General features: G+C 43.3%; 1 protein-coding gene and 1 long non-coding RNA gene across 2 annotated transcripts; both read left to right on the plus strand.

Moving 5' to 3' along the window:
• Positions 1 to 32,510: 32,510 nt before the first annotated feature.
• On the plus strand, positions 32,511 to 47,946 carry LOC148136488 (uncharacterized). The gene is made up of 3 exons (XM_087983229.1): positions 32,511 to 32,649; positions 34,231 to 34,394; positions 41,228 to 47,946. The coding sequence occupies exon 3, from the start codon at positions 41,636 to 41,638 to the stop codon at positions 42,854 to 42,856; it is 1,221 nt and encodes a 406-aa protein (XP_087839355.1). The 5' UTR covers positions 32,511 to 32,649; positions 34,231 to 34,394; positions 41,228 to 41,635; the 3' UTR covers positions 42,857 to 47,946.
• A 933-nt stretch (positions 47,947 to 48,879) lies between these two features.
• On the plus strand, positions 48,880 to 99,940 carry LOC148136489 (uncharacterized). Its single transcript, XR_015754423.1, has 3 exons — positions 48,880 to 49,108; positions 65,563 to 65,618; positions 99,767 to 99,940. It is a non-coding gene; the product is annotated as an uncharacterized LOC148136489 (long non-coding RNA).
• The last annotated feature ends 44,239 nt before the right edge of the window (positions 99,941 to 144,179 follow it).

Consider the following 144,179-nt stretch of genomic DNA (forward strand, 5'->3'; position numbering starts at 1 on the left):
GTTTAAAGAGTGTTTAAGGGTTACTGTGGATTATATCTGCCATAAATGCTGCTGGCTGCGAATCTTATCAGATCGAATGGATTGGTTGGAGAGACAGTTAGAAGCAATGAGGAATTTGCAACAACAACAGTATGTGATGGATGGCAGTTATAGGAAGGGGGGAAAGTCTCAGATACAGTCACATAGATGGGTTAACGCCAGGAAAGGTAAGAGAGGTAGTGCAGCTAGTGGAGGAGTCTTTTGTGAATATACCCATTTCAAACACGTATGCTATTTTGGAAATATAGGGGGTGATGTATTCTCAGGGGAACGTAGCACGAAGAGCCAAATTTCTGATATGGAGACTGGATCTAAAGCAACGAGGTTCCAAGAGATCAATTGTGTTAGGGGATTCTCTAGTTCGAGGTACAGACAGACGTTTCTGTGACCAGCAGCAAAAAAACAACATGGTGTGTTGCTTCCCTCGTGCCAGGATCAAGGATGTCTCAGAGAGGGTTCATAATGTTCTCACAAGGGAGCGGGACCAGCAAGTGGTCATTGTCCACATTGGAACCAACGACATAGGAAGGGAAAAGGTTGAGATTCTGATGGGAGATTACAGAGAGTTAGGTGGAAAGTTAAAAATGAGGTCGTCGACATTAGTAATATCTGGATTACTCCCGATGCTACAAGCTCATGAGGGCAGGAATAGGAGAATAGAGCAGATGAATGCATGACTGAGGAGCAGGTGTATGGGGGAAGGATTCACATTTTTGAATCATTGGAATCTCTTTTGAGGTAGAAGTGACCTGTACAAGAAGGACGGATTGCACCTAAATTGGAAGGAGGCTAATATACTGGCAGGGAGATTTGCTAGAGCTGCTCGGATTTAAACTAGTCAGGTTGGGTGGGTGGGGGGAACCCAGGGAGATAGTAGGGAAAGGGATCAATTTGAGTCTGGTGCAGTTGAGAAAAAAAGCCAGTCAAACAGTCATGGCAGGCAGGGACAAGGTAGGACTAATAAATTAAACTGCATTTATTTCAATGCAAGGGGCCTAACAGGGAAGGCAGATGAACTCAAGGAATGGTAAGGAACATGGGACTGAGATGGGCAGGACTGGCAGCTGAATGTTCCAAGATACAAATGCTACAGGAAGGATAGAAAGGGAGGCAAGAGAGGAGGGAGAGTGGTATTTTTGTTAATAGATAGTATTACAGCTGGGCCGATGGAGGATATTACCAGAAATACATCCAGGGAAGTTATTTGGGTGGAACTGAGAAATAACAAAGGGATCATAACCTTATTGGGGTTGTATTATATACCCCTAATAGTCAGAGGGAAATTGAGAAAAAAAATTGTAAGGAGATCTCAGCTATCTGTAAGAAAAATAGGTTGGTTATGGTAGAGGATTTTAACTTTCCAAACATAGACTGGGATTGCCATCGTGTTTAGAGTTTAGATGGAGAGGAATTTACTAAGTGTGTGCAAGACAATTTTCTGATTCAGTACGTGGGTGTACTTAACTAGAGAAGGTGCAAAATTGACTTGCTCTTGGGAAATAAGGCAGGGGTGGAGACTGAGGTGTCAGTGGTGGAGCACTTTGGGACCAGCGACCATAATTCTATTAGATGTAAAATAATGATGGAAAAAGATAGGCCAGCTCTAAAAATTGAAGTTCTAAATTGGAGAAAGGCCAATGTTGACGGCATTAGGCAAGAACTTTCGAAAGCTGACTGAGGGCACATGTTTGCAGGCAAAGGGTCGGCTGGAAAATGGGAAGCCTTCACAAATGAGATAACAAGAATCCAGAGAAACTATATTCCTGTTAAGATGAAAGGAAAGGCTGGTAGGTATAGGGAATGCTGGATGACTAAAGAAATTTAGAGATTGGTTAAGAAAAAGAAGGAAGCATATGTAAGGTTTCGAAAGGATAGATCAGGTGAATCCTTAGAAGAGGATAAAGGAAGTAGGAGTATACTTAAGGGGGAAAACAGAAGGGATAAAAGGGGACATGAGATAGCTTTGGCAAATGGAATTAAGGAGAATCCAAAGGGTATTTACAAATACATTAAGGCCAAAAAGTTAACTAGGGAGAGAATAGGGCCCCTCAAAGATCTGAATGCGGTCTTTGTGTGGAGCCACAGAAAATGAGGGAGATACTAAATGAGTATTTTGCATCAGCATTTACTGTGGAAAAGGATATGGAAGATATAGACTGGAGGGAAATAGATGGTGACATCTTGCAAAATGTCTATATTACAGAGGCAGAAGTGCTGGATGTCTTGAAACGCAAAGTGGATTAATCCCCATCACCTGATTAGGTGTACCCTAGAACTATGTGGGAATCTAGAGAAGTGATTGCTCGGCCTCTTGCTGAGGTATTTGTATCATCGATAGTCACAGGTGAGGTGCCAGAAGACTGGAGGTTGGCTAATGTAGTGCCACTGTTTAAGAAGGGTGGTAAGGATAAGCCAGGGAACTATAAGCCAATGAGCCTGACGTCGGTAGTGGTCAAGTTGGTGGAGGGAATCCTGAGGGACAGAATGTACATGTATTTGCAAAGGCAAGGACTGATTAAGGATAGTCAACATGGTTTTGTGCGTGGGAAATCATGTCTCACAAACTTGATTGAGTTTTTTGAAGAAGTAACAAAGAGAATTGATGAGGGCAGAGCAGTAGATGTGATCTATATGGACTTCAGTAAGGCGTTCGACAAGGTTCCCCATGGGAGGCTGATTAGCAAGGTTAGGTCTCACAGAACACAGGGAGAACTAGCCATTTGGATACAGAACTGGGTCAAAGGTAGAACGCAGAGAGAGATGGTGGAGCGTTGAATTTCAGACTAGAAGCCTGTGACCTGTGGAGTGCCACAAGGATCGGTGCTGGGTCCTCTACTTTTTGTAATTTACACGCATGATTTGGATATGAGCATAAGAGGTATAGTTAGTAAGTTTGCAGATGACACCAAAATTGGAGGTGGAGTGGACAGCGAAGAGGGTTACCTCAGATTACAACAGGATCTGGACCAGATGGGTCAATGGGCTGAGAAGTGGCAGATGGAGTTTAATTCAGATAAATGAGATGTGCTGCATTTTGGGAAAGCAAATTTTAGCAGGAATTATACACTTAATGGTAAAGTCCGAGGGAGTGTTGGAGTGCAGGTTGATAGCTCCTTGAAAGTGGAGTCGCAGGTAGATAGGATAGTGAAAAAGGCGTTTGGTATGCTTTCCTTTATTTGTCAGAGTACTGAGTACAGGATTTGGGCGATCATATTGCGGCTGTACAGGACATTGGTTAGACCACTGTTGGAATATTGCGTGCAATTCTGGTCTCCTTCCTATCAGAAACATGTTGTGAAACCTGAAAGGGTTCAGAAAAGATGTACAAGGATGTTGCCATTGTTGGAAGAGTTACGTTATGGGGAGGGGCTGAACAGACTGGGGCAGTTTTCCCTGGAGGCTTGGGGTGACCCTATAGAAGCTTACAAAACTATGAGGGGCATGGATAGGATAAATAGGCAAAATCTTATCCCTGGGTTGGGGGAGTCCCGAACTAGAGGACATAGGTTTCTGGTGAGAGGGGAAAGATATAAAAGAGACCTACGGGGCAACTTTTTCATGCAGAGGGTGGTACGTGTATGGAATGAGCTGCCAGGGGAAGTGGTGGAGGCAGGTACAATTGCAATATTTAAGCATCATTTGGATGGGTATATGAATAGAAATGGTTTGGAGTGATATGGGCCAGCTGCTGGCAGGTGGGGCTAGATTGTGTTGGGATATCTGGTCGACATGGCCGGTTTGGACTGAAGGATCTGTTTCCATGCTGTACATCTCTATGACTCTATGACTCTATGAATGAAGCTTGATTCATTGTTTAAATGAAAGAAGCTTGAAACATTGCTTGAATGTGTTAACATCGAGCCATTCAATGAACGAATGTGGTTTGCTTCACTGAATGAATGAGTGCAGTTTGATTCATTGAATGAATGAGATTAGAGCGAGTCATTGATTGAATGATTTGGAGCTCGCTTCATTCAATCAATGAATACAGTTTAATTAATTGAATGAATGAGTGAAGTTTGGTTCAACGAATGTATTTTGATTCATGAAATGAACGAGTTATGCTATTTTCATTGAAGCAAAGAACGAAGTTTGAATTATTGAATGAATGAGTGAAGCTCGTTTCTTTGATTCAATGAAATTAGTTTGATTCATTGAATGCGTGAGTGAATCTCATTTCAGTGAATTAAAGAATATGTTTTGGAATGAGTTGTTATTTTCACTGTGATTCATTGAATGAATGAGCTTGCTCGTTTCATTGATTCAATGAATGAAGTTTGATTCATTGAATGAATGGTTGACGTTTGATGCATTGAATGAATGAATGAGTTACGCACGCGTCCCTGCACGAATGAATGAGGTTTGCCTCATTGAATGAGTGAGTGCAGTTCGATTCATTGAATGAATGAATGAAGTTTGGTTCACTGAATTAAAGAATGCAATTTGAATCGTTGTTTGAATGTGTAAGCCTGAGTGATTGAATGAATGAATGAAGCTTGGTTCTTTGGATGTCCATGTGCACATTGATTCATTGAATGAATGCGATAAGCATGAGACTTTGAATGATATTTGCTTCGCTGAATTAATGAATACATTTTGATTCAATAATTGAATGAGTTCAGCTCGTTTCATTCAATCAATGAATAATGCTTGATTCATTCAATGAGTGAGTGAAAAATGATTCATTAAATGAATGAGTGAAAAATGATTGGTTCACTATTATTGAATGTAATTTGATTCATTAAGTGAATGGGCTGCGCTCGTTTCATTGAATTAATGAATGAAGTTTGAATCATTGAATGAATGAGTGAAGTTTGATTCATTGAATGGATGAGAGAAGCTCAAGACTTTGAATGAACTAGTGCAGTGTGATTCATTGAATTAATGAGTTAAGCTCGGGACAGTGCATGAATTAATGAGGTTTGTTAATTGAATGAATGAGTGCACTTTGATTGATTGAATCAATGGGATAGGTTCGTTTCATTGAATCAACGAATGAAGTTTGATTCATTGAATGAATCAGTGAAGTTTGATTCACTGAATGAAAGAGATAAGCTCGAGACTTTGAATGAAATAGTCCAGTTTGCTTCATTGACTGTATGAGTGAAGTTCGATTAATTGAATGAATGAGTGAATCTAGTTTCTTTGAATCAATGAATGGAGTTTGATTCAATGAATGAATAACTGAATTAATGAATGCATTTTGATTCAATTAATGAATAAGTTAAGCTCTTTTCATTGAATCAACGAACGAAGGTTGAATCATTGAGTGAATGAGTTAATTTTGATGCATTGTATGAATGAGATAAGCTAAAGACTTGAATGAACTAGTGCAGTTCGTTTCTATTGAATTATTGAATGAAGCTTGACTCATTGAATGAATGAGTGAAGTTTTAATTCATGGAATGAATGACGGAGCTCGTATTTTGAAGCAATGAATGGAGTTTGATTCATTGAAATAATGACAGACGTTTGGTTCACCGAACTAAAGAATGCAGTTTGAGTCATTGAATGAATGAGTTAAGCTCTTTTCATTTAATCAGTTAATGAAATTTGATTCATTGATTGAATGAATGAAGATTGATTCAATGAATGAATGAATGAATCTCGTTTCTTTGGATGAAATAATATAGTTGACTCATTGAATAAACGAGTTAAGTTTGAATCACTGAATGAATGGATTTATTGAATGAAAATGTTAAGCTCATTTCATTGAATCAATGAATGAAGTTTGTCTCATTGTAAGAATGATGAAGTTTAGTTCATTGAATGAATGAATTATGTTTAGTTCACTGATTTAATGAATGCATTTTGATTCAATAAATGAATGAATGACTGAAGCTCATTTCATTGTATTAACGAATGAAGTTTGATTCATTAAATGAGTGAAATTTGATATATTGAATGAATGAGTGAATTTTTGAGTGAATGAGTTCACAGAATTATTGAGGAACTTTGAATGTGTTGTGCTTGTTTCATTTAATCAAAGAATGAAATTTGGTTCATTGAATGAATGAGTGATATTTGGTTCACCGAGTCAACGAATGCATTTTGACTCAATAAACGAATCACTGAATCTCATTTCATTGAATTAATGAATGAAATTTGATTCTTTAAATGAATGAGTGAAGGTGGATTCATTGATAAGATCGAGTCTTTGAAAGAAATAGTGCAGATTGATTCAGTGAAAGAATGAGTTCAGTTTGATTCATTGAATGAAAAAGGTAAACTTGAGTCACTGCATGAATACATAAGATTTGCTTCATGGAATGAATGCGATAATAGGGAGTCATTGATTGAATGCATGAAGCTCGTTTCATTGAATCAATGAATGAAGTTTGATTCATTGATTGAATTACTGACGTTTGATTCACTGAATGAATGCATTTTGATTCATTGAATGAGTGGATAATATTTTCTAGAATCAACGAATGAAGTTTGATTAATTGAATCAATGAGTGAATCTCATTTCATATAATCAAAGAATATAGTTGGAGTCTTTGAATAAATGAGTTAAACTTTTCTCGCTGAATGTATGACTACAGTTTAATTCATTGAATGAATGAGTTAAGCTTGTTTCATTGAATCAATGAATGAGAATGAAGCATTGAATGAATGAGTGAAGTTTGATTCATTGAATGAATGACTGAAGGTCATTTGCTTTTTTTGAATAATTGAATGAAGCTTGACTCATTGAATGAATGAGTGAAGTTTTAATTCATGGAACGAATGGCTGAAGTCCATATTTTGAAGCAATGAATGGAGTTTGATTCATTGAAAGAATGACTGAAGTTTGGTTCACTGAATTAATAAATGCATTTTGATTCATTAAATTAATGAATGGATCTCGTTTTCTTGAATCAATGAATGAAGTTTGTTTCATTGAATGAATGAGTGAATCTCATTTCATTGAATCAAAGAATATAGTTTGAGTCTTTGAATAAATGAGTTAATCTTTTCCCGGAGAATGAATGAATACAGTGATTCATTGAATGAATGAGTTAAGTTCGATTCATTGAATCAATGAATGAAGAATGACGCTTTGAATTATGAGTGAAATTTGATTCATTGAATGGATGCTATAAGCTCAAGACTTTGAATGGGCTAGTGCAGTTGGATTCATTGAATGAATCAATGAAGCTCTTTTCATTGATTCAATGAATGTGGTGAGATTCATTGAATGAATGAGTGAACTTCATTTTATTAAATGAAAGAATATGGTTTGATTCATTTAGTAAATAAATTGAGCTTTTTCCACTGAATGAATGAATGCAATTTGATTAATTGAATGAATGAGTTAAGGTCGTTGACATGAATCATTGAATGAAGTTTGACATATTAAATGAATGAGAGAAGTTTGATTCATTGAATGAATGAGTGAAGGTCGTTTTTTTGAAACATTGTATAAAGCTTGACTCATTGAATGAATGAGTGAAGTTTTAATTCATGAAATAAACGACTGAATCTCGTATTTCGAAGTTTGATTCACTGAAATAATGACAGAAGTATATTTCACTGAATAAATGAATGCAGTTTGATTTATTGAAGGAATGAGTTAAGCTCGTTTCATTGAATCCATGAATGAAGTTTGACTAATTGTATGAATAATGAGGTTTGGTTCATTGAATGAATGAGAGAAGCTCATTTTTTGAATAAAAAAAAATAGTTTGACTCATTGAATAAACAAATTAAGTTTGCTTCACTGAATGATTGAAGTTTGATTCATTGAATGAATAAATTAAGCTCGTTTCATTCAATGAATAAGTTAAGCTCGTTTCATTGAATCAATGAAAGCAGTTTGACTCATTGTCTGAATGATGAAGTTTGGTTCATTGAACGAATGAGTGATATTTGGTTCACTGAATAAATAAATGCAGTTTGATTCATTGAATGAATAAGTTAAGCTCGTTTCATTGAATCAATGAGTGAAGTTTGACTTATTGTATGAATTATGAAGTTTGGTTCTTTGAATGAATGAGTGATATTTGGTTCACTGAATTAATGAATGCATTTTGATTCAATAAATGAATGACTGAAGCTCATTTCATTGAATTAACGAATGAAATTCGATTCATTAAATGAATGAGTGAAATTTGATACATTGAATGAATGAGTGAATTTTGGTTCACTGAATAATTGAAGGACTTTGATTCATTAAGTGAATGTATTGAGCTCGTTTCATTTAATCAAAGAATGAAGTTTGGTTCATTGAATGAATGAGTAAAGGTGGATTCATTGAATGGATAACATAAGCTCGAGACTCTGAAAAAAGTAGTGCAGATTATTCATTGAAGGAATGAGTGAAGTTTGATTCATTGAATAAATGAGTTAAGCTTGAGTCACTGCATGAAGGAATAAGGTTTGCTTCATGGAACGAATGAGATGAGAGGCAGTCATTGATTGAAGCTCTTTTCATTGAATCAATGAATCAAGTTTGATTCATCGAATGAATTAGTGGTGTTTGATTCACTGAATGAATGCATTTTGATGCATTAAATGAATGAGTGAATCTCGTTTCATTGAAACAAAGAGTATAGTTTGATTCATCTAATAAATGAGTTAACCTTTTCTCACTGAATGAATGCAGTTTAATTCATTGAATGAATCAGTTCAGTTTCGTTTACTGAATTAATGACTGCATTTTGATTCAGTTAATGAATGTGTTAATGTCGTTTCATTGATTCAATGAATGAAGTTTGGTTCATTAAATGAATGACTGAAATATGTCTCATTGAATGAATGAATGAAGTTTCATTCACTGAATGCATGAGAGAAATTTGGTTTACTGAATTAATGAATTCATTTTAGTTCATTAAGTATATGCATGAATGTATGAAGTTTGATTTATTGAATGAATGAGTGAAATATCAAACTTTAATTGAATGTGTTAACCTCGAACCATTGAATGAATGAATGCGTTTTGCTTCATTGAATGAAAGAATGCAGTTTGATTCATTGAATGATTGAGATAAGAGCGAGTCATTGATTGAATGCGTGGAGCATGTTTCATTGAGTCAATGAAAGACGTTTCATTCATTGAATGAATGAGTGATGCTTGATTCAATGAATGACTTGTGATTCTTTAAATCAATGAGAACAACTCGTTTCATTGAATCAATGAATGAAGTTTGATGGATTGAATGAATGAGATAAGCTCGAGATTTTGAATGAACTAGTGCAGTTAGATTCATTGAATGAATTAGTCAAGCTCGTTTCCTTGATTCAACGAATGGAATTTGATTAATTGAATAAATGGGCGAATCTCGATTCATTGAATCAAATAATATATTTTGATTCAATATATAAATGGCTTAAGCTTTTGTCACTGAATGAGTGAATACAGTTTAATTCATTGAATGAATGAGTTAAGCACGTTTCATTGAGTCAATGAATGAAGTCTGACTCGTTGAATGATTGGGAGAAGTTTGATTAATTGAATGAATGACAGAAATTCGTTCTTTTTTGAATCAATTAACGAAGATTGACTCATTGAATGAATGAGTGAAGTTTGATTCATTGAATGAATGACTGAACCTCGTTTTTTGAAACATTGAATGAAGTTCGATTCATTGAAATAATGACTGAAATTTGGTTCACTGAATCAATGAATGAAGTTTGAATCATTAAAGGAATGAGATAAGCTCGAATCGTTCAATGAACTAGTGCAGTTTGCTTCATTGACTGAATGAGTGAAATTCGATTAATTGAATGAATGAGTAAATCTCGTTTCGTTGAATGAATGAATAAAGTCTGATTCATTGAATGAATGAGTGAAGTTTGATTCACTGAATGGATGAAAGCATTTTGATTCATTAAATGAATGAGTGAATCTCGTTTATTTGAATCAATGAATGAAGTTTGATTCACTGAATGAATGAGAGAGGTTTGGTTTACTGAGTTAATGAATTCACCGTGATTCATTAAATAAACTAGTTAAGCTAATTTCATCGAGTCAATGAATGAAGTTTGATTCATTAAATGAATGAGTGAAGTTTAAAGTGCTAATCTCGAGTCATTAATGAATGAATGTGGTTTGCTTAATTGAATGAATGAGTGCAGTTTGATTCATTGAATGAATGAGATAAGCCTTAGACTTTGAATGAACTAGTGCAGTTGGATTCATTGAATGAGTAAAGATCGTTTCTTTGATTCCACGAATATAGTTCTGATCATTGAATGAATGAGTGAAATTTGATTCGCTGAATGGATGAAAGTATTTTGATTCATTAAATGAACGTGTGAATCACGTTTCTTTGAATCAATGAATGAAGTTTGATTCACTGAATGAATGAGAGAAGTTTGGTGTACTGAATTAATTAATTCACGTTGATTCATTAAGTAAATGAGTTAAGCTCATTTCATTGAATCAACGGATGAAGTTTGATATATTGAATGCATTCGTGAAATTTCAAACTTTGATTGAATGTGTTAACCTCGAGTCATTGAACGAATGAAGAGGTTTGCTTAATTGAATGAATGAGTGCAGTTTGATTCATTGAATGATTGAGCTAAGAGCGAGTCATTGATTGAATGCTTGGAACTCATAGCATTGAATCAATGAACGAAGTTTGATTCAATGAATGAATTTTGATTAATTAAATAAATGAGTCAATCTCGTTTCATTGAATCAATGAATGAAGTTTGATTCATTGATTGAATGAGGTAAGCTCTTTTCATGAAATCAATGAAAGACGTTTGATTCATTGAATGAATGAGTGAAGTTTTACTAACTGAATTAATGACTGCATTATGAATCAATTAATGAATACGTTAAGCTCGTTTCATTGAATCAATGAATGACGTTTGATTCATTAAACGAATTAGTGAAATTTGTTTCATTGAATGAATGAAGTTTGATTCATTGAATGGATGAAAGCATTTCGATTCATTAAATGAATGAGTGAATCTCTATTCTTTGAATCAATGAATGAAGTTTGATTCACTGAATGAATGAAAGAAGTGTGGTTTACTGAAGAAATTAATTCACTTTGATTCATTAACTTTAAAGTCCACAGGTAAGCTACTCAGTGTTCTTGTTTTGGAGACTAAGTGTAGAGTAATGGCAGCACAGGCAGTGGAATGTTCCTCCTGCAGGATGTTTGAGGTAGGGGTGACCACCGATGCTCTTGCCGACTTCATCTGCAGGAAATGCAGTCAGCTCCTGCTCCTCACAGAATGCGTTAGGGAACTGGAACTGGAGTTGGATGAACTGAGAGGCTGAGAGGGTGATAGATAGAAGCTACAGGGACATAGTTACGCCAGAGAACAGAGGTAGCTGGATAACAGTTAGAGGTGGGAAGGGGAGGAAGCAGGTAGTGCAGGGATCCCCTGTGGTCGTTTCTCCCAACAATAAGTATACCGCTTTGGTTACTGTTGGGGGGGAAGGCCTAGCAGGCGTAAGCTGCAGTGACCAGATCTCTGGCACGAGGTCCGGCTCTGAAGCTCAGAAGGGAAAGGGAGAGAGGAGGAGAGCGATAGTTATAGGAGAGTCTATAGTTAGAGGGACAGACAGGCGGTTCTGTGGACATGGGCGAGACTCTCAGATGGTTTGTTGCCTCCCGGGTGCCAGGGTCCGAGACGTCTCGGACCATGTCTTCAGAATCCGTAAGGGGGAGGGTGTGCAGCCAGAAGTCGTGGTGCACGTTGGCACCAACGACATAGGTAGAAAGGGGGTGGGGAGGTCATTCAGGAGCTCAGGGAGTTACGCTGGAAGCTAAAAGCTAGGACGGACAAAGTCGTCATCTCTGGGTCATTGCCGGTGCCACGTGACAGTGAGGCAAGGAATAGGGAGAGAGTGCAGTTGAACACGTGGCTGCAAGAATGGTGTAGGAGGGAGGGCTTCAGGTATTTGGACAATTGGACTGCATTCTGGGGAAGGTGGGACCTGTACAAGCAGGACGGGTTGCACCTGAACCTGAAGGACACCAGTATCCTGAGAGGTAGGTTTGCTAGCACTCTTCCGGGGGATTTAAACTAATTTGGCAGGGAGATGGGATCCGGACTTGTAGTCCAGCAAGTGGGTTAGCTGTTTGTCAGGATGTCCAAGAATGTAGGGAGGCTGTGGAGAAGGTAGCACTGACAGGGAATACTTGCGGACACAGAGATGGGTTCAAGTGTGTATACTTTAATGCAAGGAGTATCAGAAATAAGGTGGTTGAACTTAAGGTGTGGATCGGTACCTGGGACTACAATGTTGTGGCCATCACGGAAACGTGGATAGAAGAGGGACAGGAATGGTTGTTGGAGGTTCCTGGTTACAGATGTTTCAGTAAGATTAGGGAGGGTGGTAAAAAAGGAGGGGGGTTGGCGTTGCTAATTAGAAATGGTATAACGGCTGCAGAAAGGCAGTTCGAGGGGGATCTGCCTTTGGAGGGAGTATGGGCTGAAGTCAGAAATAGGAAAGGAGTAGTCACCTTGTTGGGTGTTTATTATAGGCCCCCCAGTAGCAGCAGAGATGTGGAGAAGCAGATTGGGAAACAGATTTTGGAAAGGTGCAGAAGCCACAGTCATGGGCGATTTCAACTTCTTTAGATCAAGTAGATTGGATGGGGCGGTGTTTGTGTAGGGTGTCCAGGAAGCTTTTCTAACTCAGTATATAGATTGTCCGACCAGAGGGGAGGCCAGATTGGATTTGGTACTTGGTAATGAAACGGGACAAGTGATGGGCTTGTTAGTGGATGAACATTTTGGTGATGGTGAACACAATTCTGTGACTTTCACCTTGGTTATGGAGAGAGATAGGTGCGTGCAACAGGGTAGGTTTTACAATTGGGGGAAGGGGAAATACGATGCTGTAAGACAGGATCTGAGGGGCATAAGTTGGGAGCATAGGTTGTCAGGGAAGGATGTCGTGGAAATGTGGAACTTTTTCAAGGAACAGTTACGATGTGTCCTTGATATGTATGTACCTGTCAGGCAGGAAAGAGATGGTCGTGTGAGGAACCTTGGTTGACGAGGGAGGTTGAATGTCTTGTAAAGAGGAAGAAGGAGGCTTACATAAGGTTGAGGAAACAAGGTTCAGACAGAGCATTGGAGGGATACAAGATAGCCAGAAGGGAGCTGAAGAAAGGGATTAGGGGAGCTAAGAGAGGGCATGAAAAATTTTTGGCGGATAGGATCAAGGATAACCCAAAGGCATTTTATGCGTATGTGAGAAACATGAGAATGACGAGAACGAGGGTAGGTCCAATCAAGGACAGCAGTGGGAGACTGTGTATTGATTCGGAAGAGATAGGAGAGGTCATGAATGAGTACTTTTCTTCAGTATTTACAAACGAAAGGGACCGTATTGTTGAAGAGGAGAGTGTGAAACAGACTGGTAAGCTAGAAGGGATACTTGTTAGGAAGGAAGATGTGTTGGACATTATGAACAACTTGAGGATAGACAAGTCCCCCGGACCTGACGGGATATATCCTAGGATTATGTGGAAAGCAAGAGAGGAAATTGCAGAACCGTTGGCAATGATCTTTTCGTCTTCACTGTCAACGGGGGTGGTATCAGGGGACTGGAGAGTGGCCAATATTGTGCCCATGTTCAAAAAAGGGAATAGGGATAACCCTGGGAATTACAGGCCAGTTAGGTTTACTTCGGTGGTACGCAAAGTAATGGAAAGGGTACTGAGGGATAGGATTTATGAGTATCTGGAAAGATACTGCTTGAGTAGGGACAGTCAGCACGGATTTGTGAAGGGTAGGTCTTACCTTATAAGTTTTATTGAATTATTTGAGGAGGTGACCAAGCATGTGGATGAGGGTAGAGCAGTGGATGTAGTGTACATGGATTTTAGTAAGGCATTTGATAAGGTTCCCCATGGTAGGCTGATGCGGAAAGTCAGGAAGCATGGGATAGAGGGAAATTTGGCCAGTTGGATAGAAAATTGGCTAACCGGTCGAAGTCAGAGAGTGGTGGTCGATGGTAAATATTCAGCCTGGAGCCCAGTTACAAGTGGAGTTCCGCAGGGATCAGTTCTGGGTCCTCTGCTGTTTGTAATTTTTATTAATGACTTGGAAGAGGGAGTCGAAGGGTGGGTCAGTAAATTTGCAGATGATACGAAGATTGGTGGAGTTGTGGATAGTGAGGAGGGCTGTTGTCGGCTGCAAAGGGACTTAGATATGATGCAGAGCTGGGCTGAGGAGTAGCAGATGGAATTCAACCCTGTAAGCTTGAGGTTGTCCATTTTGGAAGGACAAATAAGAATGCGGAATACGGGATTAACGGTAGGGTTCTTAGTAAGGTGGAGGAGCAGATGGATCTTGGGGTCTATGTTCATAGATCTTTGAAAGTTGCCACTCAGGTGGATAGAGCTTGTAAGAAGGCCTATAGTGTATTAGCGTTCATTAGCAGAGGGATTGAATTCAAGAGTCGTGAAGTGATGTTGCAGCTGTACAGGACCTTGGTTAGGCCACATTTGGAGTACTGTGTGCAGTTCTGGTCGCCTCACTTTAGAAAAGATGGGGTAGCTTTGGAGAGGGTGCAGAGAAGATTTACCAGGATGTTGCCTGGAATGGAGAATAGGTCGTACGAGGATAGGTTGAGAGTGCTAGGCCTTTTCTCGTTGGCACGGTGAAGGATGAGGGGTGACTTGATAGAGGTTTATAAAATGATCAGAGGAATAGATAGACAGTCAGAAACGTTTTCCCCGGGTACAACAGAGTGTTACAAGGGGACATAAATTTAAGGTGAAGGGTGGAAGGTACAGGGGAGATGTCGGGGTGGGTTCTTTACCCAGAGAGTGGTGGGGGCATGGAATGCACTGCCTGTGGGAGTGGCAGAGTCAGAATCATTGGTGACCTTTAAGCGGCAATTGGATAGGTACATGGATGGGTGCTTAAGCTAGGACAAATGTTCGGCACAACATCTTGGGTCAAAGGGCCTGTTCTGTGCTGTATTGTTCTATGTTCTATTAAGTAAATGAGTTAAGATCGTTTTATTGACTCTATGAATGAACTTTGATTCATTGAATGAGTGAGTGAAGTTCGATTAATTTGAATGAATGAGTGAATCTCGTGTCTTTGAATCACTGAATGAAATTTGATTCACTGAATGAATGAGAGAAGATTGGTTTACTAAATTAATGAATTCATTTTGATTCATTAAGTAAATGAGTTAAGATCATTTCATTGATTCATTGAATGAACGAGTGAAGTTTCAAACTTTGATTGAATATGTTAACCTCGAGTCATTGTATGAATGAATGCGGTTTGCTTAATTGAATGAATGAGTGCAGTTTGATTCATTGAATCATTGAGATAAGAGTGAGTCATTGATTGAATGCGTGGAGCTCGTAGCATTGAATCAATGAAAGAAGTTTGAATCAATGAATGAACATGTGAAGTTAGGTTCAATGAATGAATTTTGATTCATTAAATCAATGATTTAAACTCGTTTCATTGAATCAATGAATGAAGTTTGATTCATTGAATGAATGAGATAAGCTCGAGATTTTGATTGAGCTAGTGCATGTGAATTCATTAAATGAATGAATAAAGCTCATTCTTCGATTCAATAAATTAGTTCGATTCATTCAATGAATAATATAAGCTCGTTTCTTGAATCATTGAATTAAGTTTGATTCATTGAAATAATGACTGACATTTGGTTCACTGAATTAATGAATGAAGTTGATTCATTGAATGAATGAGTGAAGTTTCGTTTACTGAATTAATGACCCCATTTTGATTCAATTAATGAATGTGTTAAGCTTGTTTCATTGAATCAATGAATGAGGTTTGATCCATTGAATCAATGAGTGAAGTTTCAAACTTTGATTGAATGTGTTAACCTCGACTCATTGATTAAATAAATAAGGTTTGCTTCATTGAATGAATGAGTGCAGTTTGATTCGTTGAATGAATGAGATAAGAGTGAATCATTGATTGAATGCGTGGACCTCATTTCATTGTATCCATGAAAAAGGTTTGATTCATTGCATGAATGAATGAGGTTTGGTTCAATGAATGAATTTTGATTTATTAAATCAATGAGTTAAGCTCGTTTCATTGAATCAATGAATAAGGATTGATTCATTGAATGAATGAGATAAGCTCGAATTTTTGAATGAACTAGTGCAGTTGGATTCATTGAATGAATGAGTAAAGCTCGCTTCTTTGATTCAATGAATGCAGTTTGATTCATTGAGTTGAATGAGTGAACCTAGATTTATTGAATCAAAGAATATAGTTTGATTCAACGAATAAATGGCTTAAGCTTTTGTCACTGAATGAATGAATACAGTTTGATTCATTGAATGAATGAGTTAAGCTCATTTCGTTGAGTCAATGAATGAAGTTTAACTCGTTGAAAGAATGATAGAAGCTTGATTAATTGAATGAATGACTGAATCTCGTTTTTTTTAATCAATGATTGAAGCTTGACGCATTGAATGAATAACTGAAGCTTGTTTGTTGAATCATTGAATCAAGTTCGATTCATTGAAATAATGACTGAAGTTTAACTTGAAGTTTAACTTGAATGAGTGAAGCTCATTTCTTTGATTCAACGAAAGTAGTTTGATTCATTGAATGAAAGAGTGAGTATCAAAGAATATTCACTGAATGAATGAAGTTTCTTTCATTGAATGAATGCATTAAGCTCGTTTCATTGAGACAGTGAATGAAGTTTGACTTGTTGAATGAATGAGAGTAGTTTCATCCATTGAAATACTGAAGCTCGTTTTTTGAATCAATGAATGGAGTTTGATTCGTTGAAATAATGACTGAAGTTTGGTTCACTAAATTAATTAATGCGGCTTGATTCGTTAAGTGAATGAGTTAAGCTTTTTTCATTGAATCAATGAATAACATTTGTTTCATTGATTGAATGAGTGAAGTTTGATTCATTGAATGAATGTGTGAAGCTCCTTTCGTTGAAACAAAAATATACTTCCAAACATTGAATAAATGAGTTAAGTTTGTTTCACTGAATGAATGAATACAGTTTGGTTCATTAAATGAATGAGGTAAGCTCCTTTCATTGAATCATTGAATGAAGTTTGACACAATGAATGAATGCGTGAAGGTTGATTCATTGAATGAGTGAGATAAGCTCGAGACTTTAAACGAACTGGTGCTCTTTGACTCATTCAATGAATGAGTGATATTTGGTTCACTGAATTATTGAACGGAGTTTGATTCATTGAGTGAATGAGTGAAGTTTGATTCACTGAATCAATTAGATAAGCACGTTTCATTTAATCAACGAATGAAGTTGATTCATTCAATGAATGAGTTAAGCTTGAGTCATTGAATGAATGAATGAGGTTTGCTTCATTGAATGAATGAGTGCAGTTTGATTCGTTGAATGAATGAGATAAGATGGAGTCATTTATTAAATGAGTGAAGTTCGTTTCAACGAATCAAAGAAAGATGTTTGATTAATTGAATGAATGAGTGAAGTTTGGTTCACTGACTGAATCCATTTTGATTCATTAAATGAATGGGTTAATCTCGTTTCATTGAATTAACGAATAACGTTTGATTCATTGAATGGAATGAGTGAAGTTTGATTCACTGAATGAATGAGATAAGCTCAACAATTTGAATGAACTAGTGCAGTTGGATTCATTTAATAAGTGAATGACTCTTGTTTCATTGAACCAAAAATATAGTTTGATTCATTGAATAAATAAGTTAAGCTTTTTTCACTGCATGAATGAATGAATACAATTTGATTCATTGAATGAATGAGTTAAGCTCGTTTCACTGGATCAGTGAATGACGTTTAACTCATTGAATGAATGAGAAACGTTTGATTCGTTAAATGAATGACTGAAGCTTGTTTGTTTTTGAATCAATGAATGAAGCTTGACTCAATGAATGAAAGAGTAAGGTTTGATTCATTGAATGAATGACTGAAGCTCGTTTTTTAAATCACTGAATGAAGTTTGACTCGTTGAAATAATGACTGAATTAATGAATGCAGTTTGATTCATTGAGTTAATGAGTTAAGCTCCTTTCATTGAATCAATGAATGAAATTTGATGCATTGATTGCATGTGTGAAGTTTGAATCATTGAATGAATGAGTGAAGCTCCTTTAGTTGAATCAAAGAACATAATTTGAATCATTGAATAAATGAGTTAAGTTTGTTTCACTGAATGAATACAGTTCGGTTCATTGAATAAATGAGGAAACTCGTTTCATTGTATCATTGAATGCAGTTTGACGCAATGAATGAATAAGTGATGTTTGATACATTGACTGAGTGAGATAAGCTTGAGATTTTGAATTAACTGGTGTAGCTTGATTCATTGAATGAATGAGTGATATTTCGTTCACTGAATTATTGAATGGAGTTTGATTCATCAAATGAATGAGTTAAGCTCGTTGCATTGAATCAATGAATGAAGTTTGATTCATTGAATGAATGAGATAATTTTGATTAATTGAATGAGTGAGATAAGTTCGAAACTTTGAATGAACTAATTTGATTCTTTTAATGAGTGAGTGAATCTCGTTTCATTGAATCAAAGAATATAGTTTGATCCATTGAATAAATCAGTAAGCTCACTTCACCGAATCAGTGAATGATGTCTGACTCATTGAATGAATCATTGAATGAATGACTGAAGCTCGTTCTTTTTTATTGAATCAATGATTGAAACTTGACTCATTGAAATAATGACTGAAGTTTTATTCAGTGAATTAATGAATTAGGTTCTGAACTCCAGATTTCTGACCGAATTCCAATTCCTCCATCTGCCATGGTGTGATTCGAACCCAGGAGTCCCCTGAACTGGGTTTTGAGTCCAGTTGATAATGGCACTCGGCCATCGTTCCTTCAATACCCCTGTAATGGCACGGGAACTTACTGGTGCCTCCGCAGATGGGAGGAGCAGGTGAAGCCCTCCCTGCACTGAGAGCAGGTGAGCGGGCTGTCTCTAGCGCAGACCCGCTGGTGCGTCAGCAGGCTGGAAGAATTGATGAACCCCTTAACACACTCAGAGCAGGTGATTGGCCGCTCCCTCTTGTGAACGTGCTGGCGAGCTTCTAAAATCTCAAAACATGTAATCAAAAAAGAACCCACTCTATTCACTACTTCTGACTTACACCAAGATTACACATTAAAAACTACGTACTTAACTGTTCCTGTGCTGTGAGCTCCCCCACACAGGATCCTCCAAGATCAGTTATGAATTTTTCTGTTTATTAATTTTTCCTAGGTGCACTCTGTTGTCCAGAGATACATGAATTCAGACAATAAAGGCAGTAACTACGCAGATTCACTGCTGTGTCAGTTAGCAATGTAAGTTTCTTTCTCTCTCTCTCTCTCTGTCCGTTACAGAACACGTGCTGTGGTGGTCTTTTTCCTTTATAAAAGTGCTGTTGTTTTGACTTTTTTAGTCCAAAGTTCCAAAACAATGCAACAGCATGTAAAACATTAATTCCTTCTCCTGGAATTCAAGGAAATCACATCCAACACCTAAAATACCTCGAGAAAGGAGCAGCTCTTACAGCTGCAAATTTTCCCATCCTCCATGTTGGATTTGTTCTTGGTGAACATTCCCATCTCCCAGGTTACAGTTATTCAAATAATCTGCCCCACTATTTTTGCTACCAAAATAGATACCTTCACATTTATCCACACAATACTGCACCTGTCATACAATTTTCCACTCAATCAGCCTGTCCAAATAACATTGCATCTACCTCACAGCTCACCCTTTCATCCACCTTTGTGACATCTGCAATTTGTGACATATTCCAATTAGTTCTGTCATCTAAATCATTGACATATACTGTGAATACCTGGGGTCCTAGTCCCAATCCCTGCAGTTCTCCAATCATGAATCATAAAACGTCGATCTGACTGATCCTCCCTGACTGACCATACAAAATACCAGATGTTAGCCTGATGTTCACAACTGACAGAGATCTGATAAGCAGTTATGAACCACTGAATTACTAAAGCACACAAGCAGGCCATTCAGCCCATTATGTCCGTCCATAAGGTCAAGCCCATCAACAACACAGACACAACTGAGCATCTAAAGGCATGACCCCTCAGTCATCACACTGAGCCCCACAGCAACTATTGTTACCTGGGCGGTCATGCATTCAAAACCTGGTCTCTCAACATCACTCGTACCAGCCCACAGTTTTAAAAATTGCAATTCTCACTACAACTATAAAAAGGGAACATGTTTTGTTAAAGCAGTTGTTGCTGAGAAGTTCAATCCTGTCTGTCCCGTAGACAGTCACAGATGTATTTGGGATTAAATGACTCAGTGAATCCCTTCCCACATGTGGAGCAAGTGGACCACTGCTTCCTGGTGTGCCTGTGGGGATTACATTCCAGGTCAAACAGCAAATTGGCTCGCATCCTCCAGCCCGCACCCACCCCGGTGGGACTGTGCTTGTGTGGCACGGTGCAGATCATTGGCCGATTTAGAATGTTTTCAAATGTTACAGTACTTAGGGAGGCCATTCAGACTATCATGTCTATAATCATTCTTGAAACACCAACCCATTCTCCACCCCTATCTCCATCGTCCAGCGTCCTTGGTAGTATAGTGATTATTATCACCACCTGTGACTCAGGAGACCGGAGATGCAATTCCCCACCGGGGAGGATTTGATATTTTTACAGGCGTCTTGTAGCACAGAAGTATGGATCGGATTCAAGTCCTGCCTGCTCCAGAGTTCATAAGTTCATCAGATATAGAAGCAGAATTAGGTCATTTGGCCCATCGAGTCTGCTCTGCCATTTGATCATGATTGAAATGCTTCTCACCCCATTTTCCTGCCTTCTCCCCATAACACTTCAACACATCACCAATTAAAAATCTGTCTTAACTCCTCTTTAAATTTACTTACTGTCCTAGCAGGTACCACTTTGGGGTAGTGAATTCCACAGATTCACAACCCTTCGGGAGAAGTAGTTTTAACTCTGTTTTTAATTTGTTACCCCTTATTCTAAATCTATGACCTCTCTTCCAATAATGCCCCAGAAGTGGAACCATGTGCTACACATCTATTTTATCTATACATTTTATCATCTCAATTTGATCTGCCCTCATACTTCTAAATTCAAGAGAGTTTGGGCCTAAACTGTTCAATCTTTCTTCATACGGCAAAACCCTCATCTCTGGGATCAATCTAGTGAACCTCCTGTGAACTGTCTCTACATCTTTCCTCAAATAACGGAATTCAAACTGTGCACAATCTTTCAGCAATGCCATGTATAGTTGCAGCAACACTTTGTTACCTTCATATTGTATTACTTTATTTATAAAAGTCAAAGTTCCATTCACTTTCTTTATTATCTGCTGTACCTGCATGCTAGTTTTCTGTGACTCATGAACGAAGATACCCAGATCTCTCTGCACCTCAAAGTCTCTCTCCCCATTTAGGTAATCGGTTGCCTTCCTGTTTTGTCGACCAAAATGTGTGACCTCACACTTATCCACATTAAACTCCATCTGCCACATTTTGACCCACTCTCCTAACCTATCTATATCCATTTGTATGGTTCTTATTTCCTCATTGTAATTTACCATCCCACCTATTTTTGTGTCATCTGCAAATTTGGATATAGAGCCTTTTATTCTTGCATCCAAGTCACAAATGTAGATTGTAAATAGCTGTGGTCCGAAGACTAACCCTGTGCCACCTCACGAGTGACATCTTGGCATCCAGAAAAAAAAAAGCCATTGATTCGGACTGTCTGTCTTCTGCTCATCAGCTAGCCAAGCTGATAAATCACCCCTGATCCCATATGATCCAATCTCATGAAGCAACCTTTTATGTGGCACTTTAGCAAATGCCTTCTGGAAGGCCAGATATATTACATCTATCGGATCCCCATTATCTACTTTGCTTGTTACATCACTGATGAAATCTAGCAAATTAGTCAAATATGATTTCTGGCTCATAAAACTATACTATATCTGACAGATAGAGTTTTGACTTTCTAAACGTTCTGATATTGCTTCCTTGATTACTGATTCTAACACCTTCCCAACAACACGTGTTAAACTAACTGGTCTACAATTCCCCACATATTGCCTGTCTCCCTTTTTGAATACAGGTGTTACATTAGCATTTTCCAATCTCCTGGAACTATAAGATCATAAGACATAGGAGGAGAAATTAGATAATTCAGCCCGTTCTGCTCCATCATTCAATCATGGCTGATAAATTTCTCAACTTCATCCTCCCGCTTTTTCCCTGCAAGCTTTGATCCCCTTGCCAATCAAGAACCTATCTATTTCTGCCTTAAATAAACTCAATGCTTCTTTCCCAGATCTAGGGATTTTTGGAATATTGTAACTAATGAATCCACTATCTCAGCCACCACTTCCTTTAGTACCCTTGGATGTAGGCCATCAGACCCAGGGGACTCATCTGCCCTTAATCCTAATAGTTTGCTGTGTAACTTTTCCCTTACATTCTATCCTTTCTAAAGCCTCTCACTTACCCGTTCCAATAGGAATGGTACTACAGTCCTCCAACTGGAAAACTGCCACTTCAGTGTTCCTCCGTTAACTCATTGTTTTCATCTTCCAAGCGACCAGCACTTACCTTCGCGACTCTGTTTCCTTAAGCATACCAACAGAAGCTTTTTGATATTGTGGAATGTGGGAAAAATAGTGTTACTTCTGCAATTCCATTTACAAAGTAAATGATCTCACACCAGTGTGTAATTCTTTTAGCCAAGAGCTGAGTCAAATATGGAAACTATGTGGAGGAAATACATAATTGTTTTTGTATTAGCTAAAATTGTATGCCAGAATGAAACGTGACAGCAAAACAATGGTAGATATTACAGGCAAATAGATAAGATGCTGTGAGGGGAGGAAGTTAAGCTAGATACGCCTGTACAAACAGGGCGGCACGGTGGCACAGTGGTTAGCACTGCTGCCTCACAGCGCCAGAGACCCGGGTTCAATTCCCGACTCAGGCGACTGACTGTGTGGAGTTTGCACGTTCTCCCCGTGTCTGCGTGGGTTTCCTCCGGGTGCTCCGGTTTCCTCCCACAGTCCAAAGATGTGCAGGGTCAGGTGAATTGGCCATGCTAAATTGCCCATAGTGTTAGGTTAAAGGTGTAAATGTAGGGGTAGGGGTATGGGTGGGTTGCGCTTCGGCGGGTCAGTGTGGACTTGTTGGGCCGAAGGGCCTGTTTCCACCCTGTAAGTAATCTAATCTAATCTAAACATGTTTCCCACTTTTAGAGACATAGGAACAAACCCCAATTACAAGGGTCATAAAGATCAGTACGGTAGGGGAAGGCACAGATGGAGGGGGTAGATAATGATGAAGAAAGAATATGCCTAATAATGACCTACAGCGGGATGAGGTCAAACAGCCGTGTGAGGCCATAATAAGCATTTTGTCACAGACAAGGCCGGATAAGGCAAGAGATAAACAGGAGTAATGGGTGCCGGTCTAAGGGAAGTGGAAGATGTAAACAGGGGAGGAGCAATGTAAAACAAAAGAAACCAAATTATATAAATGTTGTGTATTAATTGAATTTGGGGTGTGTATGTCTCTGGACATCACACCCTCTTGCAAGTGTAAAATAAAGGACACTACTGATTCAGATTTTGTCTCGGACTGCAACTACGAAGCGTGTGAGCTTTGTTTCTCACAATTGGGGGCTGTCCGGGATGTTCTTCCATCGCCGAGGGGAGTGGCTGGCCTTGGACACTGGGAAGATGCGTCCCGTTCCCCATTGAGGAGCGGTCTTGTGTCTCGGTTTGGTCCGCTCCCTTGGGCGACTGGTACAGATCCCACAAGAGAGACATCTGAATCAGACAGTGTTAGGAGCTCGATAGAATATACAGCGAAAAGGGGCCAGGCAACTCTGTGCACAGACCAAGGTAAGAAACCTGACTTTTAAGTATTGCCTTGGTGGCCAGGAAAAGGGGTATTTAATCGCTGAGGGACTGGCGAGGGCCCCGCAAAATGGGGGGTAGGCAGAGTAGCTGTCACAGAGTAAAGGAAGAAGAAAATGTCCCTGGTAACATTCATCCTGAAAGTCCGTTGGGGAGGATGTTGCGGGAATGGACAAGCAATACTTGTACAAGGGCAAAAGATAAAAAGAAAATGATTAAATATTGTTGTTTAGTATGGACCAAAGACCCAATCCTTCGTCCGGCTGTCTTCTGGCCAAAGTATGGTTCGGACGAGGATTGGGTCTGTCAGTATTTAGATTTGTATGTGAATAAAAAACAACCTTTTAGTCAAGAGGAGGCGGACTATGCGTCCTGTTGGAAGGGCAGTTTGGGGATGATGGTAGTAAAGACAAAGGATTCCCCCTCTGCCCCACCTAGTCCCTGGGATCCCCTTGGCTGTTTGCCGCCCACCCCCCATACTATAAAATCAGGTTAGGTGAACATGGGGAAGGAGGAGAGACAGACAGATAAGGGCAGGGAACAGATGACTCACAAGAGGACGACGAAGGGGCGCTGGACGGGGATGTTGTTGTTCCTGACCCTCAATCCTCAGCAAAAGAAAGGAAAGCTACAGTAGATGTAGAGGAGGCCTCTGGAGGATCTAAATCAAAGCCTAAGGGGGGAAAGAAAAAAAAAGGAAGAATGTAATGATTTATCCCCTTCGGGAGGTACCAATAGGGGACAAAGAGATTGGGTTTGTAAGTGCCCCCCTCACCAGTGGGGAGGTCAGAACATTTAAAAAGGAAATAAAGGTCCTGGTTGACGGTTGTCTGAACAAATTGATCAATTTTTGGGGCCCAGTCTGTGTACCTGGGCTGAGTTAATGTCTATTTTGAATATTATATTTACTGGGAAGAAAGGGGACTTATACGAGGAGCAGCCATTAAAATATGGGACAGGAAACACCCAATTGGAGATGGGGATGCTGGACAGGGAGAGGTGAAGTTTCGCCTCAGAGACCCCCAGTGGGAAAACCAAAATCCGGAGCATAGAGAAGAAATGAGGGAATTGAAAGCCCTGCTTCTAAAAGGAATAAGAGAGGCAGTTCCGAAGTCACAGAATTTGACTAAAGCCTTTGAAGTTAGACAGGAGAAAGATGAGACTCCCTCAGCTTTCTTGCAAAGATTAAGAGACTCAATGCGGAAATATTCTGGAATGAACCCTGAGGACCCAGTGGCACAGGGTCTTTTGAAAGTACATTTTATGACAAAGGCATGGCCAGACCTACAGAGAAAGATACAGAAGATAGAAGGGTGGAGCGAAAAACCATTAGATGAATTGTTAAGAGAGGCACAGAAAGTGTTTGTAAAGAGAGAGGATGAGAGACAAAAACAGAAGGTGAAAATGATGGTAGCTATGGTTGATGAGGTAGTTAAGAAAAGAATGGAACCAATAGTGAGCAACCGGAGCGGCGGGTGGCAGCATGTAGGACAGAGAGGAAGAGGGAGAGGGAGAGGACAAAGGGGAGCATTTGATAGAGGGTTCGAGCGACAGGGGCAGAGATGGAGGTCTCCACAGGCAGGATGCTATTATTGCGGAAAGATAGGGCATTTTAAGCGGGAGTGTCCTGATCTACAAAGGGAAGAAAGGGCAATTCCGCTTATGAATTTTGATGAAGAATAGGGGTGTCAGGGGTTCCTGCCCTCGGGTGCCCACCAGAAACCCTTAATAAACTTGAAGGTGGGACCCTATAGGGAAGAGGTAGTCTTCCTAGTAGATACGGGGGCAGCACGGTCATCGCTGAATTTTAAACCAAAGAAAGTAGGAATGTCGACACGGTCAGTTACTGTTTCCGGGGTAAAAGGGGAAGGATTTACTGTTCCAGTATTTGAACCTATGATGATAGAAGGTCCTAAGGATACAGTCACAGGGGAACTGTTGTATATCCCTGATATAGGAAGTAACTTTCGAGGGAGAGACTTAATTATCCTCTTAGGACTGGAGATTGGAATTCAGGAAAAAGAATTAGTTGTACAAATGGCAATGTTGAGAGAGGATGTGGAGAGAGAGATAGACCCTATTGTATGGGCTAGAGAAGGGAATCGTGGAAAACTACAGATCCCTCCCCTTCTAATAAATTTAAAAAGGAATGGGGACGTTGTCTGTGAGCGACAATATCCCATTTCCATAGAAGGTAAACGAGGACTGCAGCCAGTAATTGAAGGACTGATTAGAGATGGACTGTTGGAGCCATATATGTCTTCTTATAATACCCCAATTCTACCAGTGCGGAAATCTGATGGAACTTATCGATTGGTGCAGGATTTGAGAACATTAAATCGAATAGTACAGATCAGGCACCCAGTGGTGCCAAACCCCTATACGTTATTAAGTAAAATCCCTCATGACCACAAATGGTTTAATGTGATAGATTTTGGGCTTGTCCCTTGGCGGAGGAAAGTAGGAATTTGTTCGCCTTTGAATGGGAAGACCCCAAGACAGGACGGAAACAGCAATACCAGTGGACTGTGCTCCCCCAGGGGTTTACGGAATCCCCGAGTTTATTTGGACAGATGTTAGAACAAATATTGGAGAAATTTAGCAGCCCCAAGGGGACTACCCTGTTGCAGTATGTAGATGACCTCTTCGTAACAGGAAAAAGAAGAGAAAGAGTAGTAGAAGCCACTAACAAATTATTGAATGTCCTGGGCCAGCAAGGACTGCGAGTATCTAAAAACAAACTACAATATGTGGAGCAAGAAGTGAAATACTTGGGACATTTAGTTAGTGAGGGAAAGCGAAAGATAAGCCCGGAATGGATAGAGGGAATAGTGGGGATGCCACTGCCTAGCACTAAACGGGAGTTACGCAAATTTTTGGGTCTAACGGGATATTGCAGATTGTGGATTGATTCCTATGCTCAGAAGACTAAGAAATTATATCTCAAACTATTAAAGGGGGAACCAAAATGTCTAAGTTGGGATGATGAGGAAAAAGAACTAGTTGAGGAGCTCAAAGAGATCTGATCCATGCCCCCGTGTTAGCCTTACCTTCCTAGATAAACCTTTCCACCTCTTTGCTACTGTAGATAAGGGACTGGCTTTGGGAGTATTAACCCAGAGGTGGGGAGGAATGAAACAGCCAGTAGCATATCTTTCGAAGCTATTGGATCCAGTATCAGGGTGGCCTGAGTGTGTGCAGGCTGTGTCTGCCACTGCACTTTTGGTGGAGGAAAGCAGAAAGCTTACATTTGGGGGAGCCCTAATAGTAAGCACCCCACACCAAGTGAGAACGATTCTAAACCAAAAAGCTGGGCGATGGTTGACAGACTTGCAGATTCTGAAATATGAGACGATATTAATAGAAAAGGATGATCTAGTGTTGGTCACGGACAATTGTTTAAATCCAGCTGCCTTTCTTTGGAAAGGGAAAGAAGACTCTCCTCAGAATCCAGGGCACGACTGCCTTGACATTATAGAATACCAAACTAAGGTCCGCATGGACCTGAGAGATGTTCCACTTCATGCAGGGGCTAGACTTTTTATAGATGGATCATCCCGGGTGACTGAAGGGAAAAGACATAATGGGTATGCAGTCGTAGACGGGTCAAACGGTAGTGTGGTGGAGGCAGGAAGGTTGCCAAATGGGTGGTCAGCTCAGACCTGCGAACTCTATGCATTGGAAAGAGCCCTTAGAGCATTAGAAAATAAAGAGGAAACAGTATACACTGACTCTAAATATGCATTTGGTGTTGTGCACACTTTCAGAAAGATATGGCAGGAAAGAGGACTGATCAATAGCTGGGGAAGGACTTAGTACATGAGGAGTTGATAAAACGGGTCTTGGAATCCCTATTACTCCCCCGAGAGATAGCAGTAGTGCACGTAAATGGTCATCAGAAAGGAAATGAATCAGAGGTTAGGGGAAATAGATTAGCCGATGAAGTGGCTAAGGAAGCAGCCCTGAACCCACAAGAAGTGGTGATTCATTCTCTAATACCTACTGTCCCAGGTCCTAGGGAAGCTCCTATATTTACTGAAAGCGAAGAAAAAGAATTGAGAGATTTAGGGGCTGCAAAAAACAGCACATGGGCATTGGAGGTTACCTGATGGAAGGGAAATGTTAAAGAAAATGATGATGAGAGAGATAATGGCTGTCCTACACCAAGGCAGTCATTGGGGAGTACAAGCAATGTGTGATTTAGTTCTTAGGGAATATGGATGTAAAGGAATATATACAATTGCTAAACAAATATGTGAGGGATGTATAATATGCAGAAAGGTAAATAAGAAGTCTTGAGAAAACAGACCCCGGGAGGAAGAGACCCAGGATTGAGACCCTTCCAGAGTATACAAGTAGGTTATACTGAACTACCCAGAGTAGGAAGACTAAAATATATGCTGGTCATAGTAGATCATCTAACTGGTTGGGTTTTAGATTAGATTAGATTAGATTAATTACAGTGTGGAAACAGGCCCTTCGGCCCAACAAGTCCACACCGCCCCGCCGAAGCGCAACCCACCCATACCCTTACGTTTACCCCTTACCTAACACTACGGGCAATTTAGCATGACCAATTCACCTGACCTGCACATCTTGGGACTGTGGGAGGAAACCGGAGCACCCGGAGGAAACCCACGCAGACACGGGGAGAACGTGCAAACTCCACACAGTTAGTCGCCTGAGGCGGGAATTGAACCCGGGTCTCTGGCGCTGTGAGGCAGCAGTGCTAACCACTGTGCCACCGTGCCGCCCAACTACTGCCCCCTAACTACTGCCACTGCGAGTGGGGTGTCTAAAACAATATTAGAGCACATAATTCCCCAGTATGGGCTAGTGAACCGTATAGATTCCGACCAAGGAACTCATTTTACCTCTAAAGTGTTACAGGGGATAATGAAAGGGTTGGGAATTTCCTGGGAGTTCCATACTCCATGGCACCCACCATCATCGGGAAGGGTTGAGAGAATGAACCAAACACTCAAACGCCAGCTCTCTAAATTGATAATAGAAACCAGACTCCCTTGGACCAAATGTTTACCTATAGCTCTCTTGCGAGTACGAACAGCCCCAAGGAAAGATTTGGGACTATCCCCCTATGAAATCTTATTTGGATTACCTTACTTGGGAACGAATGGAGAATTGCCAATTCCAGAAACTAAAGATTTGTTTTTAAAGAATTATATCCTGGGCTTGTCCTCCTCTTTGTCTTTCCTCAGGAACAGGGTTTATTGGCACAGACCTCCATTCCTTGAATTCACTGTTCATCCCATCCAACCGGGCGACTGGATCTTAGTAAAATCATGGATAGAGACTAAATTGCAGCTGGACTGGGAAGGGCCGTACCAGGCTCTTTTGACTCCCGAAACAGCAATAAGGACGGCGGAGAAAGGCTGGACTCATTACACTCGGATCAAAGGGCCAGTGGACCCTCCAGTTGAGGAAGAAGTCTGGACAGCCGAATCAACGCAAGACCCGCTGAAACTCAGACTAAAGAGACTTTGAGTAACTGATTATACAGTGGCGATGCGAGCGCGGGATTATTTCTGTAAGATTGTATATTAAGTCTTTTTGTGCTCCAGCATGATGTTTAGAATACTGGGAATGCTTAGAGTTATGATGCTAGCCCTCTTAGTCTTGGAATTTTGTCAAATATCATTTTCATATGTATTATTAATGGTTCCTGAGTCTGATAATCCACAAGTAATAGACGCTGATGCATGCAGCTTAGTAAATTGTGGGGATGTAGATAATCAGAGACAGTACCGCAGTTCTGAGATAAGTCCTATGGGGATGGCCTCGGGGATGGTACTTGGTATAATGGTCTCGTCACAGTACACCGGGCCCCCTTCCGACCAGCTCGCGATTGTCCCGATAAAAGTGTAACCCAATATACCTAACAATAAAGAAAACCACATGGCACGAAGCAATTCTCGGGGGGGGGGGCATCTATGAGATACAATTAAATGAAACATTTGGGATAGAAATGAAAGCAAATGGGAAGGATTTCTTGGGCTGTTGTTTTTGAATTAGCGTAGGACAGGGAAAACGGGTAGAACTACTGGGTAATAAGATACAACCTTTCACCGCTCCCGATGACCCTAAAGTAGTAAAAAATTATAGAGGTAAAGGACTTGAAACAGACCATCGAAATAGAAACTGGGTATGGGGATGCAAATGCCTGGGTTGAATGGGTAAAGTATACTGTAAAAAGTCTGAAAAAGAGCAATTGCTATGCATGTGCCTCCGGTAGGCCAGTGGCCCAGGTGGTTCCCTTTCCGCTCGGATGGAAGCGAGATAGGAAGGGCATGAAATGTATGATAGCCCTGTATCAGGATGAGACTACATGGAATGATAGAAATTGTACCTTCCTTGGAGAAGAAACATGCAAAAGTCCCCCCCACATTTTCCGCCGCAGTTGGAAATCACACGTCGTGTGTGCGTAGACGAGGTACAAGTTGGTCGAGAGATTTGGGGGAGCTGAAAGTATGTACAGAGATTAAGAATGTCACTGAAACGGAGAAGGGAGGGAACTACTCAGCACTAAAGGTTCCCCGAGTGGATCTGTGGTGGTACTGTGGAGGCAAAATATTGAGACCCACGCTACCTCCGGATTGGAGAGGGATATGTGTAATTGTACAATTGGCAATTCCATTTACCCTGGCATTTGAGAAGGAAAAGATAGTAGGGAAACAGGGAAGGGGTAAGAGATTACTGTTAGACACTTCTTTCGATGATAGGATTTATCTCGACTTGGTAGGAGTCCCTAGGGGAGTACCTGAATTCAAAGCTCGTAACCAGATTGCAGCAGGCTTTGAGTCAGCTCTCTTTTGGTGGGTAACAATTAATAAAAATGTAGATTGGATAAATTACATTTTCTATAATCAACAGCGATTTATAAATTATACAAGAGATGCGGTTAAAGGAATATCAGAACAGCTTGATGCGACAAGTAGGATGGCATGGGAAAACAGAATGGCCCTTGATATGATTTTAGCAGAAAAAGGGTGTGTGTGTGTGTGATGTTAGGAGGAAGCTGTTGTACCTTTATTCCTAATAACACTGCACCTGATGGTTCAATTTCTTGGGACTTAAGGGGATTGACTACCTTAGCAGAGGAACTGGCTGAGAATTCAGGAGTAGACACATCTCTCACGGGATGGCTTGAATCATGGTTTGGAAAATGGAAGGGGGTGGTGGTTTCTATCTTTACTTCCCTGAAAGTAGTAGTCGGGGTATTGGTGGCCATTGGCTGTTGTATCATACCCTGTATACGAGGGCTCACCAAAAGAGTGATTGAAACAGCCTTGATGAAACAGATGCCCCTAAAAGGGAATCAGGCAGAGGAGCTTTATCAACTAAATAATGAGGGGATGAGTGAGACCAAGATGGATGAAATGTCCGGAACGATGCTTGCGAATTTTGGGGGCGATGCTTAAAAGACAAATTGCAGAAGATAACAAATGGTAATTAAAGAAAAAGGGGAAATTGTGGGATGTGGGAAAAATAGTGTTACTTCTGCAATTCCATTTACAAAGTAAATGAACTCACACCAGTGTGTAATTGTTTTAGCCAAGAGCTGAGTCAACAAGAATGGAAACTATGTGGAGGAAATGCATAATTGTTTTTGTATTAGCTAAAATTGTATGCCAGAATGAAACGTGACAGCAAAACAATGGTAGATATTACAGGCGAATAGATAAGATGCTGTGAGGGAAGGAAGTTAAGCTAGATACGCCTGTACAAACAGTAGTTATAAACATGTTTCCCACTTTTAGAGACATAGGAACAAACCCCAATTACAAGGGTCATAAGGATCAATATGGTAGGGGAAGGCACAGATGGAGGGGGTAGATAATGATGAAGAAAGAATATGCCTAACAATGACTTACAGCGGGATGAGGTCAAACAGCCTTGTGAGGCCATAATAAGCATTTTGTCACAGACAAGGCCGGATAAGGCAAGAGATAAACAGGAGTAATGGGTGCCGGTCTAAGGGAAGTGGGAGATGCAAACAGGGGAAGAGCAATGTAAAACAAAAGAAACCAAATTATATGAATGTTGCGTATTAATTGAATTTGGGGTGTGTATGTCTCTGGACATCACACGCTCTTGCAAGTGTAAAATAAAGGACACTACTGATTCAGATTTTGTCTCGGACTGCAACTATTGAAGTGTGTGTGAGCTTTGTTTCTCACAATATCTTGTGCGAGGTTTCTTTCGTAATTTTTCTAACCTACTTTAATTCATTTGTGAGTATCCCTTTGTTTGTGTTTGAACGTTTTCCAATGGTTGAGCCTTCCAGACGTCTGGAATAGCATTTCGGAACAGGCTGAAAAGTTTAAAAAAAAAACTACGTTAAAACTTGTTGTTTTAAAAAAAAACTACGTTAAAACTCGCTTTTTTTTTAAAAAAAAGAAAACACCTTCACTCAAAACCATCGCCCCGCCCCCAGCGTCTCGGATTGTGTTCGGAGGACAGCGGCGACCGTCCTGCCCCGCCCCCTGGCGTATGCGCCGTGTCGGGCCTGTCGCGGGACGCAGGCGGTGCCACTGAGGGTGGGGGCCGGCGGCACCAGGGGAGAAACCACGGGAAAAGCTGGGCAGCGTGCGTCGAGCGAAAGCGGAGGGGAAACGTTTCGGGTCGAGTCATCCTTCTTCGGGACCGAAACAGATTTCAGAAAACGCCTCGGGGAGGTCACCGGGGGGAGACCGCTCGCTGCAGCCCGCAGCCCCCATCCCCCGGGGGGGGGGGGGGCGGGGAGAGAGGAGACAGGGTAGGATCGGAAACCGCGGGAGGAGGGAGACTGGGGAGTTTATAAACCTCTCGGCCAGGGCTGAGGCCTCGAATAAAACCTCCACGGGCTCAGTGTTTACTTCGCGGGGGGCGGGAGGGGGAAGGCCCTCTCGGGTTGCCCCGGGCAACCGGCCTTCATCTTTGTGAGGGTAAAGCCCATGTTGCCTTGGGGCGGCCATCTTGCTGAGGGGCACCAGCAACTGTCATTTCTGGGAGAGAATTCCAAGCCCGTGGCAATATCAGCCTTGGCCAAGCTGCGTATCCCATACTCTCCAGCGATGTGCAGGTCAGGCTAGTTTGGCTATGCTAAATTACTCATCATGCCCCAAGGGTTTTCTAGTTAGTGTATATTGGCCATGCTAACCTACCCGGAGTGTCCAGGGATATGCAGGTGAGGGTGGAATAGCTATGCTAAATTACCCATAGTGTCCAGGGATATACAGGTAAGGGTAGATAGGCCGTGTCTAATAGATCATCTTGGATCGCTGATTCCTGAGGAAGGGCTTTTGCCCGAAACGTCGATTTCGCTGCTCCTTGGATGCTGCCGGAACTGCTGTGCTCTTCCAGCACCACTCATCCAGAATCTGTGTCTAATAACCCCTGGTGTCCAGGTTGGGGTGGATTGGCCATGCTAAATTGTCCCATTAGTGTCCAGGGATGTTTAGATTAGATTCCCTACAGTGTGAAAACAGGCCATTTCGCCTAACAAGTCCACGTCGATCCTCTCGCTCTCGCTCTTTGTGTCTCTCTCTGTCTGCCTCTCTCTGTCTGCCTCTCTCTGTCTGCCTCTCTCTTTCGCTCTCGCGCTCGCTCGCGCTCTCTTTCTCTCTCGCTCTCTTTCTCGCGCTCTCTCGCTCTCTAACTTTTTTTCTCTTGCACTTTTTAATTCAGGACAAGTTTTTAATGTTTCATTAGTCTGCAATGCAGGAAAATATACAAGTGGAATTTATTTTAACTCTATCCCCAAACACAAGTTTTTCTTCCCAAATTTATATTGATTTATGTTTTCTTCAATTACGTATGTACGTCCTTGGGAACAACAAATTTTACTTATATTCCTATTCGTCTAAGTAACTCAGTCCCTACACGGTTTTCTCTCGGCAATCTGCCTTTAATGAATAAAAGTTACAACTTCTCAGTCATTCCCTTTATAACCAATTTATCATAGGGTCAGTGTCCCATCAGCATTCCATTTCGGAATCTAAACCACCGACCAGTGTCCCATCAGACTTCCGTTTTGGAACTCGAACCACCTTTTGTATAGTCTCTCAGTTTTTCATACCATTACCATATATCGTGATATTTCTTGACCTCTTCCTTCTCGTGCAATAATATAAAATCTGTTTATCACAAAGTCAGTGGCCAGTCAGCATTCCTTTTCAGAATCTGAACCACTGAGCGGTGTCCCGTCAGACTTCTGTTTCGGAACCCGAACCACCTTTTTTTCAATCGTCTCAATTTACACACTACATATAATTCAAAACTTATAGTCTTTAAAACTTTTCTTTCTTAATCATTCCCCTCAACTAAGTCTCCAATTTATGTCTAATTCTAAAACCAGGTCCTTCAGGGAGGGGCGACTGACCCGTCGGGCAAGGAATATCTTTTCCAGGATTGTGTTCCTGACAAGTGAGGCATCCATCACTTACTTGTTGAGCCATTCTGCTGTATGCACGGATATCACCAGGTATTCAAAAGCAAGTCAGATGCTGAGCGAGCACCACAGTGAGTAGCATTATGAATACAATCAATTACCCATAAAGCAAGTTCATCAGACGTATAAATCTGTCCAGCTGGAGTGGTCCATAGTTTAGTAACAGGATTTCAATAATAGCCAGCTTTAGACCACAACTGCCTTTCAGATTCAGAGGCATCCCTCTGTAAGATAACCACATCTTGAATGGTTGGCATTAGTTTATTCAAGGTAGACTTATTCTTGTCAGAGCTTTCAGTCTGGCACATCATTTTAGGCATAATCATTAGATGGTTACAAGCTGCTTGTTTTGCAGCCATATCAGCAGCATTGTTGGCTTTTTGGCTTTTTCCATGAGCAGTACACTTTATAACAGATACCTGTTTTCGGAGCAAGAGCGCTGTTAAAAGGTCTGATACTAACTGTCAGTGTGAAATGGGAGTACCAGATGTTAAGAATCCCCTGTTACTCCAAAGTTGCCCAAAATCATGTACAAGACAAAAGCGTATCGGGAATCCGTATAAATATTAGTGTGGAGTCCTGTCCCTAGAACAAGCAAATGTTCGGCTTGGTGAGCTGAAAAAGGGCTATCAAAGGCAGCTGTCTCTAAGATAGAGCCGTAGTCATCAACTATAGCATAACCTGAAAGGTGAGTTCCTGTGTGGTTGATAAGGGAACTTCTATCAGTGAACATATTGCTATCAGGATTGGAGATTGGCACGTCAGAGAAATCTGGCCAAACGTGGACATCCTCATTAATGAGGAGAAAACAATCATGTTCTGGAGTTAACAATGTTGAAGAAGGATGAGCTAAGAAATCGGCTGGATTGATGGTAGTGCAATTCTTAAAAGTCAGTCGAGGGTAATTCAAAAGATAAATCTCTCAACAGTTTTATCGGGCTGCTGTCAAATGCTGCGTCTGCAAATTACTGAATGTGTACTGTAGATGACGATGTCTTGTTGCAGTGTAAGGTTCTCTGCCGATTGTAAAACTGAGGTAAATGGCAGCTAAAATCTGAGTACAACTGGGATGTCCCAAAGCAACAGGGTCAAGCTTAGTAGAAAAATAGGCATCTGGATGATGTTTATCTCCATGGAGTTGAGTAAGCACTGAGGAGGCGCAGTCATCCAAAATGGTACAGTATAATTGAAAAGGTCTATCGTAAAGAGATCTTCCAAGAGCTGGAGCTTGTGATAAAGCTTGTTTCAGTTCAATAAAAGCTTGCGTTGCTTCTGAGGAAAGGGTGAATGTCCCCTCGTTGGAGGTATATCGGGTCAACTTCTTAATTAGGAGAGTTGCATTGGGAATCCATTGTCTGCAAAAGTTGACCATACCCAGCCATTGGCGCATCTGCCTCACTGTAGTTGGGGCTGGGAAGTTGACAATGGGAGTGACGCAGCTCTCTTCCAGGGATTGTGAATCAGCTGATATAATAAAACCCTGGAACTTGACTTGGCGTAGTGCTATGGAAACTGTGAGGAAACTACACATCCCAAGTACTTCAAGTAATTGAGGAGAAGGACGACATCAGATTGGTTTGCTTCTTCATCAGTGCTGGTTACAAGGAGGTTGTCCACATATTGAACTAATATAGATCCACTTGTTAAGATTACTTAGTGTGGAAGCTTAGACATTTCAATTGTTTCTGTAAGATCTGAGAAAAAAGTGTTGGAGAACGAACGAAGCCCTGGGGTAGTCGAGTCCAAGTTAGCTGCTGTCCATTAAAGGTGAAAGCAGATAAGTACTGGCTGTTCTCCTGAAGGGGCAGTGAGAAAAATTCATGTTGAAGATCAACAACAGCGACATATTTAGCATCCGCAGGTATTGTTGATAAAATATGAGTTGGGTTTGGAATCAAGGCATGAAGTTGAACAATGGCATTGATAACTCTTAAATCTTGTACCATCCTATATTGATTTGGTTTTCCAGGCTTTGGGATAGCCATAATTGGAGTGTACAAGGTGATTGGCATGGGACTATAAAATGCCTTGATAGAGAAAGTCTTCAATTAAAGCAGTAATGCTTGGAAAAGCTTGCTTTTTCAGTGGGTACTGGCGAATGGATAGCAGAATAATATTTGGCTTTAAAGCAACTTGGATGGGTTCACAGTCTGTAAGTCCAACATGAGAGGATGCCTCATTCCATACATCTGGGCTGACTAAATCAAGGACTCTCCCGACTCTCATGATGCTGAAGTGTAGCATTGCAGGAAGCAGGAGTCAAATAATATTGAACAGTCATATCTTCTTGAATCGTCTGCAGCATGTAGCAATGTGTGTCAGCTTTGGTAATCCTAGTAGCACACAAACCCACCAACACTCTCAAACAAAAACTAACAAACTTAAAAGACCCAGTACAAATCATGGACAAAACCAACGTCGTCTCCAAAATTCCATGCAAGGACTGCCACAAACACTACGTAGGACAAACAATAAGAAAGTTAGCCACCAGGATACACGGATACCAGCTAGCCACAAAAAGACACGACCCTCTCTCTCGTAGCCCTACACACGGAGGAAAAAAAACCCACCATTTCGACTGGGACAACACATGTATCCTGGGACAGGCTAAGCAAAGACATGCCAGAGAATTCCTAGAGGCCTGGCACTCCAACCACAACACCATAATCAAACGCATAGATCTAGATACCATCTATCAACCCCTCAGGAAACGAACAGGAAATGACATCACCACAAACCCCAGGAACCCCATTCAGGACAAATATATAAATAGAAAACAGGAGACAATAGCTTCGCTTCACTTGGAGGTCACCACTGATGTTACCTAGCCAGGTAATGAAACATCTGGATATCAAACCTATAGCTCAGCGAGCAAACCTACACCCTAAACCTCAACCTGAGCTACAAACCTTGCAAAAAGCTTTGGTAATTGCACAGTGAACTATAGAGCTAAGTTCTTTAGCATGGTGAGGTGGGTTGACTTTTCGAGTGACGTGAGGTGCTGATAAGTCCCCTTGCTTCCATAGATGAGAAGGTATTTCAACAAAATCTGCCTCTCCTTCTGGACCGGTGACATGGGCCAAAATCTGCACATGCAATTTGGTTCCAACTAAATCTGTCAAGAAATTTTCAAGAATTTTATCTTGGCCTGTTTGATCATAAGCAAGATTAATCTGATCTCCAGAGTTTTGAGGATCAATATCAAGTGCCCACCATTGTGGTTTAGTGGATACATACAATTGACATTCAGATGAGTCAGAATCAAGCTGGACAGCATGCAAGTTTAATTTTAAAGGTGCACAGCAAGTCTCATCCATCAAGTTGCATGATATTTTGTTTGTAATCACAAAACGATGAAACAGGGAATAACCTTGAAAATAAGAGAACTGGTTCAGAAAGTGAAAATTCTTTGCTCGCTCCTTGAAGACCAGACAAACTCTTCTTCCATTTTGAAATTGGCAAGTCCATGTCAGATTTTACAGAAGGCATTGAAGCTCCTGTGTCAATTAGAAAAGGATACCATCTGTTGTTTACTTTAAGGAGGACTGTGGGTTCCTGCTTAGAAGACAGGAAACATAAAAGAAAATGATTTGGTCATTGTGAAAAAGGAGTATTCTGAAAAAAATTGGTGAATTGTCCTTTTTGTTCTTCCTTTGATGTCTTTTTAGGGCAAGCAGTGCCCCAATGGTAAGTACTGCCATAAATAGAGCAGCCTTGAGTCGGGCAGTCACGAACCCAGTGATATTGACTGTTACAATTAAAACAACCACGTGGCGTATTTCTGGGCGGAGGGGGAGGAGACCCTCGGTCACGCCCATGACTGTTGTTTCGGCTAGTTGCAGAGCCTCTATTATTAAGTACAGATGTTTGCTTGGAAGATCCTTCTTGAAGAACAAATTCTGATTTTACACAAACTTGAGGTTTTTCTTCACTTTGTTTCCATAGAACTCTAATAGAATGATGGAGTTGATTAGGAGTGACTTCAACCCATTCCAAGTGATTTGTCTTGACTGCTGTGGCTACAGAGGACAGCAAACAGTTTAATAACATAGTTACACTGAGCATTAACAGCATTGAATTTTCAATCTTGATCTCCAGAATAAGATTCAAAACATTCTATAAAACGTTCCAAAAAATCCTCAGCAGTCTCTTTATTTTTCAAAATATGAGCAAGGTCAATAGGTTTTGCCAATACAACAGATGTAGCAGCTCGAATTTTCTCTTGCCTCTGTTCTTCCTAGACTGTTGCATTGGCAAAATCAGTAAAATTGTCATGATTAATGTGTTCAATAAAATGGGCAGTCAGAGCAGGTAAAAATTTGCTGTAAGAGAGACCAAAGGTCTTTTGCATTTCCATCATAAACCTTAATTGTAGTATTTAAGAAATCGACAAATTCCTGTGGCACCTTGTGGTGGACCAGAGCATTACTGATGATAGGTATAGTTTCATGGGGCTTCCATGGGCAATAAACACGGATATGGACGTTAGGGGCAGCAGCTTGTGGGGTCGGTAGTTCCCTTACAGGGAACATTCTTAATGTGGGTGTCTCACCTTCTGTATCTTCAGAAGAGGAATTTGAAAAAGTTTGATTGCTTACTAAAAGATCTGGACTGCCTTAATCTTTTCTGACTGCGAGTATTATAAGCAATGTGATCTGTATCCTGAAAAGGAAAAGGAGGAACAAGAGACTGTGTAGCTACCGTAGCACGTGTTTTAGGTCGGGGTGTAACTGTGAAGATTGAAAATTCAATGCTGTTAATACTCAGCCTGAGAGTTAGAAGTAGAAGGATCATTTACAAGTCTGAACTGGGAAGACTGAGAAGTGGGCTGTGGGGGAGCGATGGGAAGTTGAGAATTATGTAAACAGCTGTACATTCCAAAGACTGATCAGCCTGTAAGGAGGAGTTTGAAATGGGAGCCGCAAAAAAGGAACACCACTCATCTAAATCAGAATTATCATTGTCTCCCACATTAAAACTAAAGCCAACCATCGAACTGCGCAGTTCTGTTTGTTTACCAGTCACTTGTAATTAATTACATAGTAACGATACCTGCAACCCATTTGAAAAGATGAAAGACTTATTAATCCATGTTTGTTCAATGCATCATTTCAGTGGCTGGACACTGTAATGTGTTTCCATAAATTCTGTGTTTTATGATTTTACTCTCCGCAACCACCTAATGAAGGAGCAGCGCTCCAAATGCTCGTGCTTCCAAATGAACGTGTTGGACTATAACCTGGTGTTATGGCTTTTTTTCTTTTTCTTCTATCCCCACACGACCACCTGATAGCGGAGTGCTTATTTCTCCCCCGCATCCATGTTTGTGTGATTTTTAACTTTGTCCAGGTTGGGGGTGGATTGGCCATGCTTAATTACATAGTGCCAAGGGATGTGCAGGTTAGCTGTATTAGTCAGGGCATAAATATAGAGCATTAGGGGTAGGGGGATGTGTGTGGGTGGGTTACCCTTCGGAAGGTCGGTGTGAACTCCTTGGGTTGAATGGTCTGCTTCCACACTCTGGGAATTCTCTGAAGGGAACGGATTTCTGCAAACTGTGCAAGGCAGCGCAGGTGCAATACTCTGCCGGCCGAGCCTTGCATCTCGCCCTGCCCCTTTCTCCTGCCCCGTCTCCCAACCCTGCCTCTCCTCCGATCCCTTGATGGCGTCACAATGTGGAAGTGGCCCTGTCGGTTTGAGTGAAACGCCTTCCTTCTGGGCAACTCTTCATCCTGGGAGGGGGAGAGAGGGGAGGTGGAATCTGTTTACTTGTAGCAACTGGAATGAATCCAGGGAGGAAGCAGACTCTGCAAACTCAGGTGTCTTAATTACCCGGGTGAGGAGGGATGGAAGGATAGGGTGGGACTGTTTTCCCCATCGCACCAGAGTCTGAGGGGTGACATTACAGACTTTTTAAAAATCATGAGGGGCATGGATAGGGTAAATAGACAAGGTCTTGTCCTTGGGATTGGGGAGTCCAGAACTAGAGGGTAATAGGTTTAGGGTGAGAGCAGAGGGGGGAGATGCAAAAGGGACCTCAGAACCAACTTTTTCACAGAGAGGGTGGTGCATATATGGAATGAACTACCAGAGGAAGTGGAGGCGGCTGGAACAATTACAACAGTTAAGCATCTGTATGGGTGCATGAATATGAAGGGTTCAGACACTTAGGGGCTAAGTGATGGCAAATGTGACTGGAGTCATAGAGATGTGTAGCAAGTCCACCTCGTCCATGCTGACCAGATAGCCAATACAACTTTGTCCCAGTTGCCAGCACCCGGCCCATATAGGGGCCAAGTGATGACAAATGTGACTAGATTAATCTAGGATATCTGGTCGGCTCGGATGAGTTGGGCCAAAGGGTCTGTTTCCATGCTGTATGACTAATCGTATTCGGTGAAAGCAGACGTGTGGTTGTGAAGACTGAACTTTCAGAGCAGCTTTCAAGGACGTTTGCCCTTACTGGGAGTAGAAGAGTTTGACTGAAGTGTGTCGGTGTTCCCCTTCCTGGGGACGTTAACCATTTCGTGTCCGGTTGTTCCTCAAGAATCTGCGTGAGAGGTTCACCCTGAGTTGACACACTTTGTTTTGCTTCTCAAAATCAAACCTGTTCACTCTCAGTAGTATACCTGTGTTGTGAAAGATATTAACTTTCAGGTGGAGTTATCCAAAATTCAGGGAGATGTCAGTCTTGACTATTTCACTTTTCTGCCCCTGTAAGATCCTGAATCAGCACTTCGGGAGCATTACTTAGAGCGGAGTGAGAACAGAGAGGGAGAGAGGAATGGTGCTTTCAATTTTGTGGAATAACAAAAGAAAAGAATATTCTGCAGAAAGTAGAATTGCTGGTTCTGAATTTCTCCCCTGCACTGACAGTGATGACTTTTGCAATCTCTTTTTACAGACTATTTGAAGATTTGAAGACGGAAGTTTTAAAATGAACAGATGAAGGGCTTATGCCCGAAACGTTGACACTGCTGCTCGTAGAATGCTGCCTGACCCGCTGTGCTTTTCCAGCGCCGTATTTTTCGACTGACTCTGCAGCGTCTGCAGTCCTCACTTTGACGTCAATGTCTGACAGTCACTCAAGCCATTGGGATCGCAACAATTTTCAACTATGATTCTGTGAGAAGGAGCAAAGCTTCTTGGCTCCAGTTTGAGTACGGTTTTGTCATCAGTGGGACTGGATGAGAGAGACCCTACTGTTGCAGCGTACTAAGTGTGGAGTGTGTAACAGATATACGGCCTGGAAAGAGGAACTCACAGCAGGGAGGGGCTCCACACGCATTTATGTGCGGCTGAAACTTTGGCCATGCAGAAACCTGAGGAATCCTGCCATTTGGAGAAACCATGGAAATGTGGTGACTGTGGGAAAGGCTTCCGTGTTCCGTCTGCCCTGGAGACTCATTGGCGCAGTCACACCGGGGAGAGGCCATTCTCCTGCCCCATCTGTGGGAAGGCCTTCAGCAATTCCTCCGCCCTGCTGACCCACCGGCGGGTCCACACCGGGGAGAGGCCCTTCAGCTGCCCCATCTGCAGGACGGCCTTCAGCAATTCCTCTGCATTGCTGACCCACAAGCGAGTCCACACCGGGGAGAGACCCTTCATCTGCCCTGTGTGTGGGAAGGCCTTCAGCAATTCCTCTGCCCTCCTGAGACACCAGTGGATCCACACTGGGGAGAGGCCCTTCAGCTGCCCCGTGTGCAGGAAGGCTTTCAGCAATTCCCCCAACCTGCTGAGGCACCAGCAGGTCCACACGAGGGAGAGGCCCTTCAGCTGCCCCGTGTGCAGGAAGGCTTTCAGCAATTCCCCCAACCTGCTGAGGCACCAGCGGGTCCACACAGAAGAGAGGCCCTTCAGCTGTCCTGAGTGCGGGAAGGGCTTTACCCAGGCCTTCGCCCTGCTGACCCACCGGCGGATCCACACTGGGGAGAGGCCCTTCAGCTGCCCAGAGTGTGGGAAGGCCTTCAATAATTCCTCCAATTTGCTGAAGCATCGGCGAGTCCACACCGGCGAGAGGCCCTTCAGCTGCCCCGAGTGTGGGAAGACCTTCAGCAATTCCTCCAACCTGCTGAAGCACCAGCGGGTCCACACGGGGGAGCGGCCCTTCAGCTGCCCCGAGTGTGGGAAGTCCTTCAGCAATACCTCAGCCCTGCGGACCCATCGGCGCGTCCACACGGGGGAAAGGCCCTTCAGCTGCCCTGAGTGTGGGAAGGCCTTCAGCAATTCCTCCGACAGGCAGAAGCACCGGCGGATCCACACAGGGGAGAGGCCCTTCAGCTGCCCCGAGTGTGGAAAGGCCTTCAGCGATTCCTCCACCCTGCTGAGGCATCGGCGGGTCCACACGGGGGAAAGGCCCTTCCGCTGCCCTGAGTGCGGGAAGGCCTTCAGCGATACTTCCTCTCTGCTGAGACACCAGCGGGTCCACACGGGGAAGAGGCTGTTCACCTGCTCTCAATGCGGGAAGGGATTCACCCACTCCTCCCACCTGCGGAGCCACCAGCAAGTTCACACGCCATCGCAGGGGGATTGAAGGAGCGATCACCAAGTGCCATTATTGACTGGACTTTCAACCCGGTTTCTGGGACTTCCGGATTCAAATCCCACCGTCGCAGATGGCGGAATTGGAATTTCGTCAGAAATCGAGTTCAGTGTCTTATGATGAAACCATTTTCGGGGAGTGGGAGTGATCCCCTATCTGATTCACTCACGTCCTTTTTAGGGAAGGACACTGCCGTTGTGGGAAAGGATTCACTCAGTCGTCCCAGCTGCATCCTTTACCTGGTCGAGCCGACACGTGACTCCAGACCCATAGCAGTGTGGTTGACTCTACACTGCCCCCACCTCACACCCCCTGGCAGTAAGGTGTTCGACAAAGTTCCCCATGGGAGACTGGTTAGCAAGGTTAGATCTCATGGGTTAGATCTCATGGAATAAGGAAAAACTAGCCATTTGGATACAGAACTGGCTCGAAGATAGAAGACAGAGGGTGGTGGTGGAGGGTTATTTTTCAGATTAGAGGCCTGTGACCAGTGGTGTGCCACAAGGATCGGTGCTGGGTCCAATACTTTTCCTTATTTATATGAATGAATTGGATGTGAGTTTAAGAGGTATCGTTCGTAAGTTTGCACATGACATCAAAATTGCTTGTGTAGTGGACAGCGAAGAAGGTTACCTATGATTACAACAGGATCTTGGTCAGATGAGCCAATGTGCTGAGGAGTGGCAGATGGAGTTTAATTTAGATAAATGTGAGGTGCTACATTTTGGAAAAGCTAATCTGAGCAGGACTTATACACTTAATGGTCAGGTCCTAGGGAGTGTTGCTGAACAAAGAGACCTCGGAGTGCAGGTTCACAGCGCCTTGAAAGCGGAGTCACACTTTCTGGATCTGGGTGGGTATACGAACAGGAAGGGTTTGGAGGGATATAGGGTGGGTATAGCAAAGGGCTCTTACTTGGCGTAGGGGAGCTCGAAACTAAGGGGCCTTTTTTTTTTAAGGTGAGAGGAGAGAGACTTAACAGGACCCTGAGGGGCAACGTTTTGTCAGAGGATGGTTTGCCTGTGGAATGAGCTTGCTGAGGAAGTGGTAGATGCAAGTACAGTTACAACATTTAAATGCCATTTGGATGGGTAGATGAATAGAAAGGTTTAGAAGGAAATGGGCCAAATGCAGGCAAGTGGGACTAGTTTAGTTTGGGAGTCCTGTTCAGCATGGAGGAGTTGGAAGAAGTGATCTTATTGAAACTAATAGAATTCTGAAAGGGGCTTGGCAGGATAAATGCAGATAAAATGCTCCTTCATGGGCTGGTTGGACCGAAGGGTCTGTTTGCATGCTGTACATCTCTGTAACTCTATGACGTGGAAGCAGAATATTCCGCCCATCTCTTCCACACTAGCCCTCTGAAAAGCATCCCACCCATACCCACCCCCCTTACTCCATATTTCCCATGAGGGAAAAAAATAAATTTCTGGCTGTAACAGCTGCTCCTTTTTTTTTTGAAGTATTTTAGGTGCTGGAGGTGATTTCCTTGAATTGCAGGAGCAGCAATTACTGTTTCATTTGCTGTTGCATTGTTTTGGATGACTAAAGAAATTGAGGGTTTGGTTAAGAAAAAGAAGGAAGCATATGCACAGGATAGATTGAGTGAATCCTTTGAAGAGTATAAAGGAAGTAGGAGTATGCTTAAGAGGGAAATCAGGAGGGCAAAAAGGGGACATGAGATAGCTTTGGCAAATAGAATTAAGGAGAATCCAAAGAGATTTTACAAATACATAAAGGACAAAACAGTACCTAGGAAGAGAATAGGGCCCCTTAAAGATCAGCAAGGTGGCCTTTATGTGGAGCTGCAGAAAATGGGGAGATATAAATGAGTATTTTGCATCAGAATTTTCTGTGGAAAAGGATATGGAAGATATAGATTGTAGGGAGATAGATGGTGACATCTTGCAAAATGTCCATATTACACAGGAGGAAGTGCTGAAGTGCTTGAAACGGGTAAAGGTGGATAAATCCCCAGGACTTGATCAGGCATACCCGAGTGTGGGAAGATAGAGAATTGATTGCTGGGCCTCTTGCTGAGATATTTGTATCATCGATAGTCACAGGTAAGGTGCCAACGTGGTGCCACTGTTTAAGAAGGGTGGTAAGGATAAGCCAGGGAACTGTAGACCAGTGAGCCAGATGTCGGTGGTGGGCAGGTTATTGGAGGGAATCCTGAAGGACTGGATGTACATGTATTTGGAAAGGCAAGGACTGATTAGGGATAGTCAACATGGCTTTGTGCGTGGGAAATAGTGTCTGACAAACTTGATTGAGTTTTTTGAGGAAGTAACAAAGTGGATTGGTGAGGGCAGAGCAGTAGATGTGATCTATATGGCCTTCAGTAAGGTGTTAGACAAGGTTCATCATGGGAGACTGATTAGCAAGGTCAGATCTCACGGAATACAGGGAGAACTATCTATTTGGATACTACTGGCTCGAAGATAGAAGACAGAGGGTGATGGTGGTGGAGAGTTGTTTTTCAGACTGGAGGCCTGTGACCAGCGGAGTGCCACAAGGATTGGTGCTGGGCCCTCTACTTTTTGTCATGTACATAATCGAATTTGGATGCGAGTATAAGAGGTACAGTTTGTAAGTTTGCAGATGACACCAAAATTGGAGGTGTAGTGGACAGCGAAGTGGGTTACCTCAGATTACAACAGGATCTGGACCAGATGGGCCAATGGGCTGAGAAGTGGCAGATGGAGTTTAATTCAGAAAAATGCGAGGTGCTGCATTTTGGGAAAACAAATCTTAGCAGGACTTGTACACTTAATGGTAAAGTCCGAGGGAGTGTTGCTGAACAAAGAGACCTTGGAGTGCAGGTTGATAGCTCCTTGAAAGTGAGTCGCAGATAGATAGGATAGTGAAGAAGGCGTTTGGAATGCTTTCCTTTATTGGTCAAGAGTGTTGTGTACAGGAGTTGGGAGGTCATATTGTAGCTGTACAGGACAGTGGTTAGACCACTGTTGGAATATTGCGTGCAATTCTGGTCTCCTTCCTATTGGAAAGATGTTGTGAAACTTGAAACGGTTCAGAAAAGATTGACAAAGATGTTGCCAGGGTTGGAAGATTTGAGCTACAGGGAGAGGCTGAAGAGGCTGGGATTGTTTTCTCTGGAGCGTCGGAGGCTGAGTGATGACCTTATAGAGGTTTACAAAATTATGAGGGGCATGAATAGAGTAAATAGGCAAAGTCTTTTCCCTGGGGTTGGGGAGTCCAGAACTAGAGGGCATAGGTTTAGGGTGAGAGGTGAAAGGTATAAAAGAGACCTACGGTGCAACTTTTTCACGCAGAGAGTGGTTTTATATGGAATGAGCTGCCAGAGGAAATGGTGGAGGCTGGTACAATTGCAACATTTAAGACTAATTTAGATGAGTATTTGAATCGGAAGGTTTTGGAGGGAAATGGGCCAGGTGCTGGCAGGTGGGACTAGATTGGTTTGGGATATCTGCTCGGCATGGACACCCACTCCAACCTCTCACCCTCACAACGCCACCCCTCTGCTCCAATCCCAACCTCACCATCAAGCCAGCAGATAAAGGGGGCGCAGTTGTAGTCTGGTGCACTGACCTCTACACCGTTGAAGCCAAACGCCAACTCGAGGACACCTCTTCCTACCACCCCCTCGACCATGACCCCACTCCCCATCACCAAACCCTCATCTCCCAGACCATACAGAACCTCATCACCTTAGGAAATCTCCCACCCAGAGCTTCCAACCTCATAGTCCGGGAACCCCGCACTGCCCGGTTCTACCTCCTTCCCAAGATCCACATGCCTGACCACCCTGGCCGACCCATTGTCTCAGCATGCTCCTGCCCCACTGAACTCATCTCTACCTACCTCAACACTGTCCTATCCCCCCTAGTCCAGGAACTCCCCACATAAATTCGGGACACAACCCATGCCCTCCACCCCCTCCAAGACTTCCGTTTCCCCGGCCCCCAACGACTCATCTTCACCATGGATATCCAATCCCTCTACACCTCCATCCAGCCCTAAAGGAGCCTTCCCCATCCATCCAAGTTTTACCTGCACATCCACTAATATCATTTATTGCATCCGTTGCTCCCGATGTGCTTTCCTCTACACTGGAGAGACTGGGCGCCTCCTACCAGAGCGCTTTAGGGAACATCTCCGGGATACCCGCACTAATCAACCCAACTGCCTTGTGGCCCAACATTTCAACTCCTCCTCCACTCTGCTGAGGACGTGGAGGTCCTGGGCCTCCTTCACCGCCACTCCCTCACCATCAGACGCCTGGAGGAAGAACGCCTCATCTTCCACCTCAGAACACTTCAACCCCAGGGCATCAATGTGGACTTCCTAATTTCCCCTTACCCCACCTCACCCCAGTCCCAAACTCTGTACTGTCCCCGTGACTTGTCCTACCTGCCTATCTTCTTTTCCACCTATCCACTCCCCCCACCCCCGACTTATCACCTTCATCCCCTCCCCCACTCACCTATTGTACTCTATGCTACTTTCTACCCATCCCCACCCTCTTCTAGCTTAGGCTGTCCGCCTTTATTCCTGATGAAGGGCTTTTACCCGAAACGTCAATTTTACTGTTCTTCGGACGCTGCCTGAACTGATATGCTCTTCCAGCACCACTAATCCAGAATCTGGTTTCCAGCATCTGCAGTCATTGTTTTTACCTGGTTGGACTGAAGGCTGTGTTTCCATGCTGCACATCGCTGTGACTCTAATCCATCTTAATTTGCATATCCCTGAGCATTATGAGTAATTTAGCACATCAATCCTTAATTCATAAATTACCGTCTCTAGAATGTTATTGAAATGCAGAGCTTTTCTAAGAAGAATGTCAGTCTGACTCAACATTGGGACACAGACAGAATTCACACCTATTGTTACTTCTGGGGTTAATATACGAAAGACGAGAAACCCATTCTAAAAGATGAAAGATTTAATCTAAAATTATTTAAAGTATCACATTTTCATGACACTGGACTCCTTTGCTATACATTCCGTGATCATGATCTTGTTCTCCAAGACTACCCGATGAAGGAACGGCGCTCTGAAAGCTAGTGTTTCCAAATAAACCTGTTGGACAATAACCTAGTGTTGTGTGATTTTTAACTTTGTCCAGGGGAAACACATGAGTTGTGAGACTGGTAACAGTTGTTATTTTTGCTCTGTTCCAAGTGAAATTTATCTTCTGTGCAGGCAGTCTGTGCTTTGTGCGAGATCAGGCACAAAGATAAGCTTTTAAATCCTTACATTCAGCAGCACAAGAAAACTGTAGGTCAGCAATCGTATTTTGAGAGTGGTACTTCCAGCCTTGGTAATCCTTTGGGTCAACAGAGGGGGAGCGAGGATTTCACATCTAAAGAGCAGAAAGAAAAGTTGTTTCGGTTGTTCAGTCAATTGAGTTAGTTCTGCAGTCAGATGAGACTGGATACTGCTTTTAGTGGATCATAATTGAACACTACAAATTGAACATCTCAATATCAAGGAATATTGAAAGGACAAATCGAACTGTAACCTTGAGATATGTCCTTCCATTAATAACGTTGGTTACCCAAATGAAACATTTTTACTGATAGCTCCATAATCATCTTCCTGCTGGATTTTTGTCAGGGCACCAGAGTTTTTCTGGGTGGAGAAATTCTGTATCCTGGGAAGGCAGGGAAATAAAAAACGGTTATTAAAAGCGTTTTAACTGTGGTCCTACAAGCTCTTGTCCATTAAATCTCTTTATTTGCAGAAATAGCCCGTTAATATGTCCCTTTAAAATGCAGATTTCTCCCTTTAGATATGACGATGTTTCATTATATGTCGGAATATCTCTTTACATTGAGCCGTGAGCTTTCACAATTTAGGCAGGGTTTCTCAAAATTTGGCAGTGCCCCCCTACAGGAGAGTTTAGGGTTTTTTGTGAATGAGCAGCTGTAGCGCGAGGTGGCTGTTGCTTGGTGACGGTAAGGCTCCCCTGAGCTGAGGTCACGCGGGGGCGAAGCCGCTCGAGCGGGGAAGCGGCCGTTGGGAAAATGGTGCTGTGCGGCGCGGGGCAGAGTCCCGTCACTGGGCACCGCCGCCTTCCTGGTGCAGCTGCTGTGAAATGGCCACGTCGCCCGGCTGTACAGGAGCCGGTGAGTATTCTGGAGGCGGATGGGGTTCAGGGCCTGCTTGGGAACTCGTCGGCCGCCTGGGTGGTGGAGGCGGCCCCTGTGTCAACTCTGGGGCAACCTGGAAGGTACTGGGCCCGGGAGGTGAAAGGTGAGGCAGGTTGTGGGGGAAGGAATGTGCGGCCAATCCACTCAAATTGACATTTTACACTGACTTGCCATCTGATTTTACTGGTGCTTGTCCTTTTTACCCTCACTGTTTCTTTCAATCCTTGTGCTTTTTCCCCTCACTGTTTTTTTAAAATCCTTGTGCGTTTTACCCCTTTTTAAAAAATCCTTGTGCTTTTTACCCTCACATTTTATAAAATCCTTGTGTGTTTTACCCCTTTTTAAAAAATCCTTGTGCTTTTTACCCTCACTTTTTTTTAAAAACCTGGTGCCTTTTATCCCCACTGCCTTGTTTAAAACCCTTGTACTTTTTGCCCTCAGTGTTTTATCTTTAAAATCCTTGTGCTTTTCACCCTCAGTTTTTTAAAAATCCTTGTGCTTTTTACCCATGGTTCTTTTTAAAATCCTTGTGCTTTATGCCCTCCCTTTTTTAAAAAATCCTATTTTTTTTTATCCTCACTGCTTTGTTTAAAATCTTTGTGCTTTTTGCTCTCACTGTTTTGTTTTTAAAATCCTTGTGCTTTTTACCCTCTTCTTTTAAAATCCTAGTGCTTTTTACCCACAGTTTATTTAAATCCTTGTGCTATTTGCGCTCCGTTTTGTTTTTAAAATACTTGTGCTTTTTAGCTTTTGTTCTTTTAAAATCCTTGTGCTTTTTACCCTCACTTTTTTAAAATCCTTGTGCTTTTTACCCTTTTTTTGAAAAATCATTGTGCTTTTTACCCTCTTTTTAAATCCTTGTGCTTTTTACCCTCTGTTTTTAAATCCTTCTGCTTTTTACCCTCACTGTTTTATTTAACATCCTTGTGCTTTTTACCCTCACTTTTTTAAAATCCTTGTGCTTTTTAACCTTTTTTGAAAAATCTTTATGCTTTTTACCCTCACTGTTGTTTTAAATCTTGTGCTTTTCCCTCTCACTTTTTTTAGAATCCTTGTGCTTTCTACCCTGTTTTTATTTAACATCCTTGTGCTTTTTACCCTCAGTTTTTTAAAACATCCTTGTGCTTTTTACCCACGGTTCTTTTTAAAATCCTAGTGCTTTTTGCCCTCACTGCTTTTTTTTAAAATCCTGCAAAGAAGGTTGATGAGGGCAGAGCAGTAGATGTGATCTATATGGCCTTCAGTAAGGCATTCAACAAGGTTCCCCGCAGGAGACTGGTTAGTAAGGTTAGATTTCATGGAATACAGGGAGACCTAGCCATTTGGATACAGAACTGGCTCAAAGGTAGAAGACAGAGGGTTGTGGTGGAGGGTTGTTTTTCAGACTGGAGGCTTGTGACCAGTGGAGTGCCACAAGGATCGGTCCTGGGCCCTCTACTTCTTGTCATTTACATAAATGATTTGGATGCGAGCATAAGAGGTACAGTTAGTAAGTTCGAGGAGAAAGTGAGGTCTGCAGATGCTGGAGATCAAAGTTGAAACTTTATTGCTGGAACAGCACAGCAGGTCAGGCAGCATCCAGGGAACAGGAGATTCGACGTTTCGGGCACAGGCCCTTCTTCAGGAATGAGCAGAGAGTGTTCAGCAGGAGAAGATAAAAGGTAGGGAGGAGGGACTTGGAGGAGGGGCGTTGGAAATGTGATAGGTGGAAAGAGGTCAAGGTGAGGGTGATAGGTCGGAGTAGGATGGAGGCGGAAAGGTCAAGAAGGAGACTGCAGGTCAGGAAGGCGGTTCCGGGCTGGAGGGATTCGGCTGAGACAAGGTGGGGGGAGGGGGGATGAAGAAACTGGTGAAGTCCAAGTTCATCCCCTGTGGTTGGAGGGTTCCCAGTCGGAAGATAAGACGCTCCTCCTCCGACCGTCGCGTTGTTGTGGTTTGGCGGTGGATGAGTCCAATGACCTGCATATCCTCGGTGGAGTGGGAGGGGGAGTTGAAATGCTGTGCTACAGGGTGGTTGGGTTGGTTCGTCCGGGTGGCCCAGAGGTGCTCTCTGAATCGCTCCGCAAGTAGGCAGCCTGTCTCCCCAATATAGAGGAGGCCACACCGGCTGCAGCGGATGCAGTAGATGATGTGGGTGGAGGTGCAGGTGAATCTGTGGCGGATATGGAAGTTTCCTTTGGGGCCTTGGAGAGAAGTGAGGGGGGAGGTGTGGGTGCAAGTGTTGCACCTCCTGCGGTTGCAAGGGAAGGTGCCGGGAGTGGAGGTTGGGTCGGTGGGGGGTGTGGATCTGACAAGGGAGTCGCGGAGGGAGTGGTCTCTACGGAAAGCTGATAGGGGAGGGGAGGGAAATATATCCTTGGTGCTGGGGTCTGTTTGGAGGTGGCGGAAGTGACGGCGGATGATGCGCTGTACATGGAGATTGGTGGGGTGGTAGGTGAGGACCAGTGGGGTTCTGTCCTGGTGGCGGTTGGAGGGGCGGGGCTCAAGGGCGGAGGAGCGGGAAGTGGAGGAGATGCGGTGGAGGGCACCGTCGACCACGTCGGGGGGGAAATTGCGGTCCTTGAAGAAGGAGGCCATCTGTGTTGTACGTATTTTGAACTGGAAAGAAATTCTTTCCAATCCTCCCACTTTCTCCAAATAAAAGGAGTAGCCATGGGCACCCGCATGGGCCCCAGCTCTGCCTGCCTCTTCGTAGGGTATGTGGAACAATCCATCTTCCGCAACTACACTGGCCCCACCCCCCATCTTTTCCTTTGCTACATTGATGACTGTATCGGCGCTACCTCGTGCTCCCACGAGGAGGTTGAACAGTTCATCCACTACACTAACACCTTCCACCCCGACCTCAAATTCACCTGGACAGTCTCGGACTCCTCCCTCCCCTTCCTAGACCTTTCTGTTTCTATCTCAGGCGACCGAATCAACACGGCCATCTACTACAAACCAACCGACTCCCACAGCTACCTGGACTACACCTCCTCCCATCCTGCCCCCTGTAAAAACGCCATCCCATTCTCCCAATTCCTTCGTCTCCGCCGCATCTGCTCCCAGGAGGACCAGTTCAAAATACGTACAACACAGATGGCCTCCTTCTTCAAGGACCGCAATTTCCCCCCCCGACGTGGTCGACGGTGCCCTCCACCGCATCTCCTCCACTTCCCGCTCCTCCGCCCTTGAGCCCCGCCCCTCCAACCGCCACCAGGACAGAACCCCACTGGTCCTCACCTACCACCCCACCAATCTCCATGTACAGCGCATCATCCGCCGTCACTTCCGCCACCTCCAAACAGACCCCAGCACCAAGGATATATTTCCCTCCCCTCCCCTATCAGCTTTCCGTAGAGACCACTCCCTCCGCGACTCCCTTGTCAGATCCACACCCCCCACCGACCCAACCTCCACTCCCGGCACCTTCCCTTGCAACCGCAGGAGGTGCAACACTTGCACCCACACCTCCCCCCTCACTTCTCTCCAAGGCCCCAAAGGAAACTTCCATATCCGCCACAGATTCACCTGCACCTCCACCCACATCATCTACTGCATCCGCTGCAGCCGGTGTGGCCTCCTCTATATTGGGGAGACAGGCTGCCTACTTGTGGAGCGATTCAGAGAGCACCTCTGGGCCACCCGGACGAACCAACCCAACCACCCTGTAGCACAGCATTTCAACTCCCCCTCCCACTCCACCGAGGATATGCAGGTCATTGGACTCATCCACCGCCAAACCACAACAACGCGACGGTCGGAGGAGGAGCGTCTTATCTTCCGACTGGGAACCCTCCAACCACAGGGGATGAACTTGGACTTCACCAGTTTCTTCATCCCCCCTCCCCCCACCTTGTCTCAGCCGAATCCCTCCAGCCCGGCACCGCCTTCCTGACCTGCAGTCTCCTTCTTGACCTTTCCGCCTCCATCCTACTCCGACCTATCACCCTCACCTTGACCTCTTTCCACCTATCACATTTCCAACGCCCCTCCTCCAAGTCCCTCCTCCCTACCTTTTATCTTCTCCTGCTGAACACTCTCTGCTCATTCCTGAAGAAGGGCCTGTGCCCGAAACGTCGAATCTCCTGTTCCCTGGATGCTGCCTGACCTGCTGTGCTGTTCCAGCAATAAAGTTTCAACAGTTAGTAAGTTTGCAGATGACACCAAAACTGGAGGTGGAGTGGACAACAAAGAGGATTACCTCAGATTACAACAGGATCTGGACCAGATGGGCCAATGGGCTGAGAAGTGGCAGATGGAGTTTAATTCAGATAAATGCGAGGTGCTGCATTTTGGGAAAGCAAATCTTGGCAGGACTTATACACTTAACAGTAAGGTCCTAGGGAGTGTTGCTGAACAAAGAGACCTTGGAGTGCAGGTTGATAGCTCCTTGAAAGTGGAGTCGCAGGTAGATAGGATAGTGAAGAAGGCGTTTGGTATGCTTTCCTTTATTGGTCAGAGTATTGAGTACAGGAGTTGGGAGGTCATGTTGCGGCTGTACAGGGCATTGGCTAGGCCACTGTTGGAATATTGCGTGCAATTCTGGTCTCCTTCCTATCGGAAAGATGTTGTGAAACTTGAATGTGTTCAGAAAAGATTTACAAGGATGTTGCCAGGGTTGGAGGATCTGAGCTACAGGGAGAGGCTGAACAGGTTGGTGCTGTTTTCCCTGGAGCGTCGGAGTCCGAGGGGTGACCTTATAGAGGTTTACAAAATTATGAGGGGCTTGGATAGGATAAATAGACAAAGTCTTTTCCCTGTGGTTGGGGAGTCCAGAACTAGAGGGCATAGTTTTAGGGTGAGAGGGAAAAGATATAAAAGAGACCTAAGGGGCAACGTTTTCACGCAGCGGGTGGTACGTGTATGGAATGAGCTGCCAGAGGATGTTGTGGAGGCTGATACAATTGCAACATTTAAGAGGCATTTGGATGGGTATATGAATAGGAAGGGTTTGGAGGGATATGGCCCGGGCTCTGGCAGCTGGGACTAGATTGGGTTGGGATATCTGCTCGGCATGGACGGGTTGGACCGAAGGGTCTGTTTCCATGCTGTACATCTCTATGACTCTGGTGCTTTATATCCTCACTGCTTTGTTTAAAATCCTTGTGCTTTTTACCTTCACTAGTTTTTAAAATCCTTGTGCATTTTACCCTCACTGTTTTTTAAACATCCTTGTGCTTTTTACCCTCAGTTTATTTTAAATCTTTGTGCTTTTTACCCTCACTGCTCTGTTTAAAGTCCTTGTGTTTTTTGCCCTCACTTTTTAAAAAAATCCCTGTGCTTTTTACCCTCAATGGTTTTTAAAATCCTTGTAGGTTTTAACCTCACTTTTTTTGAAACATCCTTGTGCTTTTTCCCCACGGTTCTTTTTAAAATCCTCGTGCTTTTTGCCCTCGCTGCTTTGTTTTTAAAATCCTTGTGCTTTTTACCCTCACTTTTTAAAAACTCCTTGTGCTTTTTACTCTTTTTTGAAAAGTCCTTGTGCCGTTTGCCCTCAGTGTTTTTAAATCGTGCTTTTTACCCTCAGTGTTTTTAAATCATTGTGCTTTTTACCCTTTTTTGAAAATCCTTGTTCTTTTTACCCTCACTTTTTGAAATCCTTGTGCTTGTAACCTTCACTTTTTAAAAACTCCTTGTGCTTTTTAACCACGGTTCTTTTTAAAATCCTGGTGTTTATTTATCCTCACTGCTTTGTTTAAAATCCTTGTGCTTTTTACCCTCACTGTTTTTAAAAATCCTGGTGCTTTTTATCCTCACTGCTTTGTTTAAAGTCCTTGTGCTTGTTACCCTCGCTTTTTAAAAATGTCCTTGTGCTTTTTACCCTCACTGTTTTTAAAAATCCTGGTGCTTTTTATCCTCACTGCTTTGTTTAAAGTCCTTGTGCTTTTTACCCTCACTGTTTTTAAAAATCCTGGTGCTTTTTATCCTCACTGCTTTGTTTAAAATCCTTGTGCTTTTTACCCTCACTGTTTTTAAAAATCCTGGTGCTTTTTATCCTCACTGCTTTGTTTAAAGTCCTTGTGCTTGTTACCCTCGCTTTTTAAAAATGTCCTTGTGCTTTTTACCCTCACTGTTATTTAACATCCTTGTACTTTTTACCCTCAGATTTAAAAAAAAATCCTTGTGCTTTTTACCCACGGTTCTTTTTAAAATCCTTGTGCGTTTTACCCTCACTTTTTAAAAAAATCCTTGTGCTTTTTGCCCTCACATTTTTAAAAATCGTTGTGCTATTTAACCTTTTTTGAAAAATCCTTATGCTTTATCCCTCACTGTTGTTTTAAATCTTGTGATTTTTACCCTCAATTTTTAAAAAATCTTTGTGCATTTTACCCTTTTTTTGAAAAATCCTTGTGCTCTTTGCCCTCACTGTTTTTCAAATCCTTGTGCGTTTTACCCTCACTGTTTATTAAACATCCTTGTGCCTTTTACCCTCAGTTTATTTTAAATCCTTGTGCTTTTTACCCACAGTTTTTTGTAAAGTCCTTGTGCTGTTTACCCTCACTTCTTTAAAAAATTCTTGTGCTTTTAACCCTTGGTTTTTAAAAAATCCTTGTGTTTTTACCCTCGGTTCTTTTCAAATCCTTCTGCTTTTTACTCTCTCTTTTTAAAAAAAAATCCTTGTGCTTTTTACCCTATTTTGAAAAATCCTTGTGTTTTTTTACCCTCACTGCTTTGTTTAAAGTCCTTGTGCTTTTTACCCTCACTTCTTAAAAAAATCCCTGTGCTTTTGACCCTCAGTGGTTTTTAAAATCCTTGTGCTTTTTACCCTTTTTTTGAAATCCTAGTGCTTGTAACCCTCACTTTTTAATAAATCCTTGTGCTTTTTACCCACGGTCCTTTTTAAAATCCTTGTGCTTTTTACCCTGTTTTTTTTAAAAATCCTTGTGCTTTTTGCCCTCCCTGTTATTTTTAAAATCCTGGTGTTTATTTATCCTCATTGCTTTGTTTAAAATCCTTGTGCTTTTTGCCCTCACTGTTTTGTTTTTAAAATCCTAGTGCTTTTTACCCACACTGTTTATTTAAATCCTAGTGCTTTATACCCACACTGTTTATTTAAATCCTTGTGCTTTTTACCCTATTTTGAAAAATCCTTGTGCTTTTGACCCTCACTTTTTAAAAAATCCTCGTGCTTTTTATCCTCAATGCTTTGTTTAAAGACCTTGTGCTTTTTACCCTCGCTTTTTTAAAATGTCCTTGTGCTTTTTACCCTCACTGTTATTTAACATCCTTGCGCTTTTTACCCTCAGTTTTTAAAAAAAAATCCTTGTGCTTTTAACCTTCGGTTTTTAAAAAATCCTTGTGCATCTTACCCTTTTTAAAAAAATCCTTGTGCTTTTTGCCCTCACTGTTTTTGAAAATCCTTGTGCTTTTTACCCTCGCTGGTTTTTAAAATCCTTGTGCATTTTACCCTCTTTTTTAAAAAAAAATCTTTGTGCTTTTTAGCCTCACTTTATAAAAAGACTTTTGTTGAAACTTTATTGCTGGAACAGCACAGCAGGTCAGGCAGCATCCAGGGAACAGGAGATTCGACGTTTCGGGCACAGGCCCTTCTTCAGGAATGAGCAGAGAGTGTTCAGCAGGAGAAGATAAAAGGTAGGGAGGAGGGACTTGGAGGAGGGGAGTTGGAAATGTGATAGGTGGAAAGAGGTCAAGGTGAGGGTGATAGGTCGGAGTAGGGTGGAGGCGGAGAGGTCAAGAAGAAGACTGCAGGTCAGGAAGGCGGTGCCGGGCTGGAAGGATCCGGCTGAGACAAGGTGGGGGGAGGGGGGATGAAGAAACTGGTGAAGTCCAAGTTCATCCCCTGCGGTTGGAGGGTTCCCAGTCGGAAGATAAGACGCTCCTCCTCCGACCAAAGTTTCAACTTTGATCTCCAGCATCTGCAGACCTCACTTTCTCCAAAAAGACTTTTGTGCTTTTTACCTTTTTAAAAAAAGCCTTGTGCTTTTTACCCTTGGTTCTTTTAAAATCACTGTGCTTTTTATTCTCAGTTTTTTAAACATCCTTGTGCTTTTTACCCTCAGTTTATTTTAAATCCTAGTGCTTTTTACCCTCAGTGTTTTAAAAAATTCTTGCGCTTTTTGCCCACAGTTCTTTGTAAAATCCTCGTGCGTTTTACCTCCATTTTAAAAAAACCTTATGCTTTTTACCCGCACTGTTGTTTTTAATCTTGTGATTTTTACCCTCACTTTTTAAAAAATCCTTGTGCATTTTACCCTCACTGTTTTTTAAAAGTCCTTGTGCCTTTTACCCTTTTTTAAACATCCTTGTTCTTTTTGCCTTTACTGTTTTATTTACAATCCTTGTGGGTTTTACCCTCACTGTTTTTAAAATCCTTGTGCGTTTTACCCTCACTGTTTTTTAAACATCCTTGTGCTTTTTACCCACGGTTGTTTGTAAAATCCTTGTGCTTTTTACCCTCACTGATTTTTAAAATCCTTGTGCTTTTTACCCTCAGTGTTTTTAAATCATTGTGCTTTTTACCCTCATTTTTTTTGAAAATCCTTGTACTTTTTATCCTCACTGATTTGTTTAACATCCTTGTGCTTTTTGTCCTCACTGTTGTTTTCTTTAAATCGTTGTGCTTTTTACCCCACTGTTTTTTAAAAATCCTTGTGCCTTTTACCCTTCTTTTGAAAAATCCTTATGCTTTTTACCCTCAGTTGTTTTTAATCTTGTGATTTTTACCCTCACTTTTTAAAAAATCCTTGTGCGTTTTACCCTCACTGTTTTTTAAAAATCCTTGTGCCTTTTACCCTTTTTAAAAAAATCCTTGTTCTTTTTGCCTTTCCTGTTTTGTTTACAATCGTTGTGCTTTTTACCCTCACTGTTTTATTTACAATCCTTGTGCTTTTTACCCTCACATTTTTAAAGTCCTTGTGCTTTTTACCCTCACTTTTAAAAAAAAAATTCCTTGTGCTTTTTACCCACAGTTCTTTTAAAATCCTAGTGTTTTTTACCCACACTGTTTATTTCAATCCTTGTGCTTTTTGTCCTCAATTTTTGAAATCCTTGTGCTTGTAACCCTCACTTTTTAAAAAATCCTTGTGCTTTTTACCCACTGTTCTTTTTAAAATCCTTGTGCTTTTTACCCTCACTGTTTTATTTAACATCCTTGTGCTTTTTACCCTCACTTTTTTAAAATCCTTATGCTTTTTAACCTTTTTTGAAAAATCTTTATGCTTTTTACCCTTACTTTTGTTTTAAATCTTGTGCTTTTCCCCCTCACTGTTTTTTTAGAATCCTTGTGCTTTCTACCGTTTTTATTTAACATCCTTGTGCTTTTTACCCTCTGTTTTTTAAAACATCCTTGTGCTTTTTACCCTCACTTTTTTTTAAAATCCTGCAAAGAAGATTGATGAGGGCAAAGCAGTAGATGTGATCTATATGGACTTCAGTAAGGCGTTCGACAAGGTTCTCCATGGGAGACTGGTTAGCAAGGTTAGATCTCAAGGAATACAGGGAGAACTGGCCATTTGGATACAGAACTGGCTCAAAGGTAGAAGACAGAGGATGGTGGTGGAGGGTTGTTTTTCAGACTGGAGACCTGTGACCAGTGGAGTGCCACAAGGATCGGTGCTGGGCCTTCTACTTCTTGTCATTTACATAAATGATTTGGATGCGAGCATAAGAGGTACTGTTAGTAAGTTTGCAGATGACACCAAAACTGGCGGTGTAGTGGACAGCGAAGAGGGTTACCTCCGATTACAACAGGATCTGGACCAGATGGGCCAATGAGCTGAGAAGTGGCAGATGGAGTTTAATTCAGATAAATGCGAGGTGCTGTATTTTGGGAAAGCAAATCTTAGCAGGACTTATACACTTAATGGTAAGGTCCTAGGGAGTGTTGCTGAACAAAGAGACCTTGGAGTGCAGGTTGATAGCTCCTTGAAAGTGGAGTCGCAGGTATATAGGATAGTGAAGAAGGCATTTGGTATGCTTTCCTTTATTGGTCAGAGTATTGAGTACAGGAGTTGGGAGGTCATGTTGCGGCTGTACAGGACATTGGCTAGGCCACTGTTGGAATATTGCGTGCAATTCTGGTCTCCTTCCTATCGGAAAGATGTTGTGAAACTTGAAAGTGTTCAGAAAAGATTTACAAGGATATTGCCAGGGTTGGAGGATCTGAGCTACAGGGAGAGGCTGAACAGGTTGGGGCTGTTTTCCCTGGAGCGTTGGAGGCTGAGGGGTGACCTTATAGAGGTTTATAAAATTATGAGGGGCTTGGATAGAATAAATAGACAAAGTCTTTTCCCTGGGGTCGGGGAGTCCAGAACTAGAAGGTATAGGTGTAGGGTGAGAGGGGAAAGATATAAAAGAGACCTAAGGGGAAGCTATTTTACGCAGAGGGTGGTACGTGTATGGAATGAGCTGCCAGAAGATGTGGTGGAGGCTGATACAATTGCAACATTTAAGAGGCATTTGGATGGGTATATGAATAGGGAAGGGTTTGGAGGGATATGGGCCGCGTGCTGGCAGGTGGGACTAGATTGGGTTGGGATATCTGGTCAGCATGGACGGGTTGGACCGAAGGGTCTGTTTCCATGTTGTACATCTCTATGGTGCTTTCTATCCTCACTGCTTTGTTTAAAATCCTCGTGCGTTTTACCCTCAGTTTATTTTAAATTCTTGTGCTTTTTACCCTCAGTTTTTTAAACAATCCTTGTGCTTTTTGCCCAGTGTTTTGTAAAATCCTTGTACTTTTTATCCATGGTTCTTTGTAAAATCGTTGTGCTTTTTACCCTCACTGTTTTATGCAAAATCCTTGTGCTTTTTACCCTCACTGTGTTTGAAAAATCCTTGTGCTTTTAATCCTCGGTTTTTAAAAAAATCTTGTGCTTTTTCCCCTTTATTTAAAAGAATCCTTGTGTTTTTTACCCTCGGTTCTTTTAAAATCCTTCTGCTTTTCACCCTCACTTTTTAAAAAAAATCCTTGTGCTTTTTACCCTATTTAGAAAAATCCCTGTGCTTTTTGCCCTCACTGTTTTGTTTAAAATCCTTGTGCTTTTTGACCTCTCCTTTTTAAAAATTCTGTTCCTTTTACCCATTTTTTGAAAAATCCTTGTGCTTTTTACCCTTACTTTCTTTTAAAATAACTGTGTTTTTACTCTGTTTTTTAAACATCCTTGTGCTTTTTACCCTCAGTTTATTTTAAATCCTTGTGCTTTTTACCCTCAGTGTTTTAAAAAATCCTTGCGCTTTTTGCCCACAGTTCTTTGTAAAATCCTTGCGCTTTTTACCCTTTTTTGAAAAATCCTTGTGCTTTTTGCCCTGACTGTTTTTAAAAAATCTTTGTGCTTTTTCCATCACTTTTTTAAAAAATCGTTGTGCTTTTTAACCTGTTTTGAAAAATCCTTATGCTTTTTACCCTCACTGTTGTTTTAAATATTGTGATTTTTACCCTCACTTTTTTAAAAATCCTTGTGCTTTTTACCCTCCGTTTTTAAAAAAATCCTTGTGCTTTTACCCTCACTTTTTAAAAAAATCCTTGTGCTTTTAACCCCTTTTTTTGAAAAATCCTTGTGCTCTTTGCCCTCACTGTTCTTAAAATCCTTGTGCTTTTTACCCTCAGTGTTTTTAAATCATTGTGCTTTTTAACCCCCTTTTTTTTTTGAAAATCCTTGTGCTTTTTACCCTCACTTTTTAAAAAATCCTTGTGCTTTTTACCCACGATTCTTTTTAAAATCCTTGTGCTTTTTACCCTGTTATTTTTAAAATCCTGGTGTTTATTCATCCTCACTGCTTTGTTTAAAATCCTTGTGCTTTTTGCCCTCACGGTTTTGTTTTTAAAATCCTAGTGCTTTTTACCCACACTGTTTATTTAAATCCTAGTGCTTTTTACCCTCCGTTTTTTAAAAAATCCTTGTGCTTTTTACCCTTTTTTAAAAAAATCCTTGTGCTTTTTGCCCTCACTGTGTTGTTTACAATCTTTGTGCGTTTTACCCTCACTTTTTTTGAAACATCCTTGTGTCTTTTACCCTTGGTTCTTTTAAAATCCTTCTGCTTTTTACCCTGTTTTTAAAAAACCCTTGTGCTTTTTACCCTCACTGTTTTATTTAAAATCCTTGTGCTTTTTACCCTTGTTTGAAAAATCCTTGTGCTTTTTACCCTCACTGTTTTTAAAAAATCCTTGTGCTTTTTGCCCTCACTTTTTGAAATGCTTGTTCTTCTAACCCCTCTTTAAAAATCCTTGTGCTTTTTGCCCTCACTGTTTTTTAAAAAAACCTTGTGCTTTTTACCGTCACTTTTTGAAATGCTTGTGCTTCTAACCCTCACTTTAAAAATCCTTGTGCTTTTTGCCCTCACTTTTTTTTTAAAAATCCTTGTGCTTTTTACCGTCACTGTTTATTTAAAATCCTTGTGCTTTTTACCCTTTTTTAAAAAAGCCTTGTGCTTTCTACCCTCACTTTTCGTTTCAAGATCCTAGTGCTTTTTGCGCTTTCTGTCGCTTGTGCGATTGCTTAGGCTGGTGTGTAAATACTAGTGAAGGAGATTATGCACAAGCATGAATATGTTCCTCAGTCACTGAAGGGGCAGGACCTGTTGAAAGTCTTTTGTCAAGCATGCTACTAAACCTTGCTAACCTGGATATACAGTATTTTATTATTTGTCAAAGTATGTTTCTTATTATTTAGAGTCATAATGTTGTTCAGACCCTTTGGTCCAACCCGTCCATGCTGACCAGATATCCGAAATTAATGTTGAGAGTGTAGTGCTGGAAAAACACAGCAGCTCAGGCAGCATCCGAGGAGCAGGAGAATCGACGTTTTGGGCATACGCCCTTCATCAGGCAGACTTATGCCCAAACTATCAATTCTCCTGCTCCTCGGATGCTGCCTGACCTGCTGTGCTTTTCCAGCACACTCAACTCTGATCTCCAGCATCTGCAGTCCTCACTTTCTCCTAGCTATCCTAAATTTATCTAGTCCCATTTGCCAGCACTTGGCACATATCCCTCTAAACCCTTCCTATTCATATACCCATCCAGATGCCTTTTAAATGTTGTAATTGCACCAGCCTCCACCACTTCCTCTGGCAGCTCCTTCCATACACTCACCACACACTGCGTGGAAACGTTGCCCCTTAGGTTTAGATTGAGAGCAGAAAGATATAGAAAGTACCTATGTTCTGAGCTTCACCCCTACACTGGGGTAAAAAATAAAAAAGTTGAGCAACGAGAAGAAATGCGAAAGCAATAATATGTCAAGCCATGTGGGGAAAAAAACTGTGGCTCCACCCTTTTTTCTCCTCTTGGCATTTGAACACTTTCTCTGTCAATAACACTAACATCACAACAGAGCATATTGCATACGCTCCTTGGTGTCAACAAGCAGGGCACATGTTCGCTGGTGTCCCCAAAACATTGGGCATGTTCCTTGATGTCAGCAGAAAAGACGCGAGATCTTCTTTTGAAGGACCATTAAGGTCTGTCTGGAGGACTGCAAGGAGACTTGTCCTCCTGCCAATCAGAGCTCCCCTACTGTCTGAAAGTGGAAGGTGGACCATGAGCTTCAGAAGTTGTTGTTGCTCCCCTCTCTCAGAATTAAGGTTGAGCTTCAGCCCAGATTGCAACTTCCTTCTTCTGTCTAACGTCTGTGAGTACAACACCCTCTTTTCTCACCCCCTTTTCTATTTACTTTTCATTCTAGGGTTCAATTGTTGACTTGCAGAACCGAATGGAGATGGAGCAAATCCTGGGAGGGGGCAGACTCGGGAACTGTTGGTCCAGGTCTGTGTCTCAATTGGCAAAATAGACCAGCAGGAGGTGGAAGAACGCAGCAAGCCAGGCAGCATCAGGAGGTGGAGAAGTCGATGTTATGGGTGTAGGGAGAACTGCAGACCTGGGGACAGGGTGGTGAAGTGGGGATAGGTGGAGACAGGGAGAGGGTACAGCCTGGTTGGTCAATGGGTGTAAGGAACCTGGTTGATGGCAAGGAGGAGTGGAAGGGGAGGTTATTTGAAATTGGAAAACGCAATGTTGAGTACTTCGGGCTGTTGGCTGCCCGGAAGATGAGGTGTATTCCTTCGATTTGCGGTTGTGGCAATGGAGGAGGCCTAGGATGGTCATGTCAGTAAGGGAGTGGGAAGGGGAATTAAAATGGGTGGTGACTGTTCCCCAAGTTTACGCTCAATCTCCCCAATGTAGAAAGGACCACAATTGGCAAACACATGGCAAATACAGTCCCACACTGAGAGGCTTAAAGCTTTTGCTGTGGGGGGAAAAAAAGCAGAAAGGAGGTGCATTGTTTAAATGGTGATGTGGAGAAAGTGAGGACTGCAGATGCTGGAGATCGGAGCTGAAATGTGTGGTTCTGGAAAAGCACAGCAGATCAGGCAGCATCCGAGTGGCAGGAAAATCTGTGTTTTGGGTATAAGGCTTATGCCCGAAATATCGATTTTCCTGCTCCTCGGATGCTGCCTGACCTGCTTTGCTTTTCCAACACCACACTTTTCACCTCTGATCTCCAGCATTCTCAGCCCTCACTTTCTTCCAGTGAAAAAGTCTCAGCCTATCCACCTCGATGGAGGTAGTTTCATATCCGCTTATGATCTGTTCAATGCTGGTCCAGGCTTGAAAGACCAAATGGCATACTTCTGCTCTCAATTCTGACACTGTGTCCAGGACATCAACAGACCGTAAGACATATGAGCAGAAATTATGCCACTCTGTGCATCAGCTCTGATCCATCATTTAATCATGGCTGATGAGTTTCTCATCCCCATTCTTCCACTTTCTCCCCATAACCCTCAATCCCCTTGATACTCAAGAACAGATCTGTCTCAGTCTTAAATGTCCTCAGTAACTTGTCCTCCACAGCCTTCTGTGGCAATGAATTCCATAGATTCACCACTCTCTGAAGACGTTTCTCCTGAGATCCGTTCTAAAGGTCTTCCCTTTACTCTAAGGCTGTGTCCTTGGGTCCTAGTCTCTCCTATCAATGGAAGCATCTTCCCAATGTCCACTCTGTCCAGGCCGTTCAGTATTTTGCATGTTTCAATTAGATCTCCATGAGTGTGGGCCTGTTAATCAGCATGAACCAGATCCTTCAGGATGAGTACAGCAGGAGTTAGGTTCAGCAAAGTGAGAATGGAGGGAAAGTGTGTGGGATGGAGATTTTCAGCTGTTTGGGAATGAGGAAGGAGAGTTTGATGTAAAATAGAATTGATTGGGCAGATGTGCCGAGGAGTGGGAGTTGGGGTTTAATTTAGGCAAATGTGAGGTGTTGCATTTCGGTCAAGCAATCCAGACAGGACTGACTCAGTTAAGGGGAATGTTGCTGAACAAAGAGACCTTGGAGTGCTAGTTCAGAGTTCCTTGAAAGCAGAGTCTCAGGAAGATAGGATAGTGAATAAAGCGTTGGTATGCTTTCCTTTTATTGGTCAAAGCATTGAGTATATGAGTTGGGATGTCATGTTGCAGCTGTACAGGGTATTGGTTAGGCCACTTTGGAATACTGCATTCAGTTCTGGTCTCCTTGCTATTCGAAAGATGTTGTGAAACTTTGAAAGGAGTTGGAAATGATTTACAAGGCTCAAAGTTTGTGAGAAGATTTGTAACTCGGATGCTCGTTGTTGTGGTTCTGTTCGCCGAGCTGGGAATTTGTGTTGCAGATGTTTCGTCCCCTGTCTAGGTGACATCCTCAGTGCTTGGGAGCCTCCTGTGAAGCGCTTCTGTGATCTTTCCTCCGGCATTTGTAGTGGTTTGTAGTGGACCCAATATACCGACCACTGCAACGGACAGCTGGAACTGACAACCGGAAGCAGCGGATTCAAACCACTACAAATGCCGAAGGAAAGATCACAGAAGCGCTTCACAGGAGGCTCCCAAGCACTGAGGATGTCACCTAGACAGGGGACGAAACGTCTGCAACACAAATTCCCAGCTCGGCGAACAGAACCACAACGATTTACAAGGCTGTTGCCAGAGTTGGAGTGTTTGAACTACAGGGATGTTTTCGCTGGAGCATGAGAGGCTGAAGGGTGGACTGATGGATCATCAGAGGTTGAGGGGTAACCCAATGAACGTTCATAACTGGCATGGATTGGGTGAATACCCAAGGTCTTTTCCCAGGGTACGGGAGTCCAAACCTAGACAGCATATGTTTGAGGTGAGAGGGGAATGATATACGTGGGATCTGTGGGGCATGTAATGAACGAGCTGCCAGAAAAAGTGGAGGCTGGTACAATGGCACCGTTTAAAAGGGAACTGGATGGGTATATGAATAGGAAGGATGGATATGGACCGCATGCAGGCAAATGAGACTAGATTAATTTAGGATATCTGGTTGGCACAAATGAGTTGGGCTGAAGGGTCTGGTTCCATGTTGTATGACTCTAATGTCTTCGGTGAAAGCAAAAGTCTAGTTGTGAAGACTGGGCTTTCAGAGCAGCTTTCAAGAATGTTTTTCCCTTACTGGGAGCCAAAGAGTTTGACTGAAGTGTGTCAGTGTTAATGCCTTGATGTCTCATTTTGCTTCTCCCTTCCTGGGGATGTTAACCATGTCATGTCTGGTTGTTCCTCAAGAAGCTGCGTGGCAGGTTCACCCTGAACTGACACTTGTTTTTGTTTTCCAGAATCATACCTGCTCACTCAGCAGTATCCCACTGTTGTGCAAAATATTAACTTAAAGGTGAAGTTCTCCAAAATTCAGTAAATTGTCCGACTTGATGTTTTTGCTTTTCTGCCTCTGCCTCTGTAAGATCCTGAATCTGCACCTTCAGGAGAATTAGTTAGAGCCGAGTGAGAACAGAGGGGGAGCAAGAGTGATGTGTTCAATACTGGTGCAGGCTCAAAAGACCAAATGGCTGACTCCTGCTCCCAGTTCTGTCACTCTGTGTCCAGGACAGCAAGAGACCATAAGACAGAGGAGCAGAAATTTGGCCATTCAGCCCATTGGGTCTACTCCCCCATTCAAGCTTGGCTGATAAGTTGCTTCACCCCATTCTCATGCTTTTTCCCCATTACCGTTGATCCTTTTGTTACTTAAGAACCTATATGTCTCACTCTTAAATATAATCAATTACTTGGCCTCCACTTTCTCCCCGTAACTCTTAATCTCCTTGATACTCAAGAACCGATCTCTCTGTCTTAGTGGCTTATCCTCCGCAGCCTTCTATGGCAGTGAATTTCATAGATTCACCACTCTCTGGCTGAAGAAGTTTCTCCTTATCTCCATTCTGAACTGTTTTCCCTTTACTCTTAAGGCTGTGCCATCGGGTTCTCGTCTCTTCTACCAATGGAAACATCTTCCCAATGTCCACTCTGACCAGGCTGTTCAGAAACATTCTGTATGTTTCAGTTAGATCCCCTTAAATGTGGGCCTAGTCTTCGGCATGATTGAGACCCTTTAGGATGAGGTTCAGCAAAGTGAAAATGGTGGGAGCGTGTGGGCTGGAGATTTTCAGGAATAAGAGGAAAGAGTTTGCTGTGAATTAGAATTGATCGGATAGGCCAATGGGCCGAGGAGTGGCAGTTGGAGTTTAATTTTAGAGAAATGTGAGGGGTTGCATTTGGAAAGGCAAATTGGGGCAGGACGTGTACACTTACTGGTCAGGTCCTAGGAGTGTTCCTGAACCAAGAGACCAGGAAGTGTAGGTTCATAGTTCCTTGAAAGTGGAGTCACAAGTAGAGATGGTAGTGAAGAAAGCGTTTGGTATGCTTTCTTTTATTGGTCAGTGGATTGAGTATAGGAGTTGGGAGGTCATGTTGAGACAGTACAGGAAGCCACTTTTGGGATACTGCATTTAGTTCTGGTCTCTCTATTATAGGAAAGATGTTGTGAAACTTTGAAAGGGTTCTGAAAAGATTTGCAAGGCTGTTGCCAGAGTTGGTGAGTTTGAGCTACAGGAAGAGGCCGAATAGACCAGAGATGTTTTCCCTGGAGCATTGGAGGCTGAAGTGACCTTAGAGGTTTACAAGGGGCATGGATAGGGTGAATAGCCAAGGTTTGTTCCCAGGGTAAGGGAGTCCAGAACAAGAGGGGCATAGGTTTAAGGTGAGTGGGGAAAGGGACCTGAAGGGCAACGTTTTCACACAGAGGGTGGTACATATATGGAACAAACTACCAGAGGAAGTGAAGGAGGCTGGTACCATTACAACATTTAAAAGGCATCTGGCTGAGTACATGAATAGGAAGGGTTTAGAGGGATGTGGTCCAAATGCTAGCAAATGAGAAGATTAATTTGGGATATTTGGTTGGTACAGACGAGTTGGACCAAAGGGTTCGTTTCCATGCTGTATGACTCTATAATCGTCTTCGGTGAAAGCAGAAATATGGTTATGAAGAATGGACTTTCAGAGCAGCTTTCAAAGAGCCTTTGCCCTTACTGGGAGTAGAAGTAGTTGCAGTAAAATCTTTCATTTGTGAGACAGCAATTAAGTGAGTACATCCGGGATTTTGGTGGAAAGTGGGAATTAATTATACTGTGGGAATGTAGCCCTACCCTATCCACTCATTTCTGCTGGTGGATGAGACCAGGCCTCAAGATTAGGGGGAGTAGGTTCAGGACAGAGATGAGGAGGAACCACAATTCCCAGAGAGTAGTGAACCTATGGAATTCTCTGCCCAAGGAAGCAGTAGAGGCAGCTTCATTAAGTATATTGAAGATACAGTTGGATGGGTTTTGCATGGTAAGAGTATTAAGGGTAGTTGGGACAATGCAAGGAGGAGGAGCTGAGACAATGGATAGATCAGCCATGATCTTAATGAATGGTGGAGCAGGCTGGATGAGCCAAATGGCATACTCCTGTGTCTATTACTATTACCCTGCATTTCTCATGGTTCACCACGGCATGTTGGATCTGGCAGTGGATGAGTTGAGCATCGTACTCTGTTCTTATGAGGGCATCCCTGACTTCCAAGTGCCTGTCATGTTCCTTCTCATCTGAACAGATCCTGTGTATGCATAGAGTGTGTTCATAGGGGATGGCTATTTTAATATGTTTTGGGTGGAAGCTGGCGAACTGTAGCATAGTGAGGTTATCCGTGGGTTTGCAGTTGCGTGAGGTGCTGAGGTGCTACCCGTTCTTGGAGATGCTGTGTCCAAGAATGAGACAGTAGAGATAGTCCATGATGAGTTTGATGGGATGAAACTTGTTGATATCCCTGTGTACCTTTTTCAGTGACTCCTCTCCACAGGTCCAGAAAAATAAATTGTCGTCAATGTACTTGGTGTATAGTGTCAGTTGGAGGTCCTGCGTAGAGAACAAGTCTTGTTTGAACCTCTGCATGAATATGTTGGCATGCAAATTTGTTCCCTATGACTGTTCCATGTGTCTGGATAAATAACTGATTGTCAAAGGTGAAGAGGTTGCGATCGAGGATAAAGCAGATGAGTTGTAGGATGGTTCTCCGAGATTGGCAGTTGTTGGTGTTGAGTAATGAGGCTGTTGCCATGATGCCATCATTTGTGGGGGATGCTGGTGTAGAGTGCTGAAACGAACATTGTGACGAGGAATGTTCCGGTTTGACTGGTCCGTGGTGCTGAGTTTCTGTAAGAAATCTGTAGTGTCGCAACAGAAGCTGGGGGTTCCCTGTATAATGGGTTTCAAGATGCCTTCAATGTAGCTGGAGAGGTTCTCACACAGAGTCCCATTGCCAGGGATGTGCAAGTTAGGATGGATTAGCCCTGGGAAATAGAGTAAGGGAGGGTGGCTCTTCAGAGGGCCAGAGTGAAATGGATGGGCCGAATAGCTTGCTTCCACATTGTCAGGATTCTAAGACTCCCCCCAACAAAGGAACATTTTATCTGCATCTACCCTGTCATGCCCCTTTCAGAATTCCACTGGTTTCAATCAGGTCACTTCTGGTTCATAGAGGTATACAGCACAGAGACAGACCCTTCACTCCAACTAGTCCTTGCCGGCCAGGATTCCCAAACTAAACTAGTCCCACTTGCCTGCATTTGGCCCATATCCCTCTAAACCTTTCTATTCATGTCCCCATCCAAATGTTGTATCTGCATCTACCACATCTTCAGCAAGGAACATTGGGAGGTTTAGAGAAACCACCTTCACATGAACAGTTCCAACAGTGAGAAATTTCAGCCCTAAAGTTAGATTGGAGAAGGCTGAGACAAGATTTAAATGAAGTTTTGAAAATCACGAGGGGTCTACCCAGAACAGACAAACTGTTCACCATCGTGAAAGAATTGAGAATAAGTATGCAGATTTCAAATACATGACAAGGAAGAAAATGGGATGAGAGGAAGAAATTTCTCAGTGAGTAAATAGGTCTGGAATGCATTGCATGGAACAGTAGTTTAAGCAGGTTCAAATAAGGGCATTGGATAATTATTTGATTACAAGCAATGTACAAGCTTCCAAGGAAAATGGTACCAGGTCAGAAAGGTCATTCAGAGAACTGAAGGACACAATGAGCTGAATGGCCTGCTTCTGTGCTTTAGTAATTCAATGGTTCATAATTGCTCATCGGATCTCAGTCAGTTATGAACATCAGGCTAGCATCTGCTATTTTGTACGGTCAGTCAGGGAGAATCGGGTCAGATCAATGTTTTATAATGATTTATGATTGGGATGAGGACCCCAGGTATTCACAATATATGCCAATGATTTAGATGAGAGAACGAATTGGAATATTTCCAATGTGCAGACGACACAAAGCTGGGTGGTAGGGTGAGCTGTGAGGAGGATACAATGTTATTTGGACAAGCTGAGTGAGTGGGCAAATGTATGATAGGTGCAGTTTAGTGTGGGTCAATGTGAGGTGATCCACTTTGGTAGCAAAAATAGAAAGGCAGATGATTTGAATAATAAATTTGTAACCTCTGAGATGGGAATGTTCACCAAGAACTCATTCAAGATGGAGAACGGGAAAGCATTGTGGCTGGAAGAGCTGCTGTGTCTTTGAGGTATTTTGGATGTATGAGGTGATTTCCTCTAATTCCAGGAACAGCAATTACTGCTGTTTATATGCTGTTGAATTGTTTTGAAACTTTGGGGGAGAAAAAATTTAAAACAATGACACTTTTAAAAGGGAGCAAGGCAGACAAAGACAGCAAGCACAAAGCCAGTGAGGGAGAGAGAGAAAGAAACCAGCACTGCTAACTGACAACAGTGAATCTGTAGTTACTGCCTTTGCTATTTTAATTCACGTATCTCTGGACATCGGTGTGCGCCTCGGAAAAATTAACAAACAGCGAAATTCACAGCTGGTCTTGGAGGAACCAGTGTGGGAGAGCTCACAGCACAGGAACAAATAATTGTATAGTTTTTAATGTGTAACCTTACTGTAAGTCTACAGTAGTGTGTAGAATGGGTTCTTTCTTGATTATATGTTTTATTGAACTCTGTCTCGGATTAAATTTTGAAAATATAAACTATAAGTACTAAGTGAGCCCGGAGCAGGTTAAAGAGCAAAAAGACAGTGCTATTTTCTGGGTCTGTAGATTATGAATGAGTAAAGATGGCCTTTATTGGACGTGGGAGATGAGGGAGAGTTTCCATGTTACTGAGGATCATGTCTGCAGGAAGTGTTCTTAGTTGCGAATCTCATCAGATCGAATGGATTAGTTGGAGCGATGGTTAGAGGCAGTGTGGAATTTACAAGAGCTAGGAAGGGAGAAAAGCCGCAATCAGATGGATAGAGTAACTCCGGAAAAGGTAGGAAAGATGGACAGGTAGTGCAGGAGTCTTCTGTGGCGATGCTGTTTTGAAAAATGTAGGGGGGTGATGGACTCTCTGGAACGTAGCACGAACAGCCAAGTTTCTGGTATTGAAACAGGCTCTCATGTAATGAGGCGTATGTCGGGTTCCAAGCGATCGATTGTGATAGGGGACTCTCTAGTCAGAGGCACAGATAGACATTTCTGCTGCCAGCAGCGAAAAATCAGAATGGTGTGTTGCCTCCCTGGTGCCAGGATCAAGGATGTCTCAGAGTACAGAATGTTCTCAAAGTGGAGAGGGACCAGCAGGAGGTCATTGTATACATTGGAACCAAAGACATATGAAGGGAAAAAGATGAGATTCTGAAAGGAGAATAAAGAAAATAGGCAGGAAATTAAATAAGGAGGTCCTCGAGGGTCGTAATATCTGGGTTACTCCCAGTGCTTTGAGTTAGTGAGGGTAGGAATAGGAGGATAGGGCAGATGAATGTGGCTGAGGAGCTTGTGCAGGGGAGAAGGGTTCATATTTTTGGATCTTTGGAATCTCTTCTGGAGTAGAAGTGACCTGTGCAAGAAGGACGGACTGCACCTGAATTGGAAGGGCACTAATATACTGGCAGGAAAACTTGTGAGAGCTGCTTGGGAGGTTTTAAACTAGTAAGGTGAGGAAAGCGATCAATCTGAGACTGGTACAGTTGGGAAAATGAATAAGTCAAACAGTCAGGGTAGGCAGGGACAAAGCAGAGAACAAGTTAGGATTGGTAAATAAAACTGCATTTACTTCAAAGCAAGAGACCGAACATGGGATGCAGATGAACTCAGGGCAAGTGATGTCATAGCAGTAATAGAAACATGGCTCAGGAATGGACAGGACTGGCAGCGTAAGGTTCCAGGATACAAATGCTGTAGGGAGGATAGAAAGGGGAGTGGTGTTTTTGATGAGGGATGGTATTACAGCTGTACTTAGGGAGGATATTCCTGGGAATACATCCAGGGAAGATATTTGGGTGGAACTGAGAAATAAGAAAGGGATAATTACTTTATTGGGATTGTATTATAGACCACCTAAGAATCAGCGGGAAATTGAGAAACGAATTTGTAAGGACATTTCAGTTATCGTTAAGAATAATAAGGTGGTTATGGTAGGGGATTTTATAATCTTTGCCCTCTCACCCTAAACCAAAATCCTCTAGTTCTGGACTCCCCCACCCAGGAAAAAGACTGTCTAATTTACGCTATCCATGTCACTCAAGATTTTCTAAACCTCTACAAAGTCATCCCTCGGCCTCTGACACTCCAGAGAAAACAGTTCTCTCCTATTCGGCCTCTACCTATTGCTCAATCCCTCCACCCTGGAAGCATCCTTGCAAATCTTTTCTGAACCCTTTCGAGTTTCACAACATTCTTCCAATACGAAGGAGACCAGAACTGCACGCAATATTCCAAAAGTGGCCTAACCAAGGTCCTGTACAGCCACACCATGACGTCCCAACTCCTATTCTTAATGCTCAGACCAATAAAGAAAAGCATACCAAACGCTGCCTTCACTATCCTATCCATCTGCGACTCTACTTTCAAGGAGCTATGAACCTGCACTCCAAGGTCTCTTTGTTCCCCAGAATCTTACCATTAAGTGTATAAGTCCTGCTCTGATTTGCTTTTACAAAGTACAACACCTCACATTTCTCTAAATTAAACTCTATTTGCCACTCCTCAGCCATCGGCCCATCTGATCGAGATCCCATTGTAAATCTCAGGTAACCTTCCTTGCTGTCCATTACACCCCCAATTTTTGTGTCATCTGCAAACTTACTAACTATACCTCCTATGTTCACATCAAAATAATTTATATAAATGACGAAAAGTAGTGAATTCGGCACTGATTCTTATGGCACTCCACTGGGCACAGGCCTCCAGTCTGAAAATGTACCCTCCACCACCACCTGTCTTCTATCTTCAAGCTAGTTCCATATCCAAATGGCTAGTTCTCCTTGTATTCCATGATGTCTAACCTCAAAACACCTTACTGAACTCCATATAGATCATGACCATCACTCTACCCTCATCAATTGTTTTCGTTACTTTTTCAAAATACTCTATCAAGTTTGTGAGACATGATTTCCCCCGCACAAAGCCATGTTGACTATCCCCAATTTGTCCTTGCCTTTCCAAATATGTGTAAATCCTGTCCCTCAGGACTCCCTCCAACAACTTGCCCACCACTGACATCAGGCTCACCGTTCTATATATCCTGGCGTATCCTTACCACCTTTATTAAATAGTGGCACCATGTTAGCACCTCACCTGTGACTATTGATACAAATATCTCAGCAAGGGGCCCAACAATCACTTCCCTAGCTTCTTAGAGTTCTAGGGTACACATGATCATGTCCTGGGGACTTATCCACCTTTATGGGTTTCAAGACATCCAACATGTCCTAATCTGTAATTTGGACATTTTTCAAGATGTCATCATCTATTTCCCTACATTCATGGCACGGTAGCTCAGTGGTTAACATTGCTGCCTCACAGCACCAGGGTCCCAGGTTTGATTCCAGGCTCAGGCAATTCTGTGGAATTTGCACATTCTCCCAGTGTCTGTGTGGGTTTCCTCTGGATGCTCCAGTTTCCTCCCACAGTCCAAAGATGTGCAGGTAAGGTGAATTGGCCATGTTAAATTGCCCATAGTGTTAGGTCCATTAATCAAAGGGAAATTGGTTTGGGTGGGTTACTCTTCAGAAGAATGTTGGGCCGAAGGGCCTGTTTCCACACTGTAGGTAATCTAATCTATTTGCCAAAGCTATGTCTCCTTTTTGCCCGATTTCACACTCGAGTATACTCCTACTGCCTTTACACTCTTCCAAAGATTCACTCGACCTATCCTGTCTATACCTGACATATGCTTCCTTTTTTTTAAATCAAACCCTCAACATCTGTAGTCGTCCAGCATTCCCTTCACCTACCAGCCTTTCCTTTCACCCAAACAGAAATATGCTGTCTCTGGACTCTGGTTATCACATTTCTGAAGGCTTCCCATTTTTCAGCCGTCCCTTACCTGCGAATATCTGCCCCCAGTCAGCTCTTGAAAGGTCTTGCCTAATACTGTCAAAATTAGCCTTCCTCCAATTTAGAACTTCAACTTTTACATCAGGTTTATCCTTTTCGATCACTATTTTAAAACTAATAGAATTATGGTTATGATGATTAACTTGGGGGAATCTAATTGAAATATACAGAATTCTGAATAGCCTGGACAGAGTGGACATTGGGAAGATGTTACCATTGGTAGGAGAGACCAGGACCTGAGGGCATAGCTTACATTAAAGGGAAATCCCTTTGGAGTGGAGATAAGGAGAAAACCCTTCAGCCAGAGCAGTGAATCTGTGGAATTTGTTGCTGCAGAAGAGTGTGAAGGCCAGGTCACTGAGTATATTTAAGACCGATATAGGTAGTTTCTCGAGTATGAAGGGTATTTAGGGTTATGGGGGGAGAGCTGGAAAATGGAGTTGAAAAATTGATCAGTCATGATTGAATGGTGGAGCAGACCTGATGGGCTGAATGGCCTAATTTCTGCTCATATGTCTTATGTCTATTGCTGTCCTGGGCACAGTGTGAGAATTGGGAGCAGGTGTAGGCCACTTGGTCTTTTAAGCCTGGACCAGCATTGAACAGATCATAATTGGATATGAATCTACCTACATCTAGGTGGTTAGACTGAGACTTTCTTCAGTGGAGCACAGGAGGTTGAGAGGTAGCCTTATACAAATAAGGTGAATGGTGGGTGTCCTTTCCCTAGGATGGAGGTTTCAAGATTAGGGAGCAAATTTTGAAGGAGAACGATTTTTAAAAAGACATGAGGGGCACCTTATTTTTTAGAGCGTGGTTTGTGTGTGGAATGAACGTCCAGAGGAAGTGGTGGATGCAGGTACAGTGACAACATTTAAAAGACATTGGGATAAGCACATGAATAGGAAAGGTTCGGTGAGATATGGGCCAAACTATGTGGGATTAGTTTAGTTTGCGAACATAGTCAGCATGGACTAGTTGGACTGATGGGTCTGTTTCTGTGCTGTCTGACTCTGTTCTGTACTGGTCTTCAAACCATTTTCTTGCCTTCCCAATAACCATCCAGTTCATTGTTGTTCAAAAATCAGATGAACTCAGCAATGAATATTTTCAATGAGCTCCTGACCGCAGGAAAACGTCCCCACTTCAGAACTGAATTCCTCTTGCTAATATACTACTTGCCTTGCTTGCTTGCTGCACCTGTCCCACAACTGGCATTGACCGGTGTGGAAGAATGCTGAGGCCCCTTTGTACATCCATACATCATTCCTGATGAAGGGCTCATGCCTGAAAGATCGACTCTCCTGCTCCTCGGATGCTGCCTGGCCTGCTGTGCTTCCTGTGCCACATTTTTTGACTCTGATCTCCAGCATCTGCGGTCCTTACTTACTCCACATCCCAATATATGACCATTTAAACAATGCACCTCCTTTGCGCTGTTTTCTTTTTCCACAACAAAGGCTATAACTTCACAAATGAGGTACTGCATTTGCCAATTGAGACACAGACCTGGACCAAACTTTCCAGTCTGTCCTCTCTGGATTCCCTCCATTTCCTTTCAATTGCTGCAAGTCAACAGTTGAACCCCAGCATGAAAATGGGGTGAGAAGAGAGTGCTGTAGTCACAGATGTTGGACAGAGGAAGGAAGTTGCAGTCTGTGGTGAATGGGTCTCTCTCTCTCTTCATTCAGAGAGAGAGAGGAACAGCAGCAGCTTCAGAAGCTCATGTCCACCTTCTGCATTCAGACAACAGGGAGGCTCTGATTGACAGGAGGACCAGACTCCTTCCAGTGCTCCTCATTGGTCCATCAAAACAATGTGCTATTTTTGCAGACAGCTACAAGCATGTGTGTTTTTTTTGCTGACACCAAGGAGCATGTGTAGTAGACTCTGTGGAGATGCTGGTGTTACTGACACAGTTTCTAACTGTCCGAAGACCAATGGGTAAATAAAAGGTAGAGCCATAATTTTTCCCCCACGTGGCTTGACATAGCCACGCGTGCTCCTCGCTATTTTTGCTAATCTCCTTACCTACTTCTATCATGATTTTATAAATCTCAATAAGGTCACCCGTCAACCTCCTCCGCTCCAGTGAAAGAAGTCCAGCCTCTTCTTTATAACTCAAACCCTCCAGTCCTGGCACATCTTTTCCGAATCCCCTCCAATATTATTATTCTTCCTATAACAGGGCAAACTATGTACCTGAACCTCCGCCAGATCTCTCTGTTCTGTAACATGACCCAGGGCCTATTAACTGTACCACCCCCACCCCCCCCCCCCCCCCAACACCTTCAACCTCTCAGGCTTGTACTCGAACAAACTCACTTTACCAAATTCTTACGTGCACTCTGATGCACAAACTCACATGCACGCGCACATACATAAGTCTATGGGGTGAATTTGCATTTGCTGAATTATATTTGCAGATACATGCAATTTTGCTCAAAAAGCACACAATATGCAGGCAGCCAATCCATGTAGTAGGTTATAAGTTCCTACTTTGGGAGTGGAGCCGGTCTGATTCGGGATTGGGATGCATGCGGATTCAAGTCTCACACCTGTCATGCATCGTCTGAGCTGAGATGTCACCTACTTTTATTAGCACCCTATGTCATCACGAGAATGTGACTTAAAAGAAATTCTGAAATTTATATATTAAGGAAACCTGCAACCAATTTGAAAAGATGAAAGACTTAACAGCAATCTAGGTTTGTTCAATGTATCCTATCAGTTGCATAATACTGTGATCTTTTGCGATAAAATCTGTGCCTTATGATCCTGCTCCACAGGTGCCTGAAGGAAGAGCTGCGCTCCAAAAGCTTGCGTTTCCAAATAAACGTGTTGGATATAACCTGGTGGTGTGATTTTTAAACTTTACCCACTCTAGTCCAAGATCTGCTTCTTCACAGTTTCTAGTCAATACAGCCCACTGCTGCCAGTAAACTTTACAATGCTAATGAAACGACGTATTACCTGCACTCTTAAAAAGTTTTCAATTTCTAATGGCACGAGCTCCTCATTCGCTGCTCCATCTACTATACGACATTGGAAACTTAGTGCAGGAGGCTGAAAGAATTGAGCAGCTTTAAACCAAAAACCTCTTTGAGCTCAAAGCCCTCAATGAGAGTCTGAGCCCAGGGGTAAGTTCAGGTAACCTTTACTGTGACCCAACTTGGTTACAGCTTCACATCCCCTCAGCAAAATGGCATAGAAAAAATAACTGATTTGTTTTTAAACAGCTCAAGGTCAAAACCCACACATTACACACTTTCTTTATTATTGGTCAGCACTGAGTTGTCCCTTTGTAACTGAAACCTTGGTACAGCCTTAACCCGTAGGAAATACTGCCTCACTCAGCACTTTCAACTCATACCCTATGTCCAAGTAAGTTTCTCCCTACTCATTAGTGGAGGGGGGCAGGGCAATGTAGAAATAATCACACTGCTGTAGGTCCGGGGTCAGGCATAGGCCAGACCAGATGAGGCACCACTCTAATCTAGATTCTGGTTCCAGCATCTGCAGTACTCACTTTTGCCCAGGTAAAGAATGCAGCTGGGATGACTGAGTGAATCCTTTCCGCTAATGGCAGTTTTCTTCCCTAAAAAGGACATGAATGAATCAGATGGGAGTTTTCTTCACCCCCAAAAATGGTTTCATTGTTAAATTCTGAACTCCAGGTTTCTGACCAAAATTCCAATTCCGCCATCTGCTGCCACGGGATTCGTACCCGGGAGTCCCCAGAACTGTGTTGTTAGTCCAGTTGATAATGGCACTTGGCCGTCACTCCTTCAATCCCCCTGCAATGGCATGTGAACTGGAGGGAAGAGCAGATGAAGGCCACTTTGCATTTGGGCAACTGAACAGCCTGTCCCCGTGTGGACCCGCCAGGGGGTCTGGAAACTGGAGGAATTGCTAAAGCCCTTACTGCACTCTGGGCAGCTGAAGGGCCTCTCTCTGGTGTGGGCACAGCTGGTGCTTCCACAAGGTGGCACAGTGGTTAGCACTGCTGCCTCCCAGCGGCAGAGTCCTGGGTTCAATTCCTGCCTCAGGCAACTGTCTGTGTGGAGTTTGCAAATTCTCTGTGTCTGCGTGGGTTTCCTCTGGGTGCTCGGTTTTCTCCCACAGTCCAAGAAGTGCAGATTAGGTGAATTGGCCGTGCTAAATTGCCCAGAGTGTTAGGTGAACAGGTAAATGCAGGAGAATGAGTCTGGGTGGGTTGCTGTTCGGAGGGTCGGTGTGGACTTGTTCGGTCGAAGGGCCTGTTTCCGCACTGTAAGTAATCTAATCTAATCAAATAGTGTCCACTTGACTGAATCTCTTTCCATACTCTGGGCAACTGAAGGGCCTCTCATGTGTGGACCCGCCGATGGGTCAGCAGGTAGGAGGAATTGCTGAATGTCTTCCCACGCTCTGGGCAGGAGAACGGCCTCTACCCTGTGTGGACCTGCTGTTGAGTCAGCAGGATGGAGGCTTGGGTAAAGCCCTTCCTGCACTCTGGGCACTTGCAGGGCCTCTTCCCCCGTGTGGACCCGCTGATGGTGCCTGAGCAGGGTGGAGGGCTGGGTAAAGCCCTTCCTGCACTTTGCAGGAGAATGGCCTCTCCCTGGTGTGACTGTGCTGATGAGTCTCCAGGGCAGATGGGACATGGAAGCCTTTTCCACAGTCACCCTTCTTTCAAGGTTTCTCCACAGGGTGAGATTCCTTGGGTTTCTCCATGATCGAAGCTTCAGCTGCACACAAACATGTGTATAGTCCCTCACCACCGTTAATTCCTCGTTCCAGGCTGTATCGCGCTTTCAGGCTCCACACTCAGTGCGCTGCAACACAAGGGTCTCTTATCCAGTCCCACTGATGCTGAAAATGTACTGAAACAGGAACCAAAAAACTTTGCTCCTTCTCAGGCAATCATAGTCTAATCTTGTTGTGGTCCTGATGGATTGAGCGACAGTCAGACATTGACGCCAAAGCAAGGATTGCAGATGCTGTACAGTGAGAGTCGAAAAGCGCGGTGCACAGCGGGTCAGGCAGCATCTGAGGAACAGGAAAGTCGATGTTTTGGGCATAAGCTCTTCATCTGTTGATTTTGAAACTTCTATCTTCAAATAGTCTGTAGAAAGAGATTACAAATGTAATCACTGTCAGTCCAGGGTAGAAATTCAGAACAAGCAATTCTACTTTCTGTGGAACATTCTTTTCTTTTGTTAAAAATTGAAAGCACCATCCCACTCTCTCTCTTGCCCAGTGTTCTCACTCCGCTCTAATTCTCTTGAAGATGCTGATTCAGGATCTTATAGGGGCAGAAAAGCAAAAACGGCAAGACGGACATCTCTCTGATTTTTGGATGACCACCTGCAAGTTAATATCTTCCACGACACTGATATGCTGCTGAGAGTAGGTCCGATTTTGGGAAGCAAAAAAATATTGTTAATTCAGGGTGAACTTGCCATGCAGCTTCTCGAGGAACAACCAGACACAAAATGGTTAATGTCCCTGGGAAATGGGGAGCAAAATGAGACATCAAGGCATTAACACTGACACCAGAGAGAAACTGAATGTACAGATGTGGCAAACAATAGTGGAAAGCCAGAGTCATAGAGATATACAATACAGAAACAGACCGTTCAGCCAAACTCTTCCAGATATCCTAAATTAATCTGGTTGCATTTACCAGCACTTGGCCCATATGCCTCTGAATCCTTTCTATTCATACACCGTTTTCAATGCTGTAATTGTACCAACCTCCACCACTTCCCCTGGCAGCTCATTTCAAACTCGCACTATCCTCTGCGTGAAAAAGTTGCCCCGAAGGATACTTTTAAATGTCCACCCCACCTGCCCTTACTCTAAACCGTGTTACTATCTAGTCCTGGACTCCCCCAACCCAGGCAAAAGACGTTGTCTATTTACCCCATCCATGCCACTGATGATTTTATACAGATCTATAAGGGCACCCCCCTTATACTCTGGCGCGCTCGGGAAAACAGCCCCACCCCTTACTTCCATCTCCACTCACCCGGGTAACTAAGACACATAGCTGAGTTTGCTCCCACCCTGGAGTCACTCCAGGTGCTCGAGTGAACAGATGTCTCTCCCTCCCCTAGCTTGCTTGCTCTCAGGATGAAGAGTTGCTCAGAGGAAGGGAGTTTCACTCTGAAACTGACAGGGTCACTTCCGCGTTGTGACGCCAATAATGATTCAAAAGGGCGGAGCGAGGCCGACATCCGGCCCCCGCACTGCGCCTGTTCCGGACGGCCGGCGTCCATTTGGCCCTCAGTACGCCTGCTCCGGACGGACGGCGGCGCTGTCCTGCGCAGTTGGGAAAAGTCCCTTCGGAGAATTCCCACAGTGTCAAAGCAGGCCATTTGGCCCAACGAGTCCACTGCGATCCTCCGAAGGGCAACCCAGCCACACCCATTCCTCTACCCCTATTGCTTACATTTACCCCTGACTAATCCACCCGAACCTGCACATCCCTGGAACTATGGGTAATTTAGTATGGCCAATTCACCCTAGCCTGGACGAAGTTAAAAATCACACAACTCCAGGTTATCGTCCAACAAGTTTATTTGAAAGGAGTAGCATTTGGAGCGTTACTCCTTCTTCATGTGGTTGTGGAGAATAAAATCAAAAAGCACAGAATTTATGGAAGAACAGTACCGTGTCATGCCACTGAAATGATATATTGAACAAACCTGGATTGTTAAATCTTTCATCTTTTCGAATGTGTTGCAAGCATCATTAATATGTAATTCCCAGAGCTCGCTTCAAGGTACCTTTGAAATAATGTAAGGTTTTATAACAAAAGGTGACATTTTTCGCACCTAAGGCTGCGACCAGTGGAGTGCCACAAGGATCGGTGCTGGATCTGCAACTAAACGATTTGGATGTGAGCGTAAGAGGTATAGTTAGTAAGTTTGCAGATGACACCAAAATTGGAGATGTAGTGGAAAGCAGAAAAGGTTACCTCAGATCACAACAGGATCTTGATCAGATAGGCCAATGGGCTAAGGAGTGGCAGTTGGAGTTTAATTTACATAAATACAAGCTGCTGCATTTTGGAAAAACAAATCAGAGCAGGACGCATCCACTTAATGGTATGGTCCTTGGGAGTGTTGCTGAACAAAGAGACCTTGGAGTGCAGGTTCATACCTCCTTGAAAGTGGAGTTGCAAGTAGATAGGATAGTGAAGAAGGTATTTGGTATGCTTTCCTTTATGATCAGAGTATTGAGTACGGGAGTTGGGAGGTCATGTTGCGGCTCCACCACATTGGTTAGGTGTTAGAAACGAAAATCGCTTCTCAATAATCGCTCGAGACAAATTCAGGAAAACAAAGTTTTATTAACAAGTCTGCAGAGTTGGGCACCCTTGAAAAAAAAAGGCGCCCCAGGCTAACAATGTTTCTGATTAAATACAGTACAAGTCCCTCCCCTCTATAGCTCTAAAGAGTCACGAGGTTCACATTCTCACAAAGTCTGCAACAGTTTCCCGAGTTGTTTTTCTACCCTGTAGTCTTATCAGTCAAAGACTTATTCTTCTCTGTCAGAGTTAGTGGTCTTATCAATCAAGGACTTGTTTTTCTACTCTGTAGCAGCAGATGTCTCGTCCTTTATTATAGAGAAGCATGTTTTACCCTACCCCCACGGCTCTATTCCCCTTAGACTCTGAGGTCACACACATCTTAACTATTTGTACCGAAATCGTCTCTCACAATTCCACCCTTTCTGTTTTTAAGATGTGCATGACAAAGATAAGCGTCCTCCCATCAGGGGCCCAGGAAATCCTTGGTCTTTCGCAGCAACAGCACCTTAAGTTCCTGCGTTCCATGTTGGGGTACCGCCACTGCCTGGAGTTGGGAAATATTTTTCTGGATTAAAGATTGAACACAGGGGATCAGGCAGGGTAAGATGAGTAGAAGCATTACGCCCCCCCAGCCACCAGTAACGCCGTGCGCCACCAACTACCACCTAGGAGACCATCCCACCATCCGATGCCACCAAGAGGGCGCCAGGATTGAACCGGCACATGGACCAGTTTCTGAATTTTATCGGAAATCTTCAAAACCGCTTTACCATTATCGTCAATTTTCAGACAGCAGTTAGTCAGGTTAAACTTCCCGCACACGCCCCCTTCCGAGGCCAACACATAATCCAAGGCAATCCGGTTTTGGTATATAGCAGCCCTCATCTGATCCTGCTGCTTAGCCAGCAACTCCAGGGCCAGGGCGGTCTGATTAGTAATGACCTCTACGACTGCTTGGAGCCTGATAATTCGGTTTAACATATAGATAGGAGTACGGTATCCCCATGATCCATCCTGTGCCCACGTAGCAGGCCCATAGTATTCAATAATACGGGCCGGTGGCCACTCATCCCCCCAATCACCGACTTGGATATCCCTTGGCGACCTACGCAGGGAGTCAAAGAGTTTAACTCCCAAATCATCGCCTTCCTCCTGGGGTAATAGGAAGAATTCAGGTCTTATTAGACCCAGGAAGCATACTCCAGCCCATCCCATGGGCAGTTTGGAATATGCCTGATTACCGCATATCCAAAATAGGCCATCTGGAGCAGGCCCTCCCTGCCTCACAACGTCATCCCACAACTCCTTTACCCCAGGGACGCCCTCATAAGGACCAGGACCACTGCAATTCCAGTATTCGGATTGTTGGCCCCGTGGCAGAGTCTGGACAGGATTATTCCAGCATTGATTCCCCTGACAACCACCGCTCCACACTCTTTTCATGCCATCGGAAGGGTCAGCACTTAGCTCGTAAGAGGAGGAATCAGAACGTAACCGAATGCAATTTTGATGATCTCGGTTTGCAATGTACCAAGCAATATTCTCAGGCCACCATACTTGTGTGGTGGCATTCAATACACTCTGACAGGGACTAATTCCTACCTCCACGGTCCCCTTGCCTTCAACACATAACTGGCCCTCAGGGCTATTTGTCAGTCTCCACCCCTGGCTTTTCCTTTCGTTGACATGTGTCCAATTGTATTGAAGCAATTCCCATATGTCTAAGCTTTGCCCAGTCCACGGCCATTGTTCTGACATATGTGGACCCCCACAAACCCAGCAATTGCTAACATTTAAAACAGTGGCAATCCTAGAGGTGAGATCAATAAACAAGTTTTGTGTTACATCAGGGAGCTCAATCTGCTCTTCTACCTCTTTGTATATAGATGGCACTTTAGAGACAACGACCGTTCTCTGACGGTCGTTCTCTTTCTCTAACTCCCGTTCAGTGTTCTGAACTCTGGTCTCCTTGACTCTGTCAACCTGCTCTCTGAGCAACACGGATGGTAGGCCCCACTGCCCATCTTTGTTAACACACACCCAGCGGTCATTTTTAGGGCACCCACGGACTTTGCCACCGTACCCTTTATTATACACTTGATAATAGGGTTTTCCATCCTCCCAACATTCTTGCCGTGCATTCACATCGTAACACCGATCGTTCACATGGGAGTGAGACACAAATGATCCCGAGTAGATCTGACTCCCAAGTCTCACCGTAGTCCGACATTTGTCACATCTCCCCTCGCCCTCCCCCACATACAGGAGTAAACCGATCAATATCCCTACCAATACAGTCCAGGTAGAGTTCATTGTCGCTGTCTTTTCAGCTTTACCACCAATGGCTTGTCCCCTGGCCCGCATGTCCAAGTACTCTCTCCTTCTGGCGGAACAGGCCCCTTTATCCTCGATGCGTGGGCCCACCCTTTTTCTTTCGTCCGAACAGCGGCTTCAGTTGTTAACAGGACCAGGAACGGTCCTTCCCACTGCGGCTGGAGCTTTTCGGCCCTCCAGGTCTTTACAAGTACCCAATCTCCGGGCTCCACCTTATGTAAGAGGAAGTCGAGCGGCGGAGTTTGAGCCAGGAGACCCTTCCTCCGGAGTTCTGCAAAAGAACGGGATAAGGCCAGTAAATAGTCTCTGACAAATACATCTCCCCCTTGTAGAGTGGGACACCCATCAACCTTACTCCAATATGGTAATCCGAACAGCATCTCATAGGGGGAGACCCCGATATCCCGGCGAGGTGCTGTACGTATTCTCAATTGGTGCAATGGGAAGGCACTTTGGCCATGGTAACTTAGTTTCTAACATCAGCTTAGTCAATTGGGTCTTGAGTGTGCCATTCATTCTATCCACTCGACCCGAGCTCTGGGGATGCCAGGGTGCATGGAATTTCCATTGGATACCCAGGGCAGTACAGATCAAATGGTGTAGCCTAGAAACAAAATGTGTCCCGCAGTCTGAGTCTATAGATTCCATCATGCCATATCTCGGGATTATGTTCTCTAACAATAGACGGGCCACGGTTGGTGCATCGGCTTTGGCGGTTGGGAAAGCCTCTACCCAGTGAGTGAAATGGTCTACTATTACTAGCAGATACTTCCATCTCTGTACTGGGGGTAAGTCTGTAAAGTCAATTTGGATCCTCTGGAATGGCCTAATTGCGAGGGGCTGACCACCAGCTGGCATAGAACGCATGGCGTTCTTGTTAATTCGCTGGCAAGTGGGGCATCCGACTATTTCTTGTTGGGCTAACGTGTATATCCCCCTACATACATAGTCTCTCAGGATCGTGTCACACATGGCTTGCAACCCCCAGTGGGTCTGATGGTGTAATCGGTGCAGAATACTCCGGGTGATCTGTTTGTTTAGTACTTGTCTCCCATCAGGAACCGTCCACTTCCCGTTAGTTTCTAGCCGGGCACCCAATTGATCCATTTTATCAATCTCCCCCTGGGTGAAGACAGGTTGTTTAGCGAGCCCTTCCCTCAACGGTATTAATGTTAATAATTGGACGGATTTTTCGACCGCTGCCCGCTTGGCTTCCTCATCTGCCAGCCGGTTTCCCACCGCTTCCGGTGTCGACCCCTTCTGGTGACCGGGTACATGGACTACTGCGAGTTCTGTAGGCAACGCCAGGGCTTCCAACGTTAGGCTGATCATTTGTTCGTGAGCTAATTCTTTTCCCTGGGAAGTTATCAATCCTCGCTCTTTCCAGATTTTCCCGAAAGTATGAACAATTCCGTATACATACTTTGAGTCAGTATATATGGTCCCCACTTTCCCCTCCAACAACTTCAGGGCCCTCTGGAGGGCGTACAACTCACAGGATTGGGCTGACCACTTCCCGGGCAGTCGTCCGGACTCGATCGTCCGTTTCGTTGCACCATCTACGACCGCATAGCCACTGTACCGTACCCCATTTATGCACCGGGAGGACCCGTCGATGTACAGTTCCTGTCCTTCACCCAGCGGAGCCTCTTGCAGGTCCTCTCGGCTTTTGGTCTGTAAGTCTACAAATTCCACACAATCATGCTCCTGTTCCCCATCTGCAGGACGTCTGTATAGAAACTGGGCAGGGTTGCAACTGAGATCTTTTGCAAAATTGAGATCGTCTCCGGTCATCAAAATCGTCTCATACTTCAGGATGCGAGAGTCTGTTAACCAGCGGTGAGCCTTTTGAGCCAGTATGGTACTAACCGAATGTGGGGAGTATACTGTGATTCTTCCTCCAAAGGTAAGTTTCCGGGCCTCTTCTACTAACATTGCCTTGGCTGCCACTGCCTGGATACAGGTCGGCCATCCACGTGACATAGGGTCTAACATTTTTGACAAAAATGCAACCGGCTGACGTTTCCCTGCCCGCAGCTGGGTAAGCACACCCTGGGCAATTCCGCCGGCGCTATTAACATATAACTGGAACGGTTCCTTCAGGGTGGGTAAAGCCAATACCGGAGCTCGGATCAGTTTACTTTTAATAATATTAAATTGCTGCTTCTCCTCATCTAACCAGTCCAGTTTTTGTTCTTCTTGTCCCAGTTTGTCGTACAAAAACTTTACTAGAGTGGTGTAACTTTCAATCCATATCCGGAAATACCCTACTAGCCCCAGGAACTGTCTGATTTCCTTCTTCGTCCTGGGTATTGGCATACCCGTAATCCCCGATATTCGTTCTGGCGTGATACGGCGATGCCCCTTACTAACCTGATGGCCCAGATATCTTACTTCTTGCTCCACAAACTGGAGTTTTGTCCTGGAGACGCGTAGGCCCTGTTTCCCCAGGAAGTTCAGCAGGGCAACGGTGTCTGCTCGTACCTCCTCTTCTCTCGGTCCTGAGAGTAAGAGATCATCGACATATTGGAGCAATTGATTCTCCGCGTTACACCGAAATCCTCCTAAGATCTGCTCTAGTATTTGTCCAAACAAGTTGGGTGACTCCGTGAATCCCTGCGGCAAGACTGTCCATCTTAACTGTCGCTTTCGTCCTGTGAAGGGATTCTCCCATTCAAATGCAAAAAGGTTCCGACTTTCTTCGTCAAGGGGGCAACTCCAGAAGGCATCCTTCAGATCTATTCCGCTGAACCATTCATGTTCGGGGGGAATTTTACTCATTAACGTGTAGGGATTGGGTACCACCGGGTATCTAGCCTGGACTACTTCATTCAACCCCCGCAAGTCTTGCACCAGCCTATACGTCCCATCCGGCTTTCTCACAGGGAGTATTGGAGTATTGAAAGGGGACATACATTCCTCCAGTAGTCCATCTGTGATTAATCTTTCTATCACAGGTTGTAACCCTTCCCGTCCTTCCATAGCAATCGGATACTGTTTCCTTCTTACCGGGCCTTTTCCTGGTAACATGGTGATTTGGAGAGGTTTGATGTTTAGACCCCCTCTGTTCCCCTCCCGGTACCAAACTCCCGGGTCTATTTGTTGATCATCTTCTTCGGTGAGGGCGAACAACCGTACCACCATTTCCCTGTTACTTGGTACCGATCCCTAGTTTGACCTGCAAGTCTCTTCCTAACAAATTAAACCCCGCCGATGGCAGTAGAAGGAGGTCTAGTTTAGTAGTTCTGTTTTCATAACCAATTTCCACGTCCTCCACTACTGGGACTTGCAATGTCTTTCCTCCAATGCCAGATACCCCCATAACTGTTCTTCCTGCTCGGGCGCCGGGGGGTATTTGGATTATACTTGATCTTTCGGCTCCCGAGTCCACCATAAATGTGATCTCCGACCCTTGGGGCCCTAATTTCAAGTTTACCAGGGGTTCCTGTCGATAGTCCTTTTGCCCCAAGGGTAGGAACCCCCGACCTCCCTAATCTTCCTCCATCAGGGCGTACGACCGCACTTCCTGCTTGTAGCGGGGGCACTCTCGCTTAAAATGTCCCTCTTCATTACAGTAGTAACATCTGAGTATCCTCTTCATTTCCCTGTCGCGGCCTCGAGTTCCTCCACCCTTCCTTTGTTCCGGCCCCGGTCCTCTTTTCCTCTGCTCTTGCCACGACTCTCCCCTTTCCGGTTCCTGCCACGGCTCCCCCTTTTCCCTCCTTCCAGCTGTCACTTGTTGCACCGTCTGCATCATTATCTTTGTCGCCTTCTTTTGCTTCTCATCGTCCCTTCTCACAAACACCTTTTGCGCCTCCCGTAGTAGTTCACTCAGAGGTTTACTATCCCAATCATCCATTTTCTCTAACTTCTTTCGTATGTCCGGCCAGGCTTTTGACACAAACTCTACCCGTATGAGTTGCTGTCCCACTTCTGTCTCAGGGTCCACCCCAGCGAACTGCTGCAAGTTCTTCCTAATCCTGTCTAGGAAGTCTGTAGGGGTTTCTTCCGGGTTTTGATGATTCCCAAAGGCCTTGGTAAAATTGTGCCCCTTCGGGGCTGCCCGACTTATTCCTTTTATCCAATATTCCCGCATATCCCTCACGTTGCGTCTTCCTTCTTCCGTTTGCTTATCCCACTCGGGGTCGGTGAGGGGAAATTTCTGCTCCCCTCCTGCTCCTCCCTCTCTCTCCCAGACCAACAGCGCAGCTTGACGTATCATCTGTCGCTCCTGGCTAGAGAACAATGTTCCCATGATGGAATACATCTCATCCCACGTATAAGTATTTGGCCCCAGGAACTGATCTAATTGTTCAGCCAGGCCCATGGGGTCCTCCAGTAGGCCCTTCATCTCCCTCTTGTAATTCCGTACTTCAGTACTCGTTAAGGGGACGTTCACATATCCTGTCCCTCCTTCCGCGCCTCCCATGGGCACTTCCCGGAGTGGATTCATTCTTGCAATCGGGACAGAGTTCCGTCTGTGACTCTTTTCAGCTTGAGATCTAGTCTGTACTCCTGAGGCACCTGGTGGTTCCTCCCCGCTTTCTTCCCCTTCCCCTGAATCGTCGCCACCCGAAGGACCATTTTGCGGGGCCGACGGGGTCACGTAAGGCGGCGGTAAGTGATCTAAAGGTTCCCATTCTTTCTGCCCTTTCGAGTCTTCATTGGCTACCTTCATTTTGCAAGATAGTGTGACTGGCAGCCAACAAAGGGCGTAATCACTTTCCCCCCGAGTAACATTAGGTTTCGAATTGACATATAAAATTAGAGCTTGCCGGACCCAGTCTTCATCAGTGCCGAATTTAGGCCACCACACTGAGTCTCCCTGAATAGGTGTTTGGGACCACGTTTGACAGTATCTCACCATCTTCTTTCTAGATTTTCCTTTTCTCCTACCCTGATCCCAATTATTTAACATTATTCCTAACGGACTATCGTCAGGTACCCCGGGGTATTTTTCATTGTCTACGCTCAAGCCTACCTTTCCCTTATTCGCCTTGGATCCCTTATTTCCCATTGCCGAGGACTTTGTAAAATCGGAGATTCCTGTATTATCCCGTGATAATCTATCACTATTTAGCCAATTCCCGGACCTTCAGTCCCGTGATCGCCCAGGTCCCTTTGCAGGCACCCCCGGTCTTTGGATTCCTGTGTCCTACGTCTCTGTGAAACAGATCACAGGCACCCCGTAGGTCCACGTTCCTCCGCAAACACGGTCTCTGCAAAATCCCGCACAGACGAGCCCCGGTCTCTAGATTCCTGAGTCCCACGTCTCTGTAGAAAAATCTACAGGCACTCCGCAGGTCCCCAGTCCTCCGGAAAGACGGTTCCCGCAAGTCTGCTCTTACCTGGGTTCAGTGCACCGAAATTACTCGATCGTTAACCGTCCCCACTGCCTCGGCCACACCCCTCCTTTGTTCTCCTGAGCCTTCCGGATATCACTCGCTCAAGCCGCGCGGGGCGACAAGCAAGGAATCAGGGACTGCCGAACTCGGCAGGGTGCACCTTCTCCGATATCCTTCCTCAGCCCCTCCTCGCGGCCGGAGTGTTGATCGGACGAGCCCCCAAGTTTGTAAGAAACGAAAATCGCTTCTCAATAATCGCTCTAGACAAATTCAGGAAAACAAAGTTTTATTAACAAGTCTGCAGAGTTGGGCACCCTTGAAAAAAAAAGGCGCCCCAGGCTAACAATGTTTCTGATTAAATACAGTACAAGTCCCTCCCCTCTATAGCTCTAAAGAGTCACGAGGTTCACATTCTCACAAAGTCTGCAACAGTTTCCCGAGTTGTTTTTCTACCCTGTAGTCTTATCAGTCAAGGACTTATTCTTCTCTGTCAGAGTTAGTGGTCTTATCAATCAAGGACTTGTTTTTCTACTCTGTAGCAGCAGATGTCTCGTCCTTTATTATAGAGAAGCATGTTTTACCCTACCCCCACGGCTCTATTCCCCTTAGACTCTGAGGTCACGCACATCTTAACTATTTGTACCGAAATCGTCTCTCACATTAGGCGACTGTTGGAACACTGCATGCAATTCTGGTCTCTTTCCTATCAGAAAGATGTTGTGAAACTTGAAAGGGTTCAGCAAAGATTTACAAGGATGTTGCCAGAGCTGGAGGATTGAGCTTTAGGGAGAGGTTGAACAAGCTGGGGCTGTTTTCCCTGGAGCGTCGGATGCTGATAGAGGTTTATAAAATCATGAGGGGTATGGATAGGGTAAGTAGACAAGGTCCTTTCCCTAGGGTTGGTGGAGTCCAGAACTAGAGGGCATAGGTTTAGGGTGAGAGCGGAAAGATATAAAAGAGACCTACGGGGCAACCTTTTCATGCAGAGGGTTTATGGAATGAGCTGCCAGAGGAAATGGTGGTGGCGAGTACAATTGCAATATTTGAAAGGCATCTGAATGAGTATATGAATAGGAAGGATTTAGAAGGATATCGGCCAGGTGCGGTCAGGTGGGACTAGCTGGTTTCCGTACTGTGCATCTCTACGACTCTATCCCAGCTCAGGCAATGCATTAAAGGTGTGAGGTCAGAGTCTGCCTGTATCTCAACCTTGAGTCAGACTGGTTCTACTTCCAAATTGGTATTTACATAATGCTAAATGTATTGACTGCCTGGAAATTGTTCATTTTAGGAGCAAAATAGAACGTATCGGCAAATATAATGCTGAAAATACAAATTCACTGTTATGGACGTGTGTGTGCGTATGTGTGTGTACATGCATGAAAGAGAAAAGGTCTATTTCAGTGCTGCACATCAAATAGATATAGAGATAACAGATGCTTTATTTCTGTTGATGTAAATATTGTTGTAAATCATAGCTGGGTCCTAATAGTGAGATGTAAGGGACAGAGAGTTCCTCAAATAGGGCACTATAAGAATCCTGGGGGAATCTTATTCTGGTTTACTTACGAATGAACAAACATTAAGCATGAGCACTTATTTATTTCTAATTTTGTTTTGTTTTTCTTATTTGATTCCCTGCTATGACTACACTCCATCTGGATGGTTGACAGGCTGGGAGATGGTGGGTTGGATCTGGACTTACAGAATATTGCATTGTTCCAGATGGTGTAAGAACTGGTTTCAAAGCTTCAGCAGAAATCCAGCAGAGCTTAGAACAGACCGACATCTTATTCTGAGGGAACAGGGAGATCAACAGAGGTCAGAGAAATCAGGACCTGAAATCCGAGCTGACACCAGACTACCCTGTGATCAGTGCTTTGATTAGCAGTGCTTTACCTCGCTTCCCATTTGACAACCCCTTCGATATTCAGGATCCAATCCTTGTCATCCAGAAGCCATGTCTCTGTAAGGAGTCTCAGGTTATAATTATTCTCTTCAATGTATGCAGTCAATTCATTCACTTTTGTTACAATGCAGCACACATTCAGAAACACCATTTATAGTTTCATTTTTGTTACATTTTTGTGATCTTCTGAATCCAGATTTGATTGCTGAGGCATTTACTCTCCTTGTCCCTTGCTATTATTCTCTGATGTTCATTTTCCACAGCACGGCATATCTCACCTGCCTTGATTTGCATTGGCCATGCTAAATTGCCCATAGTGTCCAGGAATGTGCAGACTAGCTGGGTTAGCCATGGGAAATGCAGGGTTATAATTTCATAGTAATAGAAGCAGGAGTAGGCCATTTGGCCTCTCCAGGCTGCTCTGCCATTCATTAAGATCAGGGCTGAACAAACCATCTTCGCAGCTCCTCATCCCTGCATTGTCCCAATTACCCTTAAATCCTTGACCATGCAAAAACCCATCCAACTGTGTCTTGAATATACTTAATGAAGTGTATACCTTCCTGGGCAGAGAATTACATAGATTCACTACTCTCTGGGAAAAGCAGTTCCTCCTAATCTCTGTCTGAAAGCTGCTCCCCCTAATCTTGAGGCCTAGTCTCACCAACCAGGAGAAGTGACTGGATAGGGGAGGGCTTCATCCCCACAGTGCAATGAATTCCAATTTCCCACCAAAATCAGGGATGTACTCACTCACTCAGTTGTTTGCTCACAAATGAAAGATTTCATTGTAACAACTTCTGATCCCAGTCAGGGCAAAACATTTTTGGAAGCTGCTCTGAAAGTCCAGTCTTCACAACTGAATCATTCCCCGTCTCACCTCAAACATGTGCCCTCTAGTTTTTGACTTCCCTACACTGGGGAAAAGATCTTGGATATTCACCCTATCCATGCCCCTTACAAACGTCTGTAAGGTCACCCCCCCCCCCCCCCCCCCCCCAGCCTCTGATGCTCCAGAGAAAATATCCTTGGCCTATTCTGCCTCTCCCAGTAGTTTAGACCCTCCAACTCTGGCAACAGTCTTGTAAATCTTTTCCAACCTCTTTCAAAGTTTCACAACAGTTTTCCTATATAAAGGAAACCAGAACTGAATGCAGTATTCCAAACGTGGCCCAACCAATTTTGTGTACAGCTGCGACATGACCTCCCAGCTCCCATACTCAATGCTCTGACCAATAAAGGAAAGCATACCGCCTTGACAATCCTAGCTACCTGTGACTCCACTTTCAAGGAACTGTGCATGTGCACTCCAAGGTCCCTTTGTTCTGCAACACTCCCCTTAACTGTGTTAGTCCTGCTTGGATTGCTTGACCAAAATGCAACACCTCACATTTGTCTAAATTAAACTCCATCTGCCACTCCTCAGCCCAATAACCCATTGATCAATTCTAATTTATAGCAAAGTCTCTTTCCTCTCTTCTTCCCTTGAAGCTTAAAATCTTCATCCCACACACTCTTCCTCCAATTCTCACTTTTCTGAAGCTAATCCCTGCTGTACCTCATCCTGAAGGGTCTGGTTCATGCTGATTTACATATCCACACTCAGGGGGATCTAATTGAAACAACAGAATACTGAATGGCCTGGACAAACTGGACATTGGGAAGATGTTTCCATTGGTAGGAGAGACAAGAACCTGAGGCACAGCCTTCGAGTAAAAGGAAGGCCTCTTAGAACAAAGATAAGGAGAAACGTGGAGCCACTCTCTGGCTGAATAGAAGACTGTGGAGCCCAAGTTTCTGAGTATATTTAACACTGAGATAGGTAGGTTCTTGAGTATCAAGGGGATTGAAGGTTATGGGGAGAAAGCGGGAGAATGGGGTTGAGAAATTTAACACGACTGTGTGGTCTCCCTGATGGGCTGAATGGCCTACTTTCTGCTCCTATGTCTTATAGTCTCTTGCTGTCCTGGACATAGAGTGTGAGAATTGGGGGCAGGACAAGACCGTTTGGTCTTTCGAGCCTGCACCAGCATTGAACAGATCATAAATGCATATGAATCTACTGACATCTAGGTGGATAGGCTGGGACCTTTTTCAATGGGACATCGGAGGTTGAGAACTGACCTTACTGAGGTTGATAAAATCATGAGGGATATAGATGATGTGAATGGCAGGTGTCTTTTCCCTTGGGATGGGGTTTCAAGATTAGGGAGCAAAGTTTGAAGCTGAGAGGGCAAAGATTTAAAAAAGGCATGAGGGACACTATTTTTCATTTTACACCGAGATTGGTTCATGTGTGGAATGAATGTCCAGTGGTGGATGCAGGTACAATTACAACATTTAAAAGACATTTGGATAAATACCTGAATAGGAAATATTCAACGGGATATGGGCCAAACACTGACAGGTGGGACTAGTTTAGTTTGAGAACACAGTCAGCATGGACTAGTTGGACTGAAGGGTCTGTTTCTGTGCTGAATGAGCTGAATTTCTGCTCACCTTATTTGCGACTGGAGAAACCTGTACAAGTTCATATTGTTTGGATCATGTCAGCGACACCAGATGGAAGGCATTGCAGAAGCATAATGTTAAACAAAGGTGAGTCAGCTTCTCGATTATTTTTCATTTGAGGGCTATATACCACTTCCAACAGACAGCTGGCCACTTATTTTAGTCTCTTAACATAAGCCATTCTCATTCAGGTCACTCCCACAATTTTGCTGCCTTTACAACTGTATTGGTCTGTGGACATATTGACCAAATTGGGTTGGTTTCTCCTTGCTGTCAGGGGCTTGGGTCATTAACATTACTCTGATACCTGGAATGACCCCTGGTTTAGGATGGCTCAGGCCGTTCATTGGACCCTTCATCTTAACAGTTAGGAAAGATTTACAATCAGGGGGTTTATTGGGGACTATCAGGAGGTGTTAGGGGCTCAGAGGGTATCCAGGAATAAAATCCCCATCCTCATCCCTATCAATGTCATACCTTCCTGAAATAGGGAAGGTATGCCAGACATAGGCTCGGGATTACGAGTAGAATCTGAGTTCTTTATTTTACAGCGTAGTTGCTTTAACCCTGTTTGTATATTCCTCAGCCTTAGTGGTCTTACACTGTTTATCATGTCTCTTTTTTTAATTCATTCACAGTCAGATATTCATATTCCCAGCTTTTTGGAGTTCCATCTGCTGGACATACCTCTATCCCCCAATCACGTGCAGAATTCCTTTAACTGGCTTTCCATTCTTAAGTTAGCAATGAATTAATGCAGCCATGCTTCACATGAAGCAATGACATAGGTCACTGACAATGTGTAAAGCAATAAAACCAATCGATCCTGCCAATGAATTCTGATTGTGTGATTCAGGGCTAATATTATTGGTTATTAAAAAAAACTAAAATAATCGTTACCTGTAAATCAGAAGTGGTAATTAAACAAGTGACTAAGACATTTTAAAAGTCATCAATATGAACTGGAAAATCATTTAGTCAAGATTCAATAATTAAAATGTAAAATGTACACAGTTTCCAAGACTGAAATCCATTATAACTATCTGGTTCTACTCCCTTAATTTAAATCCCAGGTTAGGTTCCTTAAGCGGCTCTGACCAATCATTGCTCATTGATAATGTTAAAGGCTGTGAAATGACTGCAGCTGCATTAAAAGCTCTTGTCTACTCACATGGTAAAAAAATTTCTAATGCACTGTTAATGGCCGAATCCAAAGACACAAATTTTAAGAATAGGATATTAATTTTTGTTACATGATTTATCACAACATAATGTTGAACTGAAACTTCAATTATCAAATAGTTCCTTAATCTTAAAAGAAATCATTTTGCAATACCAAAAAAAGAAAATCTATTTCAAAGTAGTCCTGGATCTTGAGCTCCAGGGAACGAAACACAAACATTCAATCACCAACAAGCAAATTTCAAACCAAATCACAAAGGATTAACCTTACTCCAAGCTATAGGGAATCAGCGTTGAGTCAGTTTCTCTCGCTCTCTTACTCTGTCCCTCTCCCCCCTCTCTCTCTCTCCCTCTCTCTCTGTCGCTGTCTCTCTCGTGTGTGTGCATTAACATTTTCAGCTTTCTACAAATCTCAGTTTTAAGCTTTTGTTTATCCCTTGCTTGTAAGGGTAATGAGACACTCACATTCCAGAACATTCCTGTTGGAGTGAAAGGAAAGGCTGGGAACTATAGAGAATGCTGGATGACGAAAGAAATTGCATGGGTTTTGGTTAAGAAAAAGAAGGAAGAATGTTCAGGAATAGACAAGATAGATCAAGTGAATCCTTATATAAAGACAGCCGGACTATACTTAGGAGGGAAATCAGGAGGGCAAAAAGGTGACAGGAGATAGCTCTGGCACATAGAGTTAAGGAGAATCCAAAGGGTTTTTACAAATACATTAAGGACAAAAGGGTAACTAGGGAGAGAATAGGGCCCCTCAAAGATCAGCAAGGCAGCCTTTGTGTCGAGCCGCAGGAGATAGGGGAGATACTAAACAAGTATTTTGCATCAGTTTTTATTGTGGAAAATGACATGGAAGATATAGAAATAGATGCTGACATCTTGAAAAATGTCCATATTACAGAGGAGGAAGTGCTGGATGTCTTGAAATGCATAAAGGTGAATATATCCCCAGGATCTGATCAGGTGTACCCCAGAACTCCACGAGAAGCTGGGGAAGTGATTTCTGGGCCCCTTGCTGAGATATTTGTATCATTGATAGTCACAGGTGAGGTACCAGAAGACTGGAGGTTGGCTCATGTGGTGCCACTGTTTCTGAAAGGAGGTAAGGACAAGCCAGAGAAGTATAGACCTGACGTTGGTGGTTGGCAAGTTGTTGGAGGGAATCCGGAGGGACAGGATGTACATGTATTTGGAAAGGCATAGACTGATTCGGGATAGTCAATATGGCTTTGTGCATGGCAAGTCATGTCTTACAAACTTGATTGAGTTGTATTTTGAAGAAATAATGAAGAGGATTTATGAGGGCAGAGCGGTGAACGTGATCTATATGGATTTAACTAATGTGTTCAACAAGGTTCCCCATGGGAGACTAGTTACCAAGGTTAGATCTCATGGATGCAGGGAGAACTAGCTATTTTGATACAGAACTGGCTCAATGGTGGTGGACAGAGGGTGGTGGTGGTGGTGGACGATTGTTTTTCAGACTGGAGGCCTGTGGCCAGTGCAGTGCCACAAGAATCGGTGTTGGGTCCACTACTTTTCATCATTTGTATAAATAATTTGGATGTGAGCTTAAGAGGTACAGTTAGTAAGTTTGTAGATGACACCAAAAATTGGAAGTGTAGTGGACAGCAAAGAAGGTGACCTCGGATGACAGCAGGATCTTGATCAGATGGGCCAATGGGCTGAGGAGTGGCAGATGGAGTTTAACTTAGATACACGAGAGGTGCTGCATTTTGGGAAAGCAAATCTTAGCCGGACTTATACACTTAAAGGTATGGTCCTATGGAGTGTTGATGCACAAAGAGACCTTGGAGTGCAGGTTTATAGCTCCTTGACAGTAGAGTCGCAGGTAGATAGGATAGTGAAGAGGGCATTTAATGTGCTTTCCTTTATTGGTCAGAGTATTGAGTACAGGAGTTGGGAGATCATGTTGCGGCTGTACAGAACATTGGTTAGACCACTTTTGGAATATTGCGTGCAATTCTGGCCTTCTTCCTATTGGAAGGATGTTGTGAAACCTAAAAGGGTTCAGAAAAGATGTACAAGGATGTTGCCAGGGTTGGAGGATTTGAGCTATAGAGTGGGGCGGTCTTCCCTGGAGTGTTAGAGGCTGAGGGGTGACCTTAGAGAAGTTTATAAAATCATGAGTATGGATAGGTTAAATAGTCATGGTCTTTTCCCTGGGATGGGGGAGTCCAGAACTAGAGGGCATAGATTTAGGTTGAGAGGAGGGTGGTGCATGTGTAGAATTGGCTGCCAGAGGAAGAGGTGGACGCTAGTACAATTGCAGCATTTAAACGGGATCTAGATGGGTATCTGAATAGGAAGGGGTTAGAGAGATATGGGCTGGTTGCTGGCAGATGGGATGCGATTGGGTTGGGATATCTGGTGGGCATAGATGAATTGGATGAAGGGCCTGTTTTCATTCTGTACATCTCTATGACTGTATAACAGTGAAAGTTAGGGAGTTGAGCCTCATAAATCCTGGCTATGACACAGCTGCTTAACCAAGTGTGCAAAATATATTACCTCTCAGCCGTTCCATTTGCAAATCGAACACTATTTTCAAGGCAAGTTGTTCATGTCTCTGCATTCGTCTATAACCCAGAGAAAATACTTTAATAGTTGCTCAATGTGTCCCATATGCCAGATTCATTAAAGTCTGGACATCCTGAAGCAAGCAATTATACTGACTGCAGATTTCTACTCACCAATTAAAACTAATGATGGGCACTCGAACGGATCGGGGGCATCTTGAAGCATGCAGTGGACCTCAGTGTGGGGCCAAGGCTTATCAAATAGGTTTTCAACTGTCATAACCCTGGGGCAAGCAAATTCTTTATTCTTAATTTTGTAAAGCAGCAAAATGCTCTCACCAGCATTACGTCCAGATATTTGGACCCTGTTGATCACTCTCACTAGTATCTTGTGGCTGAGTAACAGGATTTCTAACAGCATTTTTGTTCCTGGTCAACTTTTCTTTATTTTTGGGGGTGACAAAAGCAGCAATCGCCCTCTATATTTCATCTTTCAAACAATATCAACCAGGGACCTGGCAGGATTTGGGTATATCCTGCCTGACTCACCAACTGTTGGGGATGGAAATAACGTCCCATGCAAGGAAATAATTTGTTTATCAGGTAGCAGTACAGCTGCAAGGCCAACTGTCTCAGCTGAGCCTGGGAAACACAATCTTAGCCTGGGAAACATAAGCTTTAGCAAGCAGGCACTAAGATGAGATTCAAAATGGTTTCCAGGCTTTTAATATGTGACAAAATGGCTGATCCAAATCTAACAATTCTCTCACATCATCACAGGGAATAAAACAAAAGAAATGAAACAAAATTAGAAATAAATAGATGCTTGTGCTAAATGTTTGCTCATTAGGAAGTCAACCAGAAATAGGGATCTCACAGGTTTCTTATAGTGCTCTACTTGAGGAATTCTCTCTCCCTTACATCTCACTATTGGTATCCAGCTAAGATTTACAACAATATTTACATCAACAGAAATAAAACATCTGTTATCAAATAGACATACAGATATACAGCACTGATAAGAGTCATAGAGAAACAGACACTTTGGTCCAACTCGTTCATACCGACCAGATATCCTAACCCAATCCAGTCTCACCTTCCAGCACCTGATCCATATCCTTCCAAGCCCTTCCTATTCATATACCCATCTAGATGCCTTTTAAATGTTGCAACTGTACCAGCCTCCACCACTTTCTCTGGCAGCTTGTTCCATTCATGTACCATCCTCTGAGTGAAAAAGTCACCACTAAGGTCTCTTTTATATCTTTTCCCTCTCACCCTAAACCTATTCCCTCTAGTTCTGGACTCCCCAACCCCAGGGAAAAGATTTTGCGTTTCTACCCTATCCATGCCCCTCATGATTTAATAAACCTCTATAAGGTCACCTCTCAGCCTCCGACACTCCAGGTAAAACAGCCTTGGCCTATTCACCCTCTCCCTATAGCTCAAATCTTCCAACCCTAGCAACATCCTTATAAATCTTTTCTGAACCCTTTCAAGTTTCACAACATCTTTCCGATGGTAAGGAGACCAGAAGTGCATGTAATTTCCAACAGTGGCCTAACCAGTGTCCTGTACAGCTGCAACATGATCTCCCAACTCTTGTACTTAATACTCTGACCAAGAAAGGAAAGCATACTAAACACCTTCTTCACTATCCTATCTACCTGTGACTCAACTTTCAAGGAGCTATGAATCTGCACTCCAACATCTCTTTGTTCAGCAACACTCCCTAGTGTATTAGCCCTGCTAAGATTTGCTTTCTCAATATGCAGCACCTCACATTAATCTAAATTAAACACCACCTGCCACTCCTCAACCCATTGGCCCATCTGTTCAAGATCCTGTTGTAATCTGAGGTAACCTTCTTCGCTGTCCACTACACCTCCAATTTTGGTGTCATCTGCAAACTAATTAACTGTACCTCTTATGCTTACATCCAAATCATTTATGTAAATGATGAAAAGTGAGCCCAGCACTGATCTTTATGGCACTCCGTTGGTCATAGGCCTCCAGTCTGAAAAACAACCCTCCACCACCCTTCTCTGTCTTCTACCTTTGAGCCTGTTGTGTATCCAAATGGCGAGTTCTCCCTGTATTGCATGAGATCTGACTTTTGTAGACTTTTTCTCTCTCTCATACACATACTCACACATAGACGTCCATGGCAGTTAATGTGTATTTGCAGAATGATATTTGCAGATATTTTGCTCAAAAAATGCGCAATCTGCAGGCAGTCAATACATGTAATATTTTGTGAATTCCGTTTTAGAATTAGAACCAGTGTTGACTCACGATTGGGATACAGACAAACTCTGACCTCACACCTTTAATGCATTGTCTGAGCTGAGATGTCACCTTTTGCTATAAAACCTTAAGTTATCTCAAGAAGGTGACTTACAAGAAATTCTGGGATTTACATAGTAATGATACCTGCAACCAGTCTAAAAGATGAAAGACTTAACAATCCAGGTTTGTTCAATAGATCATTTCAGTGGCAGGACATTGTAATTTTTTGCTATAACTTTTGTGTCTTGTACTCCACAACCACCTGATGAATGAGCAGCACTCTGAAAGCTACTGGTTCCAAAGAAGCCTGTTGGGCAAAACCTGGTGTTGTGTGATTTTTAACCTTTTCCAGGTTAGGGTAGATTATCCCTAAATTATCCATAGTGCCGAGGGATGTGCAGGTTAGGATGGATTGGCCATGCTAAGTTCCTGATGAAGGGCTCGGTGTTGAAACATTGATTCTCCTGCTCCTCGGATGCTGCCTGGCCTGCTGTGCTTTTCCAGCAACACACACTCGACTTGAGGATCTAACATTTGATTTTAGGTTATTATTAGAAGCAACAAGTATGTGAAGATTTTTATTAACCACAAAATGGCTTTTCAATTTAAAAAATACAGCAAAATGACTGAGAATAGTTATTGAACCTTGTGAACTTGTACTGCTGTTTTGCAGAATTAAGCTGAAATCCAAAGAGGACAATGGAATTTTCGTAAAATGAATACTGACACATTAATTGACCATTCGACCTAACCTTGAACTGCTACAATGGCATGATGATTTGCGTAAATAAGATTTCTTTCCCAAGAAATATCATTGGATTAAATTTCTGTAAATCATGTCACCTTATTATATGTGATTGGTGTTTTCTTCTAATTAAGACAGTACTATCTCTTAAAAAAAACATTTAAATAATGTATAATTTTCGAATGTAAATGCACAACTTCACCATGGATCAGAGAAGCTTTAACCTCTGTGTTGCTGGACAGAATTGCGTCAAGGTGCCTTAATTCAATAAATCTGCTTTCGCTTTGGAATTAGAATCAGTCTGACTCACGATTGGGGTACAGACATTTTGCATCCCATTGATTCTTTTGACTGATCTCGAACCAAGAAGCCAGTCTTCAGGTGTCATAAATCTTCACACTCTGATCTCCAGCATCTGCAGACCTCACTTTCTCCATGCTAAATTACTGATAATGCCCAGGGATGTGCAGGTTACGTGCATTACTCAGGGTTAAATGTAGAGCAATGGGAGTGGGGGAATGGGTGTGGGTGGGTTACGCTTCAGAGTGTCGGTGTGGACTCGTTGGCTGAGTGACCTGCTTCGGCGGGGGATTCTCAGAAGGAAAGAGATTTTTGGAAAGTGTGTTCTCCTCCCTTTCTGCTGCAGGGCAGTGCAGGGGCCTTCTGTTGGCCTCGCCCCCGCATTTCACCCCTCTCCTCACTCCTTTAATGACGTCACAACCCTGCAGTGGCCCTGTCAGTTTCAGAGTGACACACCCTCCCTCTGGGCAACTCTGCACCCTGGGAGAGACAGAGAGATGGGAGGAGGGAAAAACCTTCACTTGTAGCAACTGGAGTGAATCCATGGAGGGAGCAGACTCTGCACACTCAGGTATTTTTCTTAATTACCCGGGCGAGGAGCGGCAGAAGAATAGAGATTGGGAAGGGGGAGGGGTAGATATCTTTTCTGTTTTTGTTGTTAAAATGTACCTAATTCCCACTAGTAAATGCAACAGGTACAAGAACAGCACATGCAATATTCCTCATTGCAGATTCAAGGCAGCTTTGCATTCTCTGTTCTTCCTCTGCCTTGGCTCCAGTGCATTGGGCTTCCTTCCCTCAATCCCATCCCCCCGCCATAGGCTCCAAGCTGAACCTCAAAAGTTCGATTTCTCCCTCCATTCTTTCCCGGTTGTCTGTTGTGGGATTTGTAAACTTTCTCAATCCTCCAATTGAGAATAAGAGTTGGGAAGTCATTTTGTAGCTATACCAGACAGAGTAGCTTGTCAGGGCTCTTGAAGGAAGAGTGATGTTATTAGAATTCATATAGCCTGGCTAATAAGGAATAGTGTTATGTTGTAACAGTAATGCTATTAGTAAATGAAGGGGATGATTAAATTTAAACTAAAATTTTTTAGTAAGAGTTTTTTTTTTATTCCAGATTACCAAAGGTACAATCTCTGGGACGAACCAACAGAGGCTTGAAAGTTGAGTTCATAAGATATTCCCTGGGCCGTCTCAAATCTGTACTTTATTAGGAGTTCTTCATTACCATTGCCAACAAAGTGTGGTCCATTGTCCGAGCTAATGCATGTAGGTATACTGATGCAGCGATTAATTTCCTTAAGCAAAATCTTCACCACAGTCTCAGCAGTAGTGTTAGGGGTAGATTAGATTAGATTCCCTACAGCGTTCCCTACTTCAGCCCAACAAGTCCACACCAACCCTCGGAAGAGCAACCCACCCAGACCCCTTTCCCTCTGACTAATGCACCTAACACAATGGGCCATTGAGTGTGGCCAATTCACCTGACCTGCACATCTTTGGACTGTGGGAGGAAACCTACGCAGACACGGGGAGAATGTGCAAACTCCACACAGAAAGTCACCCAAGGAATCGAACCTGGGACCCTGGTGCTGTGAGGCAGCAGTGCTAACCACTGAGCCACACGCCAGTAGGGTAGGCTTCAATCCATTTAGAAAAGACTTGAACAATAACCAAAAGATGATTATAGCGTTGACATTTCTGCAACTCAATGAAGTCCAGTTGAAGTGTCTCAAAGGGACCCTCCGGCAAGGAAGCTCTACCCAGAGTACAAGGCAAGCCTTTTCCAAGGTTATGTTTCTGACAAATAAGACACCGGTCGCTAAACCTTTGAGATGGTTGTTGGAGGAAGTTGCCACCAAGCCATCAGGAGAAGCTTGGAGACCAAACAGGCACCACAGAGAGTTGCATAATACACACAGTCATTAACCCATAGAGAGTAAGATCATCAGACATACAAGTTGACCCGTAGGAGTAGTCCAGAGGTGGAATCGTCCTCCTGCCAATCAGAGCTCCCCTATTGTCTGAATGCAGAAGATGGACCGTGAAATTCGGAAGCTGCTGCTGTTGCTCCTCTCTCTCTGAATGAAGATTGAGCTTCATCTCAGACTGCAACTTCCTTCCTCTGTCCAACATCTGTGAGTACAACACTCTCTTTTCTCACCCCCTTTTTCCAGAGTGGTGAAGTAGGGATAGGTGAAGACAGCAGAGGGTATGATCTGGTTTGTCAATGGGAGGAAGGAATCTGGTTGATGGCAGGGAGGAGTGGAAATGAGGGGCAGGATCTGGGAAGAGAGTCGAGGCATGGAAAGAGAGGTGATTTGAAATTGGAGAACTCAATGTTGAGTCCTCTGCCCAGGCAGAAGATGAGGTTTGTCCCTCCAATTTGCAGTTTGATTCATTGTGGCAATGGAGGAGGCCAAAGATGGTCATGTCAGAAAGGGAGTGGGAAGGGGAATTAAAATGGGTGGTAACTGGGAGGTCCGGTTGGCCTTTGCGGACTTGGCTGTGATGCTCGGCGAACTGTTCCCCAAGGTTACACTCAGTCTCCCCAATGGAGAAAGAACCACAATTGGTAAACACATGACAAATACAGTACCACAATGTGAAGTCAGCCGTTGCTGTCAAAAAAGGAGCAGAAAGGAGGTGTATTGTTTAAATTGTGATATATTGGGATGTGGAGAAAGTGAGAACTGCAGAAGCTGGAGAAAAGACTCGAAAAGTGTGGTGCTGGAATAACACAGCAGGTCAGGCAGCATCCGAGGAGCAGGAGAGTCGACATTTCGGGCACGAGCCCTTCATCAGGATTGATGTGTGGATGTACAAAGGTACCTCAGCTTTCTTCCACACCGGTCAATGCCAGTTGTCAGACAGTGCAGCAAGCAATCAGCAAGGCACATGGTATATTAGCAAGAGGAACTGAGTTCATAAGTGGGTAGTTCTTCCTGCAGTTAGGGGGTCATTGAATATATTCAAGGCTGAGTTCATTTGATTTTTGAACAACAGTGAAGTTGATGTTTATGGGGGAAGGCAAGAAAATGGTTTTAAGACCAATATAGAACAGTTACAGAGTCACTCAGTACAGAAACTGACTCTTCAGTCCAACTAGTCCATGCTGACTGTATTCACAAATGAAATGAGTCCCACCTCTCAGTGTTTGGCCCATATCCCTCTGAACTTTTCCTATTCATGTTGTTATCCAAATGTATTTTAAACATTGTAACTGTACCTGCATCCATCGCTTCATCTGGACATTCATGCCACGTACAAACCACTCTCTGCTTAAAACAAAACAAATGATGCCCCGCATGTTTTTTTTTAAATCTTTCTCCTCTCACCATCAAAATTTGCTTCCTAATCTTGAAACTTCAGCACTAAGGAAAGGATACCCGCCGTTCATCTCATGTATTCCCCTCATGATTTTATAAACCTCTATAAGGTCACCTCACAATCTCCTGTGCTCCAGTGAAAAAGTGTGGAACTGGAAAAGCACTGCAAGTCAGGCAGTATCCAAAGAGCAGGAAAATCGATGTTTCAGGCATAAGCCCTGATGAAGGGCTGATACCTGAAACTTGGATTTTCCTGGTCCTTAGATGCTGCCTGATCTGCTGTTCTTTTCCAGCACCACACTCTCGGCTCTGATCTCCAGCATCTGCAGTTCTCACTTTCTTCCAGTGAAAAGGCCCAGCCTATCCATCTAGATGTAGGTAGAGCTATATCCCGTATGATCTGTTCAATGCTGGTGCAGGCTTGAAAGACCAAATGGCCTACTTCTCTCAAGTCTCGCACTCTGTGTTCAGGACAGCAAGAGACCATCAGACATAGGGGCAGAAATTATGCCAGTCTGCCCATCGGCTCCACTCCACCATTTAATCATGGCTAAAGCATTTCTTAACCCCATTCTTCCACTTTCTCCCTGTAACCCTCGATCCCCTTGATGCTCAAGAACCTATGTATCTCAGTCTTAAATATCCTCAGTGACTTCTATACAGCCTTATGTGGCAATGATTCCATAGATTCACCACTGTCTGGCTGAAGAAGTTTCTCCTTATCTCCATTCTAAAAGGTCTTCCCTTTACTCGAAGGCTGTGCTCTCAGGTCCTAGTCTCTCCTATTAATGGAAACATCGTCCCAATGACCACTCTGTCCAGGCTGTTCAGTATTTTATATGTTTCAGTTAGAGCCCCTCTGAGTGTGGACCTGTTAATCAGCATGAGCCAGACCCTTCAGGATGAGGTACAGCAGGGATTAGATTCAGAAAAGTGAGAATAGAGGGAGAGTGTGTGGGATGGAGATTTTCCAGCTGTTTGGGAATGAGTGAGGGAAGAGAGTTTGATCTAAAATAGAATTGATTGGATGGGCTGATGTGCCTAGGAGTGGGAGATGGGGTTTAAGTTGAGAAATGTGAGGTGTTGCATTTTGCTCAAGCAATCCAGACAGGACTGACTCAGTTAAGGGAAATGTTGCTGAACAAAGAGACCTTGGAGTGCATGCAGCTTCATACTTCCTTGAAAGCGGAGTCTCAGGAAGATAGGATAGTGAATAAAGTGTTTGGTATGCTTTCCTTTATTGGTCAGAGCATTGAGTTGGGAAGTCATGTTGCGGGTGGGACATTGGTAAGGCCACTTTTAGAATACTGCATTTGGTTCTGGTCTCCCTGCTATAGGAAAGATGTTGTGAAACTTTTGAAAGGAGTTGGAAATGATTTACAAGGCTGTTGCCAGAGTTGGAGTGTTTGAGCTACAGGGATGTTTTCGCTGACCTGATGAACGTTCATAACTGGCATGGATTGGGTGACTATGCAAGGTATTTTCCCAGGGTACGGGAGTCCAGAACTAGAGGGCATATGTTTGAGATGAGAGGGGAATGAATTACAAGAGACCTGAGGGGCAAGTATGGAATGAGCTGCCAGAGGAAGTGGTGGAGGCTGGTGCAATGACAATGTTTAAAAGGCATCTGGATGGATACATGAATAGGAAGGGTGTAGAGGGATATAGGCCACATGCAGGCAAGTGCAACTAGATTAATTTAGGATATCTGGTCGACTCAGACGAGTTGTGCTGTTTCCATGCTGTATGACTCTAATCATCTTCAGTGAAAGCAGAAGTGTGGTTGTGAAGACTGAACTTCCACAGTAGCTTTCAAGGATGTTTTGCCCTCACTGGGAGCAGAAGAGTTTGACTTAAGTGTGTCAGTGTTAATGCCTTGATGTCTCATTTTGCTCCTACCTTTCTGGTGACGTTAACCATTTCATGTCTGGTTGTTCCTCAAGAGGCTGCATTGCAGATTCACCCTGAATTGACACTTTTGTTTGCTTTCCAAAATCAAACCTGCTCACTCTCAGTAGTATCCCTGTGTTGTGAAAGATATTAACATTCAGGTGGAGTTGTCCAAAATTCAGTGAGATGTCAGTCTTGACTATTTTGCTGTTCTGCCCCTGTAAGATCCTGCATCAGCACCTTCAGGAGAATTAGTTAGAGCGGAGTGAGAACAGAGGGAGGGAGAGAGAGAGAGAGAGAGAGAGAGGGATGGTGCTTTCAATTTTGTGGAATAACAATAGAAAAGGATATTCTGCAGACTGTAGAATTGCTTCTTCTGAATTTCTACCCTGGACTGACAGTGATAACTTTTGAAATCTCTTTTTGCAGAGTATTTGAAGATCTGAAGACAGAAGTTTGAAAATCAACAGATGAAGGCCTTATGCCTGAAACATCGACTCTCCTGCTCCTGAGATATTGCCTGACCTGCTGTGCTTTTCCAGCGCTGGGCTTTTCGACACTGACTTTCCAGCATCTGCAGACCCTCGCTTTGACGTCAATGTCTGACAGTCACTCAACCCATCAACACAGCAACGGGAAGGCCTTTAGGAAGCCCTCCACCCTGCTGACCAACATGCGGATCCACACGGGAGAGAGGCCCTTCAGCTGCCCCTAGTGTGGGACAGCCTTCATCAATTTCTCTGTGCTGCTAACCAAACACGCAGATCCACATTTGGGGGAGGCCCTCAGCCGCCCTGGGTGCGGGAACGGCTATAGCCAGGCAACCGTCCTGCTGACCCACCAACTGGTCCACATGGGCGACAGGCCATTCCCCTGCACCGTGTGCGGGAAGACCTTTAGCAATTCCTCCAATGTACTGATGCACTGGCAGGTCCACATGGGGGAGTGGCCCTTCAGCTGCCCTGAGTGCAGGAATGCCTTCAGTGATTCCTCCACCCTGCTGACCAACTGGCAGATCCATATGGGGGAGTGGCTCTTCAGCTGCTCTGAGTGCGGGAAGGGATTCAGTCAGAACGGGCTCCACTAGAGGGACAGGCCCTTCAGGGGCACCGAATGCGGGAAGAAGTTCACTTGTTCAGTAAAGCTGCTGTCCCACCAGTGGGTCCACACACAATTAAGGGAAGTGTTGCAGAAGAAAAAGACCTTGGAGTGCAGGTTCATAGTTCCTTGAAAGTGGAGTCGCAGGTAGACAAGATATTGAAGAAGGCATTTGGTGTGCTTTCCTTCATTGATCAAAGCACTGAGTAAATGAGTGGGGAGGTCATGTTGCGACTCTATGGGAATTTGGTTAGGCCACTTTTGGAAAGTTGCATGTAATTCTGGCCTCGTCCTATGTAGGGTGTTGTGAACTTTGAAAGCGATTGGAAAAGATTTACAAGGCTGTTCCCAGAGTTGGAGGGTTTGTGCTACAGGGAGAGGCTGAATAGGCCAGAGATATTTTCCCTGGACCATCAGAGGCTGAGGCGTGACTTCATCAGAGTTCATTAGGGGCATGAGTAGGGTGAATACCCAAGGTCTTTTCCCCAAGGTAGGGGAGTACCAAACTGCAGGGGCATAGGTTTAAGGGGAATAGGCAAAGGGACCACTGAGGGTGGTGCATGTATGGAACAAGCTGCCATAGGAAATGGTGGAGGCTGGTACAATTACAACATTTAAAGGCATCTGGATGGGTACATGAATAGGAACGGTTTAGAGGGATATGGACCACATGCTGGAAAATGGGACTAGGTTAATTTCGGATATCTGGTCAGCACAGACAAGCTGGAATGAAGGGTCTGTTTCCGTGCTGCATGACTCTAATTGTCTTTAGTGAAAGCAGATGTGTGATTGTGAAGACTGAAGGTTTAGAGCAGTTTTCAAAGATGTTTTGCCCTTATTGGGACCGGAAGAAGTTACAATGAAATCTTTCATTTGTGAGAGAGCAACTGAGTGAGTCAGTACATCTCGGATTTTGGTGGAAAGTGGGAATTCATTGCACTGTGGGAATGAAACCCTACCCTATTCAGTCATTCCTGCTGGAGGGTGAGACTAAGCCTCAAGATTGGGGGGGGGGGGTAGATTTCGGACAGAGATGGTGAGAAACTGCTTTTCCCGGAAAGTAGTGAATCTATGGAATTGTCCGCCCAAGGAAGCAGTAGAGGCAGCTTTATTAAGTACACTCAAGACATGGTTGGATGGGTTTTTGCATGGTAGGGGAATTAAGGGTAGTTGGGACAATGCGGGGAGGATGAGTTGAGATATTGGATAGTTCAGCCCTGATCTTAATGAATAGCAGAGCAGGCGGATGGGTCAAGTGGCCTACTCCTGCTTCTATTACTATGAAACTATAACCCTGCATTTCCCATGGCTAACCCACCTAACCTGCACCTCTCTGGACACTGTGGACAATTTAGCAGTGACAATCCATATCAAGGCCGGTTCATTTTCCACATTACGACAGAGAACTATAGAAAGGGACAAGGAGAGTAAATATACCAGCAGTCAAAGCTGGATTCTAAAGATCAGAAAAATTGAAACTTAAAACGATGTGTCTGAATGTGCGCTGCATTGTAGCAAAAGTGAATGAATTAACTGTACACATTGAAGAGAATAATTATGATCTGAGACTCCTTGCAGAGACATGGCTTCTGGATGACAAGAAGTGGATCCTGAATATCGAGGGGGTAGTCAAATGGGAGCTCGGTAAAGGTAGAGGTTTGGCCCTGCTAATCAAAGCACTGATCGGAGGATAGTCTGGTGTCAGCTCGGATTTCAGGCCCTGATTTCTCCATGTTCCCACAGACTAAGATATCGGTCTGTTCTCAACTCTGTTGGAATGCTGCTGAAGCTTTGCCCCCCACCCACCCCCTTTTACACCATCCAGAACAATAAAACATTCAATCAATCAAGACCTAGCCCACAATCTCCCACCCTGTCAACCATCCAGACACAGAGTGTAGTCATAGCAGGCAATCAAACAAGAAAAATGAAACAAAATTAGAAATAAATAGGTGCTCGTGCTTAATGTTTGTTCATTAGGAAGTAAACTTGGAATAGGGGTCTCCCAGGTTTGTTACAGTGCCAAACGTGAGGATTTCTTTCTCCCTTACATATAACTATTAGAACCCAGCTATGATTTATAACAATACTTACACCAACAGAAATAAAACATCTGTTATCAAATAGACGTGGAGATATACAGCACGGAAATAGAGTTTTCCACACAATCTCAATCACACTCTCTCTCTCTCTCACACAAACACACTCTGCCACACACTCTCACACACACTCTCTGTCACTCTCTATCTCACATACGCATTCTCTCTCACATATTCTCTTATAATGTCAGTGGGCGTGAATTTGTATTTATAGATACATTCTATTTTGCTCAAAATATGCACACTTGCAACCAATTCTAAAAATAACTAATGTTCTGCTCGGAATCCTGAGCCTATGCCTGGCATACAGAACCTATCTGAGGAAGGGGATGACATGAATAGGGATGAGGGATGGGCATTCTATTCCAGGATATGCTCTGAGCTCCTAACATCTCCCGATAATCCCCAATACACCCTCCCACCCCTCCCCACATCCACCCACCGCCGATTACAAACCTTTCCTTACTCTGAAGGTGAAGAGTCCAGTATCAGTATCCAGCTTCAGGGTTGATATCTTTGGGCTGAGAGGCCTGAGCCATTCTAAACCAGGGAGCATCCTGGATATCAGAGTAATGTTAATGACCCAAGCCCATCACCCCAGGGAGAAACCAGCCCAATTTGGTCAATATGTCCATGGGACAAAACAGATGTAAAGGCAGCAAAATTCTGGGAGTGACCTGAATGAGAATGGCTTGTGTTAAGAGACTGAAATAAGTGGCCAGCTGTCTGACAGCTGACAAATGAAAAATAATCGATAAGCTGATTCGCCTTTGTTTAACCCTGCACTTTTGCCATGTATTCTTTGTGGTGTCGCTGACATGATCCAGACAAACAACATGAACTAGTCCAAGAATTCCCAGTCGCTAATGAGGTGAGTGGGGATTTGGCCAGAATGAGACTGAACCACGATGCAATTTACAGGTAAAACCAAATATGTCCAGCGCCCTTGCAATCCCAAACGCTGTGAGCCAGCCCTGATAGGATTTATTGGGATCAGGATACCCACTGGGAGTGGAATCTACCTCAGATACCCACCCAGTAGCCACTGCTGAGCAACCTTTTACTGAGGGGACCCTGAAAGTGGGGACAGGCAGACCCCAGTATTACACCTTTGCAGTGGGAACAAGACAGCGAAATCTCCCAGGCACAAATGCTTTAACAGTGACCCTTGCTTTAACTGTGGAAATATGGCCACTGGGGAGTGATGTGTCCTTAATGCTACCTTGGAGCTAACACAGGGATCAACATGCTTGCATCCTAGCAAAAGGAAAATCTGCTAATATACACTGATTCTCGCTATGCTTTTGGTGTGATTCATGATTACGGAGTCTTGTGGGAACATAGAGGATTTTTTAAGCTGCACAGGCCAGCCTAATAGTAATGTGGTTTTGTCCAATCAGTCTGGCAGTTACCAAGATGTTTGACTCATGCTGAGGCAACGGATACAGTCTCCAAAGAAATGAGCAGATAGTTGGCAGCCTTATGCCCCATTGGGTCCCCAGCAAAACCTGGATACAGACAATATAGGGCAGGTGTGCCAGACCTGGGTATGGTACTGAAATAACAGGGGAAGCCCCCTGCTGAAGAGAACAAACTATGGCCTCAAATAGGGTACTTCCTCGATACTCAAACTAAAATGTGGGTGACCCCTGCTGGACAGGTTTGTTTTCCTTCTTTCCTGCTGCCTATTTTAATTGATTATGTGCATAATTGTACACACTTGGGCAAGGAGGGAATAGTTAATACTCTACTATATAATTGGTGGCACCCAGACTTTCAGAAAGCAGCTAGGAAAAGAGCTAAAGCATGTTTACTTTGTAAACTAACAAGATTCATGCTTTAAGAAAGATTCCCTGTGTTTGTTAATCACTTCCTTACCTGGTGGCCTTTTTTACTTGTCTACAATTTACTTTTATGCAATCACCTCGTGTACCTTGTTATGACTATTGTCTAATAATAGTAGGTGTATTTAGTAGATGAATCAAAACCATCTGAATGATTGAAACAGCTGCCACTATAATATTTGCATCAGTTAACCAAAACTCTTCCAAGTTTACATTCACAGGGATGTCAAACCTAAGAATTAGGTCTGGGGTATATTGCAGCATCCTTCCTTGGGCAGAGAATTCCACATTCACTACTCTCCAGAAAAAGCAGCAGTCCTCACTTCCTCCTCCTCATCTCTGACCCAAATCTACTCCCCCTAATCTTGAGCACTAGACTCATCCACCAACAGAAATGACTGGATGGGGTAGGGCTTCATCCCCCACAGTGCAATGAATTCCTACTTTCAACCAAACTCCCAGATGTCCCCACTCACTCAGTTGCTGTCTCACAAATGAAAGATTTCATTGTAACTTCCTCTGCTCCAAGTAAGGGCAAAACATCCTTGAAAGCTGCTCTGAAAGTCCAGTCTTCACAACTTCTGCTTTCACCAAAACAATTAGAGCCTTACATCATGGAAACAGACCCTTTGGCCCAACTCGTCCGTGCCAACCAGATATCTGAAATCAATCTAGTCCCATTTGCCAGCATATGGCCCACATCCTGCTCAACCCTTCGTATTCATGTTCCCATCCAGATGCTTTTTAAATGTTGTCATTGTACTAGCCTCCACCATTTCCTCTGGCAGCATGTTCCATACATGCACTACCCTCTGCGTGAAAAGGTTGCCCGTCAGGTCCCTTTTAAATCTTTGCCCTCTCAGCACAAACCTCTGCCGTCTAGTTTTGGACTCCCCGACCCTGGGGAAAAGACTTTGGCTATTCACCCCAATCCATGCTCCTTATAAACTTTTATAATGTCACCTCTCAGCCTCTGACGTTCCAGGGAAACCAGGCCCAGCAAATTCAGCCTCTCCCTGTAGGTAAAACCCTCCAACTCTGGCAACAGCCTTGTAAAACTTCTCAGAACCCTTTCAAGTTTCACAACACCCTGCCATCGTACAGAGATCAGAATTAGACACAATGTTTCAAAAGTGGCCTAACCAACGTCCTGTGCAGCTGCAACAAGACCTCCCAACTCCATTACTCAATGCTTTGGCAAATAAAGGAAAGCATACCAAACACCTTCTTCACTATCCTGTCGACCTGCGACTCCACTTTCAATGAACTATGAACCTGCATTCCAAGGTCTCTTTGTTCTGCAACACTCTCTGTAACTGTGTCAGTCCTGCCTGCATTGCTTGACTAAAATGCAACACCTTACATTTCTCTAAATTCAACTCAATCTGCCACTCTTTGGCCCATCAACCAATCCAATATTCTAACTCTCTTTCCTCTCTTATTCCCTTTAAGCTGAAAATATCCATCCCACACAAGCATTCTCACTTTGCTGAACTTAATCCTGGCTGTACCTCATCCTGAAGGGTCTGGTTCATACTGATTAACAGGCCCACACTCAGGGGGGCTCCAACTGATACATACAGAATACTGAACGGCCTGGACAGAGTGGAAGTTGGGAAGATGTTTCCATTGGTACGAGAGACTAGGACCAAAGGGCACAACCTTAGAGTAAAGGGAAGACCTTTTAGGACCGAGATAACGAGAAGCTTCTTCAGCCAGAGACCGGTGAATCTATGGAGTTCACTGCCACAACAGGCTGTGGAAGACAAGTCACTGAGGATATTTAAGACTGAGAGAGAGAGAGAGAGAGAGGTTCTTAAATATCAAGGAAATTGAGTGTTATGGGGAGAAAGCGGGAGAATGAGGTTGAGAAATTATCAGCTGTGATTTTGTGGTATGAGCAAACCTGATGGACTGAATGGCCTACTTTCTGCTCCTATGTCTTATGGTGTCTTGCTGTCCTGGACACAGAGGGTCAGAATTGGGGGCAGAAATAGGCCATTTGGTCTTTCAAGCCTGCACCAGCATTGATCAGCTCATAACTCGATATGGATCTCCCTACATCTAGGTGGTTAGGCTGGGACTTTTTGCACTGGAGCACAGGAGGTTGAGGTGACCTTATAGCGGTTTATAAAATCGTGAGGTGACCGGCATGTGCCCTTACCCTAGGGTGGGGGGTTTCAAGACGAGGGTGCAAATTTTGAAGGTGACAGGTGAAAGAATTTAAAAAGACTTTAGGGCACTTTTTTGAGTGATTTGTGTGTGGGATGAATGTCCAGAGGAAGTGGTGGACGCAGGTACAGTTGCAACGTTTAAAAAACATTTGGATAAGTACATGAATAGGAAAGGTTCAAAGGGTTAAGGGTGAAACACAGGCAGGTGGGACTAGGTCAGCTGGAGAACACAGTCAGCATGGACTAATTGGACTAAATAGGTAATTTAGCACAGCCAATCCATCCGAAGTTGCACATCCCTAGGCACTATGGTTATTTAGCATGGCCAAATCACTTGAACCCACACAACACTGAACATGATGGAGAATTTAGCATGGTCAATGCACCCTAATCTGCACAAAGTTAAAAATCACACAATACCAGATTATAGTCCAACTTCATTTGAATGGACTAGCATTTGGAGTGCTGCTTCTTCATCAGGTGATTGTGGACTATAAGATCATAAGACACAAAATTTATGGAAAAACATTACGGTGTCCTGCCACTGAAGACATATTGAACAAACCTGGATTGTTAAGTCTTTCATCTTTTACAATGGGTTGCAGATATCATTAATATTAAATCCCAGAACTTCCATTAAGGCACCTTATCGAGATAACTTCAGGTTTTATAACAAAAAGTGACATCTCAGCTCAAACAAAACATTAAATGAGTAAGGTCAGAGTCTGTCTGTATCCCAGTCTTGAGTCAGACTGGTTCTATTTCCAAAGTGGAATTTACAAACTATTGCATGTACTGACTGTCTGAAGATTGTGCATCTTTTGAGCAAAATAGAATGTATCTGCAATTAACATTCTGCAATACAAATTCACCCCCATGGACTTGTGTGTGTGCATGAGAGAAAGAAAAAGTCTATTTCTGTGCTATTTATCTCTATTTCTATTTGACAACAGATGTTTTATTTTTGTTAAAGTAAATATTATTATAAATCATAGCTCAGTAGTGATTGTTAGATGTAAGGGAGAGAGAATTCCTCAAGTAAGGCAGTATAAGAATCCTGGGAGACTCCCATTTCTGGTTTACTTCTTAATGATAAAACATTAAATACGATTACCTATTACTTTCAAATTTTGATTAATTTTTCTTGTTTGATTTCCTGCTACGACTACTCTGGCTGGATGGTTGACAGGCTGGGAGGTTAAGAGCTGGGTCTTGATTAACTGTATGTTTTATTGTTCTGCAAGGTGTAAAAGGGGGTCAAAGCTTCAGCAAAAATCCAGCAGAGCTGAGAACAGACCAACATCTAACTCTGTGGGAACAGGAAGATCAACAGAGGACACAAAAATCAGGACCTGAAATCTGACCTGACACCAGACTACCCTGTGATCAGTGCTTTGATTAGCAGTGCCAACCCTCTACCTTTACCTAGCTTCACATTTGACCATTCCCTCAATATTCAAAATCGAATCCTTGTCATCCTGAAACCATGTCTCTGTAAGGAGTCTCAGATCATAATTTTTCTCTTCAATGTGTGCATTCAGAGTCATAGAGATGTACAGCATGGAAACAGACCCTTCGGTCCAAGCCGTCCATGCCAACCAGATACCCCAACCCAACCTCGTCCCACCTGCCAGCACCCGGCCCATATCCCTCCAAATCCAAAGGCCTTTTAAATGTTGCAATTGTGCCAGCCTCCTCCACTTCCTCTGGCAGCTCATTCCATACGCATAACAACCTCTGTGTGAAAAAGTTGCCCCTTAGGTCTCTTTTATATCTTTCCCCTCTCACCCTAAACCTATGCTGTCTAGTTCGGTACTTTTGTTATAATGCAGCACACATGCAGATACACCATTTTTAGTTTCAAGTTTTGTGATATTTAGAATTCAGTTTTGATTTCGGTACATTTATTCTCCTTGTCCCTTTCTTATTCTCTGATGCTCATTTTCCACATCACGACATTACTCATCAGGCTTGATTTGGATTGTCAGTGCTAAAGTGCCCATCGTGTCCAGGTTAGATGGGAAATGCAGAGTCATATTTCATAGTAATAGAAGCAGGAGTATGCCATTTGGCCCATCCAGCCTGCTCCACCATACATTAAGATCATGACTGATCTATCCATCGGCTCAGCTCCTCCTCCCTGCATTATCCCATCAACCCTACAATGCAAAAACCCAACCAACTGTGTCTTCAATATACTTAATGAAACTGCCTCTGCTGCTTTCTTGGGCAGAAAATTCCTTAGATTTACTACTCTGGGAAAAGCAGTTCTTCCTCATCTCTGTCCTAAACCCAGTCCCCCACATCTTGTGGCCTAGTATAATCCACCACCAGAAATGAATGGATATGGTAGGCATTCAGTCCCACAGCGCCATTTTCTACCAAACTCCCGGATGTACTCACTTACTCAGTTGCTGTCTCACAAATGAAATATTTCATTGTAAGTTCTTCTGGTCCCAGTAAAAGCAAAATATCTTTGAAAGCTGCTCTGAAATTTCAGTCTTCACAACCACACTTCTGCTTTCACCGAAGATTATTAGACTTATGCAGCACAGAAACAGACCCTTCGGTCCAACTCGCCCATACCGGCCAGGTATCCTAAATTAATCTAATCCCACTTGCCAGCATTTGGCCCATGCCCCTCTCAATGCTTTCAATTTATGTATTCACGCAGATGCCTTTTAAATGTAATTGTACCATTCTCCACCACTTCCTCTCACAGCTCATTCCACATATGCACCACCTGCAGTGCAAAAACATTGCACCTTGGAACCCTTTTAAATCATTCCTCTCTCACCTCAAGAGTATGCCCTCTAGTTTTGGACTTCCCTACCCTGAGGAAAAGAGCTTGGGTATTCAATCTATCCATGCCCCTTATAAACCTCTATAAAGTCAACCCTCAGCCACCGATGCTCCAGGGAAAATATTCCTGGCCTATTCAGCCTCTCCCTGTAGTTCAAACCCTCCAAGTCTGGCAACAGCTTTGTCAATCCTTTTCGACCTCTTTCAAAGTTTCACAACATCTTTCATACATCAGGGAGACCAGAACTGAATGCAGTTTTCCAAGAATGGCCTAATCAATGTACAGCCACAGCATGACCTCCCAACTCCTTTACTCAATGCTGTGATCTAAAAAGGAAAGCATACCAAACGCCTTCTTCACTATCCTATCTACCTGCACTCCCATGTCCCTTTGTTCTGCAACACTCCCCTTAACTGTACAAGTACTGCCAGGATTGCTTGACCAAAATGCAACACCTCACACGTCTCCACATTAAACTCCATCTACCACACCTCAGCCCGTTCTGCATCCATAAATTCTAATTTAAACCGAACTCTCTTTCCTCTCTCATTCCCTAGTCGCTGATAATCTCCATCCCCCACACTCTCCCTCCATTTTTACTTTGCGGAACCTAATCCCTGCTGTATTTCGTCCTGATGGCTCAAAATGCTGACCAGCCAGGACAGAATGGACGTTGGGAAGATGTTTCCATTGAGATGAGAGACAAGCACACAAGGGTACAACCTGAGAGTAAAGGGAAGGCCTTTTGAAATTAAAAAAAAGGAGAAATGTCTTCAGCCAGAGAGTGGTGAATCTATGGAATTCACTGCCACATAAGTCTGTGGAGGCCAAGTCACTGAGGATATTTAAGACGAAGATAGATAGATTCTTGAGTATTAAGGGGATGGAGGGTTGTGGGAGAAAGCGGGAGAATAGGGTTGAGAAACTTTTCAGCCATGATTGTGTGGTATGAGCAGATCTGATGGGCTGAATGGGAGAATGTGAGGTCTGCAGATGCCCAAAACATGGATTTCCTGTTCCTCGGATGCTGCCTGACCTGCTGTGCTTTTCCAGCAACTCTGATGAGTGAATGGCATAATGCCTGCTCCTATGTCTAATGGTCTCTTGCAGTCCTGGACACAGAGTGAGAATTGGGAACAGGAGTCGGCCATTTGGTCGTTTGAAACTGCGCCGGCATTGAACAGATATTAACTAGATATTAATCAACCTACATCTAGGTGGACAGGCTGTGACTCTTCACTGGAGCACAGGAGGTTAAGAGGTGACCTTGTAGAGGTTTGTAAAATCATGAGGGGGATAGTTGAGGTGAACAACAGGAGTGCTTTCCTGAGACTGGAGGTTTCAAGATTAGACAGCAAACTTTGAAGGTGAGAGGGGAACGATTTTAAAAAGACTTGAGGGACACTTTTTCTTTAAAAAAAGAGTGGTGTGTGTATGGAAAGATTGGACAGACAAAATGGTAGATGCAAGTCCAGTAACAACATTTACAAGACATTTGGATAAGTACATGAATAGGAAAGGTTCGGAGGGATATGGGCCAAACACTGACAGGTGGGACTCGTTTAGTTTGTGAATATATCAGCATGGACTAGTTAGACTGAAGAGTCTGTTTCTGTGCTGTATGACTCTGTAACTGTTCTGTACTGATCTTAAAATCATTTTCTTGCCTTACCCCACAAACATCCACTTCTTTGTTGTTCAAAATCAGATGAACTCAGCCTTGAATATAGTCAATGATGCGCTAACTACAGGAAGACATCCCCACTTCTGAACTCAATTCCTCTTGCTAATATACCACGTGCCTTGCTGATTGCTTGCTGCACTGTCTGATAACTGACATTGACTGGTGCACAAGAACACTAAAACCTCTTTGTACATCCATACATCAATACTACTGAAGGGCTCGTGCCCAAAATGTCAACACTCCTGCTCCTTCGATGGTAGCTGGCCTGCTAAATTGAAATGAATTGAATTTACTGTCACGTGTACTGAGGCACAGTGTAAAGCTTTGTTTTTCCAGCACTACAGTTTTCCACTCTGATCTCCAGCATCTGCAGTTCTCACTTTCTCCACATGCCAATATATCACTATTTAAACAATGCACCTCCTTCTGCTTTTCTTTCACAGCAAAAATTGACTTCTCCAATTTCAAATAACCTCCCTACCCATCCTCCGACACCCGTCCCAGCTCGTCCCCTTCCCGTAAACTCCTCCTTGCCACCAACCAGATTCATTCCTCCCATTGACCAACCAGGCTGTCTCCACCTGTCCCCACTTCACCACCCTACCCCTCGCACCCCCCTTTACCTGCAGCTCCCCATGCACCCACCCACAGTCCTGATCAAGGGTTACATCCAAAAACCGACTTCTCCACTTTCTGATACTGCCTGGCTTGCTGTGTTCTTGCAGCCTCCTGCCTGTCTATTTTGCCAATTGAGACACAAACTTGGACCAACGTTTCCCGAGGCTGCCCTGGATTCACTCCCTTTCCTTTCAGTTGCTGCAAGTCAACAATTGAATCCAAGAATGAAAAATAAATAGAAAATGGGGTTGAACTGAGGAAGGAAGTTGCAGTCTGGGCTAAAGCTAAATCTTCAGTCAGAGAGAAAGGAGCAGCAGGAACTTCAGAAGCCCATGGTTCATCTTCTGCATTCAGGCAGTAGGGTAGCTCTGAATGGAAGGAGGACACATCTCCTTGCAGTCCTCCAGTGCTCCATATTCGTCCATCAAAAGAAGGTCGTGCACCTTTTCTGCCAACAGCAAGGAACATGTGCAATGTTTTAGTGACACCGGCGAACATGCGCCCTACTTGTTGACACCGAGGAGCATACGCAATATGCTCTGCGGCGATGTTGTTGCTATTGACAGAAAAAAAGGGTAGAGCCACGATTTGTTTTCCCCATGTGGCGCGACATTTTGTTGCTTTTGCATTTTGTCAGGCTGCTCAACGTTTTTATGTATTTTCCCAGTGTAGGGGTGAAGTTCAGAACTAGAGGGAATAGGTTTAGGGCGAGAGCGGAAAAAATAAAAGGTACCGAAGTGGAAACTTTTTCATGCAGATCGTGGGGTGGTGTGTATATAAAATGAGTTGCCAGAGGAAGTAGTGGAGAATTGTACAATTACAGCATTTAAAAGGCACCTTAAGGGCAACTTTTTCATGCAGATCGTGAGGTGGTGTGCATATGGAATGAGCTGCCATAGGAAGTGGTGGAGAATGGTACAATTATACCATTTAAAAGGCATCTGGATGCGCATATGAATAGGAAGGGTTTATTTTTTTTCTTTTTTTATTTAACCCCCACACTACCACCTAAGTGCGGTAGTGCTTATTTTTTTCCCCAGCACCCATGGGTGTGTGTGTGCAGGTGTGAGACACAGTGAAAGACACAAAGTGCACGAATCTTTATTCAAATTCCACCACCGGGAAGATGGGAAAACACCCGGGTGGCCAGTGACAAACACTGCCCTTCACATCAAAGGGCAGTGCTGTGTGATCAAAACAGCGAAGGTGGGGATAGGGACTAAATCAAAATAGAGTTGGAATAGGAAGGGTTTAAAGGGATATGAGCTAAATGCCGGCAAATGGGACTAGATTAATTAGGATATCTGGTTGGCATGGGCATGTTGGACCAAAGAGTATGTTTCCATGCTGTGCATCTCTATGACTCTGAATAATAAAATGTATACTTTGACAAATATAATAAGGCTTAATTCTCTATATGCTTTACTAACCATTCTCAACAGGTCCTGCCCCATTCAATGCCTGAGGAACATGCACATGCTGGTGCATCATCTCCTTCACTAGTATTTACACACTAGCCTAAGCAGTTGCATAAGTAACAGCAAAGGTAAAAAGCACAAAGATTAAAAACAGCGATGGTAAAAAGCACACAGATTCAAAAAGTGAGGGTAAAAAGCACAAGGATTTAAAAACAGTGAGGGTAAAATGCGCAGAATATCTACTCTGCTTTGATAACAACAGCTGAAAGTTTTTTTTTGTCAAATTGACAACTGCAATAGCAAACGTTTAGAAAATCCACCACTGGACCCAATCTTTGATAAACTTTTTTTTTTCGGAAATCCTTTTCAGACTTCAGGCTTCTCCAGATACAATTAGCATGAAGGAAAGATTACGCTTAGTGGGGAAAGGATGAGTAATAGCATTTCTTAGCTCTCATCCAAAATAGTCTTGAAAGGATAAAAAATGCATCTGAATGGGGAAATGAGTAGGTAAGGGTCAGAGGGATATGGGCCAAATGCTGGCAACTAGGTCACGAGATTAATTTAGGATTTCTGGTCGGCCTGGACTGAGGGTTTATTTCTGTGTGCTCACGATAGACGCCTCTCTTCTGGGCTCGCCAGTCATCTCCCCGTACCATTTGTTATTTCCATGAAATAATCTGACAATCGTTGATCCTGAGGAATTTCCCACGAGAGTTTGTGGGTCCACAGTTGAAATGCGTTTTTTTAAAAAAATATCCCTGCTTTCCATTTTCTCCCAGCAGAAATTGTTTTGCCCTGAAAAAATCTAGCAGGAAGATGATTATGGAGTTATCAGTAAAAATGTCTTATTTGAGTCACCCAAGCTTAGAAATGGAAGAACATCAGTGGACGGGTTCAGAGACCCGGGTTCAATTCCCGCATCAAGCAACTGTCTGTGTGGAGTTTGCACATTCTCCCCGTGTCTGCGTGGGTTTCCTCTGGGTGCTCCGGTTTCCTCCCAAAGTCCAAAAATGTGCAGGTTAGGTGAATTGGCCATGCTAAATGTAGGAAAATGTGTCTGGATGGGTTGTTCTTCGGAGGGTCGATGTGGACTTGTTGGGTTGAAGGGCCTGTTTCCTCACTGTAAGTAATCTAATCTAATCTAAATCTCTCTTCAATGTTATAGTTGGATTTGCCCTTTCAACATTCCTTGAATTTAAGGTGTTCCATTGTAGTGTTTAATTATGATCCATTAAAAGCAGTATCCAGTCTCATCTGAGTGTAGAACCAACTCTACTGACTGAACAAGCGAAACAACTTTTCTACATGCTCTTTAGATGTGACATCCTCTCTTCCTCGCTCTCTGTTGACCCAACAGGATTACCAGGGCTGGACATACCACTCTTGAAATACGATTGCTGATCTGCAGTTTGCCTCTGCTGCGTAACATAAGGATTGAAAAGCTGCGAGCCTGATCTCGCACAAAGACAAAAACAGACTGTTCACCTGTGTCTGTGCAGAGGATAAATTTTCTTTGGAACAGATCACAAAATAACAACTGTTACCAGTCCCCCAACTCATGTGTTTTCCATGGACAAAGTTATAAATCAGAACTGAAAAATGTGTTGCTAGAAAAGCGCAGCAGGTCAGGCAGCATCCAAGGAGCAGGAAAATCGACATTTCGGGCATAAGCCCTTCTTCAGGAATGATATTCCTGAAGAAGGGCTTATGCCCGAAACGTCGATTCTCCTGCTCCTTGGATGCTGCCTGACCTGCTGCGCTTTTCCAGCAACACATTTTTCAGCTCTGATCTCCAGCATCTGCAGTCCTCACTTTCTCAAAGTTAAAAATCACACAACATCAGGTTATAATCCAACAGGTTTACTTGGAAGCACTAGCTTTCGGAGTGCCGCCCTTTCGTCAGGTGGTTGTGGAGAATAAGATCATGATCATGAAATTTATAGCCAAAGGAGTCCAGTGTCATGGAAATGCAATACATTGAACAATTTTAGAATAAATCTTCCATCTTTTAGAAAGAGTTTCTGCTCTTTCATATGTTAATCCCAGAACGTGCATTTAATTACCATCTGAAGAATGTCATTTAAATGCAGAGCTTCTGTCTGGGTCCCAATGTTGAGTCAGACTGACATTTTTCTTAGAAAAGCTTAAATGACATTCTTGAGATGGTAATTTAGAGATTCGGGTGTAGGTTAGGGTGGATTGGCCATGCTAAATTACTCACAGAGCCCAGGAATGTGCAGGTGAGGGTGGATTAAGCATGGGAATTTTGGATTTAGGGGGTGGGTATGGGTGGGATGCTCTTCAGAGGGCCAATGTGGAATAGATGGGTTAAATGGCCTGCTTCCACATTGTCAGGATTGTATGACTCCCCCCCCCCCCCCAACCCACACACACACACACTCAAAGTTGTATTTTATCTGCTTCTATTCTGTAAACCTCTTTCAGAATTCAATAGAGAATTTGAGGAAAAAATCTCTTTGCCCAGAGCGGGAGGACAATGTGGTATCTTCTACTGCAAAGAGTGGTTGAAGTAAATTTCATCAACATACTCATGGGAAAGGTGGAACTGCAATATAAGGAGAGAAGTATAGAGGGATACATTGACAGGGTGACATAAAGAGGGGATAAGAGAAGTATACATGAAGAATAAATATCAACTTACAGCAGTGGGGCTACATAGTCTGCTTCTGTGCTGTGGACCCAACTTAGTTATATGAAATATTTCCATCTCTAAGGAAACTAAAACAAAATGAATTTATTTGTCGCATATTCATGTGGGGCGAATGATTTGTCCAAGCGACAAAAAAGAAGTACACAAAGGTATTACGCTGCCAATTCTGATTGGGGATAATAATTGTCCAATGCAGGGAATCATGATCCGGAGTGCACTGTCAGAAAGGATGCTGTAACGATGCTTTGGAGAAGCATAAAGAGAATGAAACTAATTGACCCACATCCCTCTAAACCTTTCTTTTCATGTACCCATCCAAATGTTTTTAAACGTTATAACTGCACCTGCATCTCCCACTTCCTCAGCAAGTTCATTACACATACAAACCACCCTCTGTCTAAACGTTGCCCCTCAGGTTCCTTTTAAATCTCTCTCCTCACAGCTTAAAAAAAAGCCTCCGAGTTTTGAGACCCCCCCACGTGAAGGAATAGCCCTTTGCTATTTACCTTACCACCACTCCTCGTGATTTTATAAATCTCAATGAGGTCACCTCTCAACATCCTGTGCTCCAGTGAAAAAAAGGCCCAACCTCCCCTTATAACTCAAACTCTCCAGTCCTGGCAAATCTTTACTGAACCACTCTAATAGTATTCTTCCTATTACAGGACCACCAGAACTGTACTCAATACTCCAAAAGTGGCCACACCAACATCTTGTACAACCTCAACGAGATGTCCCAACTCCTATAATCAATGATGTGAACAATGAAGGCAATGGTGCTAAATGCCTTCTTTGCCACCCTGTCTACCAGTGATACAACTTTCAAAGAACTATAAAGCTGAACACCCCCCCCCCCCCCAACCATGTCTCTCTGCTTCACAATACGATCCAGGGCCCTACCATTAACTATACAAATCCTGCCCTTCCTTGTTGTAGCAAAACGCAAGCCCTTGCTTTTGTTCATACCTCTCTCATAAACACACTCGCTCTGTCAGGCACACACACACATACACCCTGCAACAATCTCACAGGCTTATACTCCATCACACACACTTTACCAAGCATGCACACACTCTCACGCACAAACTCACATGCACACGGACACATAACTCTATGGGTGAATTTGTATTGGCAGAATTATATTTGCAGATACATTCAATTTTGCACAAAAAGCGCACAATCTGCAGGCAGGCAATCCATGTAATATTTTATAAATTCCTACTTTGCAAATAGAATCAGCCTGAGTCATGATTGGGATACTGACAGACTCAAACCTCACACCTTTCATGAATTGTCTGAGCTGAGATGTCAAATTTTATAAAACTTTAAGTCATCTCGCTTAAAAGATATTCTGGAATTTACATATAAATGAACTGAAACCTGCAACCCATTCTAAATGATGAAAGATTTAACAGCAATCTAGCTTTGTTCAATACATCCTATCAGTTGCATGACACTGTGATATTTTGCTATAAAATCTGTGTCTTATGATCCTGCTCCACAGCTACCTGATGAAGGACCAGCGCTCCGAAAGCTAGTGCTTTGAAATAAACCTGTTGGACTATAACCTGGTGTTGTGTGATTTTTAACTTTATCCATTCCGGTCTAACATCGGCACCTCCACATCGTTTCCAGTGAACACAGTCCACACCTCCCAGTGCTGCCATTAAACTTTACAAAGCCGATGCAATGAGGCACTCTGCACCCTTGAAAAATTTACAATTTCTAACGATACTAGCTACTCATTCACTGCTCCATCTGATGCACAACATTGGAAACTTAGTGCAAGAGGCTGAAAGAAATGAGCACTTTTAAAACAAAAACCTCTTGGAGCTCAAAGCTTTCAATGAGAGTCTGAGCCCGGCAGTAAGTTCAGGTAACATTGATTGTGACCCAACTTTGTTACAGCTTTTAAACAGCTCAAAGTCAAAGCGCACACAGTCCCCCTGCCCCCACTTCACCTCACTTTCTTTACTATTGGTCACCACTGAGTTGTCCCTTTGTAATTGGATCCTTGGTACAGCCGGCGGAAGTATTGCTTCACTCGCAATTTCAATCCATACTCTGTCAGCAAGTAAGTTTCTCCCCTCTCATCTGCTGGGGGAGGAGGAGGCAGTGTAGAGTCAACCGCACTGCCGTAGGTCTGGAGTCATGTGTACAGGATGCAGCTGGGACGACTGAGTGAATCCTTTCCCAAAATGGCTGTTTCCTTTCTTAAAAAAAGACGTAAGTGAATTAAATGGGGATTCCATCCCCATCCCGAAAATAGTTTCATCGTTAGATTCTGAATTCCAGATTTCTGATCAAAGTCCAATTCCGTCATCTGCCACGGCAGGATTCAAACCCGGGAGTCCCCGGAACTAGGTGGATATTCCAATCGATAATGGCATTCAGCCATCACTTCTTCAATCCCCCTGCGATGGCGTGTGAACTTGCTGGTGCCTCTGCAGGTGGGAGGAGTGGGTGAAGGCCGTCCCACAATGAGAGCAGATGAAATGCCTCTCCACGGCGTGGACCCGCTGGTGCCTCCACAGGGCAGAGGATTCGCTGAAGTTGTTCCCGCACTGGGGGCAGGAGAAGGGCTCTCCTGGTGTCGACCCGCTGGTCAGCAGGTGGAAGGAATTCCTGAACATCTTCCTACACTCGGGGCAGCTGAAGGTCATCTCTCCCGTGTGGTCCCGCTGGTGGGCCAGCGGGTGGGAGGAATTCCTGAATGCCTTCCCGCACTGCACTCGGGCAGTTGGAGGGCCTCTCTCCCGTGTGGACCCACCCGTGCCTCAACAGGACGGAGGAATAACTGAAGGCCATCCCGCACTCAGGGCAGAGGAACAGCCTCTCCCCCGTGTGGACCCACTGGTGCCTCAGCAGGGTGGAGACCTGGGTATAAAGCCCTTCTCACATTCGGGGCAGGAGAACGACCTCTCCCCCGAGTGGACTCGCCAGTGGGTCAGTAGGTTGTAGGCCTGACTAAAGCCCTTCCTGCACTCGGGGCAGGAGAATGGCCTCTCCCTGCTGTGACTGCGCCGATGAGTATCCAGCACAGATGGGACACGAAAGCCTTTCCCACAGTCGCCACATTTCCAAGGTTTCTCCACGGGTGGGATCCCTCAGGTTCCTCCACGGACGAAGCTTTTTTCGCACACAACTGCGTGTCGAGACTGTCCCCACCGTGGATTTCTCTTTCCAGACCGTATAACTGTTTCAGGCTCCACGCTCAGTGCGCTGCAACAGTAGGGTCTCTCATCCGGTCCCAATTAAGCTGAAAACATGCTGATACAGGAACCAAAAAGCTTTGCTCCATCTCACAAAATCATATTCAAAAATCGTTGTGGTTCCGACGGATTAAGTGACTGTCAGACATTAACATCAAAGCGAGGATTGTAGACGCTGGAGAGTCAGAGTCGAAAAGTGTGGCGCTGGAAAAGCACAGCCGGTCAGGCAGCATCTGAAGAGCAGGAGAGTGAAACGTTTCGGGCATAAGCCCTTCATCTGTTGATTTTGAAACTTCCGTCTTCAGATCTTCAAAAACTCTGCAAAAAGAGAGTACAAAAGTCATTGTCAGTGTGGGGTAGAAATTCAGAACAAGCAGTTCTACTTTTTGCAGAACATTCTTTTCTTCTGTTATTCCACAAAATTGAAAGCACCATCCCTCTCTCTCTCTCTCTCTCTGTTCTTACGCCGCTGTAACTAATTCTCCTGAAGGGCAGAACAGCAAAAATGTCAAGACTGAAATTTCTCTGAATTTTGGATAACTCCACCTGAAAGTTAATATCTTTCACAACGCTGAGAGTAAGCAGATCTGATTTTCGGAAAAAAAGTGTCAATTCAGGATGAACCTGCATTGTTGCCCCATTTCCCTGTCCGCACATCAGTCGAAGCAAAACAGTCAGAGATACCTCCTTCATCGTTATTCGAGGCACTGGAAGGAGAGAGAATGATCACCCGTGTGCACAGAGACATGAGTTCACCGGTCTACAATTTCCTGAATTAACCTTGCTCCCCTTCTTAAACAAGGGCACAACATTAGCAATTCTCCAGTTCCTGAGATCTCACCCGTATTCAACGATGCTCAAATGTGTTTGTTTAGGATCCAGCTATTTCCTCCTCGCTCTTCCCCGCCCCTGCCCAGTCACCTGCAATACATCCCATTTGGACCTTTGGTCTTGTACAATTTAATGCCTTTTAGAATACCCAAAACCTCCTCCCTTCTTATGTAGACTTGACCTCGAGTAATCACACTGCTGTCCCTAACCTCAACATCCGACATGTCCCTCTCTTTGGTGAATACCAGGGTAAAGTAGTCATTAAAAATCTCACCCATTTCCTCAGACTCTGCATAATCTCATTGAGTGGGCGCGCTTTTTTCAATTTTAGGTTTTTCGTCTCGCTTGCTGTGTATTCAATCTTCTGCATCCTGATTACAATTTTATTTTTGCGCACTTTTGAGCCTTAAAAAGAAATAATGTGGGAAAAGATTAAACATGAAGGTAATGTGGCCAAGAATGAATCTCCTGATTCATTTTTATCCCATATCCTCACTAATGATAGGAGGCCTGTGCATAACCCCTTTCTTCCTTTGTGGTTCCTCAATTCCACTCACACACATCTTCACATGCTGTCTATTGATACCATCATTTCTTACAAACAACCCAACCTGAGTCCCTTCACCCATCTCCCTGTCCATGAATTGGGATGCGTGTTCTTGCATATTTATTTTCCAGCCCTGATCTCTGTGATAGATGTACCATTGTACCTGCCAGTGTCAATCTGCACCACATGCTCATTTATCTTGTTTTGCCTTCGATGTGAATTTATATCAAACACCCTTAGTCCTGTGTTGATTTCACCCCCTTCTTCATTGATGTTCACTTACCTGCTATGCTGTCCTGTTACTTGTTATGGAAACTTTAATAAACCCACAAATCCCCTCAAGCCTTCTAAACTAGTTAAAGTTCCCTATGATCACCCTATTGAACTTTTCAGCTGGGATCCTGATCCCAGACCAGTTCAGGTCGATTCTGTCTCAAAGGTATATTTCTTTCTGCCCCAACTTTGACGCAAGTATCCAACGAAATGAAACCCCCATTACCTGTATTACACCTTTAGCCACACGTTCATATTCTCGTTGCCTTATTCCGATGTCAATTTGTATGTAGCTCAGATATTAATCGAATGATTATAGTACTTAAAGTCCTGCTCCTTGGTTTTGTGCCGAGTTGCTGACATTACGTAAACAGATCATGTTTTTTTTTATTATTTAAAACTGGCATAGTAAATAAATTAGGCCATTGAGTAAATGCAATCACGTGAATCAAATTAAATAACCAAATCAACTAACTGCAAGTGGACATCGATAACCATAACCTGAGCGTCCTGTTTTTAATTGGTCTATGTAAAATACGATTAAAATGATGTGAATGTGGAAGCTGAAAAACGTTATTGTTTGCTGCATAAATCCTCGTGGAGTTAACTCTTGTGCATATGCTTGAAGAAAATCAGTGCAAATCCTCCAGAAAGGTCTGGTCAGAGACAAACCCCTCGGGGATTGAATGAAAGTGGTTCATATAATACGGATTGCAGGACACAATCAGATAGTCCACAATGTTATTGAATGACGGAGCAGATTGGAGGAATGAATGCTGCCACGATGCACCTGAATCGTTTGTCCAGGTAGTTCTGAAAAAGACAAATCCACTTTGCTCATGTTCGTGTGTGTCTCAATGGGATGGTAGGTCCTTTTCCTGACATTAGGAGTTGCATTGATTTTTCTCCGAAATATTCCATGATTGAAATTCCCCAGAATGTTCCGCAATCCACACTATTCAGAATATTCCACAATTCAGAATATCCCGTTTGTGGGCGGTACGGTGGCACAGTGGTTTGCACTGCTGCCTCACAGCGCCAGATGACCCGGGTTCAATTCCCGCCTCAGGCGACTGAGTGTGTGGAGTTTGCACATTCTCCCCGTGTCTGTGTGGGTTTCCTCCGGCTGCTCTGGTTTCCTCCCATAGTCCAAAGATAGGGGGGTCAGGTGAATTGGCCATGCTAAGTTGCCCGTAGTGTTAGGTGAAGGGATAAATGTAGGGGAATGGGTATGGGTGGGTTGTAAACGGTCATGACCTGAGACGTCTGAGCTGTGATTGTTGCTTGCAACTTGGAAAGATTTTCAAGACATTTACCAGTGTCACAAATAAATGGAAGGTTCGGGATAAAATCCAAATATCTTCCAGGTGAGTGCTGGGGCAAGTTCAAAACGAAAAAAAGAGTTCTGCTCTGACTCAACAGAGTGTCTTCCATAACTGCATTTGTTTCAGTGAAAATAGCCATCTAATTTAACACAGGTATGCCACATCAGCTAAGTATGGCTTCGATTTGGAGTGCAACCAATCTTACCTCTGGAGTTCAGCTCTTTTCTCCATGTGTGAACCAAGGTTGTCCGGATTTCATGAACTCAGTGGTCTCATTTTTAACCAAATGTAGTTAATTTGAAGAGCTTATTATGAGGCAATTTGCTACATCGAGCTATTAAGATGCCCGAAAATCAATTAGTGATGGGTCAAGAGTAGGGGACGATGGCGAGATTAGAGCTATCAAATTACTTACTCGTAACAATTAGTATCAGTTGGGAATTCGATTAGAGCCATGGGGCTTAAATGGGACGGGTTCAATTTGTACTTCATTTTGTCTCAGCACAGTTTTCAGATTGCTGACCGAAGCCAGATTTGCAGCTGTACGGATACAGTTCAAGTAGAGTTGCAGAATGCTGTGAAGCACTACATTTCAATTGGAATGTTGTCAATCCATGGACTATGCGTTACCCACTGCATTCAACGTTACATTTGCTACCGTGGGATTGAAACGATTTGCAACATAACTGGTATTTGTAATATGGAAAACCTCAAAAAAAGCCATGAAGAATCACCCTGAAACGAACTCTGTCTCAAGATTGTTGTTGTGCTCTCCCACTGCACACGTCATTAATTATGGATGCTTTTTGGAGCCTTCTCCTCAAGCTGATGATTGTCCCCAGGCATTCATGACATATTTTTGCATAACTACACAATGTAAACCTTATCAACTGTTTATGGAATCTCTTCCTTCGCCATTATTTTTACTGATGGTATTAGATTAGATTCCCTACAGTATGGAAACAGGCCATTCGGCCCAACAAGCCATGTGGACTTGGCTCAAATGGCGTGCTTGTACACTGTAGGGATTCTATGATGATTCTCTATTGAAGAATTATTTCCTGCTTTTGTTGCAAATAAATCACCAAGTCATTCGGCAGTGGTAAAGTTGTTTATGAATTGATTATACCACAAATAAATGAATGATCTGTCCAGTGCCATGTAGCTATATGTCATTCTTTGCCTTACCACATCTCAGATATACGGAATATCATTGTCTCTAGTTTCGTGTGTCTGCAGCAATTTCCTACCTGTGCTCTTGTCTCGTCCATAGTCACAAGACGTGTCATGCTCAATGGATTAGACATTGTATATGCAGAGTTGCAGTGATAGGGTAGGCTGTGCGTCTTGTCAGGATGCTGTTTGGAGAGTTGGGGTGCACTCGTTGGGCCTGTTTCCACACTGAAGAGATTCAATAATTCGATAATGTATGGTGCAGCCTGTCTAAGTAATATCAGCAGAAAGCCTTCTTAATTTTGTTTTCCTTCCCGGAGTACGGTTCTTCAGCTAGCCACACCATATCCCTTATAAATATTGGAGGCGAAATCATGACCACTCACAACTCTGATGTCTGATTTGTCTTCAGATTGTGCTACGATTGGGATAAATGCTGAATGACCAATGTGACTTACCTTTACATATGCAAAGTATTAAGTGTCATTGGACATGTTTCTGCATATTTGTCCAGTCATTTGAGTCGTCCTGCACGCTGTTTCTATCTTTCTACTTACCATTTCATCCGGTTAAGAGTAATCCGTACTTGAATTTGAAGTTGCATCTCATAATCACTGTGCAATAAAATCTCTTAACCTGAAGAGCAGATGTTCTCATTTTGATCATTGCTATCAACTATTTAAAATATTCCTCCTGCAATAAAGACCAGATGAAGACATTACTCACTGCTCTCGGTTTGTTGTTTTGTGAATAATTAGCTATCACCGTGATCATTCTATAAACTTATACAATTTGCGCTTTGAAGGGCTCGTTACAAATGGCCGAAAAGCAGACTAGACCATGCTTTATTTCTGATCAGATTAAATTTTAACGTGCCATTTAACTGTTTGGAATAGAATGCGCTAAATGTTCGATATACATAGAATAAAAAAGTAAAAGATAAACCGATAATTAAATCAAATACCAAAGTTTCGTAAAAACGATTTCAACTTTAAGATATGGTTCCTCGTCACTTTGTATTCTTTTTCTTTATTCAACCAAAACAGAGGAGTATGAGGAGGTGGAGAAAGGCATCTTAAGTGTATATGAGCTTCTGCCAGACGCCTGCAGACAACGTTTCCGGAATTTACAGAGGGAGCCAAGACAAGCATTGACCGAGTTTGAAAGGATTAAACAAGTAATTTTGATCAGGGGATGATGGAATAAAATAGGTCAAACATGTGACACTCTTAGACAATTAATTTGGAGAAGTTCAAAAATTCACTTTCTGAGGCTATGAGAAGTCATGTGGAAGAGGAAAGACTTGAATGGCAAGATTATCAGCCAAAATGAATGCTGATTATGAGCTTGTTTTAATAGAAGGTTGGCTTCTGACATAAAATTCAATCCGCAAGGGATAGAAATTGGGGAAAGGAGAACTCCTCAGGCGCAAGGGAAACGTAGGACTTTAAAAAAATAATAAAGTCAGGTTACCATAAGGTAACAAGGAAAACTATGAAAGTCAAAGAGAAGTTAAAGAAAAACTCAGGCATTTTCACTGTGATAATGTAGGCAACATTAAGTCACAGCGTCGTTGGTTTAGAGAAGCTCTGGAAATACGGGTGTAGGAAAACATGATAAACCAGAGAACTTTGTTACAGTGAAAAAGGAAAGCACACCAGAGGTTGTTTGTGAAAAATGTTCCAGATCGTCTTATACCATTTACTTGTGCACTTAATGATTACTCGCATAGGTTGAAGCAGTAGGTAAAGAAGTTACAGTATTTAAAAAAGGGGGCATGATGATCTTTGAATTTGAGACAAGATGAGATATGCAATTCAGAAGCGCTACTGTCATGAAACGTGCTTGTACGTGGAATTCATGGTATCACCAGAAGTGTTCCGTTATGTCGAGGTTGCTGCGTCCAGTGGAAAGTGAAGTGGTGGTTGGACTCCTGGACAAATGATCAGTTCCAGGAATATAATTTGCCCTTGGCATTGATACAGATGGATCACAGGTAGGTGCGCTGCCTTCTGTGGTCGCAAAACCAATAGAAAACAAATGAACTGAGGTATTATGGGAAGTATAGGAGAAAGTGAGGACTGCATATGCTGGAGATCAGAGCTGAAAAATGTGTTACTGGAAAAGCACAGCAGGTCAGGCAGCATCCAAGGAGCAGGAGAATCGACGTTTCGGGCATAAGCCCTTCTTCAGGAATAGGAGAAGGGAGTATGCCCGAAACGTCGATTCTCCTGCTCCATGGATGCTGCCTGACCTGCTGCGCTTTTCCAGCAACACATTTTCCATTATGGGAAGTATATCATGGCATTTCTCCTGACTCTGTCATAACAAGGTCACAAAACCACAAGTTGAAATAGGAAGAGAAATCAAGAATATAGATAAGGCAGCTGATGTAGAATTTTCAGAGACCGTGTTTGATCAACAGCTTAAGCCAAAAAAGAACAGTTTAGGACAAACTAGATGTATTTAGCTCAGAAGAAAAAGAAGTTACAACAGAAAAATGAAAATCTGAACGAATTGCAAAGAAATGCATCAACAGAAGAAAAATCTGAGTGTATTATCTGAAAAAAATGGTGCCTTGTTGAAGAAATGGAGACCATCATATATTCGGTGCGTTGAAACGGACAGAAGTTCATCAAATTGTATTACCAGTGTGTTATAGAATGAAGATGCTGCAGCTAGTAGGAGGTAATTTAGGGGCATGAAAAACTCAATCCAAAATACGGAAACATATCTACTGGCCTAGAACGTATAAGGACGTACTTGAACTTTCCCTGACGTGTCATACATCTCAGGTAATTGGAAAACCTCAGGCAGTAATAAAAAACCTTTCATACTCATACTCATTCCTTCATTTGAGAAATCTCTTCGGAAGATTTTAATTGTTGGCACCTGAAACGAAAAGTGGGAATCAATATTTTTGCCAATAATGAATGCTTTCTCAACGTTTCCAGAGACCATTCCATTATGCAATATCACAGCAAAAAGAATTGTAGAAAAGTTACCTGAAATCCTCACTCGAAATGAACTCACTACAGAGATAGATTCAGGTCAAAGTTCAAATCTTAGATAATTTATTTTTAGAAAAGTTCTGGATAGCTTAGAATTCAAATATTTCAAATGCACTGCGTACCATCCAGAACCAGCGGGACCCCGAGAAAGGTGGAATTAAATTTGTTAAGGGCTTATATTCAAGACTATCCAGATGGTTGGGCAAAAGGAATTCGGTTTGAACTTCCAGCAATTATGGATACAGCAAATGAATTGAACAAGTTATATCCATTTGAATTAGTTGTATTTTAGTTTTGAGGGCACCACTGAAATTAATTTAGAAGCGGTTTGTGAGTCAGACTGCAGAGACTATTTATTTGGACTATGCGTCAAATCATAATTTAAAATGGAAGTAACAAAGACCATGACAATGAATTATGAGATGCAAGACTCTTGGCATAACCTTGTGGTTCTGTTTTCCCCAGCAGAAATGTCGTCACCTCCAATGAACAAAATGCTGATAAATCTGCTTTATCTGCTTTGACGCAAGAAAATGAAGAAACATTTTAAAATCATTACCTTTTTTTAGATTAGATTAGATTACTTACAGTGTAACCCACCCATACGTTTACCCCTTACCTAATACTACGGACAATTTAGCACGACGAATTCACCTGACATGCACATCTTGGGACTGTGGGAGGAAACCGGAGCACCCGGAGGAAACCCACGCAGACACGGGGAGGACGTGCAAACTCCACACAGTTAGTCGCCTGAGGCGGGAAGTGAACCCGCGTCTCTGGCGCTGTGAGGCAGCAGTGCTAACCACTGTGCCACCGTGCCGCCCGCTTCGATCCAAGCGACAAGATCAAAATGCATTATCTCATCTAATTTTAATTATGAGAACTTGACTAGAGGTAGAAACTCTACATTGTGCGGCATTTGAAAAATCCGAAATTATTACTCGTTTCAGAGCTAAAAACTATCTTCACTTTTTGCGACAAACAGAGATCTCTCATTGGTCGATCCAGGGGTATCTCGATCGACACTCTGGAATATATACTATTTATCTCTCACCAGTTGAACCGAAATAAAGTAAGCTTTAATTCTGAATCTTTTGTGAGTGCGAGATTCTCTTCTAGAGTCAATATTTTGGTGCCGTGTCTCCTATCCCAACATAGAGGACATTTCTCTGGGATGAATCAGCGACTGATTGTCTGAATCGAACATTTTACCTCAGACCATTCCTTGGGTTCGGACAGATAACCTGTTCCTTGCTCAGTGTGACCTGTTACTTGACAGAATTTACTGAACCACACGGACTGTCATGCTAAGGTATTATTTCCTTCGTTTTCTCTCCGTTAGGAGTACAGACTAATTTAAATTGACAAAGGGTTCATTATGAAAGCGTGGTCTCAGCTTCTTTAGTCTTTTATATGGCCGGATTAAATGTATTTAGTCTTTAATTCAGCCAATTTGAATTATTGTTACTTATAAGATGCCATGTTGCATACAAATATGGACAGCCTCTAGACACAGCAAGAAAGGGGGCACTATTACAGATCATGTGTGCAAAAATGTCTGATCAGCAAGATTCTTTGTGAAAATTAAGTGTTTCACTTAATAAACGATTAGGCAACAAAACTGGCCCTCGGTGGGACTTGGGATTTGGGGTGTTGTAAACAGGCAGTTGGAACACATGTAATCTAAAGTGGAAGGTGTTCATTACAGTTCGGAACGAGCCAGCTGATTGTAAATGGTGAGATACTTTATAAACTGGTTGGAGAAGTAATGCATGTGACAGAGGGATACAAGTATGTGGATCTCCCAAGAGTTGGGAGACTTTTAAAAGTTGAGTGCAAATGGGTAGATAGAAGGCTAAAAAGAGAACAGGAAAACAAACAAAACCACTAAAGCTGCAAAAGATAAACGGGAATGGTTAAAGCTACAGCGCTATAATAATAACTTAGTTTATACTCTGGATCCTGAACCCGTGTCTGGCTTACCGGCCCTTTCTGATGGAAAGAATGATACTGATGGCATTGGCGGTAGGGCTCTTTACCCCGTTCTGCCTTCAGAGGCCCAACATCGATCTGCTTATCCTTGCACCCCCGTGAACATTTCGTCTCCCCCATGATCCCAATGTGGGGTTCGCTGTGTAAGAGTGTTCATGAAAGACGTCTGAACGCAAAACACCATGAATGTTCTTTGTTCATAACTTGACCTCAGAAACGTTCTTGGAGACACCGTCCAAATTGGGCGGGGGTGGGGGGGGGGGGGGGGGGGGGGGTGTTGTGCGGGGATAGTTCCTTTCTCACCCTGATGATCATGCTCACTTTTCCAAACAATATCTTATTCGTCAATTACTGAAACCCCCCGGCCACCCAAGCTGGCCAGCCTGCTACTCTTAATGTCTATGTCCCCTCGGAAACCACAGGAAATGGTTATGATTATTAATCAAGCACCTCACCGTAAAGGTGCGCCTTCCCAGTTCGTACAATATAGCCACAGGACAATTCAGATGTATAATGGGACCCATCAGGATTTGTTTGCTGTTTATTGCGTTATTCTGACTCCGGAAGAAGTAACCAAATTTCATGAACAGATTAGATTAGATTAGACTAGATTACAGTGTGGAAACAGGCCCTTCGGCCCAACAAGTCCACACCGACCCGCTGAAGCGCAACCCATCCATACCCCTACAGTTACCCTTTACCTAACACTACGGGCAATTTAGCATGGCCAATTCACCTGACCTGCACATTTTTGGACTGTGGGAGGAAACCGGAGCACCTGGAGGAAACCCACGCAGACACGAGGAGAATGTGCAAACTCCACACACAGTCAGTCGCCTGAGGCAGGAAATGAACCTGGGTCTCAGGCGCTGTGAGGCAGCAGTGCTAACCACTGTGCCACCGTGCCGCCCATAAACCAGGGTAGCAGGGATCCAATTCGAAGTTATGAGAATTGGAAGAATCAACACCCTGGTGAGGATACTCAAACTACTCTCCTTAGAACGAGCTCTACAACAACCGATTAATATTGGTGAAGTTCTGCAATGCAAGCCTCAACATGGGGAGTCCGGAGGTCATTTTGGGATGGCCTTATTGCTTGTTATGGTATATTTGTAGTGGATCCGACTTTTGATCGTGGGATGATTCACCACTTTATAATTTTTGATCTTGAATGATTTCCTCCGGTGTCCCGGACATTTTTCGCACTGACAACATGAACTGGTTGGAGAATTCGACATCCCAAATGATAAGGGCACTGGTCTATTAATGGGACGGCCAAAAGGAACTCAGATTTCTAACTGAACTTCAGGTAAAAACTGAGCATGGTCAGCGACTTCGCGATGCCTACACCTTGTGCGACAGCACTGACAGAGTTAATTGGAATATAATATCCATTGAAGACGTAACCTTCCTCAGATATCCGCCCAGCGAGCTACTCAGAAGACCCCTTTCCCAACGGTTCCTAGGAAAAGGGTCCGGGGGTTCTCTTGTAACTCACCTTGGAAATGGGGTCACGACGCCGACATTCCCCCAGGCATGGACCCCAGTCTCATGAGATAACAGACTCGTGTTTTATCTGTGGGAAATATGGTCCCTGGAGATCTGAATGTTCGTTTCATAACGGGCCAAATGAACCGCCTACCGGCCTGCCCCGAACTGCTTTCAATGTAACAACTCTTCTGTTTGCTTCCAAAGTCCTAACCTCCCTGTTGTCAGCACGCCGCCACATCAAGAACGTCCCGTTAATTTACTGGTGGCTGGAGTTACGATTCCATTCATGATTAATATGGTGGCAACTTATTCCATCCTCGATCAAAACAATATCATGGATAGGGGATTTCACGTGTCAAGCAGTACAGTCACTCCAGCTGGTTTTGAGAGTTTGGGCGATGTTTATCTCGTTACCGCTCCATTACCCCAGTTGAATACAGTGGAAAATGCTGTTATTTACTGCGACAGCGGGGCTCAAATGTAATGTGTCAGTAATGTGCTTTGCCCTCTGGGACTCGAGATTATCTGTACCAATGAAGATATAGCTTTGTCACTACCCAGTCATACAATGGACTCCCAGTTCTCAGTTCCCTGATGTTGGCAACTGAGTATTAACCGATTGACCTTTGTACAACTTTTCCTGACACCGGCTCCACAAGTGACTGCTATACTTCCACTGGGTGCTATACTGAAGATCGCCAGTTCTACGTGCTGTTCCTGGACATGGAATTCCCCGTTTCCATTATCTGAAAGGCAAAAGGTAAGGAAAGCTCTCAATATCTCGTGCATATTCCAGAGATGTCTTTGGCGACAAGCAGGATTGGTTGTCCCGCATTTAACATGTTTTTTTTTAAATGATGATTTTAATCTTAAAGATTTAGAACTCCTTGTCAACATTTTAAACTGACTCGCGCCAGACACCGGGAGGTATGGCAACCATTCCCCGAAAGGCTTTTGATGTACTGGGAGCAACCTCAACAATTGGTGAACTGATCCACGATAATTCTGTCATTGATCAATCGAAAGAATGTGAACCCCAGTTACGGGCTGCCTTCAGCCATGAATTTAGCTTTAATTCCCGCTCTCCTGTAAATATCAAATTAAAGGACAATTAGGCTTTCTCCTCAAATCCCCAGTACCCCTTGAAGTCTGAAGTGGAAGAAGGAGTACGGGATCTAATGAATTAACTTATTCTGATTTGGTGCAAATCTTCTTGCAACACCGCCACAATTCCAGTTCTCAAACCTGGACGAAAGGACTGGCGATTGGTAAAGGACCTGAGAAAAAATAAAGATATTGCTGCACTCTTTCATACTTGAGTATCAAATCCTAGTACTGTTTTCAGTTACCTCACAGCCGAAGTCTGTGCATTTAAAGCCATTAATTTACAACATGCTTTTTCTTTGCGGTTCCGTTACACCCCGACTCTCCATTCTTGTTCGCTTTTACGTACCAAGGCCAGTAATATACTTGGGGCCAGCTCCCCCAAGTTCTTGTCCACTCCCTATTTTGTTCTTCCATACACTCCGTAATCAGTTACGAACCTTGGAACTAATACGGGGCTCTGTAGTTTTTTTTTTTAAAAATGTCGATCATTCGCTTGTTGCTAGTAAAAAGACTTTCCAACTGTGAAACTGACACCATCATCTTATTAAATTTCTTAGACGCGCTCGGGTATGTCATCCCAACGCACAAGGTGCAGCGCTGCTGCAATGAGTTTAAACTTTTGGGAATTCTACTCTCAACGGAGGAATGGAAAGGGACAGAGTATCGAATGCGTCCTCTTCCTTCTACTCCACTGTCTATGACTCCTAAGCAGATGCGCGCTTTTCTCGCCCTTCTCCTGTTTTGCAAAAATACATATCAACTATTGCAGTTCATTCATGTTTACTCACCCTGCTATCATCCTGTCATGTCTGCTCCCCTGTTACGTTGACTCCTGAACAGTTGATAGCTTTCAATTATTCAAACAGCAGTCTTCTGCACGCTCCGGCCCTGGATTGGCCCATATACGATAGCCCCTTCCAATTTGAAGTTAACAGTGTGGATAATTGCGCCACTGCTTTTCCAACTCAAGTTCACGGTAAAAGAAAACGTTTATTGCATATTACTCCACCAAACTTGACCCGCAAGCTGCTGGTCGTCCTCGTGTTCACAGGCCCTTCCAGCTGTGCACGTAATCATTTCTGTTGCCTCAAGTATGACCGTGCATCAACTTATTATAGTTTTGACTCCACATTCCATTCTTGAACTTCTCACTTCCCAGCAAACCCAACTTGTCAAAATAAACATGAGGCAGCCGTCGTCAAATATCCCTTACTTACGTTCTTCCACTGCACCAGCTTGAATCCTGCAGTGTGTTTAACAGAGCCACCACTACAACTCTCCCTCCGTTTACATTGATTGTTTACGAATCACTTTTTTTAAACGACGGCCTGTGAGGATCTGTCTGACATTTCACTTCCGGATGCAGAGTTAACCCTTTTTGTTGACGGACGTTAATTTATTGCTTATGCAGAATAACATTGTTCAGGATATACTATTGTCACTGATTTTGACATTATGTAGCAAGTCCCTTTTCAAAACTCACTTTCTGTGCAGAACGCTGAGTTGTTCGCCCTCACTCGTGCCTGCATATTGACACGGGGGAAAACAGTTAAAATATAGAGCTGAAAAATGTGTTGCTGGAAAAGCGCAGCAGGTCAGACAGCGTCCAAGGAGCCGGAGAATCGACGTTTCGAGCATAAGCCCTTTTTCAGGAGCTAAAATATAGAAACAGACTATCACTTTGCTTTTGGCTTTACAGTGCTTTGTGGGAACACAGGCGATATTTGACTTCCACACGGCATAGTACTAGTAATGCAGGTTTTGTCCATGATCTTTTACAGGCCTTGAAATTTCCAACTAGCATAGCTGTTTTGAAATATTCGTCTCACACTGGTGCAACTGATCCAGGCTCCAAAGGTAATGAACGGGTGGATGCTGCTGCTAAGAATGCAGTCTTGCAGGCTAAGTTTATAGTTCCGTTTGGTTCCTATCAGATTATAATTAAGAACAGCATGAGGATAAGTATGCCAGACTTGGGTGAAATTCAGAAATTACAGGGGAAGGCCCCTGTTGAGGAAAACAAACTATGGACTCTACTGGGGTGCTCCTCTGACACTCAAACTTGACTGTACTTTATCCCTGCAGGATAAGTTTGTGTTGCATCTTGCTGCTACCTATTGTAGTTGATTATGTGCAGAATTGTACACACTTGGGCAAGGAGGGAATGGTTAATTTTTTGCTACAATCCTGGAGGCACCCAGGCCTCCTCAAAACATCTGAAAAAAGAGCCAAATCATGTTTCCTTGGTAAAAAAGACGAATGCTGACAAAGGAATGCCCTGCGGTTCTGGAGCCATTACATTGGCCGTTGGACCTTTTCCGTGTCTGGAGATTGATTTAATCAATTTACCTAGGATACAATATTATAAGTATTGTTTTTTAATAGTAGATATTTTTAGTAGTTGAATTGAAGCCATCCCAAGAACTGAGAACACTGCTACAACTGTGTTGATAATATCAATGAGGGAAATGATTCCCTTTTGCGGCTTCCTGAAATGATAAGTTCGGACAATGGACCAGGCTTTGTAGCTAAAATAAAAAAATCGATCTGTAAAACATTGGCCATAAAGCAACAGGCCCACTGTATTCAACATGAAAAAGGTGGCGTGAATTGTGGAGCGGCCAAATTATATTGTAAAGAATACGCTGGCCAAGTTAAGATAAGAAAAATGACTAAACTAGTTAAAGGTCCGACTTTTTCCACGATTTGACATGACGGTTATCCCAAAGGTAGAAGGGGGTTATCCCCCACTGAGATTGTCTATGGAAAACCCATGCAGACCTCATGTGGGCTTGCAAAGTTCCGAACCCCCTTCCTGAAAAATTGGATGTGCACACTCATGGCGTAAGAAATGGGAATATATCTAAGTACGTTAAGTGAAACTAACCAAAGTATACATTCGCAGGTATGCTATGCCTATGCAGAAAGTGCTCATTGATTTGATGGAGACTACCCGATGGTAGACTCTGGAGATTTCGTCCTGATTCAGAACTGGGTCTGAGGAAAGGTGGAGCCAAGTGGTTCAAGTAATACTGAACACCTCTGTGGCCGTCAAGGTGCAAGGACAACTCCGCTGGATCCAGTCAACGGGCTGGAAAGCGTCAGTGAAGGAAAAGACAAAACTCAGAAAAATGCATTGGGTACTGGTGACTTTGATGGCTTTTGGAGGATTTCCTTTAAAGGCAAAAGGATTTCAGACGGACACCACTTTGTCGCTGGGATGGCGACTACGACGATTTTTTCACCACAATTCATATTTATATTTGACTTTTCAACGTGCATAAGTGACAAAAAAACTTGGGGTATGCGCTCATGTGCCGCCATTCTCACGGGGGGGGGGGGCATTCCTTTATGGCCTCTCTCCTTTAAACAATAGACAATAGGTGCAGGAGTAGGCCATTCTGCCCTTCGAGCCTGCACCACCATTCAATGTGATCATGGCTGATCATCCTTAATCAGTATCCTGTTCTTGCCTTATCTCCATAACCCTTGATTCCACTATCCTTGAGAGCTCTATCCAACTCTTTCTTAAATGAATCCAGAGACTGGGCCTCCACTGTCCTCTGGGGCAGAGCATTCCACACAGCCACCACTCTCTGGGTGAAGAAGTTTCTCCTCACCTAAATGGTCTACCCCATATTTTTAAGCTGTGTCCTCTGGTTCGGCACTCACCCATCTGCGGAAACATTATTCCTGCCTCCAGAGTGTCCAATCCTTTAATAATCTTATATGTCTCAATCAGATCCCCTCTCAGTCTTCTAAACTCAAGGGTATACAAGCCCAGTCGCTCCAGTCTTTCCGCGTAAGGTAGTCCCGCCATTCCAGGAATTGACCTCATGAACCTACGCTGCACTCCCTCAATAGCCAGAATGTCTTTCTTCAAATTTGGAGACCAGAACTGCACACAGTACTCCAGGAATGGTCTCACCAGGGCCCTGTACAGCTGCAGAAGAACCTCTTCGCTTCTATACTCAATCCCTCTTGTTATGAAGGCCAGCATGCTATTAGCCTTCTTCACTACCTGCTGTACCTGCATGCTTACCTTCATTGACTGGTGCACAAGAACACCCAGATCTCTTTGTACTGCCCCTTTACCTAAATTGATTCCATTTACGTAGTAATCTACCTTCCTGTTATTGCCACCAAAGTGGATAATCATACATTTATCCACTTTAAACTGCATCTGCAATGCATCTGACCACTCACCTAACCTGTCCAGGTCGCCCTGTAATCTCCTAACATCCTCCTCACATTTCACATTGCCACCCAGCTTAGTATCATCAGCAAATTTGCTAATGTTATTACTAATACCATCTTCTATATCATTAACATATATTGTAAAAAGCTGCGGTTCCAGCACTGATCTCTGCGGTACCCCACTGGTCACTGCCTGCCATTCCGAAATGGAGTCGTTTATCACTACTCTTTGTTTCCTATCAGCCAACCAACTTTCAATCCAAGTTAGTACTTTGCCCTCAATATCATGCGCCCTAATTTTGCTCACTAACCTCCTATGTGGTACTTTATCAAAAGCTTTCTGAAAGCCCTAAGTGGCCAAATGGCGAATACGCTGGAACCCATCTGGTGATTCTGATAAAATTCAGGAGGTGCAAGAATGGCAGACATCAGTGTATGAGATGACCGTATTCAGGAATTGTTACCAACCTGGCTACTGCCTTTCCTGGTGGCCTTTAACAATGGTTTGATTGAGACTATTTGCTTCAGTAAAAATGGAAACTTTGCAGTGGTTTATATATGGTGTCTAATTAATGTTCGTACTGTATTCATTGGATTGAATGCAGCCGAAATTCGATTCCATTTTGTTTGATTGGTCCAACGTTGTTAATTTAACATCGGGATCCCTGTGGAATGTCCCTAATCTCGACTCATGGATTCACGGTTGTTCCAACTGATCTGTCAAAAGCAGAAAATATTTGATTTGGGGACGCAAAGTCCATCCGTGGCTCCCTTCGACTGATGGGAATCATGTCATATACGGAGGCAGGTGCTCTCATTGATGTTTTAGACAAATTAGCTTCACTCCCAAAGACCAAGAGGTACTTTGTGGTCTCCTCCATTTATGGGGATAGCTTCCCCTAAAACGATTAGATTCCATTTGCAGGGCAGCAAGTTAAGTAGATGAAGGACCATACTGGAAATTGTTGACAATAATGCTGGCAGTTCCCTGACTAACATCAATGCTGAAATAGTCACGCTCAGTACAGTGGCCCTTCAGAATCGTTTGGACTTAGACTTTATACCGGCTAAAAAGGGAGGCACTTGCGTCATTGTAGAAAACGAATGTTGTGCCTATATTACTGACAGATTCTCCAATATCGCTGATCTCTGCAGGCACATTACCCAGGAGGTTCAGAAACTCAGGCATGGAGATTTTGGTGAATTCAGTAGTATTACATGATGGTGGGCATAAAGGCCACTTTGGGAATATTGGTGGCATGATTTTACATTTTAGTGGTACGTTACTTACTGTAATCGCCTGCATTCTTGCATTCAAATGCCTATGGTCACTAATATCTAATGTCTTTCGTCATAAACTTTAGGAAGGACCTAGTTGATCAAAACAACTGGTCAAGAGGAGGGGAACGCTAAAGTATTGGAGAATCAACGGTTAAAAGCTTCCATTTCAAGTCTTCAACTTGCAACAAAAAATTGTCTTACATGTTTAAAATGGAAGTCAAAGTGAGTCTGAGAATGAATTGAGGAATCTAAGACTCTTGCAATAACCTTGCAGTTTTGCTTTCCCAGGCAGTAATTTCTTATCTGGACTGAATGGAATACTGATATATGTTTAGTCTTATCTGCTTTGACACAAGGGAATTGCTCCAGAGGGTGAAAAGTTTTGAATCAATAGCTTTGTTTTCGATCTATGTGAACAAGATTAAAATGTACTTAATCTCTAATTTTAAGTATGAAAACTTAACAAGTGGTAGAATCATTATATTGAGTGGGAACTGAACATATTCAATTGTTATGCACGGAAAGGCTATAAAATAAGCTGCCTTTTTGCTAGAAATTAGAGATCTCATTAGACCATGCAGGCAAATCTTGATTAATACTCTGCATTATAAACTATTGATCTCTTGCTGGCTTAACCAAAATAAAGCAAGGTATGTTATCTTCTTTCAGAGATAACATACCTTCCAAATGAATTTCGATAGAAAATGAAAAAGATCGCATGTGGAAATATGTTTGAAAGCACTAATTTACTAGTTTCAAATAAGATACATTCTTATAGACTCAACCCTTTACAGTTGGCATAGGTTGAAAAAGCAATTGAACACATGCTTCAAGAAAACAGAATTGAAGTGAATTTCAGCGACTGGGGCTCACCCATAGTAATGGTACAAAACCGCATGAAATACAATGATTCTGTCGAGACTATTGCAAAGTCCGTGCAGTGACAAAGTCTGATTCGTATCCGACTCCAATTTGGAAGACTGTATTTCGAACGTAGGACAAGAAGCTTTTATTTCTAAGTTAAACTTGCTCAGCGGACACTGACAGGTATCCGAAAGAGCAAAGGGCTCTTTCGCTTTTGTAACACCGACTAAGGTAAATCAAATTAAAGTTGCGTCATTTGGTGTGAAAAATGCGCCATTTCCACTTTAAAGACTAAAGAGTAAAGTAATTCCTGGATTAACCAATTATGGGGTATGTGGGGCCATCCATCTGGAGTTTCCCATAGCATCGACGAAGAGAGCAGTAGTATAATTCCATGGATCGAGTGTGTTTTATTAGAAATCCGGATCTAATTTGAGCAGTATCGTTGCTCCACGCACTGACTTATTGAAGAAGTAATGAAATTTTGAGTGGGCAGAAGGCTGTAGTAACCACTGTATCAGTATCAGCCACACTTAAATACGCAAAGCTGTTCAAGGTGACTATCGAAGCGAGTGGTATGGGTGTTGGTGCTCTGCGGTTACAAGAAGACAACAAAAATATTAAAAAAAGACCAATCAGGTATTTCTCCTGGAAAGTAATTATTCACCAACAGAAATATTGCACAATTGAGGAGACCTTGTATTTGCTGTTGGCGTTACATTTTGACATTTAAATTACATTACTGTGTGAGAAAGAATTGGGTATATGCTGATCATAACGCATTAAATGTTTTGGGGAAATGTAAGGACAAAGTTTCCAGACTGTTTAGATGCTGCTTACTGTTGCTGGGATTCTATTACAAAATTATACACGTGCCAGGACGGGAAAACGTAATTGCTGATGCAATGTCGAGACTTTGATGAAGCACATCGAAGGTGTAAACGGACTGGAATATGATGTAGTTGTAAATATTTGCATGTGTAGAGTCGATGCACCATATATGTGTTGGCCTGGACTAACTGAGTAAGACAAAGGGTTTTAAAATGAAGCTAAGTTTTTCTATGGATGGTCAGTTTTAAAGGGGTGAAGTGTGGCGATAC

This window comes from Chiloscyllium plagiosum, unplaced genomic scaffold (assembly GCF_037043375.1).
Source record: "Chiloscyllium plagiosum isolate Xiang-an unplaced genomic scaffold, Cpla_swu_hap1 HiC_scaffold_45, whole genome shotgun sequence".
NCBI lineage: Eukaryota > Metazoa > Chordata > Chondrichthyes > Orectolobiformes > Hemiscylliidae > Chiloscyllium > Chiloscyllium plagiosum.

Coding starts and splice junctions, on each gene's coding strand:
- LOC148136488 (XM_087983229.1), top strand. CDS start 41,636: ATGCAGAAACCTGAGGAATCCTGCCATTTGGAGAAACCATGGAAATGT.